Here is a 144,179-nt window from a genome sequence, read left to right as displayed (position 1 = left end):
TCATGGCTTCATTCGCCCTGGCTTCGAGGTCGCCTTAGAGAAGGAGAGGCAGAGAGGGAGGGAGGCTCAGCCATGGGAAGGGGAATGCAAGGAACTTGGGGGCCCACAGCAGGGGCAGCTCCAGGCATAGGAAGCTGGAGAAGGTTGTAGAGGGGCACAGCAACAACCTGCGGCGTGCAGAACAAGCTACCCTCCAGAGAGAGTCTACCAGCCGGGCTCAACTACCTGCAGATGTCCAAGTGGAAGTGTCTCCAAAGACTGCATCTCTCCAGGGAGGCTGTCAATGATCTATGTGCCATGATGCACGATGAACTGAGGCCCATGGGACTTGGTGGGCACCCGATGCCAGGAGCACTGAAAATCCCCGTTGCACTGAACTTCTACACCATCGACTCATCCCAGGGGTCCACTGGAGATATATGTGGAATCTCCCAGTCTGCAGCTGATCACTTCATCAAGGAGGTCACCAATGCCAAGTTCAGGAGGGCCGGTAACTATGTGTGCTTCTGCACTGATCCCAACAGTCAAGCTGAGAGGGCTCTACACATATCCGGCAGCCACTGATTGGTTTGTTAGATCTGGCTCTCCATGAGAGTCACCAATCTCTCAATGGAGGAAACCAGACAAGCAATCGGCAGAGACAGTGCAGCACCCAAGCCATCATCTGCGCTAGGGTAGGCAAAGCTTCTGGCATCTCTGCCAGGTGTCACCTGACCTCTTGCTGCAGCTGCAACATTTCTCGTGTTGCCACCAACACCAGAGGCAGGTCAGCAGTGTGGAACTCAGCAGGGGCCTGGCTTCCCACATTGTCCGACTGCCAGTGACCTGGGCTGTCACAACCTCTGTCAGCTGCTCTGGTGTGTCTGTGATGTGCTCACCAGGTTGTATGCCCATAGCTAAACATGCGTGGCTACCTACCGATGTAAAAGTTTATGCACTGGTGGAGGGTGCAGAGAGTGATGTGACAGGGACCCTCTGAGGCTGCCTCCTCTTCCTCAGAGCTGGCCAACTGTTCCCCAGCATCTTGAGCTCCTCTCACTCTTCTCGGTCACCTTGACCTGCATGAGAATCAAGGGCATAGAAGGATTAGTGTCAGCCCATCCTTTCATTCATACCACCCCAATGTACCTCTCTATTGGTGCAATGGGGATCATATGCACACAATGACTCTTTAGCACTAGTGACACCCCAGTACTCCAGGAGATGCTCACTTAGTCTTTTGGGTGGGCACCCTGTTTCACCATTAGCTATGGCGCGGCCACATTGTTGCCTTGCCAGTTCCATGGCCTCCACCTCTATCGGTGTAAGGACATGCAAATAAGAAACTCTGTCGCCCCTCTTGGCACACTCTCTCCTATTGTGGGCATTCTTCTCCTGCAGACACAATGAAGGATAAGGTTAGACTGCCTGCAGGGAAAAGCAACCAGACATCTGATGATGGTAGTCCATCGAGCCAGGATGGGGGCTCACATATGCCTCCTGCCTTTCCCTTGCAGTCTGGAGCAGACCCCGTGGTGCCATCCGGGGTCTTCCTTCTGGTGGTCAGCCTGCAAGTTTCCACACTGATGCCTGGCACTCCAGAATGCAGGGGCTCTCTTGAGGCTCTGAGCAATCAGGGATGGGCTGTCAGACCTTTCAGTATGGCACCTGGAGCTTCCGCTACGTCACCTGACTCCACATTTGCTGCCTCCGCTGCTGCCTCTGTCGTCTCACTGGACGGCCACCATGGCTCCCAATCCTTAATTGGCCTGCCACCGCTCAATCACGTTCGGCTCACTGCTGATTGCCCCAACGGATGCCACACCCGCTTCCGGTCCTAACGGTGGGACCTGTGGCCTAGAAATAAAATTCAGCCCAACAACTTTATTATGGGAGAAAAGTTCACTACTAATGTTGGAAATCAATAACAACATTTTATGAAACAGCAAATACAATCATTTTGCTCATTCAAGACTGGCCCATCGGGCTAAAGTGTGATTGTTATTTCTGGACTCAGCATCATGGAATAAAGATTGTCGGTTTGGCAATTCCAATCTTTTTGGTCAGTTGGGTGTATGGCATACATGGAAACCCATCATATCTCCACGAGTCTCCAAGCTGAACTCTTGAGAAATTCAATCAAATAGTTTCTTGCCTTTCACTGTACAGATACACCCTACGCCCCAATTCTAAAGAAACAAGGTGCAAGGTGGCAAGACTAATGTGAGGACACTGCTCAGGGTTTGACATGCATAGCATATCAAAGCAACATAAGCTCACACTGCTTGAGTAGATAAAAGCACTTTACCCATTAACCCTACAAACCAATGCCCTTTTCTGGCTGTGACTGGGAAGAAACCCAATCTCAGTGACCTCTACTCCCTTAGGTGCCATTAGTGAGGCAAGAAGCCTGGTTGGTCATCAACAGTATCCTAGAGTAGCAAACACCATGATGCAGGATTTTCGCCTCTATATGGGGGTGAGAACAGAGGTGGTTGAGTGCATAATTTCACACCACCGGCCGTTGTGTCAGTTGCTGTCGCCATTCTGACTGTTGCCAATTTTGCTCAGGAGGGGGTAAAGGCGGGACCTGGCTACCTGCCCAATTCAGATAATAGGCCAATTGATCTTGTTTACAAGCTTGTTGTCAGCTTGTCAAGGGCCAATTTGGAATTTTGTGGGGCAAGGGGCAGGGATTACAAGATGGATCAGGAACAGTGGAATTAGGTGGTAACACAGCCGGGAGCCAGTCATGGCCGTGTCATGCAATTAGGTGGGCCCATAAAAGAGTGTATGGCTGCGAGGGACAATCATCCATTGCCACACAGTTGCCAACATATGGTTAGAGTTAGTGGAGCAAGGGGTCTTTACACGCTTGATCACTGGAGGGTGTCATGACTCTCCAAGGATCGCGAGGCCTTAAGTGGGGGGGGTGGGGGGGGGTTCCACTAAGCATTGTGAGTGCAGCTGACTGAAAGCAAGGCAATAGCTGCTCATGTGATTGTGGTTGAGTAGGGATAAGGATCAACATGCTCAGGAGCAGATGCAAAGCCTCGGGCATGAGGAGCACAGAAGAGAGGAATGAGGAGCAGGAAGGCAGCGAAAGCCATATCCTCAGCATCGATTATACGGCTGAAGAAGAAGCAACCAGGAAATGTCAGACAATCAGTGCTGCAGGAGATTGCACCTATCTAGGCAGATGGTAACTGAGATTTGTGCATCGTTGAGGAAGACCGCAGACCTCAAAGTACTGCTCGTCATGCCCTGCCAGTAGTCACTGTGGCCTTGAACTTCTTTGCCTCTAACTCATTCCAAGGATAAGCTATGGAGCTTGGTGGCATCTCTCAAGTGGCAGCCCACCATTGCATCCCGTAGGTCACTGATATCCTATTTGTGAAAGTTGGGCAGTTCATACAATTTCAAACAGATGGGGTCTCGCAGGCACAAAGGGCAGTGGGATTCACCTCCATTGCTGGATTCTGGCAAAGTGCATGATTGTAGCCATCAAGGTGCTGAGTGAGCTACCAGTGAGATTCATCAACAGTAAGAGCTTCCATCCCTAAATGTTCAGCTGGTATCCAACCACAAGAGCTTTATGCATGGATGCATTTCTTATCCTGGCAGCTGCCATGACGCCATCATCTTCTGGCAGCCCAGGGTGCTGCAGCTCTTCACGACACCACCAAAACTCCGTGGATGAATTCTAGGTGACAAGGGATATCCCTTGAAGAAATGGCTACTCACTCCTTTAAGTGACCCCAAGACGGAGTCACAGACGCGCCACAACAGAAGCCATCTGGTCACAAGGACCAGGCTATCGGGCTTCCGAAGATGCTGTTCCAGTACTTGGACTGGACAGGTGATGCCCTGCAGTACACTCATGAAAGAGTCTTGCATATTGTGCTGGTCTTGCTGTGCTCTCCATAACATGGCCCTCCAGAGAGATGTGGACCTTGTAAAGGGTGAAGCGCTAAATGGATACAGAGGAGGAGGAGAGGAGGAGGAATGGCATCCATGCTGTACAGGGAAGTGCCCAGGGCTGGCTCAGGAGTCAAAGCACTCATCAGGATGGCATGGACTCGAGGGCACATCTGATCTAGGCACGTTTCACGTGGGTGCTGCTCAACCAGCAGGACAGCATGCTGTGGCACTCACCTTGATCTGGCTGTGAGAACACATCCATTAAACACACAACCTTGAATAGAGCCACTCTTAGCACCAGCGCATGTGCATATCTGTCCAGCTGTCTCAGGAGCCCCGTTCAAAGACCATTGCTTCACATCACCACTTCTTCCCTCTTTTCCAGTGCTGCCATTAATGAATTGAAGCTCACACTTCTGGGATCATGGCTCAACATTTCCAGTGTTATTAATAAATTGCAATGTGCACAATCACAAGTGATATTAACCCCAGTGAACCCCTCAGTGCTATGACTGACATGGTGGCCTTCGCTCTTGGTCACTTCTACACAGTGCTCCCCTTGTGGCCTCAGACCAGGTGAATGCAGCCTGCTCACATGTCTGCTTGCAGCTGAGATACACATGGTGATCATTCTTGTCTTGGAGGTGCCAGTGGGGGCACCTCCGAAGGCTGCTGCACCGGCGTCAATGCACGCACAGTCTCCTTCACAGGGCTCTGCTGTATAGATGGTCCATCAGTCAGAGGAGCCAAGGAGGCCAACGATGATGATGGTGTTCCATGAGCAATGACACCCTTATCCTTCTTGGTGACTGCCTCAGCCCTTTGAGGGCACTCTGGATCGTTGACAGGAACCACCATCTGGGGCACTACTGGCATCCACTCCAGGCATCTTTGAGCCATCAGCACCACTGACCAGTCAATGCTATAGAGCGTTGCATGCATTCTGTGCACATCAGTGTGCTGTTCCTTCATACACTCATAGTGCTGCTATGTGGCTCTCCATAAAATTAGCCTCTCTTTCAATGGAGGAGCTCATGTCCTGAGCTATGGTGGGGCACATGAGCTAAATGGAATCCTTCATTCTTAGTGCATGATCCCGCACTGTCTCAGGGATTTTGACATGTGGGGACACATGCTGCTGGTCAAACCAGAGCTGTCTTGCATGTGACTCATGAGGCCCTGTATCTGTGTCCAGCTGATCGTAGCTATGTCAGTCCTCCATTCTCCGAGTGGGAATATCCACAGCTGCCTCTGCCTCTATCATCTCCGCTTGCTCACTCGTGATGTGCTCCACACTCAATGCCAACCTTTCTAACTGTGCACGGGGACCCACCGATGTGAGTTTAACTGCAATTGTGGAAGGTGCGCTTGAATGATGTGACAGTTTTGGATCGATTGGTTCTGTCTCATCCGAGGCCCCAGGTGAGGATGCGGCACTGGCATGCTGCTCTTCCACGATTGGCCCAGTGAGAGACATGAAAAGGAGATCATGAGAACTCACCTGTGATAGCAGATGCCTCTGCAGAGCTGAGGATTCCCAATGCAGCTGAGGCATTGGCATGCTGTCAGATAGGGATGAGTGCACTCCATCACCTTCATCTACAGATTTTAATATCTTTTCATCCTCTTCTTCAGGTATTCCCAACTCTCCATTGCCAACTTTGTCATGCAGCACCACCCTTGCGATTTCTATTGCCCCGTCCTCCATAGCAGTGAGGATGGTGAGCTGGGGCATTCCTCTTTCGGTGCACACCCTCTTCCTCACATTCTGCACCCTCTTCTCCTGCAAGGGCAAAAGAGAGAGGAATAAGGCAATGCTGGCCTCTCTCACCAATGCCGGGGCTCATTTAAATTGGAAGCAGCATGTATCAGTGTTGCCAGGTCCTCACCAGCACTAGGGCTCTGAGCCTTACTGATGGGTCACACATTTCTCCCATGTTCAGGAGCATCATGCACCCTCAGATTTGTCAGCTGGTGTATCTGCTGGTGCCTGCAGACCTGGAGGCCTGTTATCTGGGTGTCATGCTTCACTCACCTTGACAGAGCAAAGAGGTCATTAAAACTTCTGTGGCGCTGCACCCAGGTCCTCTAGACAACACTGCGGCTATGGGTTGTCATAGCCTCCAGCTAGGCCTGCTTAGTTTGGCTGGGTGGCCTCCTCTTGCCACCAATTGCGAACAAGACACCTCACCTCTCATGTACTGCCTCCAACATCACCTCAAGGGCTGTATTGCTAAACTGTGGAGCAACCTGCGATGGGTGCTAGACCTCTGCCTCTCCTTCTGCTGACTTCTGCCCTCTATTGATATGCAAGACGGCTGCTACTATAATGGCTGCCGTCATGCCTTTAAATAAGGCCAGCATTTTCAGACTCCCGCCTCCATCCCATAACCACTGCCATTAATTGGCTGCCAAACCAGCCTTCCAGCCAATTAGCTGCAAGCCTCGGGAAAAATCATGGGCTGTGACTATTGCCCATCCTGTGTGGGGTCGGGACACGGAAATGGTTCTGATGTCGGGGTCCCGATCCCAAACACAAGATCCTGCCCCATAGCTCAGACATCCCAAGGACTGCAGTGATTCAAGAAGGAGGCTCACCACCACCTTCTCAAGGGCAATTCGGGATGGGCAATAAATGCTGGCCTAGCCAGCAATGCTCACATTGCACAAACGAATGAAAAAAAAAGATTGTTAAGTATGCCTCAGATCAACTCAGTTCCAATCTATCTTTGCCAAGCTGTCTTGGACTCAACTACCCCAAAGAGATCCTACATACAAAAATTACAAACAGTTTTTGTTCTTTCACCTGCTTCATATAAGTCTCCTGCTTTACAGGCTTTTTATTCCTCCTCTCTCCACCAACCCCATCCACCACCCATACTCTGAAGTCAGACATGTCTATGGCTGAAGACCATCAACTCGACCTTCACAAATGACTCTCTAAATCATCTAGTTGGAGGCACGATCGTGTCACAGAGTTTTCCTTTGAGTTTTCCCCTCTCTCTGTTACGAGGCACCTGGGTTTGCTTATATAATATACTATAAAATAAAAACAAGAAACGCTGGAAATACTCAGCAGGTCTGGCATCATCTGTAGAGAGAGAAGCAGAGTTAACGTTTCAGATCAGCGACCCTTCTTCAAACCTGGAACATTAACTCTGCTTCTCTCTCCACAGATGCTGCCAGACCTGCTGAGTATTTCCAGCGTTTCTTGTTTTTATTTCAGATTTCCAGCATCCGCAGTATTTTGCTTTTATATACCTGGATTTGCTTGGTGCTTTTGCAGAATAGTGTAGCTGGGTTTAAGAACTCACTGGGGAAGAGGAATTGAACCTATGCTCCACCATGATGCCGCCTGTCACTGAAACCTTTTAAATGGCTATTAATGAAATACTTGAATGCCCCATCTCGCTCTTTCTCTCGCTGTCTTTGCTTTCCTTTTTGTATTTGTACACAGGACATTTTTTTCTGAACATCATAATCCTTGCTCGCTGCAAGATTTGAGAAAAATCAGATTGCTTTGGAATAGCTAAATGCAATAAGAGGTCATACCTTCAGTTACACTCCAATTATGTGGGGAGGCAGAGAAGGTTAAGGGGAGATTAAATAGAGGTGTTCAAAATTCTGAAGGGTTTTGACACAGTTGATAGGGAGAAACTGTTTCCAGTGGCAGGAGGATCGGTGACCAGAGGACACAGAGTGAAGATAATTGGTAAAACAACAAACGGGGAGATAAGGAGAACATTTTTAAGCAGCATATTGTTATGATTTGGAATGCACATCCTAAGATGATGGTGGAAGCAGATTCCATTGTAACTTTCAAAAAGGAATTGGATATATACTTGAAAAGCAAAAATTTGTAGGGCTATGGGGAAAAAGCAGGGGAGTAGGGCCAAGGGAATAGTTTTTTCAAAGAGTTAGCACAGGCACAATAGGCTGAATGGCCTGCCTTTGTGCTATAAGATTCTATCATTCTATCTTCAAGTGACAATTTCTATTCCAAATTCACACAAACAGTGCAGGAAATAAAAAAAAATCACAAAGTACAGCAGTCTATTTGGAGATAAAAAAATTTCAATGCTTAAAATGCACATCAGGGATCTTAACTAAACTGAAGTAATCTATGAAGAACTTTGGGCTGCCACAACTGGTTGTTTTTAAACAACATTCCCATCTATTGTGATAGTGTGGCTGAGCTGCCAGAGGATAGTTTAATCAACTCTCATGATGAGACTGAGAAACTGCAAAGGTGTAGCTGCAGAAATTTCTTAGACAGTCACTGCTCTCAGGGCTAATCGTAGTATAAGTAGTTGATTGGTGTTTCTAGCAGTATAACTCCTGCAGCTGTTTCAAAGAATTGTCTATTCTCCTGCTTCTCTCAGAAGGTATGTTTTTTCAACTATTAATTCAAAGGAGCTTTATCTATTCAGATACACCTCAATACAAATGATTTTTAACAATAGCGTATTTTATGCTCTTTCAAGCAGTTTTTTCTAGCTGTCTTTCTTTTTTGTTGACCTTGTGGATCCTGGATTGCTCTTGGCAGATAGAGAGAGCACAAAATCTCACGGAGTGTTGAATATTTCCAGACCAAAGGAATGGGACATTCACACTGAGCGGGTGAACATTCTGACATCAACAATAAAGCCCCTGCACAGACTTCAGAAGTAGTTTGACAACTTGTGAATTTGAAATTAGCAACCCTAAGGACATTCACAATCATCTGTAACTGCCAGCTGACATAGTAAGCATAGTAACATAGGAACACTTTTCATCCAGAACAACACACCAAAATATTGAAGATTTTCACACAGCTTAAGTCTGATAATAATTCCTCAATGATAGACAGGAGATAGTCACTTTGCCTTACAGCTGTTTAAGTCTCAAAGTTCAGTGCAGATTTTTATTTTTCAAGTTTTATTAAGACGAGACTTAAAACTCAATGAGCCAGATTGGTAACTTGAGTTCATCATCTTTAGCTGAGCTACTTGACTTCTTAACTTATTGAGCTGGCTTTTTATTGCAGCTGGTAGTTTGCTGGATGAATGAATCATTAGTTCCATCTGAGGATTCTGATGCAGTTGATATTCTCCATTTAGGCAGCCTGGTCCTGAAAAGACATCTGGACACTCTTCTGAATTGATCCAAGATGACTAGCTTCACAGGTCTCGCTTATGGCTATGAAGAGGTCTGAGTTGTGTTGGCAAGTATATCTTTGAAGTGGATATGAACTAGCTCCATTTGGCACACTGCTTTGCTTTCAAGCAAAAAGTATGTCATTACCATTTACGATGACGACAACTTCTGTGTGGCACGCAATGCTCTTGGAGTTCACAGGTTTAAATTGGATTTTCTCAGAGTAATCTTGTTATATTTTGCTCTAAATACCTGGTGTGATTCTTGCCCAGGTCTCCTAACCATTGTCTTTATTTTGCAGGTTGTGACACAATTTACAATGTCAGTGTACAAATCCAGTTAGGAATGTGGCAACACTAGCAGCATTCACCTTCCCTTCATCGAGTAACAGGGAATAATTATAACCCATCCCACTCAGCAGGAAATTGTGGGTTTGGGTCAAATGCCCTTTTTACACCCATTTGATTTCATGCTCTATTGAAGCCAGTGGAATTTAAAATCGGGTGTGGTGTGAAACAGGCATCCAACATGAACATTCCATTTCCCACCCGGTGGGATAAGTTATAATTATCCCCAGCATTACTGACTCATGACCTTCAGTTCATGCTCTCTCTTCATGCCCACTTTGCTGTGAACTGCAGCCTTCCTCTGGTTCTGTGTTTAACATTGTAAGGCAAAAAAATTACATTGTCAGTCATTCCTGCCCAACAGACTACATTTGGAACGATTTTCTGTTTGAATATTTATGCTTCTGCCCATAGCAACCTGGCCACACTGGCACCTGCTACTTTAATATCTCAGATGGACTCATCTGGTTAAACTGCATCTCATTTTCTCCTGTAGCGCATGTATTGTGAGAACATGCCGCAGTTTTTTTTTTCGTTCATAGGATGTGGGCATCGCTGGCTAGGCCAGCATTTATTGCCCATCTTTAATTGCCCTTGGGAAGGTGGTGGTGAGCTGCCTTCTTGAACCACTGCAGTCCTTGGGGTGTAGGCAGACCAACAGTGCTGTTAGGAAGGGAGTTCCAGGATTTTGATCCAGCGACAGTGAAGGAACGGCGATACAGTTCCGAGTCAGGATGGTGTGTAGCTTGGAGGAAACTTGCAGGTGATGATGTTCCCATGCATCTGCTGCCCTTGTCCTTCTAGGTGGTAGAGGTCGCAGGTTTGGAAGGTGCTGTCGAAGGAGCATTGGTGAGTTACTGCAGTGCATCTTGTCTATGGTACACACTGCTGCCACTGTCTGTTGGTGGTGGAGGAGTGAATGTTGAAGGTAGTGGAAGGGGTGCCAATCAACCGGGCTGCTTTGGCCTGGATGGTGTCGAGCTCCTTGAGTGTTGCTGGAGCTGCACTCATCCAGGCAAGTGGAGAGTATTCCATCATTCTCCTGACTTGTATCTTGTAGATGGTGGAGACTGGCGAGTCAGGAGGTGAGTTACTTGATGCAGAATTTCCAGCCTCTGACTGCTCTTATAACCACAGTATTTATGTGCCGGCGCAGTGGTTAGCACCGCAGCCTCACAGCTCCAGTGACCCAGGTTCAGTTCTGGGTACTGCCTGTGCGGAGTTTGCAAGTTCTCCCTGTGACCGCGTGGGTTTCCTCCAGGTGCTCTGGTTTCTTCCCACATGCCAAAGACTTGTGGGTTGATAGGTAAATTGGCCATTGTAAAAAAAAAATTGCCCCTAGCATAGGTAGGTAGTAGGAGAATTTAGGGAAGGTGGGGATGTGAGAGGGAAAATGGGATTAATGTAGGATTAGTATAAATGGGTGGTTGATGGTTGGCACAGACTAGTTGGGCCAAAGGGCCTGTTTCAGTGCTGTATCTCTCTATGACTCTATGTGGGCTGGTCCAGTTCAGTTTCTGGTCAATGGTAACCCTCAGGATGTTGATTGGGGTGGGGGGTGGAATTCAGTGATTGTAATGCCATTGAATGTCAAGGGGAGTGGGTTAGATTCTCTCTCACACAAAAACAAGAAATGCCGGATTCACTCAGCAGGTCTGGCAGCATCTGTGGAAAGAGAAGCAGAGTTAACGTTTCGGGTCAGTGACCCTTCTTCGGAACTGACAAATATTAGAAAAGTCACAGATTATAAACAAGTGAGGTGGGGGTTGGGCAAGAGATAACAAAGGAGAAGGTGCAGATTGGGCCAGGCCACATAGCTGACCAAAAGGTCACGGAGCAAAGGCAAACAATATGTTAATGGTGTGTTGAAAGACAAAGCATTAGTACAGATTAGGTGTGAATATACTGAATATTGAACATCAGCAAGTGCAAACCTGAAGAAGAACAACCTGAAAAAAACAGTGGGTAAGCAAACTGAACAAACGAAGATGAAATGAAATAAATGCAAAAAAATGATTGTAAAAAATGTAAAAAGGAATGCAATAAAAAGGAACAGAGGCCCAACCAGTCCCCATCCACCACCACCCTCCTCCGCCTGGCTGAACTTGTTCTCACATTGAACAACTTCTCCTTCAACTCCATGCATTTCCTTCAAGTAAAAGGTGTCGCTATGGGTACCCGCATGGGTCCTAGTTATGCCTGTCTTTTTGTGGGATATGTCGAGCATTCTTTGTTCCAGTCCTTCTCAGGCCCCCTCCCCCAACTTTTTCCGGTACATTGATGACTGTATCGGTGCCGTTTCCTGCTCCCGCCCCGAACTAGAAAACTTTATCAACTTTGCTTCCAATTTCCACCCTTCTCTCACCTTTACATGGTCCATCTCTGACACTTCCCTTCCCTTCCTCGACTTCTCTGTCTCCATCTCTGGGGATAGGTTGTCTACCAATATCCATTATAAGCCCACTGACTCCCACAGCTACCTCGTCTACACTTCTTCACACCCTACCTCCTATAAGGACTCCATTCCATTCTCCCTGTTTCTCCGTCTCCGACGCATCTGCTCTGATGATGCTACCTTCCATGACGGTGCTTCTGATATGACCTCCTTTTTCCTCAACTGAGGATTTCCCCCCACTGTGGTTGACAGGGCCCTCAACCGTGTCCGACCCATTCCCCGCACCTCTACCCTCACCCCTTCCCCTCCCTCCCAGAACCGTGACAGGGTTCCCCTTGTCCTCACTTTTCATCCCACCAGCCTCCATTCCAAAGGATCATCCTCCGCCATTTTCGCCACCTCCAGCGTGATGCCACTACCAGTCGCATCTTCCCCTCCCTTCCCCTGTCAGCATTCCGAAGGGATCGTTCCCTCCGCGACACCCTGGTCCACTCCTCCATTACCCCCACCACCTCGTCCCCGTCCCAGGGCACCTTCCCTTGCAATCGCAGGAGGTGTAATACCTGCCCATTTACCTCCTCTCTCCTCACTATCCCAGGCCCCAAACACTCCTTTCAGGTGAAGCAGCGATTTACTTGTACTTCTTTCAATGTAGTATACTGTATTCGCTGCTCACAGTGTGGTCTCCTCTACATTGGGGAGACCAAGCGCAGACTGGGTGACCGCTTTGCGGAACATCTCCGCTCAGTCCGCAAGCAGGACCCTGAGCTTCCGGTTGCTTGCCATTTCAACACTCCCCCCTGCTCTCATGCTCACATCTCTGTCCTGGGATTGCTGCAGTGTTCCAGTGAACATCAACGCAAGCTCGAGGAACAGCATCTCATCTACCGATTAGGCACACTACAGCCTGCCGGACTGAACATTGAGTTCAATAATTTCAGAGCATGACAGCCCCCCACTTTACTTTCATTTTTAGTCATTTTTAGTTATTTTTTCTTCCTTTTTTTTTTGCATTCCTTTTTACATTTTTTACAATCATTTTTTTGCATTTATTTCATTTCATCTTCGTTTGTTCAGTTTGCTTACCCACTGTTTTTTTCAGGTTGTTCTTCTTCAGGTTTGCACTTGCTGATGTTCAATATTCAGTATATTCACACCTAATCTGTACTAATGCTTTGTCTTTCAACACACCATTAACATATTGTTTGCCTTTGCTCCGTGACCTTTTGGTCAGCTATGTGGCCTGGCCCAATCTGCACCTTCTCCTTTGTTATCTCTTGCCCAACCCCCACCTCACTTGTTTATAATCTGTGACTTTTCTAATATTTGTCAGTTCCGAAGAAGGGTCACTGACCCGAAACGTTAACTCTGCTTCTCTTTCCACAGATGCTGCCAGACCTGCTGAGTGAATCCGGCATTTCTTGTTTTTGTTTCAGATTTCCAGCATCCGCAGTATTTTGCTTTTATTTTAGATTCTCTCTCGTTGGAGATGGTCATTGTGTGGCACAAATGTTACTTGCCATTACCAGCCCAAGCCTGGATTTTGTCCGGGTCTTGCTACATATGGACATGGGTTGCTTCAGTATCTGAGGAGTCGCAAATGGTGTTGAACATTGTGCTATCATCAGCGAACATCCCCACTTCTGACCTTGTGATGGAGGATAGATCATTGCTGAAGCAGCTGAAAATGTTTGGGTCTAAGACACTACCCTGAGGAACTCCTGCAGTGATGTACTGGGACTGTGATGATAGACCTCCAACAACCACAACCATCTTCCAGTGGAGAGTTTTTCCCCGATTTCCATTGACTCCAGTTTTGCTAGGGCTCCTTGATGCCATACTCGGTCAAATGCTGCGTTGATGTCAAGGGCAGTCACTCTCACCTCACATGTGGAGTTCAGCTCTTTTGTCCATGGTTGGACCAAGGCTGTAATGAGGTCAGGAGTTGAGTGTCCCTGGCATAACCCAAACTGAGCGTCAGCAAGTAGGTTATTTCTGAACAAGCGCTGCTTGATAGCACTGTCAACGACCCCTTCCATTACTTTGCTGTTGATCGAGAGTAGGCTGATACGGCGGTAATTGGCTGGCTTGGATTTGTCCTGCTTTTTGTGCACAGGACGTACCTGGGCAATTTTCCGCATTGCTGTGTCGATGTCAGTATTGTAGCTGCACTGGAACAGCTTGGCTAGGAGCACTGAAAGTTCAGTACTATTGCCGGAATGTTGTCAGGTCCCATAGCCTTTTCAGTATCCAGTGCCGTCAGCCGTTTCTTGATATCATATGGAGTGAATTGGTTTGGCTGAAGACTGGCATGTGTGATGCTTGGGACCTCAGGGGGAGGCCAAATTGAATCATCCACTCGGCACTTCTGGCTGTAGATGGATGCAAATGTTTCAGCCTTGTCTTTTGCACTGATGTGCTGGGCTCCCTCATCATTGAGGATGGGGATATTTGTGGAGCCTTCTACTTCTGTCAGTTGTTTAATTGTCCACCACCATTCACGACTGGAATTTTAATGCCATTTCAGAGAGCCCTGCTGCTCTGCACACTTGCGGACGTGTTGCAAAATCTAAGTCTGTCTCAAGTGGACGTCTCCAACTCCCTGCAATTGCAGGCATCTGCTTATATTTGCTGTTCAGTGACACAATCCTTCATTTGCTGTCCTTGCTTATGGTTGCAGGTAAAAAGCTGCAGCACTCAAATGCCTCATTCTTCTTACAGAGCTCATCTTACTCAAGCAAGGGTGTGTTCTTCCACAGATATATTCTGGCACTTCTATGGCTGCAGTGACACTTTTACCTTAATTTCTGGAGCTTTTAACATTTCCACAGCTGTAGCCTTCTGGTATATTTAATATTCACATCTTAACTCCTTAATTTCTGTGATGTTTAGTGGTAAACAAATGATTTATAAGCATTTTCAGGACAAGATGCACCCAATAAGAAACAGAAATCGTTTTTCAGGCTTATTTTACTTCAAATAGCCCCAATGACTTGCAGTTTTGCTTCTTTCAGCTTTATTTTCTTTTTTTGTTCAGAGTCACTGCAGGTTTTTATCTTTTAATTTTTCACATACCATGAAGAAGGAAGAGACTGCATTGCCAAAGAATGATTAATGTTATGTAAAATATTCAGGGACAGGTAATTTACTCAGCCTCATACACCAGATTGTGTGATTACGAATCAGGAGGGCTGATGCCCCACTCACTGGAGAAACAGTCCTGAGATCATGACACACACCTGCACTCCTGCGCTGGAAGAATGAGGAAGATGACTTCATCTTGATTCAGTGATATCATCTCATTATCAAAGTTATCAAATGCTGCATGCATATTTTTTCATATGTAGGCACTGCTACCATAGCTGTGCTCTATGGTAGCACTCTCACCTCTACGTCAGAAGGTTGTGAGTTCAAGTCCCAGGGATGAGTACATATCTTAGGTGAATATTTCGATGCAGTACTGAGGGAGCACTGCACTCTCAGAGGTTCCTTCCATCAGATGAGACATTAAACCAAGATGCTATCTGTCCTCTCAAGTATGCTAAAAAGAAAGGCAGCATTAGGCCTGAGGTGCAGTTGTTAGCAGACCCAAGGACTCATATCTGACAGGGACTGCAAATAGAGCTCAACTCATTAACCAGAAAAAACTCATGGGTGCCACTGCCATGTCAAACACAGGGAGGCCGGGTGGGGAGGATTGATGCCACATGGGTGTCTGCATGTGTGAAAGAGTCAATCCCTCATTTGCATCCCAGAGCATGGCACCTACATACATGCTGTGTCCATCTGACATACTGACTGTCCCCCATCTTTTATTGTAGTGCCCCCGTTGTGCAAAGCATCATGTTGTTGTATGGCAATGTTTTACGTCTGCATCCTTGCTCTTCCAGGCAAAGAGTGCGCACAATGCGAGGGAGTCCTCCAGGACTGGAGGATGGGTGCCGGACCTCCAACCACTATCCCAGGCAGAGGAGGAGGCCCTTGAACTATGTGGCGGACAGGGAGAATGTCCAATTTCAGAAGTGGTGCTTGGATTCTGGGGTGAACATATATCTCTTTGACAAATGCAACGATTATTCGGATTGTTCCCTTTGCAGACACAATGCTGTCATCATACTGATATGTACACCAGTGAACCTAAAACTGTGCTCTTCACATTGTATATTGCACTCCAAGGTGGCATCGGAGATCCCGGAGAGTGCCAGAACCTCTGAGGAGGAGATAATCTCAGAGGAAGCAGCATCCCATGACACTCCTGCACCTTCCACCAGTGCAGAGACACTCACCTCGGTGGGAATGCATTTGGCTTTAGAGTCTGGGTCACAAGATGGTGTGAGCACCACAAACGTGCCCAAGCAGCTGGCTAAGGCTGAGGCAGCCAAAGCCTCTGATAGTTGGAGGACTGTGGGTCATGCTGAGCCCCAGGTTGATGATGAGCCTGTGGTGTCGACAGCACAGGGCATGCTGGAGTTGCAGGAAGAGGTAAGGCAACATCTGGTGGAGATGCCACAGGCCATGAGCAGCCATGAGTGGATGATGGGGACTCCATCCAGGCCATGACACTATGTCCCGGGCAAATGAGTCTATGGCTTTCTCCATGGAGAGGATGGCAACCCTTATGGAGGGTCACATTCCACAGATCCACGCTGACCTGCAAACCATCGCCTCGGCCATGAGCTGGATGTAGCAGTGGCTAGGCGAGAGAGGGACCGGGGCCTGGACACTGTCTCTGCGCCTGGTCTTTCTCAGGAGAGCAGCGAGGTTCCCACGAGCCTTGAGAAGGAGGAGGCAAGCCAGCCTCCATATGAGGGGTCTTCCCTCAGGACGATTCCAATGTGTTCACCGGCTTCTCAGCCCCTCTGCCGTTGAGTCCAGCTCCAGCAACCACAATGTCTGAGGACAGCCCTGCACTGGTGCAGGAGGCCCTCAGGCAGCTGGGGCCCTCCAGGTCACATGCGCCCACAGGATGACCGCCCAAGTCATCCAAAGCCAAAGGACGACCTGATCAGCAGCCTATCCCCAGTCAAACTGCTAGCACGGAGGTTGCACAGAGAAAGAGCACCCACAAGTGGCTAAAAAAGACACAATGGCACATATGGGTTATCACAGGTGCGACGTATGTGCATTGTTACTTCTCATTAAATGTGTTCATCTAACAGATGTCTCCTTTTTACTGTGTGAATGACGGATGCCGGCATGTGCCGATTATATCTCCTCCCATTACAGCATTGCCCTGGAGCAATGTCAATGTATGGAGAACATTATCGCCATGCCAGTGTGCATGATGATTGCACTGCACGGCTGCAGTCATATGGGCAAGCGCTCAGTCATCTGCTGCCAGTAATGGTGGAGACACAGATGTCACAAATGCAGAAGACTGTTTACCAGATGAAGCACGGTGATGTGTGACATGGGGAGCATGTGGTGCACTTCAGGGATTATGGAAGCGCTCAGCTATAAGGCGTTGCTGAGCATCCCTTGTTCTTTGCTCGTCCTGTCTGTGATGCCTCGATGATATTCGTCCTCCCATGCGCGCATGCTGTTGCACCTCTTCTGTGTCTTTATTGTCCGAGGATGTCTCCTGCTCCTGTCTCTCATCTTCCTGCAAGGTCTTCCCATTCTGTATTGCAAAGTTGTGCAGATCACATCACACAGCAATGATGCACACAACCCTTTCTGGTGAGTACTGTAGGACCCTACCCAATCTGTGCAGGCAGTGGGAGCGCATCTTGAGCATCGATGGTAGCTCATGTCAAGCCCTGGTAGGCATTGTATCTTTCCTCTGCATCACTGGTGGGGTTTCTCACTGGTGTTAGGAGCCATGTCTGCAAGGGGTCCACAAGAAGCTACCCCTGGATCTGAGCTGGTGCAGTGAAGAGCCGTGGCACCTGGGACTGGCACAGGATGAATGAGTCATGGCAGCTGCCTTGAAAGCGGCCACATACTTGCATGAAGCGTTTCCTGTGGCCATAGACTAGCTGCAGTTTGAACGAGTAGAAGCTCTTTCTATTCAGGAATGCAGCTGGTTGTCCGACTGGAGCCTTGATGGCCACATGCGTGCAGTCAATGACCCCTTGCACCTGTGGGAATCCCAAAATGGCCCCAAATCCGAGCGCCCTCTGGTGCTGACTCTCAGGGTCTGTCCCAAAGTGCACATAGTCACCAGCCCTCCTGTACAAGGCATCAGTGACCTCCCTGATACAGCTGTGCACTGCTGACTGTGAAATGGCACACAGCTCGCCGGCCGATGGGTCCCTGGAATGATGCAGAGGCATAGGAGTTAAGAGACGTGGTGACTTTGAGGGCCACAGGCATAGGGTGTCCATCAAACCTCATTGGCTATAGTTCATCATTCAGTGGTGCAAAGAAATGCGTCACTGCCTCTCTGGACATCCGCAGTCACCTCTGACACTGAGGCTCCGACATCTGCAGGTATGTCATGCGGGGCCTGTAGACCCACTGTCTTCTCTGATGTCGAAAGCACCTTGGTGACTGCTGCTGCTCGCTTCCATGAGCTTCCATGTGGACTGTGCCTGCCTGTTAGTCCGGCCTCTGGCAGATACGGCTCCTCTTCGATCCAGAAAGACAGGGTGGACCAGGCCCATCTGAACGTTGTAGGTGAAGTCGGTGCCTTCAAACAATTAAAGACAACTATCCGGGCTGACAGTGATGTACATTGGTGCTTCAGCTGCGTTGCATCATCTCCTATATGGTATGGCATGACATTACCTATCTTAGCTTTGCATGAAAGCAGGGCAGCATGAGCATGGTCATGCAACTGACAGTGCGAGGATGCAATCATCAGCCACATGACCTGCGACCCCAGACCATTTTTGGCCCATACCCCACACAAAGGGGTCATGGTGTGCTATTGCTCCCCCCCCCCCCCCTCAAACAGTGTTGGTCGAGAGCAGGGTCAGCCCCCTTCAACCACCTCCCCCAGCCCCCCTTTACAGTAGAAGGGCATGGGGTACCTTTCTTCTTTCATGCAGAGTTATGTCCTGCTCATTGCAGACCCGCACCCACCTTCGCCTGCTCTGAGGACTGACACCTCGTTGCCGCCAGCTTTTCACAGACGTGAACGTGAAGGCATGTGAGTGCTGCACGTCCAAATGAACACCTCAACCTGCTGCCTGAATCGCTGCGGCCTGCATATTAGGAATGGTAAGTACCCATCTGCATATTGTAATGCGGGTCCCATCGTCAAGTGGCGGGGGTGCCGCCACGAGGTCGCACTGCCGCCGCGATCAGGATAGGCCCTGTTGGCATCGGGGTCAGTGGCGGGCCTCATCCATTGCAATCATCATTACCCCCGCCACCGTTCCTGGCATTGGAGACCCTATGAAATCCAGTCCTATGACTTCTACAATTGAAATCTCAGATTTCAATTTTTTAAGGATTCTCCTTTCCATACTCAAGCTGCCAAACATTGGCTCAAGATGACCTTGATGGTGGGCTTCACATATCATAATAGTGGAGTGAAATAAAAACAAGAAATACTGAGCGGGTCTGGCAGCATCAGAAGGGTCACTGACCTGAAACGTTAACTCTGCTTCTCTCTCCCCAGATGTTGCCAGACCTGCTGACTTTCTTGTTTTTATTTGAGATTTCCAGCATCTGCAGTATTTTGCTTTTATTATCATAATGGAAGCGTATCTCCATACATATCCCTTGGCATTTATCTCTCAGAGTGATGATCCATCCACTATGCACAACCATTCCTCTCAAAGGATCACAGAAAAGGCAAGTAAAGGTACAGGAGTAGCTGAAACAAGGAGCCAAAGTGCTCACCACAGTTGCTAGGCCACCACATGACCTAATGGAAAGAGGGGAATCATCATAGCAAAGTCACAACATCCCATTTGCTTAAAAATTGCATGCCACCACACTTGTTACTGCCACTGAGGTGGCACTTAAAAGGAGCACAAGTCCAGACAACACGCATCAACGTCAAGTGCTGGAACACCAATGATTAAAGACAGAAGTATAACTTTGTCTTGGGTGCTGGTGCAATAGATGATAGCGAAGCAGCAGCCCATTTTATTTGCTATTTCATCAGCCCATTTTACATGCTTTTTCATCAATAGCAATTACAGTAGGAATTCTCCCAGTTATCCAGCATAACTTCAGAGGAAAGCCAAGGAAAACCCCAGAGAAACAGCTATATCTGCCATTTCCTTGAAATTTCCACCAATGTTCCGTCAAAGTTATAGCAGACAATTGAGGAACCCTGTGAAGATTCTGCTCCTCATTATCAAAGGGGAAATATGAATGTTGCAGATATTGGGATAAGACACAAAAGAATGTAAGGAATTGCATTTATATAGTATTTTCACAACATTAGGATATCCTAAGCACTTTACAGCCAATGAACTATTTTTAAATAGTTAAACAGTAGCAAAACAAAAACAACTTGCATTTATATAGTGACTTTAATGTAGCAAAAACTCTCAAGATGCTTCACAAAAGCACCAGCAGACAAAATCTGACTCACATAAGGAAATATTAGGACAAGAGCATTGGTCAAAGAGGTGGGTTTTAAGGACTGGTTTAAAGGTAGAAAGAGAAGTAGAGAGGCTGGTAGTTTTAGGGAGGGAATTCCAGAGTTTAAGGCCTCAGCAGCTAAAGTCATGGCCACAAATAGTGAAAATAGAGGATGTGCAAACAGCCAGAATTGGAAGAGTGCAGAGATTTCGAAGGTTTGTAGGCCTGGAGGAGGCAATTGAGATAGGGAGGGGCAAGGCCATGCAGGGATTTGAAAGCAAGGATGAGAAAGAGAACACAGGGAAACCAGGCAGTAATTTGATCACAGACAGATAATCTGTTCTAGTGATGATGCTTGAGGGATAAATATTGGCCAGAACACCAGGGAGAATTCCTCTGCTCTTCTTCAAGCAGTGTCATCAGATCACCTGAGAGGGCCTTGCTTTAATGTCTCAACCATCACTGAACTAGATTATGTGCTCAAGTCTTTGGAGTGGATTTATGAACTCAGAACTCCCTGACTCAGAGGCGCAGTGTGCTACCAACTGAACCATGGCTGAATATAACAGGGTACTAGCATACAAGAGGGTAGAAGCTATGCAACAGTTATACAAAGCCCTGGATAGAGCGCACCTGGAGTACTGTGAGCAGTTCTGGGCACCACACATTAGGAAGGATATATTGGCCTTGGAGGAAGTGCAGTGTAGATTTACTAAATGATACCTGGACTCCAAAGCTTAATTTACAAGGAGAGATTACACAAACTAGGGTTGTATTCCCTGAAATTTAGAAGGTTAAGGGGTGAGTTGATCAAAGTTTTCAAGAGATTAAAGGGAACTGATTGGGTAGATAGAGAGAAACTATTTCCACTGGTTGGGGAGTCTATGACTAGGGGACATAGCATAAAAATTAGAGCCAGACCTTGCGGGAGTATAGTTAGAAAACACTTCTACCTATCTACACATAAAAGGTGGTAGAACTTTGGAATTCTCTTCCACAAATGGCAATTGATGCTGGTTCAATTGTTAATTTTAAGTCTGAAATTAATAGATTTTTCTAATCCAAAGGTATTAAAAGGATATGCAGTTAGGTCACAGATCAGCCATGATCTCATTGAATAGAGTAACAGGTTTGAGAGGCTCCTGTTCCTATGGTCCTATGAGTGTGTTATTAATGAAGCTACGTATTTCAGAGAGGATAAAAGAACCATTCATGCAGGACCACAAGTGCAACTTTTACAAAAAAAGTCCTGTTAAGCAACATTTGATGCATTGGTCTTCCTCGTTGTGCATCGGCATTACTTGTTTTGCTTTCCTCTTCATATTCCTCCTCCCATGCCATTACAATAGGCCAACCTTCCTGGTTCTTTGGGTGAATGGGTACTCTTCTCTGTATAGCTAAGTTGCATAGAATGCAGTGGAGATAAGTTGACACTCTCAGGCTGTAGAACAGTACCCAACTTGATCATCCCAGATGCTGGAATCTCTTGCTTCAACATGGTAGTTTTGTGTTCCAGCAGAGTTTCACCAAAAAGCTGCAAATTCACGCCAATTCCAAGCATAAGCATATAGTCTCAGCTGACACTACAATGCAATACTATGGGAGTGCACCATCAGTCATGCTGTCAGCTGAGATGTTAAATCAGAGCCCCTTTTGACTGTCTTAGTAGTTTAGGCAGAAGCTGAAAGATCTTCTTCTTTGGCCTCCTTGTCTTGGGAGACAATGGGTAAGCACCTGGAGGTGGTCAGTGGAAGATCTTACAACACTACTAATAAAGAATAGACAATTCTCCTGGTTGATTTCTCCTGAAATCAACAGCACTAAAAACAGTTGAACTGGGCTGATATCATTACCTTTTGTGGGATCTTGTTTAATGCAAAACAGCAGCTATGTTCCGACATCATTGCCACTCTAGTTCAAAATACTTCAGGTACATGTAGTACATTAAGACATTTTTGAGAGATGGTAAGCTGTATATAGATGCAAGTCTTTTATTTTACCCTCACTCAGGATCACTGAGGCCAATAAAGACCCCATATCACCATGCTGAATTTAAACTGGGGCTGACATAGCTATTGACTGGGTAAACCTTGTTAAGCCTTCCGGAGCATCCAGTCCTGCTGTAACACATCAAAAGTCACTGCATTCCATAAGTGTGGCAATTATTCATTGATGGAAATGTAAACTCATTGTCACTTAGCCCCTTTCAGCTGACTTGGTTTTGATAGGAAATCAGCAGTTTTTAAAACAACTTGGTGGGCAATCTAGTTGGTTTCACTTTTGTTGGCTTTGAAACTAATGGTACAGTCTAGAGTGAATTTTACACAGATTCAACTCCAGAGGGACATCACACACAGTAAGCAGATTTTGCCATTCTCATACCAATACAAAAGACAAACTTTCCATGGAAGTGATACCAGATGGCTCTGGTGTTAATAGACATCTAACCCTAAAGCAACATTAGATATCTTTACTTATAGCTATGATCAGCTAACAGAAAATGCCAGGGTGCCAATTCAGCATCAGGCCACTAGTGCCTGTATTTGCTACTTGCAATTCTAGATTATGAGATCAGAGCTCAGCATTACAGCAGTTGCTACAGAATTAGAACTTGCACCCAGAGTGAGCCACACTGGGGTACAAATGTAAGCACAGATTTTGACACTGGTCATATCAATCCAAACAGCAGGAAGAATGAGTTTGTGGTGACAGCCCATCCTAACAGTGATGAACCTGCTGTGTCCTTACATGGACTGTTGCTTCAGGACTAAACTCTCCTGCTGCCTAAATAGAACAAAACTCTGTAACGAAGTGAAGTAAAGCGGAGCCCTGTGGAGAAAGTCCATTTTCCTTTCTGATAAACAGGGGCTTAAGTTTTACTTCGAATGACTCAAAATCAATTCCACAGCAGATGCAAATCTGGAGTTGTTTTCAAAATTTCAAAGTGATTCTTCATGGCTTAATTTAATTTTAACAAATCTTTGCTGCATAAACAAACAGTACTGAGCTAACACACATCTGGATGCCAAAATAATGGCTGTCTGAGAAGCTGTGGTAATTAAAATAAAATTAGCCCCTCTGCAACAGGTTATCACAACCTGTAAACAATATCTTGTGTTTTTAACCCTTCTGAGGGTGATGGTTATAGCCTTGCATCAAAATCTAAAAGTGGAATAAAGATGACAATTTTTTTCAGAAATGTATTTGAATTAGATCTATTTCTGGGCCCGATCTGTGGAGAATTATTTTCAAAGATGTGAGGTTGAAAGCTGAGGTCTGAAGTAGTCTTTCATTGCTCAAAGCTGCCAAGCTATGTTTTTGAATCTTAAAGGCACAGATAAGGCCGAAAAGATTAGGCCTTAAGATTTGGTAAATTCAGAAAAAAAGAAGCTAAGTGTTTCTCTGACCGAGGTAATAAATTGTGTTCCTTAAAGATAAACAAATATTTAAGTACCTCAGGTATAATTTATAACCCAAGCTGAATTCAATCATGATCCGTGGTAAAAAGTTTCATTTTACAATCATTGCAGTAATGAGTGTTGACCGGGGTCAAAGTGGGTTAGCTTGTTCCCGACGCTGTTGATAGTTTTGTTGCATTGAAGTGATTAGAATAGGTCATTGCCCCTGAGAATAAGAGGTCCAGCTCATTAGTAATCTGCCATTGTTTTGGGGTAGTATTCACCTTGTGTTGGGCATCATGTTGGAAGTGACCTGCTGTATCTGGGCGGTGAAGTATCAACATTAAAACAATTCACTCGAGTGGCGTCTCCGTCTGTTCATTTTTGTACTCAGAATGTGGGAACATATTCATTGCCAAAGGGACAGTCATGGAGCCTTCTGGGACTGCAACTGTGCTATGATAACACAATATGAAGTATTCAATTTATTTATCTTTCAGCAGAGCTTACACTGTATAATATTAACACTAGTGATCTCCAGTAAGATCATCTCTTTTCTTTTGGTCTATTTCTGTCGCTTTAATTTTCTTTCTGGCTCTATCTAGCCATTACTTACACCAGTGAAGTGAAGGCAGTATGATTTGAAAAAATGAAATAAACTGTCCGATTGGCTTACTTTCAATTTTTTTCAGATTCTGTCTACTTCAATAAATGTTGTTCTGAGCACAAAATAGCTCCTGCAGAACAACTTAAACATTATTTAAAGAAAAGTCATCTCTTATACAGATGCCTAGAGCTCTTTTTTTTATATGAAGCATTATTTAGTCCAGAGTATTTGTAATTCAGCTACAAAGAAGAAATAAGGCTTCTCCTAGCTTGCCATCTGGCACTTTTACATGCTATGATTTTGATTGTTGTCAGTGTGTTAGGAAGCAGAGCAGTCAGTAATTAAAGGACACAAACATGGTCCCAAACACTGATAGTGTCAGCCGTGGCCCAGTTGGTAGCACTGTCACCTCTGAGTTTAGATTAGTTTAGAGATACAGCACTGAAACAGGCCCTTCGGCCCACCGAGTCTGTGCTGACCATCAACCACCCATTTATACTAATCCTAGACTAATCCCATATTCCTACCACATCCCCACCTGTCCCTATATTTCCCTACCACCTATCTATACGAGGGGCAATTTATAATGGCCAATTTACCTATCAATCTGCAAGTCTTTTGGCATGTGGGAGGAAACCAGAGCACCCGGAGGAAACCCACGCAGACACAGGGAGAACTTGCAAACTCCACACAGGCAGTACCCAGAATTGAACCCGGGTCGCTGGAGCTGTGAGGCTGCGGTGCTAACCACTGCGCCACTGTGCCGCCCTAAAGGTTCTAGGTTTAAGTCCAAATCCAGGACATAAACACATAAAAATCAAGGCTGATGGTTGAGTGCTACACAGTTGGAGGTGGCATCTATCAGAAGAGATGTTAAATTGAGACCCTGACATAAAAGGTCTCATGACATATTCAAAGAAGAGCAGTGGAGTTATCCTTCAATCAACATCACAAAAAAGCAGATTATTTAGTAATTATCACATTGTTGTTTGTGGGAGTTTGCTGTTGTTACGACCAGGTCAAAAAGGTGTCTAGGGGTCCCTTTCAGCCTTCACCTGGCCTTACCATAACAGGGTTTAATATTAAACATGTCTTTTTAGCTCCCCCTTAGTGAATCCTTGTTCACGTTTTCCAATTATATGACACCAGGACAAACAGGCTTTCTTAGGTTTAAAGAAGAAAAGTTGAAATTTATTAAACTTAAACTTAAACTCTCATTCAGTTAACGCCTATGGATACACGACGCGCCCACGATAGCATGCATATGCGATACATACATGCAAATAGAGACAGAAAAGAGCAGAAGAAAAATATAGTGGAAAAGTTTGATGCAATATAGAAGAGTTTTTGTTACAGTTCTTCGAGCTCACTGTAGAGTCCTTGATTGTAGGTAGATCTTGCTTTTCGTTGGGGCCCAGTTTTCTTCTTAAACCTTGTTCGCTGTCGGAGACTTTTCTCTCCTGGGGTTCATGTGTCTTCAGTGGATTCAGAGGCTTGTGAGAAAGAGATGGGAACAGACAGGAGAGATCTTCTCAGTCCAGGAGCAAACAGACACTCTCTGAGTTCACACTGTTTTTTCAGAAAAACCCAGGTTGCCTAGCAGGTTAGTCATGTGACTAACTGGTCTGACTACGTATTGGATTGTATCACCTTAGCATTCTCTGGAATGCTCCTCTTACACACAAGACCTGGTGATCAAGGCCCATTGTGGGTTCAATGTGTCAGGGAATGATGCTTTGTTCTTCCGTTCACCGTCTGTTAGTATGCAAATGTCTTTTCCAGCCACGGCTGATGTGCTTAACAAGTCCTTTTTTCACTCCAATAACGGTTTAAAATCAATGTCCATGACAAACTTAATGTGTCTCACTCATGGCAGGTGGGGGTATAGCATGACACTGTGTATAAATTGGCTGCTGTGTTTCCTTCATTCCAACAGTGACTACACTTCAAAAGTACTTAATTGGTTGTAAAACACTTTGAGAGGTCCAGTGGTTGTGAAAAGCATGATATAAATGCTAGTTTTTTTTTCATTTTCAACACACTGGAAGTTCACTTTAATCTCAGCTGACGCTCCAATACAGTACTGAGGAAGTGCTGCACTGTCAGAGGTGCCATCTTTCGAATTATGTTTAAAGCAGGCCTGCCTGCTTTCTTAGGCAGATGTAAAAGATCCCAGAGCACTTTTGCAAAGAAGAGCAGATAAGTTCTTCCTGATGTCCTGGCCAAAGTTTATACCTCAACCAGCATCACTAAAACAGATTATCTGGTTATTTACTTCATTGCTGTTCATATAATCTTGCTGTGTAAAGTTTGGCTGTTGCATTTCCTACATTAAAACAATGACTACACTTTAATTGGCTGTAAAGCTCTTTGGGACGGTCTGAGGCCATGAAAGGCACAATATAAATGCAGGTTTCTTTTTCTTTTAAAAAACTACCGTTTTTGTTTGGATTTCACATCAGCTGATTTAGTAATACAGTTGATTTGCATCTTGACTGTCACCAGATCACCTCATCTACTTGTCTCACCAGCATGTAGATTTCCCCATGTTATACTGTATCTTTGGCAGAACGAATACCACATCAATTCTAGGTGTGCAGTATAAAGTCAACAATTAAATATTTGACTGCAGCTTCTGCACTGTTATACCTTCAAGTCTATCTTTGAGACATGGTAAGATAGCCACATGTGTGTATATATAGGCCTGTGAGAGCTAAGTACAATGATACTGCTAAGGTTGGAAATGTTGTGAGTCTTCCGTTGTTCATAAAAAGGATTATTTGCATGTTTATTTTTGTGTTTAGCACAGAGAGTGCCTCTGCCATACAGCAGTTACTCATGCATTGAGCTTTTGTTACTGGTCAGCAGTTTAATTGGCCACATCTTAAGAAAAGTTAATTGCATTTGAGTGATTTTATCGTGTGCTATAAATTACATAGTACCTTACTATTACTTTCAAAACCTCAAAAGACAAATTATCTGAATGAAATCAGGTGGCAATAGTAACACATTCTTATATAAAAGCAAAATACTGCGGATGCTGGAAATCTGAAATAAAAACAAGAAATGCTGGAACCACTCAGCAGGTCTGGCAGCATCTGTGGAAAGAGAAGCAGGGTTAACGTTTCGGGTCAGTGACCCTTCTTCGGAACTAGCAAATATTAGAAATGTCAAAGGTTATAAGCAAGTGAGCCGGGGGTGGGGCAACAGATGACAAAGGAGAAGGTGTAGATTGGACATGACCTTTGCTCCTTGACCTTTCGGTCAGCTATGTGGCCTTGTCCAATCTACACCTTCTCCTTTGTTATCTCTTGCCCCACCCCCGGCTCACTTGCTTATAACCTTTGACATTTCTAATATTTGCTAGTTCCGAAGAAGGGTCACTGACCCGAAACGTTAACTCTGCTTTCTCTTTCCACAGATGCTGCCAGACCTGCTGAGTGGTTCCAGCATTTCTTGTTTTTTGTAACACATTCTTGTCCTCTCAAGTGCAGGAACAAATAATTGCGCTTCTATCTGAGTAGATGGTTTTCTCTCAATGCAAGCCAAATCTAGGTGAAATCCAAACTGTTAAAATAATTCATATTGTATCGGCTCCAAATTTCCATTTCACTATTTCAAGCAAAAATATCAAAGATTATTGGAACCCAAACCTAGAAAGATTTGGACTTTAGTTAATTTTCTGCAAGTTCTGGATTTGTTGTGATACCCATTTTCTGTTTCCATTATGTGTACACAAGAGAAACTCAATAAATGGGATTTGTGGTATGCAGAGAAACTCCAAGGAGAAAGAGTCCATCAGTGAAGGAAACTCATCTTAATTTAGAAAAGTGCTGGTTGCTCCTTGGTGGCTCACTAAGTAAACACACAGTGCAGTACCAAGGCAAGCTGGTCAAGAGGGCGCCAATTTAATCCTTTGATTTGCACCAAGTTAGCGGATCTTTGTTGAGATCATGCTGGGGGGAATTTTCAACTAACAGAAGAAATAAAGATCAATCAAAGTAATGTTCCAGGTCACTGTGGGCACGGTTCTACAGACTGTGTATGATCCTTCAGGACTGTAGATTGTAGACCTTGCTCACGTATTTAATCGTCCTTTCACCTACCTCATAGGCAAATCATTGGCCATCGCAGAACAAATGGTGCCAACAGCAGTTGCCCTGCTGAGCTGCCTCAGCTGAATTCAACTGGAGCAGCAATTGGCCACGGGTGCTCTAATTGACCTCAGTACCCTGGACTAGTAGGTCGGGAAAGTAAAGTGAGGCTCTTGATCCCAAGTCAAAAACAGATAATGTTAGAAGCACTCAATAAGTGAGTCAACATTTGTGGAAGGAAGAGATGATTTAACATTTTAGATGTTGACATATTGTCAGAATTGGAAGACAATACAGGGTGAACAGTATTATGAAAGGAGCAGAACAAAGTGAAAATGAAATATCACACACTTTTTCCTCCCTCCTCTTCCCTTTGTCTGTGGCAGTTCCACAGCTGCACATTGTAATAGCTTTCTTCATGGATGAGCCCAGATTGAGAATGTCAGTAGGCTAGTCAATTGTAAAGGCCAGGACAATCTAACTCAACTCCATCTTCACTCAAAGCCTATTGACATTAAGGAGAATAAAGCATGAAGCTGTGAATCCCCCCTCCCCCCACCCTGTCTCATTACAATATGAATGTTAGGCCTCAGTTGGGCCTACTATAAGTGTAGGCCCACTGAAACATTGCAGGGAAGCCTCAGGAAATCCCAGGACAGTGCAGAGAGGGTGGAGCTAATGTGGCAAGTCTCTGTCCCATTTTCCTTCTCATTGCAGGCAGGAAAATACCATTTTCTCAAACATAGTGAAGAGAAAAATCTACCCCATGCCCTCCAGCTCTTAAATGGAGGGATAGATGTAGACAATTTAGAGGAAAAACATTTGCATTGTTCAGATTTGAGTGACCTCTGCTTTAACTTTCATCTCTTTTTCTAGTAGTTCATTTTGAAAATAGTAATCTTGGTTTTAGTTAAAGCAAGGAAGATATACTAAACTTTTATAAATCACTGGTTAGGCCTTAGCTGAGGTATTGTGTCCAATTCTGTGCGCCACACTTTAGGAAGCATGCCAAGGCCTAGGAGAAGGTGCAGAAGTGATTTATTAGAATGATACTAGGAATGAGGGATTTCAGTTATATGGAGAAACTGGTGTTTTTCTTCTTAGAGAAGAGAAAGTTAAAGGGCGATTTAATAGAGGTGTTCAAAATTATGAAGGATTTTAATAGAGTAAATAAGAAGAAACTATTTCCACTGGTGAGGGGAGTAGAGGTGTTTATTAACCAAAGCACACAGCTTTAAATTAATTGGCAAAATAACCAGAGGCAAGATGAGAAGTTTTTTTGTGTAGCAAGTTATTATGATGTGGAATGCACTGCCTGAAAGGGTGGTAGAAGCAAATTCAATAATAACTTTCAAAAGGGAATTGGGCATATAGTTGAAAAGGAAATACTTGCAGGGCTATGGGGAAAGCTCAGGGGTGTGGGACTAATCTGCTCATCTCTTTCAAAGAGCTGGCGCAGGCACAATGGGCTGAATGGCCTCCTTCTGTGCTGTATGACTCTTTGACAACAGGACATATTTTATTTATTATGTAATTTAGAAATTACAATAATTCTCATGCCATCAAAGGTTTCCTAGTAAAGCAATCTATGTTTTTAATAGGTCTGTTATTTATTTTGTTAGTGATCTCAGACTGGTTTAATATTCTGCTATGTGCTTCAGTGGTTTCTTTCAAAGCTTTTTTTTTCTTTATTCCATTCTGATTTACTCAGAGGTGATGTACCTCTCTTGATCTCATCACTCTTTACACACTTCTTTATTTCTTTCAACTCTTCCAACTGTGCATCAGCTGCTCAGCAGTGCATTTAAACATTTCAGGTAGCGGTTCCATACAGGCAAATGAGAAAGGGAGTGGGTGAAGAAAGAGGGCAGCCAGCAGACCGCTTCTGAAGAAATTAAAACTACATCTTTACAAAAACCACCCAGGGAAAAATTTAACAGATGGAGAGGAACATGTTCTGAGAATAAGATTGAAAAAAAAAATGCATTAAGAAAAGGGACTGAAGAGTCAGTGAAATTCATAAGACTAAAATGAAAGAGAAATGAAAAGAGTGCATCACAGGGGAAATGGGACACCAGCACTGAAAGCTTAAATAGGCTCTGCATACTAAAAAGGCTAAAAGAAAATACATTTTAACTCCACTTCAGATATTCATTTTACCTATATTATGTAACCATTCTATTTGCATACATATCTTATAATTGACTTCCCATGATTTTAGCTGTGTATGCATCAGGAGTTCATTTAAGAAAAATAGATGTAAGGTGTGCTGTTGTATAAAATACAGCTGACTTGGACACAGATTATTATGTATCAACATTAAATAGACAAAATTGGACTGGTTAAAGAGTTGACCATTCTGGGGCTGGGGAAGCAGGGGATATTGAACCACAGCATTTACAGACAATTGTACATCTCAAATCAGCAAAAGGATTCGGAGTGATGAAAAATTAAAATTGTTGTCACTTAATTAGCTCCAAACCAAAGCAATTTTAAGTGTTACACGCATTTGTTCCATATCTCTGTCTGTTTGTGAAACCTACGGTAACTTTGTCCCAATGGAATACATGGAAGCATGGAATTGACAGTGAAAAATGGCACTCTCTCCAGACAATGCTTTGTCTAAACTCTTTGTAATTATTGCTTTGAAATGTACTTTACAACATTTTTTGTTCTATAGCATTATCTGAAGAGGGGCACTATAGGTATTTTGCATTTATTCCTGATCTTATTTAAATCAGAGCTTAAGTTGTACTTTTTGTCCAATATAATGGATCTCTTAGCCCATTTTCATTCCAAATCTATCATCTCAGTGCCAGTTCCAATATTTTGACATCATGAAATTAATATATTTAAAAAATGCAACTAGCCCTGTTTGATAAAAGTCTGGAAACTTTCAAAACAAACTAAAAGTAGAGTCCAGGAGGCTATGCTGAATAAAATACATAGAACGTGCCAGCTAGATTTCAACAGTTCAGTTATGTGCTCAGAATGGACAATTATCTGATGATTGTAGAGTTATTTGGATCACAGGTGGACAAGAATGCAATGTGTTAGTTGAGGAGGCATAGGGAGTGGAGGACTTGCCCTTTTCTAATATCTGGGAGTTAAGAACAGACAGACAAGGAACAGTAAGCATAGGGAAGGGAATATCACAGAAACATAAAAAGGTACAGACAACAAGACATTAGCTGGTCCATTGAGTCTGTTTCCTTAAACCATGAAGCTTCTTGGCAACATTGCCCCTTTATCTCTCGACCCACCCCGCTTCCCCATTCGGTCCACCCATCAGCAGCTGTGTAATTCCCTGGGAGACACAAAAAAGCACAATTAAAAAACAATCCCTAGGCCAATTCAGTGAAAAGAATTCTGGGAAAGTCCTCTCTAACCACCAAAGGCGATCAAAATCGAGCTCCAAGATCATGGGATACAACACCCAACAGCCCACCTACCTTTCATTACCATCAGACTCCTCCAGGAACTCATCACCACAGGTCAATGATCCTCTTTTGGAAAAGCTCTCTTGACATCTAACCTTGTTCTCTGTTTATGTCATTTATACACGGGTCCCCTCATTCTCCTTAATGTATTTCAGTCAAATAATCTGTCCACATGTACACAGTCCAGTCCCTTCATCGTTTTAAATGCTTCAATAACAGTTCTTCAAATGTTGCACTTTTTAGACTAAATAGACCCAGCTCCCCAAGCTCACCATAATTGTTAAACTAGATATTAATCTATGGCCTCCTCTGAACCTTTTTCATGGTTACTATGGGCTGAAATTTATGTTACGGCAGTGGCCGTAAACAATGTGCGGGTCGCGCTTTGCGGAACTGCTGCGATATTCAGCGCAGTGGCTCATTTAAATAGCCGGGTGGACTGCCCACCCTGATGACATGGAGGGGGCGGGCTGTCCATCTCCAGCAATGACGCTAGGCGCCATTGCACAGGTACCATTTTTAAAGGGCTTCGAGCCCGACATTGCCATTTAAAAATTAAAGGGATTTTTAAAATAAAAAAGTAAATAACTTGATCCTGACCCTCTCCCACCACACCCCCCTCAAGAACCATAGAATTAAGTACCTGCCCTCTCCCCTCCCAAAACACTTAACTAACTGGTGCACCTGACCTTCCCCCCCCCCCCACCCCCAAAGTTCCTAAACTCTAAATGTTACCCCGTCACACCATCTCCTAGACCAATTAAAGTACTCTGACGCCACTACCCCCCCTCCCGCACTAAGAAACCTACCTGCTCCCACCAGCGTTCCGCCTTGGAGATCCGAAAGTGTGGGAGTGTTGGCCACTGGCAACAATATTGGAGAGGAATGGACAGCGGGAGCAGGTAAGTATTAATTCCTTTATTTGCATTTTTACAAATATGTTAATTTGGCTCCCATTGCCAAGTGGCGGGGAGGTCGCCACAAGGCCTTGGCGCCGCCGGCACTATCAGGCCGGGCCTTCCCGGCATTGAGGCCCGTGGCAGGCCTCTGCTGGAGGCATTTTCTGGCCCCCCCCGCCACAATCCCCGGCATCGGGGGATGCTGTAAATTCCAGCCCTATATCTTCCACCATGCAAGCAGAGCAGTAGTGGGTGCAATGGACCAAGCCAACCTCTTGTACAAGGATGTTATTGTGTTTTGAGTTTTATATTGTATCATCCTACTTACACATCCTGACACTTTATCTGATTCCACTTTCGCTTCTCAACACTGGTCATGGATATAAAAACTGATGCACAACAACATCCTCTCAACAGACTTCAATTTAGAACCCACATGGTATGCACATACTTTGCAGTAGCCACATACATTACCCACATGAATTACACTATAATTAAATTAACTGTCATATGCCAGGTGCAAGGCAATCACATCCAGATCAGCTTGCAATTCTTTTCACCTTCAATAGGTTCTGACACCACCACAGATCCTCACGTCATCTACAAATCTGCAAACACCACCTCCAATGCCTTCACCCAGATCATGGATATAGATCATGACAAGTATCCGCCCTAAGATTTATCCCTGCAGGACTCCACTGCTAAACCGTCTCCATGGAGACCTATCATTAATGACAACTTTCCATCTATAAGATTGCATTTTGTGGCATTAAAATGGATTGTTCATGACTACATGCCTGTTGAAGAAAACTGAGAATCAACTGACAATACCACAGGGACGTTGTCAGTGGAACAATATATCTAATATCCCAAATTATTATTAGATTATTATGGTTCTCATTTTGTTTCTTTATAAGGTCCAACTTTTACCATCCAGAATCCAGCATTTATACCTCAACAGAAAGGGTTTCTATAGAAAAGGAATGAAGGAAAACTCATTCTTATTTTAAGACAAGCATTTAACAGTATTTGAGGAGGATATACTTTATCCCATCCAAATATGAAATCGCTGAAAGCTAGGTTGGAACAAATAACCAACTAAATTCACCAGATAATGATTGAACAGGTATATGTAGTATACCAAATTACCAGTACGTGCTGCAACTGGTTGTTAGTATCTTCTGCAAGATACTAGGGCTGATTTTATGCTAAAAATAATGCCTAGGCTAACAACGCTCGCCATTATATTTTTTATTCAATCATGGGATGTGGGTATCACTGGCTGTGCCAGCATTTATTTCCCATCCTTAATTGCCCTTGAGAAGGTGGTGGTGAGCTGCCTTCTTGAACTGCTGCAGTCCATGTGGGATAGGTACACCCACAGTGCTGTTAGGAAGGGAGTTCCAGGATTTTGACCCAGCCACAGTGAAGGAACGGCGATATAGTTCCAAGTCTGGATGGTGTGTTACTTGGAGGGAAAATTGCAGGTGGTGGTGTTCCCATGCAACTGCTGCCTTTGTCGTTTGAGGTGGTAGTGGTCGCAGGTTTGGAAGGTGCTGTCGAAGGAGCCTTGGTGCGTTGCTGTAGTGCATCTTGTAGGTGGTACACACTGCTGCCACTGTGCGCAGTGGTGGAGGGAGTGAATATTTTGGAGCGGGCCTGATAGTGTCGAGCTTCTTGAGTGTCGTTGAAGCTGCACCCATCCAGGCAATTGGAGAGTATTCCACACACTCCTGACTTGTGCCTTGTAGATGGTGGACAAGCTTTGGGGAGTCAGGAGGTGAGTTACTCGCCTCAGGATTCCTTGCCTCTGACCTACTCTTGTAGCCACGGTATTTATATGGCTACTCCAGTTCAGTTTCTGGTCAACGGTGACCCCCAGGATGTTGATAGTGGGGGATTAGCGATGGTAATGCCATTGAATGTCAAGGGGAGATGGTTAGATTCTCTCTTGTTGGAGATGGTCATTGCCTGGCACTCGTCTGGCACGAATGTTACTTGCCACTTATCAGCACAAGCCTGGATATTGTCCAGGTCTTGCTGCATTTCTACACGGACTGCTTCAGTATCTGAGGAATCGCGAATGGTGCTGAACATTTTGCAATCATCAGCAAGCATCCCCACTTCTGATCTTATGATTGAAGGAAAGTCATTGATGAAGCAGCTGAAGACGATTGGGCCTAGGACACTACCGAGGAACTCCTGCAGTGATGTCCTGGAGCTGAGATGATTGACCTCCAACTACCTCAACCATCTTCCTTTGTGCTAGTTATGACTCCAACCAGTGGAGTGTTTTCCCCCTGATTCTCATTGACTTCAGTTTTGCGAGGTCTCCTTGATGCCATACTCAGTCAAATGCTGCCTTGATGTCAAGGGCAGCCACTCTCACCTCACCTCTGGAGTTGAGCTCTTTTGTCCATGTTTGAACCAAGGTTGTAATGAGGTCAGGAACTGAGTGGCCCTGGCGGAACCCAAACTGAGCGTCACTGAGCAGGTTATTGCTAAACAAGTGCCACTTGATGGCACTGTCGCTGACACCTTCCATCACTTTACTGATGATTGAGACTAGACTGATGTGGCGGTAATTGGCCGGGTTGGATTTGTCCTGCTATTTGTGTATAGGACATACCTGGGCAATTTTCCATATTGCCGGGTAGATGCCAGTGTTATCGCTGTATTGGAACAGCTTGGCTCGGGACACAGCAAGTTCTGGAGCGCAGGTCTTCAGTACCATTGCCGGAATGTTGTCAGGACCCATAGCCTTTGCAGTATCCAGTGCCTTCAATCGTTTCTTGATATCACGCAAAGTGAATTGAATTGTCTGAAGGCTGGCATCTGTGATGTTGGGGACCTCACGAGGAAGCCGAGATGGATCATCAACTCGGCACTTCTGGCTGAAGATTGTTGCAAATGCTTCAGCCTTATTTTTTGCACTGATGTGCTGGGCTCCCCCATCGTTGAGGATGGGGGTATTTGTGGAGCCACCTCCTCCAGTTAGTTGTTTAATTGTCCACCACCATGCACAACTGGATGTGGCAGGACTGCAGAGCTTAGATCTGCTCTGTTGGTTGTGGGATTGCTTAGCTCTGTCTATTCCATGCTGCTTACGCTGTTTGGCATGCAAGTAGTCCTGGGTTGTAGCTTCACCAGGTTGACACATCATAGAGTCAGAGTTATACAGAACAGAAACAGGCCCTTCGGCCCATTGTGACTGTGCCGGCCATCAAGCACCTAACTATTCTAATCCCATTTTCCAGCACTTGGCCCGTAGCCTTGCATGCTATGGCATTTCAAGTGCTCATCTAAATACTTCTTAAATGTTGTGAGGGTTCCTGCCTCTACCACCTCGACAGGCAGTGCGTTCCAGATTCCAAACCCCCTCTGGGTGAAAAAATCTTCCTCAAATCCCCTCTAAACCTCCTGCCCCTTACCTTAAATCTATGCCCCCTGGTTATTGACCCCTCCACTACGGGAAAAAGGTTCTTCCTATCTAACCTATCAATGACCCTCATAATTTTGTATGCCTCAATCATATCCCCCCTCAGCCTTCTCTGCTCTAAGGAAAACGACCCGAGCCTTTTCAGTCTCTCTTCATAGCTGAAATGCTTCAGCCCAGGCAACATCCTGGTGAATCTCCTATCTCCTCTGCACCCTCTCCAGTGCAATCACATCCTTCCAATAGTGTGGTGCCCAGAACTGTACACAGTACCCAGATGTAGCCTAACTAGTGTTTTATACAGCTCCATCATAACCTCCCTGCTCTTATATTCTATGCCTTGGCTGATAAAGGCAAGTATCCCATATGCCTTCCTAACTACTTTATCTACTTGTGCTGCTGCCTTCAGTGATCTATGGACAAGTACACCAAGATCCCTCTGACCTTCTCTACTTCCTGGGGTCCGACCATTCATTGTATATTCCCTTGCCTTGTTAGTCCTCCAAAAATGCTTCACCTCACACTTCTCAGGATTAAATTCCATTTGCCACTGCTCTGCCCATCTTACCAGCCCGTATATATTGTCCTGTAATCTAAGGTATTCCTCCTCACTATTTACAACACCACCAAATTCATGTCTTCTGCGAACTTACTGATCATAACTCCTATATTCACGTCTAAATCATTAATGTACACTACAAACAGCAAGGGCCCCAGCACCGATCCCTGCGGTACACCACTGGTCACAGGCTTCCACTCGCAAAAACAACCCTCGACCATCACCCACTGCCTCCTGCCACTAAGCCAATTTTGGATCCAACTTGCCAAATTGCCCTGGATCCCATGGGCTCTTACCTTCTTAACCAATCTCCCATGCGGGACCTTATCAAAAGCCTTACTGAAGTCCATGTAGACTACATCAACTGCTTTACCCTCATCCGCACACCACCACACACCAGTCACCGCCTCGAAAACTTCAATCAAGTTAGTTGGACATGATCTCCCCCTGACAAAGTCATGTTGACTATCCCTGATTAATCCCTGCCTCTCCAAGTGTAGATTAATCCTGTCCTTCAGAATTTTTTCCTATATTTTCCCAACCACTGATGCTAGACTCACCGGCCTGTAATTACCTGGTTTATCCCTGCTACCCTTCTTGAATCATTTTGAGGTATTCCTGGTGCTGCTCCCAGCATGCCCTTCTGCACTCTTCATTGAATCAGGGGTGATTCCTCCGGCTTGATGGTAATGGTAGAGTGGGGGATCTGCCAGGCCATAAGGTTACAGATTGTGCTTGAGTACAATTATGCTGCTGCTGATGGCCCACAGACCCTCATGGATGCCCAGTTTTGAGTTGCTAGATCTGTTTGAAGTCTATCCCGTTTAGCACGGCGGTAGCCCCACATAACACAATGGAGGGTATCCTTAATGTGAAGATGGGACTTTGTCTCCAAAGAACTGTGCGGTGGTCACTCTTACCAATACTTTCATAGACAGATGCATCTGGGACAGGCAGATTGGTGAGGACAAGGTCAAGTATGTTTTTCCCTCTTGTTAGTTCCCTCACCACCTGCCGCATACCCAGTCTAGCCGATATGTCCTTTAGGACTCGGCCTGCTCCGTCATTAATGGTGCTACATTGAAGTCCCTCACCCAGAGTACATTCTGCGCCCTTGCCACCCTCAGTGCTTCCTCCAAGTGCTGTTCAACATGGAAGAGTAGTGATTCATCAGCTGAGGGCAGCAGTAGGTGGTAATCAGCAGGAGGTTTCCTTGCCCATGTTTGGCCTGATACCATGAGATTTCATGGCGTCCGGAGTCGATGTTGACAACTCCCAAGGCAACTCCCTCCCGACTGCCACTATGCCGCCACCTCTGCTGGGTCTGTCCTGCCGGAGGGACAGGACATACCCAGGGATGGTGATGGCAATGTCTGGGACATTGTCTGTAAGATATGATTCCGTGAGTATGACTATGTCAGGCTGCTGCTTGACTAGTCTATGGGACAGCTCTCCCAACTTTGGCACGAGCCCCCAGATGTTATTAAGGACTTCATAAGGAGTAACATTACAATGGGGTAAATCAAACAGCAACTTCAGGCATCCGCACATGTGCAATTAAACGTGCAAATCCAAACATTTCTGCCATGGATACCCTGCTCCTTCACAGGCTGCACTTTGCAGTCCTTGCTAATATTAGCCTCTGCATTGAAATAACAGCAACCGTGGGAACTTGCCATATTTACCCACTGAAAGGGCTGAATTCTATGAATCTGCCACCGGCAAAAACACCAAAGAGCTGCCATGATTCCAAGCGCAGCAACTCATTTAAATAGCTGGGGCAGGCCACCACCCCCCCGCACCCCTATCATGTGGAGGGGGCAGGTTGTCCTTCCCCGACAATGGCGCTGATGGCATTTTAAAGGGCTGTTATCCCTACCGGCAAATCTCCCACCCCTCCAAGAACAATTAAATTAATTATTTGCCCTTCCCCCCAACACACTTACCTCTACCATCTGACCTTCCCCCTGCCAACTGCACAAAGTTTAAACTATAACCCTTTGCACCATCCCCTGCACCCATGACATTAATTTGACCACATTCCCCCACCCTCTGCACAGAATAACTTACCTCCTCTCCCCTCCTCACCAGTGTTGCACCTCGTTTCCCCGGATGGGGATCCAACAACGCAGAAGTGCCGGCCGCCAGGGTGAAGATCGCGGCAGGACTGCAGGAGGCGACAGAGAGTAATTAATGCAGGTATTTTAATTTGTTTAAATATTTAAATAGTGGTCCCATTGCCGAGCAGCAGTGCTGGGGGGGTGCGGGCGAGGGGCCGCCACGGGGCCTTGCCGCCGCTGGCAATATCGGGCCGGGCCCTTTTGGCATTGAGATCCGTGGCAGGCCTTATCCGGGGCCATCTTCAGACCCACTGAGCCATGGGTCACAATGTCAAGGGCTCTATAGAATCCAGTCCAAAGTGGCTAAAAAAGTTAGGGGCTGGTGCATTCAAGAGTAAAGAAGCTTTTAATGGTGTGATAAGTGATAACTGCTGCTGAACAACCTCTCTGGTGCAGAAAATTTTATTTTACAAGTTTGGAGTCTCATTCCCTCAGATTAAAATTAGTCTTGGAGATTTTAAAAAAATTCTGTTTTCTGTCTCACTCTCTGTTATATCTCTTCCATAAACCCATCTTTCTCCATCTATTTTTTGTTGTCTTTGCATCATTTAAAACTAGGTTTATACTTCTTGATTTAGACTCCGCATGGTTCAGTGAAGATTCTTTAATCTGATTGGCTGTTTCTTGCCTTGCTCACAGATTTCACAAATTCCCTGTAGAGACTGTGGCATTGGATCAGATGCCAGATTAGAATAAGTCTCCACTCAAAAGCCTGTAAAGATTTTGTGGGTGACATCAGCAAGTTAAATAACAAACAGCGTTCCTTCGCCGTTAATCACAAAATCTGGGCCATTGTCATTCATTGTATTTTACAAAGAAAATACAAGGCAATGTTTTGTTAATGAATAACAAGTTACTCTAAAATAATTCACAAATGCAAGGTGTCAGGAAGCAGATTGCACACTATTTAAACATTCTGGTGATCTATTACCTGCAGGTTTTTCCTAATTAATGTATTTTGCCATTTTCTTTTGTCCTAATTAAAGCCTTCTGACACTTACTGCCACACGCCCTTCTTCATTGAAGGAGGAGGCACAATCAGAGTCATGGATTTCTCTACATTGTCATCGATCTTGCTCTGTGATTAACCAACAGGAGATGCCTGCAGGATTAGTCTTGCTAGTTATCCCTTCCCCCTTCCCACAGAGATGGAGTACTGTGTTCATCAACAGTTTGATTCCAAACTAGCAAAGTCTCATGCAAGGTGTGGTGTTTAGTTCAGTCTAGATGGAGTACTCAAACCTAGATCATCCAAATGAAAGCTCAGTACCTTGGCATTAGATTCAGCAGGCTTCCACGTCAGTGGAAAAAGCATACTTTAAAAGCTTGTTTCTTCAGAATTGAAATCTTAGCCTTTTTCAGCGAGCCTTTTCTTTTAATTTCTTGCAAGTACTTCAGAATTTCTATATCCATACCTCAAGAAAATTGACAAAAAAACCAGAGGTGAGATGAGGAGAATTATTTTTTATGCATCAAATTGTTATGATCTGAATGTACTACTTGAAAGGATGGTGAAAGCAGATTCAATAGCAAGTTTCCAAAGGGAATTGGATAAATACTTGAAGGGGAAAAATTTGCAGTGGTATGCAAAAAGAGCAGAGGAGTGGTACTAATTAGATAACTTTTTCATAAAGCTGGCATATGCACTATGATCCAGATGGTCTACTGTGCTATATGATACTATAATTGATTAGGAGAGAACTCAGAGATGAAAGAAAAAGTAAGGGGGAAAGAGAAAGAGAAAAATAAGAGAGGAAAAAGGGGAAAGAGAAAAGAAACTTCTCTATTGTATCATTAGATAAGAGCATTGGGTGAGTGAGGAACCAAAGGACAAAGTAAAAGAAAAGAGGGTAGGGATAAAAGAGAGGAAAACACACAGAAAAAAAGAGAGAAGACAAAGAAAAAAGTAAGAAATATGAGAGAGTGTTGCATTTGAAATTTATGTAGCATATTGAAGAAACCATCATAAACCACAAATGCCAAAACATAATTTGATAGTAATTCAGTATTTTTAAGCTATTGTGCCATAATACACACCACCTGGAAATCAGAAATAAAACAAGGGTTTCTCTCTTAATTGAATTCCTACCAGCAGTGTTGAAGGACCCATGATGCCCCTTTTCTTGCTGTGCATTTAATTACTGGTGCAATGATAATGACATGTGTGCATGCAGCCCCTCCTGAGTTGACAGGAGGACAACAAATGGCAGCTAAAGCATTCAGATCTCCCCCCATGGGCTGCTCAGCACAGCTGTCCCTCTTCTGCTTGTTGCCTCTATACACGCACGCACACACACAGATGGCCCAGCTTGCAGTGGACACAGATTTCGATCATATCCTCCCCTGTATAAAAATGAGAGCTTACTGTAGCAAAGCATCTGTACCTTTGCCAATACTTGCTTGGCAACGCTGTTGGTTTGAATAAAAGAAAAGTCTGATGTGTTAATTTCTAGAACCAAGGGGGAGGGAGCTTTCAAGCTTGGACAGTAGAATAGCAGAATTCGCAACATGCAATTGTTCCTCAAATTGCTAATCATGCATCGTTCATTCAGCAGCTTCCATCATCTGGCATGAGTTTAATTTAACATCTTGTGAGTGGGTGTGCATGTGTGCATGTATAGTTGTGCAAACAAATGAGTTAACCTGCAGTATTTCCATATATCAAGACATAGTAATAATTATGTATTGAAACAGAGCCTGTAATTTCAATTAGTTGTAGGTAATCAATGTTTTTAAATTCCTTTATCCTTTGTGAAACTGGGGAAGCATGTTGTCTTGTAAAATCTCAGTCCAAGAGTGGAATTTTACTGGGGGGAGGAATATCCCGACATCGGGACCATGAGCGAGTCCAATTAGGGATGGCAGGCAAGCTCTCCACACTGCTGTACCAATCAGAGAGCTGGCAGCTCTGAAGCCTCAGCAGCGCCACTGGGAGAGGTGGTTGCTGCTGAGGAATGCAGGAGACCTGTGACCTATATCAGGTAAGTAGAAAACAACTTTAAAAAAACCATGGGGCCCAGTGTCAAAGGACAAACATCTCTGGGGAAATAGTTGGGGCTGCAGGGGGTTACTTTCCATGCCCATGGCCCCCTCGTTGTTCAAAAGAGCCTGCCCCCCCCCGGGAATCCACTGGAAGGCCATTTCCATGCAACTGGCAGCCTCTGCATGTAGCAGGGGACTGCTCTGCCACTGGCAAAATGACTGTCAATTGTGCTGTCAATTATTCAAATAGGCTGCCTGCCTTTGTTCAGTGGGTTGACGTTCTGGCACACAGCCCGCTGCTGGTAAACTTCCCCAGTGGCGTGACTGCACCAGGAAGCCATGCCAGCAAGGCTCCACAGTATTTTCCTGGCCCCCCTGCCTCCCAGCCCATCTCCCCATGCCCAATAAAACCTCATTCCAAGTTTCAAGAAAGTAAGAACTCTTCCCTATTCCAAACAATATGCAGGACACAACTCTTGCACTATATTCTGGTGTACTTTCTTTATCTCTCTTCCTCATGCAATATCCTCTCCTTCTCTCCTGAAGACATTGGGCTGGATTTTAAGAACCCGCTGTTGCTCCCAGCAGTGAGCGCACAAAATGGCGCATTAGAGCCGCTACGATCTCCTGTGCGGCAGCTCATTTAAATGACCAGAGCGGACCGCCCCGCCAATCAGGTGGAGGTGGTGGGCTGTCCGACACCAGCAATGGCGTCAGCTGCCGATGCGCATGCGCTGGCACCCTTTTTAAAGGGCAGCCAGCCCTGCTGGCATATTTAAATTTTTAAAGATACAACCCCCCCCCCCCATAATTTATCAAATAAAATTCTAATGCCCATTTCCCACCCCCCCAATACCAATTCCATTAACTATTTGCCTGTTCCCCCAAAACACTTACATTTTAAATCTGACCTCCCGCCCCAGACTGCACAAAGTTTAAAGTTCACCCCTTCCCACCATTCCCTACACTCATTACATTTATTTGACCCCATCGCCACCCTCCCCCACCCCCCGCCCCCCTCACTAGAAATCTTAACTCGTCCCCTCTCCCCACCAGTGGTCACGCTGGTTCTCCCCAGATGATGAATTGAAGGCGCGGGAGTGCTGGCAGCACACTGAGGCTCGTGGCAGGCCTGGAAGATTCAAGGTAAGTTCATTTAAATTTATTCATCTCAATAATTTAAATATTGAAATTGAGATTTTGTTGGCCAACAGCAGGGATGCTGCCACAGAGCCTCGCTGCCGCTGGGATGATTGGGCTGGGCCCCCCACCTCCCCTCCATCGAGCTCCATAGCAGTCCTCTGCCGCAACCATCTTCTGCCACCCACCCTCCCCACCCTGTCATGGAGCCCGATGTCATGGGCTTGGTAAAATCCAGCCCAATGACTCATGCCAAGGTGCAAAGAAAAAAAGAAAAACTTTGCATTTATATAACTCACTATGTCCCAAAGCATTTCACAGCCAATGAAGTACTTTTGAAGTGTAGTCATTATCGTAATGCAAGGAAATGTAGCAGCCAATTTGCACAGAGCAAGGTCCCACAAACAGCAATGTGATAATAACCAGATAAACCATTTTTAAAATGTTTTTTGAGGAATAAGTGTTCACTAGGAAACCAGGGAGAAATCTCCTGCTCTTCTTCGAATAGTGGAATCTGATTTTTTTACATCCACTTGTCAAGCTCACGCAAGGAACAGTTCTAAACTAAAGTGAACTAGAGCTATTATGAACTATAAAAATGAAGTGATGAACAAACCTCCAAAAAAGGACACACTTTTGCTGCAGACAAAATGGAGGAAGAGGTCAGGTGACCTGTCCTATACTGCAAACATACATAGTGACTGTTGGAGACTAAACCCATCATCATGACTGGATTAGTCTTGGGGAAGGCACATTAAAATGCTAAACCACCCATTCAATGCTAAATGGCTCCTATTTTCAAGAATTGGGTTGACAAAGGGACACTCCGGATTCAAAGTCAAGATAATAGGTGGGACATATCACCACCTTATCAAGATAAGCCATATTCAACCCCCATTGCGTAACAATGGCCACATGTTCAAAAATATCGTATGAACACACGAGGAGAGAGCAATTATAGTCACATGTCTAAAACCAAGACTGATAAGAATTTTTGTTGAACAAATCTCTCTGAAAGACAGAGGCAGAAAGCCAGCCTGCCAGGAAGTTGAGAGACACATTCCAGCCAAAAAGAAGACTCGGCCTTTATCACATGGAGTCTAGCAGTTCAAGCTTCTGATTCATCACCACCTTCGCAATGGCAGTTAGAGAAGAGGCAAAAAGTGCCTTGTCAGTGATACCCACATCCCATGGTTGAATAAATGAGCTGGATTTTAGTTACGGAGGTGGGAAACAGGAGCTGGATCTGGCTTTGTGTCAGAAAGCTGCCTCCAGTGGGCAACTAATTCAGGTTCAGATTTTCAAATGGATAAGCCCTTAATTGGTATGGAGACAGGTTTCCTATCCGATTAGAGCCAGTGGGGCTGGGAATGGAAGTGGGTCAGATCAAGTGTGGGACTCACTGAGACTGCTGGTTGTTCTGAGGGATAGATCTGCGTTTTGTGCCGAAACCTTCCACTGCACCAGAGGGAAGTGAGATGGCACAGGGGGACTGGAGGCCTGGCAAGAGGGGCAGGGCAAACCCTTGCTTTATCGATGCCAACATGGATCTAACACTGGAGGCTGTAAGTGAAAGGATGGAGGTCCCCTTCCAAAGGGTGACAGGTTGAGCCACCTCGTTGTGCAACAGGGGCACCTCTCTATTCAGTATTATCCTCTTCTGCCCCCTCTGCCTCCTCCTCTCTTACCTCCTGCTACTCTCCGCCATGAGCTTTCCCCTGCCAGGGCCTCACAGTCCTCAAGGTCCACACCTCTCTGGAGGGCCATGTTATGGAAGAGCACAGCAGACCAGCACAATGACAGAGACCCTTGAAGGAGGGTAATGGAGGATGCCCCCCAAACAGTTGAGGCATCGAAATTGCTTCTTCAGAAACCCGATGGTGTTCTCAATGGATGGCCTGCTCAGCAGGTGGCGTTGGTTGTTTCACTTCTGTGCCTCTGTCTGGAGCTCCTGCAGAGGGGTTCAGTAGCCATCTCATCAAGGGATTTCTCTTGTCCCTTATAATCCATCCCCACACTTTGGGCGAATGGAGTAAAGATCTAAGCCAGCCAGGACTGGCGGAGGATAAAGGAGTCTTGGCAGCTGCCAGGAAAGCGAGTGCACACATGGAAGAAGCTCTTGTTGTGGTAACAGACCAGTTGGAAATTGAGAGAGTGAAAGCCCTTCCTGTTAATGGACCTCACTGGCCAATCGCTGGGTGCCTTTATGTCCCATGGGCGTGAAACCAGTGATGGAGGTGAAACCCAGTACCCTTTGTGCCTGCACAGGCCCATCTGTGTCAAAGTGGATACAGTCCCCTGCCCTCCTGAATATGGCATATGTGACCTGCCTGATAGTGTGATGAGCTGCCAACTGTGAGATGCCACTTAGGTCCATAGCTAATCCCTGGAACGACCCAATTGCATAGAAATTCAGTGTGATGGTGACCTTGATGGCTACAGGTAAGGGACTGTCATGGGGGTCACGAAGCCACAGGTTGTTGTGGATCAGAGTACACAGATCCAGGACTATCTGCCCGGATAGCTGAAGCCACCTACAGCACTGGCGCTCTGTCATTTGCAGGTAGCTGACACTTGGGCAATAGACCTGATGTGCAGGGTAAAGCTTTTCCCTTGCAGCACCTGCTGTTATCCAGGAGGTTGCATCTGCTACAGCTCATCCTGGCTGCTCTGTCCAATGTCAGAGTGGCTTGTTCCCATCTAAACTCCCTCAACTGGGGTTTGTTCGTTCACCCTGCCAACCCCAGCTGCCCCAGTGATGCCATAGAAGCATAGAAACATAGAAAATAGGAGCAGGAAGAGGCCATTCGGCCCTTCGAGTCTGCTTCGCCATTCATTCTGATCATGGTTGATCATCCAACTCAATAACTGTTCCCGCTTTCGCCCCATACCTTTTCATCCTTTTAGGCCCAAGAGCTATCTCTAACTCCTTCTTGAAAACATATAATGTTTTGGCCTCAACTGCTTTCTGTGGTAGCGATTTCCACAGGCTCACCACTCTCTGGATGAAGAAATTTCTCCTCATCTCAGTCCTGAAAGGTTTACCCTGTATCCTTAGACTATGACCCCTGGTTCTGGACTCCCCCACCACCAGGAACATCCTTCTTGCATCTATCCTGTCAGGTTCTGTCAGAATTTTATAGGTTTCTATGAGATCCCCCCTCACTCTTCTGAACTCCAGAGAATATAATCCTAACTGACTCAATCTCTCCTTATACGTCAGTCCCGCCATCCCAGGAATCAGTCTGGTAAACCTTCGCTGCACACCCTCTATAGCAAGAACATCCTTCCTCAGATAAGGAGACCAAAACTGCACACAATATTCCAGCTGTGGCCTCACCAAGGCCCTGTATAATTGCAGCAAGACATCCCTGCTCCTGTTCTCAAATCCTCTCGCTATGAAGGCCAACATACCATTTGCCTTTTTTACCGCCTGTTGGACCTGCATACTTACCTTCAGCAACTTGTGTACGAGAACACCCAAGTCTCGGTGCATATTCCCCTCTCTCAGTTTATAGCCATTCCGATAATAATCTGCCTTCCTGCTACCAAAGTGGATAACCTCACATTTTTCCACATTATACTGCATCTGCCATGCATTAGCCCACTCACTCAACTTGTCCAAATCACCCTGAAACCTCTCTGCATCCTCCTCACAACTCACCCTCCCACCCAGTTTTGTGTCATCTGCAAATTTGGAGATATTACATTTAGTTCCCTCATCTAAATCATTAATGTATATTGTGAATAGCTGGGGTCCTAGCACCGATCCCTGCGGTACCCCACTAGTCACTGCCTGTTATTTGGAAAAAGACCCATTTATCCCAACTGTTTGTTTCCTGTCTGCCAACCAATACACCAATTCCATTGCAATACACTACCCCCAATCCCATGCGCTTTACTTTTACACGCTAATCTCTTATTTGGGACTTCGTCGAAAACCTTCTGAAAGTCCAAATAAACCACATCCACTGGCTCCCCCTCATCAACTCTACTAGTTACAACCTGAAAGAATTCTCGTAGATTTGTCAAGCATGATTTCCCTTTCATAAATCCATGCTGACTGCCCGATTCTACCACTGTTCTCTAAGTGCTCTGCTATAAAATCTTTGATAACGGACTCTAGAATTTTCCCCACTACTGACATCAGGCTGACTGGTCTATACCTCCCTTTTTAAATAGTAGGTTTACATTAGCTACTGTAGGAACTGTAGGAACTGTTCCAGAGTCTATAGAATCTTGAAAGATGACCACCAATGCATCCATTATTTCTAGGGCCACTTCCTTAAGCACTCTGGGATGTAGATTATCAGGTCCTGGGGGTTTATCGACCTTCAATCCCACCAATTTCCCCAACACCATTTCTCTACTAATACTGATTTCTTTCAGTTCCTCCCTTTCACTAAACCCTGTGTTCTCCAACATTTCTGGTATGATATTTGTGTCCTCCTTTGTGAAGACAAAACCAAAGTATGCATTTAGTTGGTCAGCCATTTCTTTATTCCCTGTAATAAATCCCCTGTTTCTGACTGTAAGGGACCTACATTAGTCTTCACCAATCTTTTTCACTTCACATACCTATAGAAACTTTTACAGTCAGTTTTTATGTTCCCTGCAAGCTTGCTCTCGTACTCTATTTTCCCCTTCTTAATCAATCCCTTGGTCCTCCTTTGCTAAATTCTAAACTGCTCCCAATCCTCAGGTCTGTTGGTTTTCCTCGCAAATTTATATGCCACTTCCTTGGATCTAATGCTATCTCTAATTTCCCTTGTAAGCCATGGTTTGGCTACCTTTCCTGTTTTACTTTTGCGCCAGATAGGGATAAACAATTATTGCAGTTCATCCATGCGCTCCTTAAATGTTTGCCATTGCCTATCCACCGTCATATCCACCGGCACAGTGGCGCAGTGGTTAGCACCGCAGCCTCACAGCTCCAGTGACCCGGGTTCAATTCCAGGTACTGCCTGTGTGGAGTTTGCAAGTTCTCCCTGTGTCTGCGTGGGTTTTCTCCGGGTGCTCCGGTTTCCTCCCACAAGCCAAAAGACTTGCAGGTTGGTAGGTAAATTGGTCATTATAAATTGCCACTAGTATAGGTAGGTGGTAGGGAAATATAGGGACAGGTGGGGATGTGGTAGGAATATGGGATTAGTGTAGATTAGTGTAAAATGGGTGGTTGATGGTCGGCACAGACTCGGTGGGCCGAAGGGCCTGTTTCAGTGCTGTATCTCTAAACTAAACTAAACTAATCCCTTTAAGTAACGTTTCCCAATCCGTCATGGCCAACACGCAACTCATACCTTCATAATTTCCTTTACTAAGATTCGGGACCCTAGACTCAGAATCAACTACGTCACTCTCCATCTTGATGAAGAATTCTATCATATTATGGTCGCTCGTCCCCAAGGGTTCTCGCACCACTACATTGTCAATTGTCCCTCTCTCATTACACAATACCCAGTCTAGGATGGCCTGTTCTCTGGTTGGTTCCTCAACGTATTAGTCCAGAAAACCATCCTGTATACACTCCATATATGCCAGTGCGCTCACGTCTGTCTCCGTATTCCGACCGTTCACCACTGAGAAAAGTAAGTCTTACAGCTCCAGCAATGGCTACTCTGTGGCACTCTTGAAGCAGCTGAGCTTGATTTTGTGCCTCTTTAGTATTTTAATCGGCCCTTCCCATAGCCCTCATGGCCTTCCGCAGTGTTCACCACTGGTACACCCTGCCATGTTCCAGACATGATGTTTTCCCCATGCCCTTCTTTTGAAGATTGAAAACTGCTGCTGACAAGCCTGGTAATGAGCTCCTCAATGAGTTCAACAGACACGTAATTGGAGGCGTGCGGAATTTCCATTCCCTCCTTCCCAGCTTCCCTTTAAAAATGACTTGGCGTTCCGGAGGCAGCAGGAGCCAGTGCCAATCTCCAAGAATGTGATCTTTAAATCGTGCGTGCACCTGATCCTGCCCCCAGCAGGCTTTAAAAGTCTGGCCCCAAACTTTTTTTAAATGGGGCTATTTTAACATGAGCTGATATGACAAATATTGGGGGTTGCTGAGATAAAAAAAGAAAATGGAAAATACACAGATCAGTCAGTTTCTGGAAAAAGGACAAAAGACAAGTTCACTAATGACAGGTATACACTCGAAAAATTAACTTATCATTTCTCACCAGAAGCTGACTGACCAACTGTATATTTGCAGCATTTCCTGGGCTTTTCCTTGGATTTCCAACACACTGATGTTATAGACGAGACTCATCCGTTCCTCTCCTGTCATCCACACCCTTGGATTTTCCAGCAGGGTTCATTCGATTGTGACCCAAAGGAGATGAATAGCGGCTGATTTCTCCCATGGCTAATTGTTGACAATGTCAGGCTGAGATATTCGTGTTCCAAGACTTGTTATGTTCAGTTTTAATATTCAAAGATGCCCGATGTGAAACATTCCACCTCACCCGCCTCCCACTCAAATAAAAACTGGGGGAACAGAATAAAAATAGAACATGCTGGGAATATGAAACTCCCTGACTGACAAGGTACGTTTGTTCTCATGTCACAACCAGAAGAAATTGAGAAATTAAGTTACAGAAGGTGAATTTCAATTTATGAGAAGGCGCAAATCAAGCAGTAATGGATTGGTCTTCAGCTATTTATACCACACAATGGAAAGGACAAATCGGGCATTGTGTATAATAGGCTGCCTCTCTGCCATTGCCCATCATTCACCCAAAGTATCTTTTCTGCTTATTGTCTAGTATGAAGACCATGATAAAGAAATAAGCTCAGCTTGCGGCATCGAGCTGACAGAAACACTCTTTGGAGTGTTACCGAGCACTGAAGTTCCAAGCACTCAAAGTATCTAAGTCTCACAATAAGTAAGAAAAATATCTATTTCACTAGAAAACTTAGTAATGATTCATTGCCAAACCTCTTATTGGATGGTATACTGTATCCCTTCACCTCAGATGCACATCTGAATCCATCCTGATGTCGTGCAAGTTTCAGAGTCTCAAGTGTAAGGAGTTTTGACATTGTTCCTTGTGATCAGCAAGAAAGCTTGTCTAAAATTGGCCTCCAATTGGCAGCCTGACACCAGGAAGTTGCAAAGATGGTGGTTATAAAATAGGGAAAAGTAACACCAGTGGTGTAAAGGACATTGTTCTGAGCTTGGGCTTAAGACACATTGGGCTGATTTTCCCGGCACCGGGCCAAAAAGGTGGGGGGAACCCTGCATTACGGCCAAGGTGAGGAGAGGGTCACAGTCGCCCCTCCGCCCTTCCTCATATTTGACCGCAACAGGGTTTATTCCTTTTAAACAGTGGTTGTGCTTACCACCTCAGTGAGGTTTTGACCTTTAATGTGATTGTGAAAGAATCAATTGGACAGGTTTTCTTGAGTTTAAACAAGAAAGAGGTAAGTTTATTATACTCAGCAAGCTAAACCCGATCTAAAATGACAAAAAAAAATATACTGCACATGCACGCACACATTCACACAAGGATCACACACACAGATAGATTACAAAGTGGAAAGTATTTTTTTTTGGTTGGAATAAAGTCCAGAATAAATAAAAGTTAGACACATAGTCTGAGGTTGGATGATTTGGTGGTCTTCCGGCTGGAGTTGTATTCTTGAAGTTGTTGGCTGGTCGAAGTGCACGTTATGACTGGCCCGCTTTGCTCAGGGTTTTCTTGAAAGCAGATTGGTCGGTGGCTCTCTTCCCCACCCCAGTCTCTGGCTGCAGTAGTCTATAGGCTTGGAGGGTCCACAGTCGGAGGCGGTTTTCAAACTTCATGTTTTCTGGAGAGATAGAGAGAGAGAGAGAGAGAACGGGAGGCACGCAGCCTTTTCTGCTGCTGCACACTCAGTTGCTGCTTGTCTCTTTGCATGTAACAAACTCCTAGTTTTACACAGCCTGGGGAGATAGTCACATGGTTCTCTCAATCCCCTTTATTTTTAATGAGGTCCAAAGTCTAAAACCCAAGGCCCCTCTCTCAGGTGGCATTGTCAGTGTTTACCCCCTGGAGGGACATCTCCATTCATAAATACCTCAAGCTGGCTTTGAATGTCCCACTAATGAGGGCGATCTGGATAATCTACTCAGTTAGCCAAAGCATTGTCCTGGCTGGACTTCTTGTTAAACTTTTTTCTCCAATTCAATCTCCTGGTATTTCAGATGCAAATTGTAGTTGCCATCTTGATTGTCAGTTTTTTTTTTCAAGTTAACTATAGGATTTTTTCCATTAAAAGTTTAATGTAAGTTTCCAACCGATGAATTCATATTTCTCGTTTGGTATAGAGTGTTTTCTTGATACCTGCCTTTGGCTTTTCGTGCCCCTGGAGTGATCCTCCAGTCTTTTTCAATCAAAGTTTTAGGAGGTGGGATCCCCACCTCTTTAAAGACTTTAAAGGGATGGGATCCCGCCTCAAAGAGCTGCCAACCAATCAGAGGGCCGACAGCTCAGCAGTATCAGCAGCGCCACCAGAATTGGTGGCCACTGTCGGTACTGCAGAGGCCTCAGAAGCAGGCCCAGCGGTGAAACCCCAGAACAGAGGTAGGTGAGGTGGGGTGGAGAAGTGGTTGTGCAGTATAGGGGGAGGATTTCTCGGGGTAAAGTTATTCCCGGTGGGGCACCCTGCCTGGGCCACAAATTGACCATGAAGGAGGAAACACACCCCCAAGCCCGTGGGGAGGACGCCTCATGTTACAAGGCATCCTCCCTGCGTGACGGAGGCCCCTCTCGCTACTGGTAAGATGCAAACAGCAGCAGGAAGAGACCCTAAATTGGCCATTAATAGGTCACTTAAGGACCTCAATTGGCATCTGGGTGGGAAGGCTGACGTCGGCCTATCCCGCACCCAGGAAGATCGCTGGGCGACAGGGAGGCGACGGACCTTCTGCCCCACTGCCCCCCACCACCTGTCACAATACTCCATGCCCCCCTACCTCTGACCCCGCCTCAGGGTGCCTCACAAATCCCAGCCCCTGGGTGTGAATTTCATCTCTGTATTTCTGCATCCAGTGTGACCCATGCAGCGTGCCCTTTTGAGAAGGGTGCCCGCATGGCTAGCCCAAGCATGTCTTGGAGGCCTGTGAAGAAGTACTCTCCTGATGGCAGACAGCCCAACTGGCTGATGCAATGCCAAGTTACCTAATTTAGAATATGCAGATTTAATCAATGAATTCACGTGTCACTCTGAAAAACAACAAGTGCTGCAAGATCACAATCGATCAAGGAGTCAATTACTGCAGTAAGGAGGGATGATATCTTAGAAGGTTCCTCAAATGAGGCCAGATGGGTAGAACTTAAAAACAAAAAGAGGGCAATCACTTGGCTGGGAGTGTACTGCAGGCCTCCAAACAGTCAGGGAGAGACAGAGGAGCAGATATGTGGGCAAATCTCAGAGAGATGTAAAAATAATAGGGTAATAATAGTAGGGGATTTCAACTTCCCTAATATCAACTGGGATAGTCTTAGTGCAAAAGGCTTAAAGGGGGCGGAATTCCTAAAATGCATACAGGACAGCTTTTTGAGCCAGTACGTAGAAAGTCCTAAAATAAAAGCAAAATACTGCGGTTGCTGGAAATCTGAAATAAAAACAAGAAATGCTGGAAATACTCAGCAGGTCTGGCAGCATCTGTGGAGAGAGAAGCAGAGTTAACATTTCCTTCTTCAAAACTGGCAAATATTAGAAATGTGAAAGGTTATAAGCAAGTAAAGCAGGGATGGGGCAAGAGATAACAAGGGAGAAGATGTAGATAGGACAAGATCACAGAATAGCTGACCAGAAGGTCATAGAGCAAAGGCAAACAATATGTTAATGGTGTGTTGAAAGACAAAGCATTAGTTCAGAAAGGGTGTTAACGAACTGAAAATTGAACAGCCGCAAGTACAAACATGAAAAAAGAAACAGTGGGTAATCAAACTGAACAAACTAAGATGAAATAAAATAAAATAAACACAAAAAGAATGCAAAAAAGAAAAAAGAACGAAAAATAAAAGTAAAATGGGGGGGCCTGTCATGCTCTGAAATTATTGAACTCAATGTTCAGTCCGGCAGGCTGTAGTGTGCCTAATCGGTAGATGAGATGCTGTTCCTCGAGCTTACGTTGATGTTCACTGGTACACTGCAGCAATCCCAGGACAGAGATGTGAGCATGAGAGCAGGGGGGAATGTTGAAATGGCAAGCAACCGGAAGCTCGGGGTCATGCTTTCGGACTGAGCGGAGGTGTTCCGCAAAGCGGTCACCCAGTCTGCGTTTAGTCTCCCCAACTGTAGAGGAGACCACATTGTGAGCAGTGAATACAGTATACTACATTGAAAGAAGTACAAGTAAATCGCTGCTTCACCTGAAAGAAGTGTTTGGGGCCTGGGATAGTGAGGAGAGAGGAGGTAAATGGGCAGGTATTACACCTCCTGCGATTGCAGGGGAAGGTGCCATGGGAAGGGGACGAGGTGGTGGGGGTAATGGAGGAGTGGACCAGGGTGTCTCGGAAGGAACGATCCCTTCATCCTCACTTTCCACCCCATCAGCCTCCATATCCAAAGGATCATCCTCCGCCATTTCCGCCACCTCCAGCGTGATGCCACTACCAAACACATCTTCCCCTCCCTTCCCCTGTCAGCATTCCGAAGGGATCGTTCCCTCTGTGTCACCCTGGTCCACTCCTCCATCACCCCCATTAACATATTGTTTGCCGTTGCTATTCTGTGACCTTGTCCTATCTACACCTCCTTTGTTATCTCTTGCCCCACCCCCGCTTTACTTGCTTATAACCTTTCACATTTCTAATATTTGCCAATTCTGAAGAAGGGTCACTGACCTGAAACGTTAACTCTGCTTCTCTCTCCACAGATGCTGCTAGACCTGCTGAGTATTTCCAGCATTTCTTGTTTTTATATACGTAGAAAGTCCTACAAGAGGAGTAGTACTGGACCTAATCCTAGGGAATTAAGCCAGACAAGTGGTAGAAGTGTCAGTGGGGGAGTATTTTGGGGATAGTGACCATAACTCTGTAAGATTTTAGCTAGTTATGGAAAAGGACAAAGATGGACCGGAAATAAAGGTATTGGGGGAAGGTCGATTTCGATATAATAAAACAGGATCTGTCCAAAGTGGACGGGGAGCAGCTACTTGTAGGAAAGTCTACATCAGACCAGTGGGAGTCATTCAAAAAGGAAATAGTGAGAGTTCAGAGCCAACATATTTCCATTAAGGTGAAGGGGAGGACCAACAAGTCCAGGGAACCCTGGATGTCAAGGGATAGAGAGGATTGGATAAGGAAAAAACAGAGGCTTATGGCAGATTCAGAGCACTGAAAACAGCGGAGGCACTAGACAAGAATAGAAAGTGTAGGGGGATGCTTAAAAAAGTAATTAGGACAGCGAAGAGGGGACATGAAAAAACACTGGCGGGCAAGATAAAGGAAAATTCCAAGGCATTTTATAAGTATATTAAAGGCAAGAGGGTAACTAGGGAAAGAGTAGGGCCCATTAGGGACCAAAGCGGCAATCTGTGTGTGGAGCAGGAGGATATAGGTGAAGTTTTAAATGATTACTTTTCATCTGTGTTCACCATGGAGAAGGATAATATAGGTGTAGAGATCAAGGAGGGGGATTGTGATACACATGAACATATTGGCATTGAAAGGGAGGACGTATTAGTTGTTTTAGCAGGTTTAAAAGTGTTTAAATCCCCAGGCCCAGATGAGATGTATCCCAGTCTGTTATGTGAGGCAAGGGAGGAGATAGCAGGGGCATTGACACAAATTTTCAAATCCTCTCTGGCCACAGGAGAGGTACCAGAGGACTGGAGGACAGTGAATGTGGTACCATTATTCAAGAAGGGTAGCAGGGATAAACCAGGTAATTACAGGCCGGTGAGTCTAACATCAGTGGCAGGGAAACTATTGAAAAAAATTCTGAGGGACAGGATTAATCTCCACTTGGAGAGGCAGGGATTAATCAAGGATAGTCAGCATGGCTTTGTCAGGGGGAGATCATGTCTAACGAATTTGAGTGAATTTTTCGAGGCGGTGACTAGATGTGTAGATGAAGGTAAAGCAGTTGATGTAGTCTACATGGATTTCAGTAAGGCTTTTGATAAGGTTCCACATGGGAGATTGGTTAAGAAGGTAAGAGCCCATGGGATCCAGGGCAATTTGGTAAATTGGATCCAAAATTGGCTTAGTGGCAGGAGGCAGTGGGTGATGGTTGAAGGTTGTTTTTGCGAGTGGAAGCCTGTGACCAGTGGTGTATCACAGGGATCGGTGCTGGGACCCTTGCTGTTTGTAGTGTACATTAATGCTTCAGACATGAATATATGAGGTATGATCAGTAAGTTCACAGATGACATGAAAATTGGTGTTGTCGTAAATAGTGAGGAGGAAAGTCTTAGATTACAGGACAATATAGATGGGCTGGTAATATGGGCGGAGCAGTGGCAGATGGAGTTTAATCCTGAGAAGTGTGAGGTGAAGCATTTTGGGAGGACTAACAAGGCAAAGGAATATACAATGAATGGTAGGACCTAGGAAGTACAGAGGGTTAGAGGGACCTTGCTGTACTTGTCCATAGATCACTGAAGGCAGCAGCACAGGTAGATAAAGTGGTTAGGAAGGTACATGGGATACTTGCCTTTATTAGCCGAGGCATAGAGTACAAAAGCAGGGGGGTTATGATGGAGCTGTATAAAATGCTAGTTAGGCCACAGCTGGTGTACTGTGTACAGTTCTGGGCACCACCTATAGGATGTGATTGCACTGGAGAGGGTGCAGAGGAGATTCAAAGAACAAAGAACAAAGAACAGTACAGCACAGGAACAGGCCATTCAGCCCTCCAAGCCTGCGCCAATCTTGATGCCTGCCTAAACTAACACCTTCTGCACTTCCGGGGCCCATATCCCTCTATTCCCTTCCTATTCATATATTTGTCAAGATGTCTCTTAAACGTCGCTATCGTATTCACCAGAATGTTGCCTGGGCTGGAACATTTCAGCTATGAAGAGAGACTGGAAAGTCTAGGGTTGTTTTCCTTAATGCGGAGAAGGATGAGGGGGGACATGATGGAGGTATACAAAATTATGAGGGGCATTGATGGGTTAGATAGGAAGAAACTTTTTCCATTAGTGGAGGGATCAATAACTGGGGACATAGATTTAAGGTCAGGGGCAGAAGGTTTAGAGGGGATTTGAGGACAATTTTTTTTCACCCAGAGGGTGGTTGGAATCTGGAATGCACTGCCTGAAGAGGTGGTAGAGGCAGGAACCCTCACAACATTTAAGAAGTATTTAGATAAGCAATTGAAATGCCATAGCATACAAGACTATGGGCCAAGTGTTGGAAAATGGGATTAGAATAGTTAGGTGCTAGATAGTTGGCACAGACAGGATGGGCCGAAGGGTCTGTTTCTGTGCTGTATATCTATGACTGTATGACTGGATGGCCCTGCAGTAGCATTATTTAAAGGGCCAGGTACCCAAGTTGCAGGTAAGGTAATTTTTAAGAACCTCTGCTATTGTAAAGTGTCTGGAAGCACTCCAGAGTGTTTTTGGAGGTGTTGTGAGTTCCTGGATTTGACAGAGAATGTTGCAGCACCATCATAGGAAGGGCAGAGGATTAGATGACCTATCCACACAAAGGCTGCAACAGGGCAACAGTTATGGAGGCAGCAGTGGCAGTTCCTCTAGATCTGCAGCACGACAGGGAGATGGAACAGAAGCTGTGGAGAGGGAAAGCTCTGTGCAATGCCCGCTGTCAACTTGGAGCTTGCTCCATGACTGTGACAAAAGGCTGCGGGCAGGCCAGTCAATGCACCCAATGCATGTCCATCAAAGCTCTCCTGTATGCTACCACCCTCTTGACATCTTCATCTGTGTCCTGTGCAGCAGAACTCATCCACAACCTCACTCTTCAGTGAGCCAGAAAACAAACCATCTTTTCCCCCTGGCCTGGCTGCAACCTATTCATGCCTGGTCACTGACCACATGTTGATTCCAGCCCTATACTAGCCTCCAGGGTATGTGCAGTGCCAGTATCTGAGCTGTTAGCTGCAAGTGTCAGATCAAGTATCAGGGCTTCTTCATTAGTGCTGTGTTGTTACTCTCTCTCTCTTCATCCTTGCTGTAGCTGGGCAGGTGGCAGGCCATGCATGTCTGAAAGCAGGAACTGAAAAGGGGAAGGTTGGTGTGATGAAAAGCGGGACAGAGTCCACGGTCTCACCATTGGCAGCTTGCTCATCATGTCAAATGGCAGGATGAGGGTGAGCTGGGCATTGAGAAGAGGCATAAGACAGGAGCATACCATCATCCTCAATGTTCTTCGTGATGCCAGATGCCACGGGCTCCGTCACAGCTGGCTTCATGGTACGAGAGCCATCTTTTCCTTCGGCACAAGAGATGCAGGCGTCTTTGTCCCCTGACAGTTCTTTTCTGTTCCCTTCTATGGTGTTCCACCATGTTTTGAGTGGAGTATGGTAGCATAATGGTTATGTTATTGGACTGGGAATGTTGGAGTCTGGCCTAATGATATATGTTTGAATTCAAACCCCACCAGGCTAGCTGGAGAATTTTAATTTGGTTCACAAAGATATATACTATTGATAAATAAATACTCTCCAAAAAGGATACACCATCCATGGCTAATTAAGGAAGTTAAGGATAGTATAAATTGAAAGAAAAGGCGTACAATGTTGCAGAGATGAGTGGTAGATTGGGAAAATTTTAGAAACCAGCAAAGGACGATGAAAAAAAATAAAGAGGGAGAAATTAGAATATGAGAGTAAACTAGCAGGAAATAGAAAAAGACAGTAAGAGCTTCTACAACTATATAATAAGGAAGAAAGTAGATAAAGTAAACATCGGTCCATTAGAGGATGAGACTGGGGAATTAATAATGGCAAAGAAGGAAAAGGCAGAGACTTGGAATAAGTATTTTGTATCTGTCTTCACAGAAGACACAAAAAAAATCCCAAAAATAGTAGAAAATCAAGGTGCAAAAGGGAGGAAAGAACTTAAAACAATAACTATCATAAAGAAAAAGTATTAGGAAACTAATGGGAGGACAGGCTGACAAGTCTCCTGGACCTGATGGCCTGTATCCTAGGGTCTTAAAATAAGTGACTGCAGAGATAGTGGATGCAGTGGTTGTAATCTTCCAAAATTCCCTATATTCTGAAAAGGTGCCAGTGAATTGGAAAACCACAAATGTAACATTTCTATTCAAGAGAGGATGGAGATGGAAAGCAGGAAACTATAAGCCTAATATCTGTCATTGGGAAAATGCTGGAATGTATTATTAAGGAAGTAGTAAGCAGGATATTTAGAAAATTATAGTACAATCAAGCAGAGTCAATATGGTTTTGTGAAAGAAAAATCATATTTGACAAATTTATTAGAGTTCTTTGAGGATGTAGCAAGCAGACTGGATAAAGGGGAACCGTTAGCTGTAGTGTATTTGGTTTTCCAAAAGGCATTCGATAAGGTGTCACATAAAAGGTTACTGCACAAGGTAAGAACTCATGGTGTTGGGGTAATATATTAGCATGGATAGAGAATTGGCTAACTAACAGGAAACAGAGAGTCGGGATAAATGGAGCCTTTTCAGGTTGGCAAATTGTATCTAATGGGGTGCCACAGTGATTAGTGCTGGGGCCTCAGCTATTTACAGTTTATATTAATGACTTGGATGAAGGGACAGAGTGTGTTGTAGCCAAATTTGCTGACAATACAAAGAGGGGTAGGAAAGCAAGCTGTGAGGAGGACACAAAGTCTCTGCAAAGGGATATAGATAGGTCAAGTGAGTGGGCAAAAATTTGGCAGATGAAGTATAATGTGGGAAAATGTGACGTTGTCCACTTTGGCAGGAAGAATAGGAAAGCATAATATTATTTAAATGGGGAAAGACTGCAGAATGCTGCGGTACAGAGGGATCTGTTTGTCCTCGTAAATGAATCACGGAAAGCTAGCATGCAGGTACAGCAAGTAATTAGGAAGGCAAATAGAATATTAGCCTTTATTGCAAGGAGGATGGAGTATAAAAGTAGGGAAGTCTTGCTACAACTGTACAGGGCATTGGTGAGATCACATCTAGAGTACTGCATACAGTTTTGGCATCCTTATTTAAGGAGTGATATACTTGCATTGGGGACAGTTCAGAGAAGGCTCACTAGGTTGATTCCTGGGATGAAGGGGCTGTCTTATGAGGAAATGTTGAGCAGGTTGGGCCTATAGTTTAGAAGAATGAGGGGTGATCTTATTGAAACATTTAGGAGTTTGAGGGGACTTGACAGGGTAGATGCTGAGAGGACATTATCATTCATGAGAGAACTAGTTGGGCACAGTTTCAAAATAAGGGGTCTCCCATTTAAGATGGAGATGAGGCAGAATTTCTTCTTTCAAAGGGTCATGAGTCTTTGGAATTCTCTACCCAAGAGAGCAGCGGAGGCTGGGTCATTGTATATATTCAAGGCTAAGCTAGACAGATTTTTGATCTACAAGGGAGTATAGGGGCAGGCAGGAAAGTGGAGTTAAGGCCACAATCAGATCAGCCATAATCTTATTGAATGGTGGAACAAGCTCGAGGGGCCAAATGGCCTACTCCTGCTCCTTGTTCTTATGTTCTTATGTTCTGCAAGAGAGAGGGCAGAATGCTGGTGATTGTCTTGCACTGTGTTTGGGTGATGTGCTTGCTGTAGCTGAATAGCTGGACGTCTGTAGAGATAGCAAGATGTGAGTGTGAGGCATGCAGAATTGATAGATGTGTGAGGGTGAGGTGGAGCATTTGAATGTTAGGTGTGAGTCCTGAGCGCTAGGCAGTACTGCTGAGTGAGTGATGGGGGTGTGGTACACTGAGCAGCATGAGAGGCTGATGTTGTGGTGGGCAAGAGAGGCCATGTGACAATGCATTCACTGGCATTGACCACCCGTGTGAGATGATTAGACTTCTTGTGGTACTCCTTTCAGATCCTCAGGGCCAGACACCAGGAGTTGATTTCCCTGGTCACCTGCCCCTACTCCTTTGTTTGGGGGCTCCTTGAGGGCCTTCTGTGGCACCCCCTCCTGCCTGACGGAACCATGGCATCACTTCTCTTGTCCACCTCCACCACTAATGCCTCCAGCAAGGCATCAGTTACGTACAGGGGAGAAGTGGTGAGGTTGACTTTCAGTTTTTACCTCTCAACTGACCGCAGATAGTGCTTTAAAAAACAATGTTTTAGTCTCTGAGTGTTTTAGGGTCAAATAAATATACAAATGACAGGTTTTCTTCTAGGTTAAAAAAGATAAATGTTTATTTTTACTCTATAACTGAAAAATGTTTGCAACCTTACCTACTCACGCTTTCACACACACAAATGCACAAGAAAAAAGAGAGTAGAGTGGTAGCATGAAGTTAGAGTCCAATTGTGGTAAAAGAATTTGTTGTTTTAAGAAAACCATAAGAAGGTTTTCAGAAGGAAATCTTTCATCGGTGCAGAACTGAATGTTCATTGTCTTGAAAAAGAATGATGTCTTGCAGGCTTCTTCTGGTTAAGCCTCTATCTGAAGTCGATAGGGAAATTCCTGGTTTGCTTTACAGATGGGGTGTCGCAAAGTTCCCTTACAATTTCTCTGCTGCAGTAGTTAGAAGACGTAGTTAGCAGAGCATCTGCTTAGCTGAAAAAGACCTTCTATGGCTGTTCTACTGTTCTCTCTCTTTCTCCCCAGAGAGATAACCTTTAAAGTAGATTGGAGCATCAGTCAGATGACTAAGGGCTCTCTCCCCTGGGGTGATTCATACAATGTCCCAGGATATGGGAACCATTGTTCCATGATGGCATCTGAATGTGGCCCATTCTGATGAATAGATGCTACTTTACACCCATTATTTTAGTCTTGGCTGTGGACTCAATCTGTCGACAACAGTCTTTGTTAGCTCCATTCCTGAAGATAGGAGTTGTTTGCATGGAATGGGCTGTTTTACATTTCAATGCGTTTTCCCCAAAATGAATTCAGATGTGAATAATGGGTTTCATCTTCAACATACATATATGTTTATTGACAGGACAGGAGGGGTCACCTGACCCCCTACTTCATTTTGTCTGTGGCATAAATGTGTGCATTTGTAGTTTAGTTTAACAGTTGACTTTTATTTCATAATTCCTCCAGTACATTTCCTATTTCATCACTGTTCCCGTTGTGAGCATGACATGTCCATCACCCTGGAATGCTCTCTCAGCCCGGGTATTCCATTTTCCATGTTTTAAATTTCTGCAAAATTATTCAATACAGTTTCCCTTTAAGAGGGACAACCTGTCTTTGTGATGAGCAGGCTGGCTGCATCACATGCTCTCAGAATAACACTGAGCACAGAGGCAGTCAACAGGATGAAGAGGCAATCAGCAAAGAAAAACCAGCTTGGCTCCACTCTACAATCATGGTAATGAGGCGGGTGCACCAAATTTGTGTGCTGCCCACCTCCAACGAATCATGACCCCTGTGCCAAAAAAGCAGGTCAGGCAAATTGTCAGTCCCTTGTGTTGGAATCACTGTTGTTGTGCCGCCTGAGTGGTTAAATGAATGTAACTTTATGGTTCGAAGAGGAACAAAGAAAGTTGCTTAGAATGTGATTTTACAATTTCAGTAGGTGTACACACAAATTAGAAGGAGTCATGAAAAGGAAGAACACCACCCCCATCCATAACAGCATGATGCAGTAGGCATGAAAGGAAGTGACAGTATTTGGACATGGCCAGTCAGTCATCACAATCTCAGATATGGCTGATTTAGAAGCAAAATCATCACAATGCACTGCTCAAGGGGGCCTAGATCCAGCAGAGGTCCAGCAGTCAGCAAAATCCCTGCAGCTGGCCAATACTCTTACTTCTACCACATTGGAATGATTGCAAAGATGTAGCAGGTTCGATGTAACGCATTCGGCATAAACTACAAACTTAAAAGGACAGTGCCATGTCAAAGCAAGCTGCTGCACCCTACATAAAGGATGATAAAATGCAATGCTTTTGATTTGAACATTATGCTGAGTACTTATTTGTTGTCAATTATAATAAGCAGTTGGCACAATTTGGCAATAGGCGAATTTGAAGAATTGTGCAGGAAAGTGTTGGGGGGTGTGGTTGTTGGTGCTGGTGTGAGCGCAGTTACTTTGCAGCTTGAAGGAATGGTCTAGTTGTGATGACAATGGCAGACAAGTTTAATTAGTGCCTAACACACCAGTTTTCCTTGCTGCATTCCTGGCCCTGTATTTCGCTCCTCATTGTCATTTTCACTTTCTTGCACTGCCATGGATTCACCTTCCTGGTTATCAATCTGCTTAATGAAACATCCTTGCAAAGCAAAGTTATGGAATATACAGCAGATACTGACGATCAGACAGATTGCACTGTGGGGCATACCCTGATCAATCGGAACATGTGAAGTGCTGCTTTCAAGATTCCGTTGATATGATTGATACAGGTCTAGTTGGAGAATCTGCTTCCTTATGCCTGCAGATTTCTGTAGTTCATAGTTGGCGTACAGAGGGTTCCTGAACCATGACTGCAGAGGGTAGGCTTGGTCTGCCTGGAGCCATCCTTTCACTCTTACTTCCCCCTTAAATAAGGGTCACAAAGATAACTGCCTTAAACTGAAGGCACTGTGAGAACTCCCAAGGAAAGCAGCCATCACGTGTTGGGGCTTTGGTATTAACTGGCCATTGAGAGAATAAAATCCCCTTCAGTCCATACAACACTGTGCACAAGGCAACATGGGTGCAAACAATGACACTTGACTTTGCAAAGCCAGGAGTTCTGTTGAATTGTGTTGCCCACCCACATTACTGATGTTGGTCAACAGTGAAAGTGATAAATGGTTGTTCTGCTAAATGGATCTTTGAAGTATACAGCAGCTCACCTTTCACTAAATGGCCCAGATCACAGACTCCGGCCTCTACAGCAATAGTGGTTCAAGGTCAGAGCGAGGTGCACATTCCTTATGCAAAGTTTTATCCTTGAAATATGAGGCACAATGCACTTAATTAGCTATTATGATGGCAATAACAGGATAACTGACCATAACCCACATCTTCAACTGCACAGCACTCAAGTACAACCTTTTAGTCAACAGCAATTTTGTGGCATTTGACAAGGATAAGTTTGCCAAAAGGCACCCACAATATTACAGCTCAGCAACAGTCATTAGGCTTAAAACAGAAGTAACTTCCAGCCTATTTGAATTGGTATTCCTGTCTTTAATAAGATTAGCAAAAAAAAGTAGACATAAGTAAGAAGTGGTATTTCACAAATGTTTTTAAAAAGTCATAACAAATTTCTTTTTACCATCATTAATAAGATATCAATTTCAGCCAAATTGTGCAGCAGTTGATTCTTATCTAGGATATGCTAAAACCAACCAGGAAGTATTTGATATTAGACCTAACTATAAAAAATGCAACACTACCTAGCTCCCCAGTATTGACATCACCCACCTTGCCCAGCACTGTTGTGTGATTGCCTTTAAGAGTAATGTACCCTTAAGATCTTTGTATGCTAATTAGCCAAGTACCAGGATGTAGTCATGTGACTACATGCCAGTCATTCTCTCTAAGTGCAACATCAAGAGGCAAAACCTGCAAATAGATAGTTCTGCACTGTATATACTTGTTAGCTGTTAATAAACCTGTTTGAGATCTTCAATCAACTGAACTCCACACATCTCATTTATGTTGCATCAGACAACATAAAAAGCTTCTCATTACAGCACTAAAAAACAAATTCCTCACTAAAATAAAGTGACTTTCCAGGATAAATGGAGGTTGCACACATCAGAGATACAAAAACACAGAGCAAAGGAACATATGGTAGAAAACTTTTTATAAGTGACTCATTAGAACATTTCGTCCTAATTTTTTAGTCATTAGTGTGTTATGGTGTGTGTAGAAGTACTCTGCTCTACTCTGTCAAGACATTCTCCTTTTATAAAAATTCAAAAACATTGGATCAACCAGGGATAAGAACTACTTTCACTTCAGAATGCCATTGGGGAAAGAAGGCAACAAAGTCATACATATGTTGCTTGAGAGTCAGAGTTACTGTGATTTTCAAAGCTGGGAAGGAGAGAAAAAGAGTTGCAAGGCTGTTAAGAAAGAATTGGTTCCTAGTCTCAGGAATCTTAGTAGCAATGTATGGTAAGTGAATTCATTGTTTTTCAGTTCAGCTATAGGAATCTCATGCTCCTACTGTTAGGAAATAGTTACGACTGATATGCATTTTTTTTTAATGACTGTTATCTCACAGCTCCATGTTATGTGTAGGAAGAAAGGAAAACGAGGATGAGAAAGTGTTATTGCTCAATAGGCATCTGAAGAATATTTCCTGGGGGCTGCTGTGTTAATGGCCTGAAGTTCTCCTCATATGAAACATATGGTCCCAGTGGGAATACAGCATGGTTATTACTGTGGGTTGGAGAGATTTATTAATGATTTCTCAAATAATAGAAGCCATTCTACAGGTATTGAAAATTGACTGCTTAAAATTCATTGCTTGCACTGACTTTCTATAATTACATATAATTAAACTTGTTACCAATGTTGAAAAACTTTGATGAACACGTCTATTGTGATTGAAAACGAATGTGTTTTAATTGGAAAGTACAACCTGTAACAAAAAGGAAACTCAAATTACTGACTTATCAGGAAGTGACAAATGAGGGAGTTAAATTATCAGTGAATAGAACCTGTCAGAATTCATCTATCACTGGGTGAAACATCTTTTGTTTTGCTTTGAGTAGTACCATGAAGATAGATTAACCTATTCAGTAGCCAGCTGAGATATTGCAGAGACTGAATGCGACAGTAAGCTTCCTGTATAGCAGTCTTTGAATGTTATCAATTGTCTATTAATTACCAAAATAATTACACTAAAATTCATATTGAATTTAATATCAACAACAAATGATGTTACAGGTTTTGTTTTTAAAAGAGAAAGCTTAAATGTTATCTGCTAACTGAATGACTGAGGGTGAGAACCAATGTTGAGGGAATGATATTTCTTCTTCTTTATGCCTTGCAAAGATCCATGGGTTACCTTCTTCAGACAGCAGGCAGAGAATTGAAACAAAATGGAGAGTTCTTTCAGAAATGCAATGGGTTAAATTGTCTTCTTCCGTGCTGTGTAAAATTCTATGGTATTAAAACATCAACCATGGTGGTCAATATAGACCTGAGCGTATTTAATAATGACCGACGGCAATGAACCAAAGTTAGCAACTGCAACAGCACTTCACCTTCCACCTCGATTTTCCACTCTCTGCAAAACCTTCTGAGCTTTGACTTAATATGTGCAGTTTTCTCTTGCTCTTCCCCAAGGCTGGAAGGGCTGAACTCCAACAATAACATCATCAACTTGCATTAATGTAGTGCCTTTAATGTTGTAAAAACTCCCAAGGCATTTCACAGGGGCAAAATGTGACAATGAACCACATAAGGAGATATTAGTACAAGTGGCTGAAAACTTGTTCAAAGAAGTAGGTTTTAAAAAGTGACTTTAAGGAGGAGAGCGAGGTGCCGAGGTGGAGAGGTTTAGGGAGGGAATTCAAGAGCTCAGGGCCGAGGGAGGTGAAGGTACAGTCGGCAATAGTGGATTAAAGGAAAATCAGGATGTGCAAAAGGCCCGATCTTCATATAGTTTAGTACTTCAAGATTATAACAGAATATATGTTTTTAAAAAAGTACTGGAGAAAAAATTAGATAAGGTGCGAAAAGGGGTATGGAGATCACAATGCTCTATTAACCCATGCCTGTTCATTCTGGTGCAAGCAGCATGCATAATTTGTGCTGTCTGCTCATTTGCGTAATTGCAGCATGCGACGAGTGCTGAGTGCGCTACTGAGTGGCTACATGCCTGAGTAGGGGGTACAAAATCTGAAAGATCTTGAGAGGCTAGATGAATTCAAGCTAGCCTGCACTACTTAAAGCCAGCCTGCACCTCTAAAAGGGGAGGCGCTTTTTGGCCGAAACAAGTGCTGGAATTCATTACACCACTAACTTTGACCTGGAAAAGACACAGGAATGGCACAAATGGCAGACAATGGGCTTGAAGTTTCTCTGACACAGCATGGGAGGCCTTGATGGAGGAGGTTGACAGAAGGAGAGTGGTCCTCTATCCACAGAGGGTCAGGAGGCCCTCCAGTCAAACTCTGAGAAGGTAATGGGAATAGATAGCCATACAGGTCAATGCCAGCAGTGTAGCCCTGTGGACCTGCATGTAGTGCCACAAGAAGTTCAATAACCTCACATGAGTGGTCAAGGTTAGTGAATGAATCCTCAGAGTCCACATTCCACCAACTGCACCACTAGGCTCACGCACTGCTGTATACACCACCCCCACCACCATCGCTCACCTATCAATAATCTTCATCAATCATGACTCATACCTAACATTCATAGCTTCACCTCACTCTCACACACTTAGCATTGCTGCAAGCCTCACACCCACATCTCACACCTTATGCTCACTGTCAGCAATTGAACCATGACAGCCACATGACCCAAACACATTGCACCACATTCACTCACACTTCCCTCTCTCTTACATGACAATGTGATGCACATTGTGGCATTGATTTAAGGTAAGGAGCAGGAGGTTTAGAGGGGATTTGAGGAAAAAAAATTTCACTCAGAGGGTGGTTGGAATCTGGAACGCACTGCCTGAAGGGGTGGTAGAGGCAGGAACCCTCACAACATTTAAGAAGCATTTAGATGAGCACTTGAAACGCCGGCACAGATATGATGGGTCGAAAGGCCTGTTTCTGTGCTGTATAACTCTATGACTCTATGACTCTAACCGGCAGAGGACAGGTCCGGCTGCATGTCCTCACCCCAATGAGGGAGAAATTGGCTAGCTGAAAGAAGACAGAGGGTGGTGGTTGATGGCAAATGTTCATCCTGGAGTTTAGTTACTAGTGGTGTACCGCAAGGTTCTGTTTTGGGGCCACTGCCGTTTGTCATTTTTATAAATGACCTGGATGAGGGTGCAGAAGGGTGGGTTAGTAAATTTGCAGATGACACGAAGGTCGGTGGAGTTGTGGATAGTGTCGAAGGGTGTTGTAGGGTACAGAGGGACATAGATAGGCTGCAGAGCTGGGCTGAGAGATGGCAAATGGAGTTTAATGCGGAAAAGTGTGAGGTGATTCACTTTGGAAGGAGTAACAGCAATGCAGAGTACTGGGCTAATGGGAAGATTCTTGGTAGTGTAGATGAGCAGAGAGATCTTGGTGTCCAGGTACATAAATCACTGAAAGTTGCTACCCAGGTTAATAGGGCTGTTAAGAAGGCATATGGTGTGTTAGCTTTTATTAGTAGGGGGATCGAGTTTCGGAGCCACGAGGTCATGATGCAGCTGTACAAAACTCTGGTGAGGCCGCACCTTGAGTATTGCGTGCAGTTCTGGTCACCGCATTATAGGAAGGATGTGGAAGCTTTGGAAAGGATGCAGAGGAGATTTACTAGGATGTTGCCTGGTATGGAGGGAGGGTCTTACGAGGAAAGGCTGAGGGACTTGGGGTTGTTTTTGTTAGAGAGAAGGAGGAGGAGAGGTGACTTAATAGAGACATACAAGATAATCAGAGGGTTAGATAGGGTGGATAGTGAGAGTCTTTTTCCTCGGATGATGATGGCAAACACGAGGGGACATAGCTTTAAGTTGAGGGGTGATAGATATAGGACAGATGTCAGAGGTAGTTTCTTTACTCAGAGAGTAGTAGGGGCGTGGAACGCCCTGCCTGCAACAGTAGTAGACTCGCCAACTTTAAGGGCATTTAAGTGGTCATTGGATAGACGTATGGATGAAAATGGAATAGTGTAGGTCAGATGGTTTCACAGGTCGGCGCAACATCGAGGGCCGAAGGGCCTGTACTGCGCTGTAATGTTCTAATTCTAATTCTAATTCAATGCAGCAGCCATGGCCGTGTCCGTGGCCAGTGGCAGACCTGAAACCATACCTAATCCTCTTTCTCCAATCCCACTTCACCCTCATCCCACAATCTGTTCTGATTCCCAAGTCGCATATGGTGTAAGCATCTACTTCTTATTTCCTTGCCTCCACTCTCTGCAACCCTATGCTTGTGCCTTTTTCCTTTCAGAAGCCCAAGAACTGCCACCTGGCCAGGCAATGGTACTGGAGTGTGAATTCAAAAAGTAAGAGGAGACTGATGACGATGAAACACCATCACTCAATCCGCATTTGCAACCGTCAGTTCAGATATTGGCACTGTGCAAACTTTAGAGGATCACACAGAGGTGGAATTTGCATGTGGTGAGACACCAGGCATGAGTGGCCTGTAGCCAGGACAGGAAAGGGTAGTGCAGATGCCGACTCATCATAAAGTGAGGTGAAAGCAAGTTCTGCTGCAGAGAACTCAGATTATGATTTCGGTGAGGCAATGTACAGGAAAAGTCTATAGAGTATGGTTGGTGCATTGGTAGATTGTTAGAAAGATCCTGTCACTGTCAAGGAACATGGAGGTGCTCTGAACCAACCTGTTACAGTGCTTTGCCTAGAGCTTGGAGCCCATCTTTTCCAATGTAGAAGATTTTTTTTATTCTTTCATGGGTTGTAGGCATTGTTGACAAGGCCAGCATTTGTTTCCCATCCCTAACTGCCCTTGAGAAGGTGGTGGTGAGCTGCATTCTTGAACCACTGCAGTCCATCTGGTGTAGGTACATCCAAAGTGTTCTTAGGAAGAGAATTCCAGGTTTTTGACCCAGCGACAGTGAAGGAACAGCAATATATTTCCAAGTCAGAATGATGTGTGACTTGGAGGGGAATTTGCAGGTGGTGGCATTCCCATGCGCCTGGTGTCCTTGTCCTTCTAAGTGGTAGAGGTCATGGGTTTGGAAGGTACTGTCAAATAAAGCTTGGTGAGTTGCTGCAGTGCATCCTGTACATGGTACACACTGCTGCCACTGTGCATTGATGGTGAAGGTGGTCGATGGGGTACCAATCAAGTGGGTTGCTTTGTGCTGGATGGTGTCAAGCTTCTTCAATGTTGTGGGAGCGGCACTCATTCAGGCAAATGGAGGGTATTCCATCACACTCCTGGCGTGTGCCTTGTAGATGGTGGACAGGCTTTGTCTAGTCAGGAGGTGAGTTACTTGCCACAGAATTCCCAGCCTTTGAACTGCTCTTGTAGTCATAGTATTTATATGGCTCATCCAGTTAAGTTTCCGGTTAATGGTAATCCCCAGAATGTTGATGGTGGGAGATTCAGCAATGCTAATGCCTTTGAATGTCAAGGGGAGATGGTTAGATTCTCCTTAGTTTGAGATGGTCATTGCCTGGGACTTGAGTGGCATGAATGTTGCTTGTCACTTATCAGCCCAAGCCTGTATGTTGTCCAGGTCTTGCTGCATGTGGACACGGCCTGCTTCAGTATCTCAGGAGTTGTGAATGGTACTGAGCACTGCAATCATCAGTGAACATCCCCACTTCTGACCTTAGGATGGAGGGAAAGACATTGCTGAAACAGCTGAAGATGGTTGGGCCTGGGACACTACTCTGAGGAAGTCCTGTAGTGATGTCCTGGGGCTGAGATGATTGACCTCCAACAACGACAACGACCTTCCTTTGTACTAGGTATGACTCCAACCAGTGGAGCATTTTCCCCTTGATTCCCATTGACTTCAATTTTTCTAGGACTCCTTGATGCCACACTTGGTCAAATGCTGCCTTGATGTCAATGGAAGACACTCTCACCTCACCTCTTGAATTCAGCTCTTTTGTCCATATTTGGACCAAGGCTGTAATGAGGTCAGGAGCTGGGTGGCCCTGGCGGAACCCAGTCATAGCCAACTTACTGAAAACACCTGAGAACCTAACTGCAATGCAGCATCTAATGGCTGATGTTTCAGCTTCTGTTGCAGCAGAAGCAGAAGTCGCCCAATGTGGAAGCTGAGACTGAAGTTATGCAAGCTCAGTTTGCTGCCATCATGACTGCAGATCCCAGTGCTCAAAGAGGCTTGCAGAGTCTTCTATCAGTCCAGTAATCTGTGCTCCAACAGATTGCTAATATTGCTGAGGTGCCGCCCTGGGGGAGTGGCAGTGGCTGTATGGAGAATGAACCTTCTGTCTTCTCTCAGAATGACAGCATTTGTCCTCCCACCACTACTCCTCTGTCAATTCCATTGCTGCTTCCTGTCAGGCAGCCAGCCCAGACTGCTGCCACCCATGCTGAAATGATGAAGCCGAAGCTGGGGCTTCCAGGCTGAGAAATGCTTGAGGTCATCCTCCAAGGCAATCTGCAGTTTTCCCACTGAAAGTTAACTGCCTTCCACCTGGCATTCTACAGTCACTAGGGTAGCACTGCAGAGGAGCACTTTGGGTATGCAAAGGCACCCGCAAGACAGGTCCTAAGGGAATGCACAAGGGTAGTGAGTTGAGGTTTGCATGGAATATTAGTTTGGAGCACTTGTTCTGTGGTGGGTTTTATTTCAACAATGTAGCCAAAAGGATGCTGTGATGGTCAGCAACGGAGAGATGGTAAGGTGTGGAACTGCAGTTGATTGGTAATTGGAGCTGTATTCACTGATACTACAGTTGGTTGAGCCAATCATGGACAGCCCAGCCAGAAAGAAGATGTCTCAGTTGCCTCCTTCCTTCCTCCTCCTCCTCAACTGCTCACTGTATTCCCAGTGACAAGAGCTGTGCACTTATGATGGCAGAGTTGCCACACCACTCCCTGTATTGCATTTTGAATAGCGGTACAAACTACCAAACACTTCTACAATTGTAGTAAGAGTCAGTAGAAATCAATCAGCAATTAACCTGAAAATAGTTGATGATCCCTTTATATAGTGCTGGTGAGGGATCCTTATTGCTGTTGAGCACATGCCCCCCTCACTCACTCTAACCTCTGAACTTGAGGCACTCCGTTCTCTCAGGTCTAACCCCGACATGGTCATCAAACCTGCAGACAAGGGTGGTGCTGTTGTCGTATGGCGTACCGACCTCTACCTTGCAGAAGCTCAATGCCAACTCACAGACACTTCTTCCTACCTCCCTCTGGACCATGACCCCACCACCAAACATCAAGCCACCGTCCAAAGCACTGTCACTGACCTCATCTCATCTGGAGATCTTCCCTCTACAGCTTCCAACCTCATAGTCCCGCAACCCCGGACAGCCCGCTTCTACCTCCTTCCCATAATCCATAAACGGGCAGACCCATTGTGTCAGCCTGCTCCTGCCCCACTGAACTTATTTCTTCCTATCTTGACTCTATCTTTTCTCCGCTGGTCCAGTCTCTTCCCACCTACATCCGTGACTCTTCTGACGCCCTACGTCATTTTGACAATTTCCAGTTTCCTGGTCCCAATCGCCTCCTCTTCACGATGGACGTCCAATCGCTCTACACCTCCATCCCCCACCAGGATGGTTTGAGGGCTCTCCGCTTCTTCCTGGAACAGAGGCCCAACCAGTCCCCATCCACCAACACCCTCCTCCGCCTGGCTGAACTTGTTCTCACATTGAACAACTTCTCTTTCAACTCAACGCACTTCCTTCAAGTAAAAGGGGTCGCTATGGGTACCCGCATGGGTCCTAGTTATGCCTGTCTTTTTGTGGGATATGTCGAGCATTCTTTGTTCCAGTCCTACTCAGGCCCCCTCCCCCAACTCTTTTTCCGGTACATTGACGACTGTATCGGTGCCGTCTCCTGCTCCCGCCCCGAACTGGAAAACTTTATCAACTTTGCTTCCACCCTTCTCTCACCTTTACATGGTCCATCTCTGACACTTCCCTTCCCTTCCTCGACTTCTCTGTCTCCATCTCTGGGGATAGGTTGTCTACTAATATCCATTATAAGCCCACTAACTCCCACAGCTACCTCGACTACACTTCTTCACACCCTACCTCCTGTAAGGACTCCATTCCATTCTCCCAGTTTCTCCGTCTCCGACGCATCTGCTCTGATGATGCTACCTTCCATGACGGTGCCTCTGATATGACCTCCTTTTTCCTCAACCGAGGATTTCCCCCCACTGTGGTTGACAGGGCCCTCAACTGTGTCCAGCCCATTCCCCGCACCTCTACCCTCACCCCTTCCCCTCCCTCCCAGAACACTGACAGGGTTCCCCTTGTCCTCACTTTCCACCCCACCAGCCTCCATATCCAAAGGATCATCCTCCGCCATTTCCGCCACCTCCAGCGTGATGCCACTACCAGTCGCATCTTCCCCTCCCTTCCCCTGTCAGCATTCTGAAGGGATCGTTCCCTCCGCAACTCCCTGGTTCACTCCTCCGTTACCCCCACCACCTCGTCCCCGTCCCATGACACCTTCCCCTGCAATCGCAGGAGGTGTAATACCTGCCCATTTACCTCCTCTCTCCTCACTATCCCAGACCCCAAACACTCCTTTCAGGTGAAGCAGCGATTTACTTGTACTTCTTTCAATGTAGTATACTGTATTCACTGCTCACAGTGTGGTCTCCTCTACATTGGGGAGACCAAGCGCAGACTGGGTGACCGCTTTGCGGAACATCTCCGCTCAGTCCGCAAGCAGGACCCTGAGCTTCCGTTGCTTGCCATTTCAACACTCCCCACTGCTCTCATGCTCACATCTCTATCCTGGGATTGCTGCAGTGTTCCAGTGAACATCAACGCAAGCTCGAGGAACAGCATCTCATCTACCGATTAGGCACACTACAGCCTGCCGGACTGAACATTGAGTTCAATAATTTCAGAGCAAGACAGCCCCCCATTTTACTTTCATTTTTAGTTATTTTTTCTTCTTTTTTTCTTTTTTACATTCTTTTTTTACATTTTTTACAATCTTTTTTTTGCATTTATTTCATTTCCTCTGAGTTTGTTCAGTTTGCTTACCCACTGTTTTTTTTCAGGTTTGCACTTGCTGCTGTTCAATATTCAATGCATTAACACCTAGTCTGTACTAATGCTTTGTCTTTCAACACACCATTAACATATTGTTTGCCTTTGCTCCATGACCTTTTGGTCAGTTATGTGGCCTGGTCCAATCTACACCTTCTCCTTTGTTATCTCTTGCCCCACCCCCACCTCACTTGCTTATAACCTGTGACGTTTCTAATATTTGTCAGTTCCGAAGAAGGGTCACTGACCCGAAACGTTAACTCTGCTTCTCTTTTCACAGATACTGCCAGACCTGCTGAGTGGTTCCAGCATTTCTTGTTTTTATTTTATATTATACACAAGAAAGCATTGACTGATATCACGATCTGCCTACTCAGTATATTTCCAGCACACGCTCTGAACACCTGCGCTAATGCCTCCACCAAAAAGGCATGCAGTGCAGCCCGCACCAGAAGTGTTTGCAAATGGTGCCATTACCAGTTTGCTTTCAAAATGGTGCCTGTAGCTCTGAAAGAATGAGTGCTACAGAACTTTGTGGCCAAAGTTTTTCAAATCCATTTTGAATCAGGATTGTTCAGATTTTGCCCAGTTTAGATCATATTGGTGTTTGAATGCCAGCTTTAATGGTTCTATGGTAAGGTCAGTGACAAGTGATGTGACAGTGAGGTTGCCCATAAATTTGAACTCTGGATGTGCATTTCTGACTTGGGGACTAGCTGTTAAGGGATAGTGGTCCTTTTAAGGCTTCAAGGTGCAATTACTGCAATACACTGAGAGACTAGCTGTTCTTTGGGATCTGTTGAGTCTTGGAAATTCAAAGGGAATTTGCCATTACTGTTTTTAAGCAATTTGAAAATAATTGTCGTCTTTCACTTCTTCAGATACTTTCATTTCAAAATGTGGCACAGACATGCCTACCAAACATAGATATATATCTGTGGTATTGTGTATGGTGAGCCAATGGTAACATTGTTGCAATGGGGAAAAGAGTTAAAAAAGTTTGGAATGAAATTTGCAGAGAACTCTCCATAAACTGATTGAATAGACAGGCTTTAAATGATGAAGGGTTTTACTAGGATTAATTGGGGAAATCTTTGCTCTGATAGATGGTCCATGATGAGGGGGGTCATCAATTTATATTGTCACTAAAAGAGAAAAGAGAGATTAGGAAAAATTTATTTTACACAGAGGATTGTTGAGGCATTGAATCATTCACCATAGAGTGTAGTTGAGGTTATAGGGCTATGGGGAAAGAGTAGCGAAGTGGGATTACATTTGGATTGCTCTAGCAAGTAGTCAGCACAGACATGATGGACAAAATGGCCTCTTTCCATGCTCGAACTTCTAAGGAGCCATTTTAACTGAACATAGCGGGTGCGAAATCTATTGGTTGGTCACCCTGATTTTACTCTCCTCTGAATTCCTTGGCCTCACTCCTATTTCTCAACTGCATGCCACCCATTGGCCAGATCATCTACAGCTGTGGGCTGTCTTCTATCTTTTTGCACTAATGCCTGTAAATCAGAGTTACCCAATTACACTGCAATTGCTCCATGTAGCTAAACGATTCTGTCAGATGAGTCTGTTTGAGATCACATCATACCGTCGCCACAATGGCAATAAACACAATGCAGTACTCATCCCCTGATGGAAACACATCTTAAGAAACAATTCATGACATTTCCTATGATCTTAAGGTTGTGTGAATAAATGGAAAATGTGAAATTAAGTCAAACGTTCGTATTTGGAGATTTCCCCCCCACCACCCCGATCCCCAGCTCATTTCTAGAACTAGTTCTTCAGACAACATTTTGTTGTTATTCATTTACTCTCATGACTGCACACAGTATCGTTTTTGCAAGCACTGTGTATACTGCCCACAGTATTGTCTTTTTTAAAAGTTCCTTTTAAATCCACAATAATTGATGTAGTTCACAGCTTACTTAGTCAAAGCAGATACATTTATGAATTATAAGTATCATCATCTTAATAAACTACGCTCTGTAGGATTTCACAGTTTTCAAAAAGAAAATTCAAAAAAGGGATTTGCATTGAATTAAACAATTCATGGGTTATTTAGATTAAGAGTATAAAATACTGATATGTCAGGAACTGGATCACCAGGAGAAAGAATAAAAACTTAGCTGAAATATATTATATCTGTGTATTTTACAGTAGTTTGTATTGTATTTCTTATTCCCTTTTCAAAGAATCTTTTACATTTCTCCTTTAGACCTTAGTTAACAAACATGTCATACACAGCACTCAGAGTTTGGTAAAATGTTAATTTAGAAACAGCGCCAAATGACAAACAAAAACACCTGTCTGCAGGGGAGCAAGATCAATGATTAATGTCAATTAACTGAGGAAATCCAAGATTAGTTTGCAGTTCAGTGAACATTGACAGGAAAGATTTCAGCCATTCTTTCCTCTACGGAAATGTAGGAGTTGAGTGTTCATTCTGTCAGACAGCATCACCATTTGCACTCCAAGTGTGAAGAAACAGTTCTGCAATACATTTTTCTTCTCTCACATATGTGTAAACAAAAGTTGTTTTTAGTCAGGGACAGGGTTAAAAATCACAGATCTACATCTACAGAACCATTATTACATTAGTCGGCTTACATTGCCTTTAGCAAAAACTGCTTGGTTTTGGCAGTAATACAAAATTTTAAATATGTGCAGTGAATATTCACACTTATCATGGTGAGGGATGTCAGTGCTGGGGAATTCAATGTTTTTCCATTTCCTGTAATCCTATTAGTTTTAACCAAACCCAGGCCAAGGTCAGATTTAGTGTGTGCTCCATGAAAAGTACTGCTTCTTCTTCACTTTCCCCAAAAGAGTGGCCCAAACTGCGATCAATATCCTTGCAGTATTCTGAAGGTACCATTTCCTCTGTGACACCCAGGCCACTCTTCCATTACTCCCAACACCCTGCAGCTTCCCATACAACCGCAGAAGATGCAGCATATGCCCTATCAGCTCCTCTATTCCCATTATTCAGGGTCCCGTACACTCCTGGGTCAAACAGTAATTTACTTGTTCTCTTCCAATTTAGTATACTGTACTCAGTGCTCACAATGTGATCTCCTCTAAACTGTGGAGACCAAAGGTAGATTGGATGATCACTATGCTGAACACTTCCATTCAGTCCACAAGCATGACCCTAAGCTTCTTGTCACTTGCTACTTTAAGTTCTCATCCCACTCCCAGTCTGATCTCGACTTCCTACAGTGCTCCAATCAAACTCAAAGCAAACTAGAGCAACATGCACATTATCTTTCTACTAGGCACTTTACAGTACTCTAGCTTTAACATTGACCTTAAATACTTTAGATCTTGACTACCATTTCCATCTTCTCTTGAACGTTCTGACCACGATATTTACGGGGAGGTGGAGAAGGTTAAGGGGTGGGGTGGGGAACGGTGCAAATGGAAATAGCAGGAGAAACCCATCAAGTCTGGGATTATGGAGGTCTTGCCAAATTTAATGATAGGAACTCAATTTTCTTCTTTTACTTCCTACCTGGCAGTCGGCTAAACTGGCAGACTGGCCAGTTCAGGCAGTAAACCAGCTGTATGAGACAGCTTGGGTCCGTTGGAAATGGAATGAGAGATAGGGGCTTTGGTGGGGGAGTGAGGATAAGGATTAAGGCTGATCACAGGAGGGAGTGAGAGATCAGGGCTTGAGTTAGGGTGTGACATCATTGATCATGGAAGGGACGAAGAAGGCAAGAGATCGGGGCTTAGGTGAGAAAATGGATGAGGAGGGAGAGACTGAGAGCTCATAGTTTGGTGGGGGGATCAGGTCACAGATCAAGGGAGGGAGGGAGCGAGAGACTGGGGCTGGGGACAGGATGGGTGGGAGAGGAAGTTCATAGTCATGTCATGGAGCAAGAGAAAGAGCCCATGATCAGCAGAGGGGAGGCTGAAAACTTTCTTGAGTGAATAAGGGGCGAACTCCTGTTCCTCCTGGCCTGCAAGGAGTGCTATAAAAGACACTGATCTTTTTGAATCAGCAGCTCCTGCCTCCATCTCACTTCTGAATTTTACTCTGGGAAAAGTACATGGCAACTGTTAAATTTTAATCAGGCTCTCAATTTTACAGTGAGACTCAGATATAAATATTTTAATGAAGTGTTCCACCTTTCGAAGGTGAGACACTTGCAGGACATGAAAACCATTGCCATACAAATGGCAATGGATGCATATGTGGCAGGTTATAAATTTTTCATCCTCTCCCAAACCTTCGACCCATGCCGTTACTATCAAGGGCTGTATAACCATTTACACTTCCTCCAGGCTCATCTTTTGGTTCCGTAGTTCTTCCTTTGTCACATCCTTTTGCCTTGCACCAAGATCCTTTTTTCATATAATCACTCCTGCCCTTCATCCTGTTGCAGGCCTTCCCATTTGTTCTTTCCCTGACACCCGCTTTTCCCCGGCTCTGCATTTGCTCAAAAGCTGTTGGGAGCCTGTTCATCTCTCGCATCTTCCAGTTCTGATGAAAGTCATCAACTTGAAGCATTAACTCGGTTTCTCTCCACAGATGCTGCCTGACCTGCTGAGTATTTCCAACATTTTCAAGAATGATTGTCTCTACTTCATGTTCTTTCGAATACATATACAAATTCTTATATTTTTCCATACTCCCTGCCTCCATTCTCTCCCTGGACAATTTATTCCACATTCACCTGCCCCTGCGTAACGTCATTAAATCAAACTGGCTTCACTCCTCTAAGCTCCAGTCTGTGCCCCTGGTTCTAGCGTTTGTAACTATTCGAGCATAATAACATTCAAATAGCTATCGCACAAAATGACAGTCAGTGTTAAATATGCATTTCCCATTCACACCTCCCTGTTGATGTCGATCTTCAGTTGCACAAACAAAGCCTGTCTGTTCCAGGGATGTTGCTAGGATACTTTTCTGATCCCACAGGTTTCAGGACTTCAAACGTGCTCACTGTAATAGATAGTTATTCAGTACATAATATTTAACTACATATATACTTATACATACACACACTCAAAATCTGCTGTGAAACTGCTAGAAGATAAGAAATGTTAAACAAACTTCAAAGGTTAAGGTTTTACCCCTTCACAAAATAGTTTGCTTAATATCTGTAGAGCTGCACATCACATCTTTTAGTTATGTCTTGACACTTGAGATCTCTTCACTTGTATCACTTCACTGACAACGTACTCACTACACCTACAATTCCAGATGTCTTGTCAAAAAATGCCGAAGGGATTACAACGTACCACAACTCTAGCCTCGAAAGGCAGTATTCCTCACTGCAATGACAAGATGATGATTCAATTCTGTTTCTCAATGCTCTTAACATGCTGAAAATTAGTCTCTGAATTTAGAAGCAATTCATGCTGTGGCTTCAGTCTCACTGGGGACTCAGGCGGAGACATCGTGCACTCTACTCACTTGTGACCTCGGAGCTACTATCCACAGAGGGCACCTTTATCTCTGTGCCTCTGAACTGATTTAAAACCTTAGGTCTCTAGAGGTAAAGTAATGAATCAGTTTAGCATTTTAGCCAGCTGCATCACTTAAGTTTCCCAGGGAACTTGTTTTTAGGCTATCTTTTTTCTCTACAAATGGCGCACAACATGGATTCTTCCCATTGAAGAACTCCAAATTAAAATACTATCAAACAGATTATTGTCAGAATCAGTCACTTGTTTCATTCATGAGAAACACTTCAATGAAATAAGCAATTGGGTTTTCATTGTACTTTATCTGAAGGAACAGCACAGGAGAATGTTTGCATAATATTATGTAGTCTGTAGTAACACAAGTCATTGCACAACAAGTACATTTCAAATGCAAATAGAATAAGAGGGTATACAGCTGACACATCATAACATTTCTCTTTACAGATGCTGTGTCTTTCCAGCATTTTCTGGTTTTAATTCCAAATGAAAGTTTTGCCAGTTGCAAAAGCACTCATTTCTGAATTGAAGATAATGCGTTCAAAACTATTCTGGAATTCTTGAATTCACATCAACGACATAGTGCAGTGATAAGGAGGTGCTCTCCTTCAAATAAGATGTTAAATCAAAGGCTCCATCTCCCAATTATAATAGATGATAAAGATCCAACATGAAGCAAATGAAATATTAATGTACAAGCAGATATTCCACCCCAAAATGCCTTCTTTTCAGGGTTTAAATGTAAATGAAATGTGCTAATTCACTGTGCTACCAATGTCAGGGGTAACACCAGGGAATGAACTTAAACTGAATCCCACCGTACAGATATTCTCTTCATGATGAATTATGGATATAATGATTTCATACAGTTCATTGAGGTCATGATTCTGCAACACCAGTTAAAATGTCCTTGAACCTGGCACCAGCTTCCATTAGCAATGTCTTGAGTAGCCATTAACTTGTTGGACTTTTCATTGGAAGTCAAGGTTAATAGGAAATGATGGTCCGATGTCCAAGCTAAAGCACTTTACGGAGGACAAAAAGGAGAAAGATTGTGCCATCCTCAGACTGACTCACACAAATTGTGTTTGAAGTGTTTCAGGCTGTTAATGGAATCTGGAAAAATGATCTAATTCCTCACTATAGCTATTACTGTCCTTATTAAGCCCTGGTAATGTCAGAAAAAAGGTAAAGGCACTGATCAATCAAATTTATAGTGTCAGGCAAATCCCCCACCTGCCAAGACTGAGGCACACATGATTTTGCTACGTGAACATTAAAACTTAAAATTGTAAGACCCTGACTGGAAGTACTAGCAGTGTTGGAACAAAAGGGACCCAGTCGTTGCTTCCCCAATACACAGAAGTGGTCAGACCAGTTTTAGTCACATGACTAGCTGGCTGCTGAGATTTGAACTTCCAACAAAGGATTCAAACTCAGAAAGCTCCTGGCTCCTGGTTTGATAAAACCTCTCTCCTGTCTGCCCTCATCTCGCTCTCACCAGCTCCAGAAACCATTGAAGACACGTAAACTCAAAGAGAGAAAAAGTCTCCTATGTGAACAAGGTTTAAAAGGAACACTTGTCCCCAACAAAACACACCATATCGTCAATTAAAGACTACAACGAGCTCGAAGCACAGTAACAAGAGATTGCCTGAAACTATTCTGCTTATCTTTTCTTCTGCTCTTTTCTGTCCCTATTTGCATGAGTGTATCGCGTGTGCATGCTAGCGTGGGTGTGTCATATATTCATAGGCATGAACCGTATTAGAGTTTAAGCTTAAGTTTAAGATTTAATACATTTCATTTTTTCTTCTTTAAACCTGAGAAGACCTGGTGTGCTCATTTCTTTGCCTTATAATTGAAAACTGTGAACAAGGATTCACAAAAAGGAGAGCTCAAAACACACTGTGTTTAAAATTAAACCCTGTTACAATAAGACCTGGTGATGATAATAACAGACCCCTAGACACCTTTCTCACCTGGTCATAACAATAGCAATGGTGTTGGTCCAAAGGGACTACTTGAGAAGCATCTTTTCCAGCTGTTGATTAGCCTATGCTTCCTGACATCTGCTCACTGCCTCTATTCATACATGAAGAATGGCTTACTTTAGGTCTCACTGATGCAAAGCACCATTACCAACTGGAGTGGAGAGAGGAAACCTCAACCAATGATATTAACTGGGAAACAGGAAGGGTCCTTCTGCTGATACAATTGCTGCTTTGGGGCAGCACTTCTCCTTACTCAGTGTGTCTTCAGAATGACCCAAAAAACCATTGGCATAAATCTGCATTCTACTTTTCGGCAGCATAACATATTGGTAAGCCAACATGCAAATCACCTGCACAAAGTTATGACACAGGCTCTAGGAAAATTAAATCAAATGGGCCAAAGGGTCTTCTTCATGTGAACTAATTTTGTTAACCTAATAGTGAATTACCTCACAGGATTACATTACAAATAAAATCAACAGAAAATATAAGTTGAAGAAACCAGAAGACCAAGCAAAAAAAAAGAATCATAGTATGGTTACAGCACAGAAGAAGGCTTTTCGGGACATCAAGCCCATGCTGGCTCTCTGCAAGAGCAATTTAGCTAATCCCACATCTCCGCCCTTTCCTTGTAGCCCAGCAAACTTTTCCCTTCAGGTGGTTATCTAATTCACGTTGAAAACCACAATTGAATCTGCCTCCGCCAGACTTTTAGTCAGTGAATTTGAGATCATGACCACTTGCTGCAAAAAAAGGTTTTTTCTCATATCACCTTTGGTTCCTTTGCCAATCACCTATATTGGTGTCCTCTGGTACTCAACTCTTCTGCCAATGGGAACAGTTTCTCTCTATCTACACTGTCTAGGCCCCTCATGATTTTGAGTACCTCTATCAAATCTCTTCCCTACCTTCTCTTTTGTAAGGAAAACAACCCCAGCTTCTCCAACCCATCCACATAACTGATGTCCTTCATCACTGGAACCATTCTCGTAAATCTTATCTGCACAGACTCTAAAACCTTCACAACCTTCCTATAGTGTGGTGCCCAGAATTAAACACAATACTTCAGTTGAGGCCGAACCAGCGTCTTTCCTGGAACTCCATATTTGAATCCGTCCAATCAGGTTTCTGCTCCTGCCACAGTACCGAAACGACTCTTAGCAATGTCGCAAGTGACATTCTATGAGATTGTGACGAAGCTAAACTATCCCTCCTCATCCTTCTCAACCTATCTAAAGCCTTTGACATGGATGGCCACACCATCCTCCTCCAGCACCTCTCTATTGTTGTGCAGCTGGATTGGACGAGGAACTGACCTATTTCCATTCCTATCTATCTAATTGTATCCTGAGTATTACTTACAATGGCTTCTCTTCCCACTCCCACACCATTACTTCTGGTGTCCCCTAAGGATCTATCCTTGGCCCCTTCTTATTTCTTATTTACATGCTGCCCCTTTGCGACATCATCTGAAAGAACAGTATCAGTTTTCACATGTACCCTGATGACACTCAGCTCTACCTCACCACCACCTCTCTCAACTCTTCCACTGTTGCTAAATTATTAGACTGCTTCTCCAACGTCCAGTGAATGAGCAGAAATTTCCTCCAATTAAATATTGGGAAGACCAAATCCATTGTTTATCGGCCCTGCTCTAAACTCCATCCCTAGCTACCTGGCAACTGTCTGTGACTAAACCAGAATGTTTGCAACCTTGGTGTCATCGTTGACCCCGAGATAAGCGTCTGGCCACATATTCGCATCAATGCTAAGAGCGCCTATTTCCACCTCCGTTACATCGCCTGACTTCACCCCGTCTCAGCTCATCTGCTGCTAAGACCCTCAGTCATGCCTTTGTAACTTCTAGGCTTGACTATTCCAACAAACTCTTGGCTGGTCTTTCTCATTCTATCCTCCATAGACATGAGGTCACCCAAAACTCTGCTGCCCGTGTCTTAACTTGTGCCAAGTCCTGCTTACCTATCACTCCTGTGCTCACTGAGATACATTGGCTCCCACTCAAGCAACATCTTGATTTTAAAATTCTCATCCTTGTTTTCAAATCTTTCCATGGCCTCACGCCTCCCCATCTCTGCAATCTCCTCCAACCCCACAGTCCTTCAAGATATCTGCGCTCATCTAATTCTGGCCTCTTGAGCATCCCAATTTTAATTGATCCACCATTGGCGGCCGTGCCTTCAGTTGCCTGGGTCTTAAGCTCTGGAATTCCTGCCCTAAACCTCTCTGCCTGTCTACCTTGCTTTCCTCCTTTAAGACACTCCTTAAAACCTCTCTCTTTGACCAAGCTTTTGGTCATCTGACCTAATATCTCCTTATGTGTCTCAGTATCATATTTTGTTTTATAATGTTCCTGTGAAGGGCCTTGAGACATTTTATTTGTTAAAGATGCTATATAAATATAATTTATTGTTGTTGTTGCTGTTATAAAGGTTCACCATAACTTCTTTGCTTTTGTACTCTATGCCTCTATTCATAAAGCTCCGAATGCCATATGCCTTTTTAACCACTCTCTCAACCTTCAACAATTTCTGCACATATACAGCCTTTAAAATTGTACCCTTTATTTTATATTGCCTCGTTTTGTTCTTCCTACCAAAAGTATCAATTCACACTTCTCTGCGAGAAATTTCATCTGCCATGTGACCGCCCATTCCGCCAGCTTGTTTATGTTATTATTTCCTTTTTCACTTCCCTTCTGAACTGTCTATAGTCAGCCTGGTTCTCACTTATATAATCAACCAGACATCTGCCATACAAATCCTTATTCTACTTCATCTTACTCTCTTTCATCATCCAGGAAGCTCTGACTTTGGTTGCCCTATCTTTCCCGCTTGTGGGAATGTACCTCAGCTGTACATAAACCATCTCTTCTTTAAAGGTAACCCATTGTCCGTTACAGTTTTGTCTGCCAATCTTTCATTCCAATTTACCCAGGACCGGTCTCCAGCCACTGGAATTGGCCCTCCTCCAATTAAATATTTTTACTCTTGATTGCTTTTCCATGGCTAATCTAAACCTTATAATATTATGATCACTATTCCCTGAATGTTCCCCTACTGACACTTGATCAGCCTCATTCCTCAGAATCAGACCCAGCAATGCCTCCTACCTTGTTGGACCAGAAACATACTGATCAGGAACATTCTCCCGAACACACACTTTAAAAATTCTTTCCCCTCTCTTCCCTTTACACTATTACTATCCCAGTCTATATTAGGATAATTGAAGTCCCCATTATCACTACTCAATAGTTCTTATACCGCTCTGTAATTTTCCTGCAAATTTGCTCCCCTATATCTTTCCCACTAGTTGGTGGCCTACAGAATACATGCAGTCATGTAATGGCACCTCTATTGTGTCAACTCTCACCAAATAGATTCTGTCCTTGACCCCTCTAGGATATCCTCTCTCTCTAGCACAGTGATAGTATCCTTAATCAATGCTACCTTTCTTTTCTTCCCTATTTTTCCTGAATATCTTGGAAGGAATTTTATGCTGGCGGCATGAGTCTCAAAATCAGGGGAAACTGATGTCGAGATCCCAGCATCACCTCTTTTCCGGAAGGCCCACCGAACCAAGTGCCATTCAGGCTCTTAGGTGGACAGCGGCAGACCTTCCATAGGATTTAAGACCTTCCATGGCCAGAAGTCCCACCCTTGGAAAGCTGCCAGCCAATCAGAGACCGGCTGTTGCAGTGCCACCGCGAAGGCAGTAGCTGCTGCTGTAGCAGCACCTACCAGAGGCTGAGGAGCATCGCTGGAGCCAGGCCTCAGGTAGATCAGGGTGGGAGAGGTTTCACGGGGTGGGGGTCATGGGGGAGGGGAGCAGCAAGGGTAGGGGGTGACCCTCAGCAGACCTGTCCTTCCTAATGCCAGGTCCCTCATGCAGACATTAAATGCCTTTTAATGAAGGACCGTACCACCCGCCCCACCCCGGAGCTGGGAAGCAGCCTGCATGGTTTTTCATGCTGTGATTTCCATGCGGTGACACGTTGCCCGCCGCCCGGGTGATTGCAGCTGTGGCGGAAAGAGGCCTTTAATTGGGGGTTAATTAGCCAGTTAAGTGCCTCAATTGGCAGTGGGGTGGGAAGGTGGTTCACAGGCCTTCCCACCCGGACTCAATTTTGGCAGAGGCGGGATGGTGGCGGCAACAATCCCCTGCCACCATCCCACCCAATTTTATGCTCTCCCCGTCTCCAAACCCGCCACGGGGAGAGCATAAAATTCCACCCCTTCTATCTAGGAATATTTAGTGCCCAATCCTGCCCTTTTTTCAGCCAGGTCTCTGTTCTCTCACAGCATCATATTTCCATGTGGTAATTTGCACCTTCAACTCACCAAACTTATTTACCACACTTCATGCATTTACACACATGCACTAGAAACCTACCTTAGACCTTCTTGTATTCTCTTTTAGTCTGACCCCACCTAATACCTTACTATTTCTTACTCTAATGCAATCTTTCTCTCCCAAACCCTTTGTGCACCTTGTTTCTCCTTTATAATGCAACATTCTGGTGCCCATCCCACTGTTAAATTACTTTAAACCTTCTCCAAAAGTACTCGCAAACTGCTCTGTGAGAACATTAGTCCTGGCTCTTTTGGGGTGCAAACCAGCTGGTCTGTACAGGTCCCAACTCCCCCAGAATCTGTCCCAATGTCTCAAGGATCTCATGTCCTCCCTCGTACAGCATCTTTCCAGTCACGCATTCATCTGCTCTTTTGTCCAATTTCTATACTCACTCATGTGTAACACTGAGAGTAATCCAGAGATGACTACCTTTGAGGTCCTGCTTATTAATCTCTTTCCTAGTTCCCTAAAATCTGCCTGCATGACCTAATCCCTCTTTCTACCTATGGCGCTGGTACCGATATGTTCACTCTTCCCCACTCAGAATGTTTTGTAGCTGTTCAGTGACATCCTGGACCCTGGCACCAGGAAGGCAACATACCATCCTCAATTCATGTCTGCAGCCGCAGAAACACTTGACTATTCCCCTAACCATTGAATCCACTATCACTATTCTTTTCTTTATCTTCCTCCTCCTACCACCCACCCCTCCCCCCCTCCCCACCCCCACCACCTCCCTGTACAGCTGAGTGACCTGTGGTGCTCTGGACATGACTCTGGCTGCACTCGAGGTTAGAGAGCAAGATGCACTTGAGGACTCCTGTCTGGTCCTCCCTGACTGTCATAAAAAAAGTAAATTGAAGTATTTGAAAATACTTTTGAAAATACAATAAATAGAATTAGAATTAGAACAGAATTAGAATTAGAACATTACAGCGCAGTACAGGCCCTTCGGCCCTCGATGTTGCGCCGACCTGTGAAACCATCTGACCTACACTATTCCACTTTCATCCATATGTCTATCCAATGACCACTTAAATGCCCTTAAAGTTGGCGAATCTACTACTGCTGCAGGCAGGGCGTTCCACGCCCTTACTACTCTCTGAGTAAAGAAACCACCTCTGACATCTGTCCTATATCTATCACCCCTCAACTTGAAGCTATGTCCCCTCGTGTTTGCCATCACCATCCGAGGAAAAAGACGCTCACTATCCACCCTATCTAACCCTCTGATTATCTTATATGTCTCTATTAAGTCACCTCTCCTCCTCCTTCTCTCCAACGAAAACAACCTCAAGTCCCTCAGCCTTTCCTCGTAAGACCTTCCCTCCATACCAGGCAACATCCTAGTAAATCTCCTCTGCACCCTTTCCATAGCTTCCACATCCTTCCTATAATGCGGTGACCAGAACTGCACGCAATACTCCAGGTGCGGTCTCACCAGAGTTTTGTACAGCTGCAGCATGACCTCGTGGCTCCGAAACTCGATCCCCCTACTAATAAAAGCTAACACACCATATGCCTTCTTAACAGCCCTATTAACCAGGGTAGCAACCTTCAGGGATTTATGCACCTGGACACCAAGATCTCTCTGTTCATCTACACTACCAAGAATCTTCCCATTAGCCCAGTACTCTGCATTCCTGTTACTCCTTCCAAAGTGAATCACCTCACACTTTTCCGCATTAAACTCCATTTGCCATCTCTCAGCCCAGCTCTGCAGCCTATCTATGTCCCTCTGTACCCTACAACATCTTTCGGCACTATCCACAACTCCACCGACCTTAGTGTCATCTGCAAATTTACTAACCCACCCTTCTACACCCTCTTCCAGGTCATTTATAAAAATGACAAACAGCAGTGGCCCCAAAACAGATCCTTGCGGTACACCACTAGTAACTAAACTCCAGGATGAACATTTGCCATCAACCACCACCCTCTGTCTTCTTTCAGCTAGCCAATTTCTGATCCAAAGCTCTAAATCACCTTCAACCCCATACTTCCGTATTTTCTGCAATAGCCTACCATGGGGAACCTTATCAAACGCCTTACTGAAATCCATATACACCACATCCACTGCTTTACCCTCATCCACCTGTTTGGTCACCTTCTCGAAAAACTCAATAAGGTTTGTGAGGCACGACCTACCCGTCACAAAACCGTGCTGACTATCTCTAATGAACTTATTCTTTTCAAGATGATTATAAATCCTGTCTCTTATAACCTTTTCCAACATTTTACCCACAACCGAAGTAAGGCTCACAGGTCTATAATTACCAGGGCTGTCTCTACTCCCCTTCTTGAACAAGGGGACAACATTTGCTGTCCTCCAGTCTTTCGGCACTATTCCTGTCGACAATGACGACATAAAGATCAAGGACAAAGGCTCTGCAATCTCCTCCCTAGCTTCCCAGAGAATCCTAGGATAAATCCCAACTGGCCCAGGGGACTTATCTATTTTCACACTTTCCAAAATTGATAACACCTCCTCCTTGTGAACCTCAATCCCATCTAGCCTAGTAGCCTGAATCTCAGTATTCTCAACAACATTTTCTTTCTCTACTGTAAATACTGACGCAAAATATTCATTTAACACTTCCCCTATCTCCTCTGATTCCACACACAACTTCCCACTACTATCCTTGATTGGCCCTAATCTAACTCTAGTCATTCTTTTATTCCTGATATACCTATAGAATGCCTTAGGGTTTTCCCTGATCCTATCCGCCAATGACTTCTCGTGTCCTCTCCTTGCTCTTCTTAGCTCTCCCTTTAGATCCTTCCTGGCTAGCTTGTAGCTCTCAAGCGCCCTAACTGAGCCTTCACGTCTCATCCTAACATAAGCCTTCTTCTTCCTCTTGACAAGCGCTTCAACATCTTTAGTAAACCACGGCTCCCTCGCTCGACAACTTCCTCCCTGCCTCACAGGTACATACTTATCAAGGACACGCAGTAGCTGCTCCTTGAATAAGCTCAACATTTCGATTGTTCCCATCCCCTGCAGTTTCCTTCCCCATCCTACGCATCCTAAATCTTGCCTAATCGCATCATAATTTCCTTTCCCCCAGCTATAATTCTTGCCCTGCGGTATATACCTGTCCCTGCCCATCGCTAAGGTAAACCTAACCGAATTGTGATCACTATCACCAAAGTGCTCACCTACATCTAAATCTAACACCTGGCCGGGTTCATTTCCCAGTACCAAATCCAATGTGGCATCGCCCCTGGTTGGCCTGTCTACATACTGTGTCAGAAAACCCTCCTGCACACACTGGACAAAAACTGACCCATCTAAAGTACTCGAACTATAGTATTTCCAGTCGATATTTGGAAAGTTAAAGTCCCCCATAACAACTACCCTGTTACTCTCGCCCCTGTCGAGAATCATCTTCGCTATCCTTTCCTTTACATCTCTGGAACTATTCGGAGGTCTATAAAAGACTCCCAACAGGGTAACCTCACCTCTCCTGTTTCGGGGTTCCGAAGAAGGGTCACTGACCCGAAACGTTAACTCTGCTGCTCTTTCCACAGATGCTGCCAGACCTGCTGAGTGAATCCAGCATTTCTTGTTGTTGTTGTCTCCTGTTTCTAACCTCGGCCCATACTACCTCAGTAGACGAGTCCTCAAACGTCCTTTCTGTCGCTGTAATACTCTCCTTGATTAACAATGCCACACCCCCCCCTCTTTTACCATCTTCTCTGTTCTTACTGAAACATATAAATCCCGGAATCTGCAACATCCATTCCTGCCCCTGCTCTACCCATGTCTCCGAAATGGCCACTACATCGAGATCCCAGGTACCAACCCATGCTGCAAGCTCACCCACCTTATTCCGGATGCTCCTGGCGTTGAAGTAGACACACTTTAAACCAGGTTCTTGCTTGCCAGTGCCCTCTTGCGTCCTTGTAACCATATCCCTGACCTCACTACTCTCAACATCCTGTACACTGGCACTACAATTTAGGTTCCCATTCCCCTGCTGAATTAGTTTAAACCCCCCCGAAGAGCACTAGCAAATCTCCCCCCCAGGATATTGGTACCCCTCTGGTTCAGGTGAAGACCATCCTGTTTGTAGAGGTCCCACCTACCCCAGAAAGAGCCCCAATTATCCAGGAAACCAAAACCCTCCCTCCTGCACCATCCCTGCAGCCACGTGTTCAACTCCTCTCTCTCCCTATTCCTCGCTTCGCTATCACGTGGCACGGGCAACAACCCAGAGATAACAACTCTGTTTGTTCTCGCTCTAAGCTTCCACCCTAGCTCCCTGAATTTCTGTCTTAAATCCCCATCTCTCTTCCTACCTATGTCGTTGGTGCCTATGTGGACCACGACTTGGGGCTGCTCCCCCTCCCCCTTAAGGATCCCAAAAACACGATCCGAGACACGAAATAATTGGAAAAAAATCCATGTGTTTACAGAAACAGTTTAAGTTAACTTAATACTGTGCAATTCATCAGACACCCATCTCCCATGACCAATAAAAGAAGAAATGATACTCATCTTTAAATGTTGAGATCCTTGGTCCCTCCTTATTTTTCATCTACAGGCTGCCCCTCAAACACTCCATCCAAAAACATGATGTCAGGCTCCACATGTACACTGTTGACATGCAGTTCTACCTCACCTCCACCTCTCTCGACATTTCCACTGCCACTGATTTGTCACGCTCCTTGTCCAACATCTATTATTGGATGAACAAAGATTTCCTCAGATTAAATATTGGGAACACTGAAATCACTGTGAGAGTTAGATTTTGCTGTCAAAATAGCCATGAGGTTAATGGCACATGTTGATATTTATGTGCAAATGGTACAGCAAATCTGGCGAGGGACAGCTGCGCAATTAAACTCAAGAATTCTGACGTTCTTGTCCAAGTTGCCCCACTCCACTGTTAGCTTCATGAAAACAACATCTCGCTGTCTGCTTCACCATTGGAATGCACTGAACGGCATGAAATTTCCATACTTGCGCAGTAGATGCGAACTTAACTCTCCACAGAAAGTTATGTTTTGCCCATTTCAAATCTAAGTACCCTTTTTACAACATAAGTATTAATTACTGCCAATCAATCTCTGGCACTGAAAATTAACTATTACAAGTGTAGAGTCTCATTCCTTCAGGTTTAATTGTTGTTGGAGATTTAAAAAATTTTAAATTTTAAACTTTTTAAAAAACTTTTCCTTTCAGTCTCTTTTTTCTCTTTACCTCATATGTTTTCCCCTCTCTTTCATCTCTTTGTATACCTGATTTGACGTTGAATTCAGTCATTCTAATTTACACTTCACATTACTTGCTGTTAAATTCACAATCCCTCAATCTTATTGTTAAAGAGATACAAGAGTTGCTTCCTGTGGTGTCTTCACGACTTGAGTGAGGTTTAGCCAAGTTTCGTAAAGGATATGAGACAAAGACAGAGAGAAAGACTGTAGCAGCTTAACATAAAGGCTTCTCTTTTTATTCTGTCTGTTGTGGTTTCACTTTGCTCTCATATGTGTTTTACAGCAGCCTCTAGAGTACACAATGCAATTGCAATTTCAAAACACTACAATACCACATCCCTCCCTTTCTTAGTAAATGAGAGACAGTGTGTTTCAATGTTTCGTTTCTAAAATGTAAACAATAAATTTAAATGTAAATAGCTCATTTCGTAACATAGTCACTTCAGTATGATGGCCATTTTCTCTGACGAATAGGATATCATCTGATATCAGATGTAATCTCATTTGACTCATGTTCTTCATCTGAGGTATCGAATTCTGAAGTGGATTCGATGCTTGTGAATGGTGTTTTCAGTGCTTTGAAGAATGCTATATTTCTTATGATGATTTGTGAACTGTGCTTAGCAGTGATCATTGATCCTTTTGTGTTGGTCACAATAAATATTTGGTCATAAGGTGTTTGTTTTCCAACATGACCATCACGTTTCACAAGTACTTTATCTCCTGGCTTTAGCATTAGTTCTAAGTTTCATGCTTCACTCTACATGTATTTTCATTCGATCCTTCTGTTCTCGATCACGTTTGCGTACATGTTGATCACTAGCTCCGCAGGGTAGCTCAGGTAGACATGTGTGCATGGTATGTGAAAAGATGAGTGTAGCTGGTGGTTTTCCATTAGTCGAGTGAGGAGTCGCTTTGTAATTACAAGGAAAGTGATACAGCACTTGCTTCCATAACTTGTTCTAGCTGTAGCTGGACATATCACTTCTGGCAGGTTTGCTTAAATCTCTCAACTTCACCATTAGCTTTCAGCCAATGGGATGTGATTTTCCTGAGTGAACTCTAGGTAGTTCGTAAATTTGCTGAACTTATCACTGTTGAATTGGGGGTCCATTGTCACTTCTTACATTTGAGGGATTCCAAACAATGCAAAGTTCTGGTCAAGCTTTGGGCTGACTGCTTTCACTAAAGTTCACATAACTAATTTTATGATTGGGAATCTGCTGTGGTTGTCAGTGACAACAAGTAGGTGTTCACCTGTGGGCAAATCTGTGAAATCAATGCTAACCTCAATCTATGGTCCTGGAGGTAGTTCAGACATCTTGAGAGAATCATGAAGATTTGACATTGTTGTTGCTTGACACGGCAAACATTGATTGCTTTTGTGCTCTACCATATGGTGAGTTCCTGGGAATCATACCTTTTCCCTAAGGAGTTGTTTGTCTTGACTATTGCCTAGTGTCCTTCATGTGCTGGATCAACAACACAATCCCTCAATGAGTGTGGAATGACAATACAATTATTGCATAATACAAGATCAAATGTGGTTGTAATGTTTTGCTCATTTCACACATTGTGAAGATCTTGTAGTGTGTGAGCAATTTCGTTTGTTGACGCTTTCTCAATCACATCTTTCCAGTTTCATGATTCCATAGCCTCCGTACATAGTTGCAAAGATTCATCTTGTTTGGTTGCTGCTTTGATGTCGGCTAGTTTTAGCAACTTTGGCACCATATTTAGGCTTAAGTAGTTAAGATGTTGCTCAGCAACCTTTTCCTCACGACTAGTAGGACTGACTGTCGGCAACAGATGTTGTGAAAGGTAGTCTGCTGGGTTGAGCTTGCCAGGCTGATACTCACACTGGAACTCATACTATTTTAGTTTGAGTATCAAACGTTCTATTCGATGGATGGTTTGCTATGTGGATTGTTGAACAAGCTCACGAGTGGTCAATGATCAGTTATCACTTTAAATTCACTTCCATCTAAATAAAGACGAAAATGTAAGAGACCCCATGTGATTCAGAGCGCTTCTCTCTGTTTGTGAATAACGTTGCTCTACAGGCGTAAACAATCTGCCTGACATTGCAACGATCGATGGGTTACCTGTCTTGTCTTTCTGTATGAGAATGGCACCTAAGCCAACCGGGCTTTCATCCACGACTAGCTGGGTGGTTTTCTCAGGGTCAAAATTGGCACCTGTGCAACTTGCTGATAATCATCATTTGATCTCATATACCAACTGTTTGTGTGATTTAGACAATTCCCAAATAGTGGTCTCTTTTGTCAGATCGTGTAGAGGGAGAGGTAGTGTAGCAAGGTCAAGAATGAAGCAACTGCAGTAAATGACGAGTACTTCTTGTACGTTTATAGGATCCGCAGTGTTTGCAATAGCTTCAACTTTCCATGGATCAGATGATGCTCCTTCACCACTTAACACGTGATTGAAGAATTCAATTCTGCTTTCATTGAACAAGAGCTTGTCTTTGTTCAAGATGAGGTTACCTTCTCTGAGACATTGTAGGCATGCATGTAGGCATGTCTCGAGTTCCTTTTTGGTGCAGCCATAGATGAGAATGTCATCATTGATCTTCAGCGTGCCTTCAAGTCTTTCAAATGCAAATTGAATCATGTGCTGAAATAACTCAGCTGCTGAGCTGACTCCAAAATTGAGCCTCTTGTATTGGAAAAGACCAATGTGAGTAGAGAATACAGTAAGATATCTCGATTCTTCTGCAAGTTCGATTTGTTGGTAGTCTGTATTGAGGTCAAGTTGAGAGAAGTGTTTAGCACCATTCAGTTTCTCTATGATATCATCAATTTTTGGTGTCATGTGTCTTTCTCGTTGTGTGACTTGGTTTGGTGATCGCATAACAATGCAGATTCTAATCTGGTTCTCGCTTTTGAGTTTCTTGACGTCTTGTATGGGTGACAGCCATGGGGTAGGCTCATCCCCAACTTTCTCAATAATGTCAAGGTCAAGTGGATGTTGAAGTTCCTTCTCTGTCTGTCTCCTGAAATGAAATGGTATTCGTTGCAGGTAACACCTTTCAGCTTGCCGATACCAGTAAAGCAATCAGCATACAGTTTGAGAATGTTTGTGTTATGCAAAGGAATCGCGTATCTGCAATCATGTGTAGATCTGTTGCTGTGTGGAAACAGATAAGTGTGTCACATTCTCCAGACATGACATAGAATACAGCATTTGTTCCAGTGCCTTTGAATGAGATTGGCATTTCAAAAGTTCCAAGGATTTTCAGCGGTTTGTCACTCTTGTAAGGGAAAATTTTTGTGTTCCCTGGTTTGCAGAGAATGGGGCAATCCTGAAGTTGTTTGAATGTTTCGTGTCCCATGACATTGAGAGATGCTCCTGTGCCTATGAGAGCATCTACGTCTGAGTAGCCAATGGTCAATATCACAGGTGGCTGTTACTGTGCCCGAGAGAGAGCTCAAAGGTGTGTTCAGGGTTATCTGCCTCCATTTTAGCTATATTCTCTCAACTTTCTGCTGTGGTACGCATGCATGGCACCCTTCTGTTGATCTTAGTAGTTGCTTTTGCTGATAAGTGACAAACACGAGCAAAGTGGTTGGGTTTTCCACAAGCTATACACCGTTTACCAGTTGCAGGACACTGTGTCTGGTGTAGGTAAGTAGTGCCACAGTGGAAACATTCTTTGGATAAGTCGCAGCTCTGTTGTGGGACGGTTGTTGTTGCTTTGCAGGTGGTTTCCTGGCATGGTGAGCGATGAATAGTGTTGACAGGAGTTGAACTTAGAGTGTGGTAGTTACTGTGAGCACCCTGAGCTTCAGTAGCTCTGGACTCTGACAGCGATAGTGATCTTGCTAACTCCAGCAGTTCTGACAATTTTCTACCTTTCTCAAGTGCTTTTTGGCAGAGTTGACTGGAGAGACAGATTGCGATTATTTGTGTTTTGATTTTCCATTCGACATGTTCAACATTATCAAAGTCACATCTGGTTGCTTGCTGTCTCAAACGCGTGCAATATTGGTCAATTGTCTCATTTGCTTCTTCCTTAGTGCATTGGAAGACAATAGTTTCATATATGATGTGTTTCTTGGATTGTCAGTGCATTTTTTGCTGAGTTGTACTCATCTTGCTCACGCGAGGTATCTTCTAATTCTTCACTTCCATAGGGTAGAAGTAAGACCTTTTTTCTCACGAGGTCTGTAATTGCAAAACCTGCCATTGCGCCTTCGAAATGTCGCAGTCACTTTTGCCAACCTGGGCCGAAAGACGATGGCTCTGAATTCAGATCAGAAGATGACAGGTTGAGCATAGACAATGCCACACTGATCAGCAAAATAGTGATAAACAATCCGGGATCACACGCCTTTCAACGGAAACTTCTCAGCAGTGATCTAAGATTATATGCTGTTTTTTGATAGGATGATTATTTTGGAGAGATCGTCTTCTTTGGCCTCCTTGTCTCGAGAGACAATGGGTAAGCACCTGGAGGTGGTCAGTGGTTTGTGAAGCAGCGCCTGGAGTGGCTATAAAGGCCAATTCTAGAGTGACAGATTCTTCCACAGGTGCTGCAGATAAAATTGGTTGTCGGGGCTGTTACACAGTTGTGCTCTGTCCTTGCACTTCTGTCTTTTTTCCTGCCAACTGCTAAGTCTCTTCGACTCGCCACGCTTTAACCCCGCCTTTATGGTTGCCCGCCCGCTCTGGCGATCGCTGGCAACTGACTCCCACGACTTGTGATCAATGTCACAGGACTTCATGTCGCATTTGCAGACGTCTTTAAAGCGGAGCCATGGACGACCGGTGGGTCTGGTACCAGTGACGAGCTCACTGTACAAGGTGTCCTTGAGGATCCTGCCATCTTCCATGCGGCTCACATGGCCAAGACATCTCAGGCGCCGCTGGCTTAGTAGGGTGTATAAGCTGGGGATGTTGGCCGCCTCGAGGACTTCTGTGTTGGAGATACGGTCCTGCCACCTGATGCCAAGGATTCTCCGGAGGCAGCGAAGATGGAATGAATTGAGACATCACTCTTGGCTGACGTACGTTCAGTGTGTAAGTAATCATTTTACAAGCTTCCTGTGTGCCACTCTGACAGTCTCCAAGTGAAAGTAGGCAAAAACCTTCCAAAAGTTTCATACCTGAAAGCAATGTTTCCAGCTTTTTTCCATTCTTTTTCTGTTTATCACATTGTCATTGTGATGTCCTCGGAAGTTAAGTGAGGTTTAGCCAGGTTTGGTATATCATATGAAGCAAAGACAGAGAGACAAAGACTGCAGCAGCTAAACATAAAGGTTCTCTTTTTATTCTGTCTGTTATTTTCACATTGTTAGTTTGTGTTTTCTGCAGCAGACGCTAGAGTATACATTGTACAATGTAATTGCAATTTCAAAAAACGACAACAGTACACTAGCCCTGTTCACTCAGATCCCAGATACCCAGTTTTTCCTCACTGAATTTATCATCTCTCAACTTGTCACCAAAAAATTATAAAACCTAAATGTGCACGGGAAAGTTTAACTCATGGCCCTGCCCCTGCAAATAATGGCCCATTGTCTTAGGTCACTGTCATATCTCAGGCTGAAATAAATCACACTTGAACTCACAGATCTAACTTTAACAAAGATTTAACAAGCTTTAATAAAAAGACTTCTGCAGAGTTCTTGCTCACTGCTGCTCACTACAGGAGCATATACTTACTTAACCTTACAACAAGCCCAGGACCGGTTTTTTCCCCAAAACACTAAGTTCCTTTCAGTGTTACTTCCAAGTACCATATATTCTCTAATACTCAAGCCCACACATACAATCATGACTTACCTCCCTTGGCAAACTAAAACATGTCTATGATTTTTGAACATAATTACAACACATAATCTTCATATCGTTTTGGTAGTCTCCTCTTGCGTCGTGATCTTCCTGGTGTCTCAGGAAGTCTGGTCACCAGGTCAAGATTAGGAAATGTCATTGACCCCTCTGGAACTGATGTTTCTCCATCTGGATAGTAAATTTTCTGCCTGCCAACAGCGTAACTGGCTTGGACATCTGAATTGCTGAATGTTAGCTTTGCCTCAGCTCCTGCAACTGGTTCATCTGCTGTTTTATCTTTGTCACCATGATGCTTTTCAATGCATGAAGAATTTTTGTCATACAGTACTTCTTCTGGCGACTGTACAGTCACACTGTTTCCCTTCTTGGCAATAACAGTGTACGGCTTGGGAATAATATGGTGTATCCATCTTACTCGGATTCTCACGTCTCAGCAATACTTCATCACCTGGCAACACATCAGACTGTCTAGCTCTCCTTCTGTGGTCTGCATAAAACTTTGTAGCATCTTTTTTTTCAGCATCATTATCTCGAACCTCCTGATCAAGAAGACAAGAGCACAAGAAATAGGAGCATCGAGCCTGCTCCATCTTTCAATATGATTATGGCTGATCTTGGGCTTCAATTCCACTTTCCTGCCCACTCCCCATATCCCTTGATTCCCTGTGAGACCAAAAATCTATCTATCCCAGGCTTAAATGTATTCAACGATGGAGCATCCACAACCCTCTGGGGTAGAGAATTCCAAAGATTCACAACTCTTTGAGTGAAGTAATTTCTCCTCATCTCAGTCCTGGATGATTGGCCCCTTATCCTGAGACTGTGCACCTGTGTTCTAGATTCCCTGACCAGTGGAAACAATCTCTCAGTCTTTACCCTATCAAGCCCTTTAAGAACCTTGTATGTCTCAATTAGATCACCTCTCATTCTTCTAAACTCCAGAGAATATAGACCCAATTTACGCACCCTCGCATCATAGGACAACCCACTCATCCCAGGGACCAATTTAGTAAATTTTCACTGCACTGCCTCCAGTCAAGTATATCCTTTCTTAAATAAAACCAAAAAGTGCTGGAAATACTCAGCAGGTCTGGCAGCATCTGTGGAGAGAGAAGCAAAGTCAATGTTTCAGGTCAGTGGCTTTTCATCTGAACTGGCAAAAGTTAGAAATGTAATAGGTTTTAAGCAAATAAAGTGGGGGTGGGGCAAAAGAGAACAAATGGAAAGGTGTTGATATGACAGAGGGTCACAGAGAATAACTGACAAGGAGGTCATGGGGCAAAGGCAAAGATAAAGAATGTGTTAATGGTGTGGTGAAATACAAAGCATTAGTGCAGAGAGGGTATTAAATGACAGAATAATGAAAGCCCTAGCCAAAAGCAAAACATGAAAAAAAAGTGGCAGGCACATGGTAAAAAAAAATGTAATGATGAAACAAACTAAAATAAAATGAAATTAAAAAAAAATACTAATTCCCTTTTATCTACCCTACTCATTAAATCCTCCAAAAACTCTAATAAAATTTGTCAAACAGGATCTCCCTTTAGTAAAACCATGCTGACTTGTTTGAATCATACTATGCTTTTCCAAGTGCAATGTTAAGATTTCTTTAATAATAGTTTCGAGCATCTTCCCAATGACTGATGTTAGTCTAACTGACCTGTAGTTCCCTGTTTTCTCTCTATCTCCTTTCTTGAAAAGTGGTGTAACATTTGCCAACTTCCAATCTGTTGGGACCATTCCTGAATCTAAGGAAATCTGGAAAATCATAGCCAGCACATCCACTAGCTCTTCAGCTATCTTTTTTAGAACCCGAGGATGCAGGCCATCTGGTCCCAGGGACTTGTCAAATTTTAAGCTTCTCCAAAACTTTTTCTCAGTTGATATAAATATCCTTAATTTCCTCACTCTTTTTAGCCCCTAGATTACTGCCTATTTCTGGTTTGGAACTAGTGTCTTCTACTGTGAAGACAGACACAAAATATTGCTCAATGCCTCTGCCATTTCCTTATTTCCCATGATGATTTTTCCTGTCTCTGCCTCTAAGGGTCCAATGTCTACTTTAGGTATTCCCTTCCTTTTTATGTACTTATAAAAGTTCTTACAATCTGTTTTTATATTGCTGGCCAATTTACTCTCATATTCTATTTTTTCCCTTTTTATCAACTTTTTGGTGGCTCTTTTCTAGTTTCTAAAACACTCCCAATCATCAGACTTGCTACTATTTTTTGCAACATTGTAAGACTTCTTTTAGTTTAAAACTCTCCTTAACTTCCTGAGTGAGCCACGGATGGGTCTTTCTTGACGAGCTTTTGTTTTTGAATGGAATGTACTTTTGTTGAACCTTTTGAATTGTTTCTTTAAATGTTTCCCATTGTTCATTTATTGCCATACCTTCTAGTCTATTTACCCAATTAACCTTAGCCAGTCTCTCCTCATACCTTTATAATTGTCTTTGTTTAAGTTTAAGATTCTTGTTTGTGATTGAAATGTGTCACTTTCAAACTTAACATGAAATTCAATGGTATTATGATCACTATTTCCCAGTGGATCTTTTACAATTACATTGCTTATTAACCCTACTTCATTACAAAGTATGAGATCTAAGATAGCTTTATCCCTAGTTGCTTCTACAATATATTAGTCCAAGAAACTGTCACGAAAACATTCTACAAACTCATCTTCTGGACCACTTTGATTATCCTAGTCTATATGCAGATTAAAGTCCCCCACAATTAATACATTACTTTTTTTACATGCTCCAATAATTTCCCATGTAATATTCTGTCCGATAATATAACTACTGTTAGGGGGCCTGTAAACGACTCCCACCAGTGTTTTCTGACTCCTGCTATTCCTAATTTCCACCCAAACTGATACTAGTCTAATGTTCCTCAGCTCTGATATTTTGGTGCGTATTTTGCATCCAAATAACAACGCAGCTGGGCTTTTTCTCCATTGTACTGTGTGTAGTTGCTCTTTACATGGCCACATATGACAAGAACATTTCCCTCAGCCTGAGCAATCCTCATCCGTTTCTCTAAGGATTGGTTTTGTCTTTCCAGTTCCCCATTTGCCTGTGGCCATTTAGGTATTACTCTGTGATGGTGAATGCCTGTGACTTACATGTAACCTGCAAAGGTCTGTGAAATGAATTGTGGCCCATTGTCTGAAAACAAAGTGACTGGTAGACCATGCCTTGCAAATATTTCAGTCAATGCAAACAATGTTTTCTCTACCGTTGTAGACTTCATTACCACATATTCATAATAAAGGCTGTAATAGTCAATCAGCACTAATATGGACTCACTTGATGGAAATGGCCCCAAGAAGGCAACTGCTACATCCTCCCCTGGTCCAGCCATTAACAGTGTACTATGTACTGTTTCTGGTGGATTGGGTCTACTGACAGTTGACATCCATGACATGTTTTGACAAACTGCTCCACATCTTTCTCCATCCCTGGTCACCATACTTTGTTTCCTAAGTTTTGCTTAGTACCAATCATTCCCAAGTGACCCTCATGAACTAGCATCACCAGTCTAGGCCTAAGCCCTTGTGGCACTATAAGTCTGTTACCTCTGAGAATGCACTTCCCAATTGTGCACAGTTCATCTCATATAACAATGTATGCTCTGAATGGGCAATTCTCCCCATTTCCAGCTTAGATTCTCTGTCTGATGTCATTCAATTCTGGATCTTTGTCTGACTCTCTTTAAATCTCTCTTGTTGTCATTGCTCCGGGTGTAGGATGAACTGCCACAAACCGCACAAATAATTCTGCTTCCTTCTCTCGTGAAGATCTCTATGTTTGTCCTCAACTGGCTCTATGATGTCTTGGTCAACCAGTTCCTTGATCTTTGCCTTAACTTTCCCTCTCAGACCAAAAGGTGTTCTGTATACAGGCTGAGCTACAGGCTTCATGTTCTCATCAATTGTTAATCTCACTTGGCGGTTGTACAACTTCCCAATTCCTTCAAACACTGGTCCAAACTCCTCTCGAAGCTCCACATAGGAACTTACAGAATTCACTTTCAATCCAATGTGTAGCACCCCCAAGGCTTGGCCAGTTTTTCTACTCAGAAGAGCTCACCATCCTCCTCAATCCCTATGAATTCTGCCTCCACACTCTGATCTCCAGCTCTCACACTCGTTGTGGAAGCATCGAACAGTTTGAAGTGGGGTTTTAGATGTGTAAAGCTTTTTGACACATCTTTGAGACGTGCACTTGATTCTCTTTGCCTTCAGTTCCTCCCACTGTGCTGATGACATTCCTGTCACTGCCTGAATCTACAATAATATTCATTTCAACACCACCATTAATCACTGGAACATTCTCATGGTTGGTTCCATTGACAGAAAACATGTATCCATGATTGTTATTCATGTCCTTACTCTCTGCATTTTCTTCAACGCGTCTCACAGTTGTACTATTCCACCTCTCTTTATACGGTTTGCCAGGCTTCCCACTCTGTTCAGCTTTGCTTCTATATTTATTGACAAAATGGTCTCTGCCCCCACATTTTCTGCATATCTTTCCCTTTGGCAGGGCAGCAATCATCTCTTCCATAGTGCCCCAAGTTTCCACATCTGCAACACTCTGTTACAGACTTTTGCTGTTTACATTTACACGTACCTGGATTCTGTTGTGTCACTCGATTAACTTCAGATTTTGTTGTGCTGATGGTGGAAATGGGACCAAATTTCATGCTGTGAACTTATCCATCCACTGCTTCCAATACAGCCACTATTTTCAAAGTGTCATCCAACGTTAAGTCACCTCCTCTTTCCAGCAGCCTGTGTCTCAACTTATCCGACTTGCAATGTTGGACCACCTGATCCATTATCTGGTTATTCAGATCCGTCGCAACATAATTGCGTCCATCTGATGCCTGCCACAAACGAGTCACAAATTGGGATACTGTTTCCCCCTTTTTCTGTTTCATTTGACGGAAAACATGAGTTTGGAATGTGTCATTTGGCATCACCACATAATGGTCCTTCAAAGCTTTCACTGCATGTTCATAATCCGCCTTTTCTCCTGTGTCAGGCAACATCTTGAAAGTCTCCCTCACCGATGCACCCACATTGAACAGTAATAAGGCTCGTCGCTCTGCTTTCTGCACCTCCGTTGCCCCGTCCAAAAACAAACCGGGACTGTCAGCATACACTTCGAATTCTCCAGCCACACTTTCCATTACACACTGGCGGAACTGGCATCAGCGGTCGGATCAAACGGCTCAATTCCCCGGACTGCAGATACATCAGCTCCAGCAAATGCCATGACACAGTCCTAAACATCTCTGAATTTACCTCTGTATTGTTTGTATTTATAACCTCGTTCCCAATGTCACATCTCAGGCTGAAATGAATCACACTTGAAGTCACAGATCTAACTTAACAAAGTTTTAACAAGCTTTAATTAAAGGACTTCTGTAGAGTTCATGCTTACTGCTGCTCACTACAGGAGCATATACTTAGGTCAGGTGTTTTCTCCGAAAGACTGAGTTCCTTTCAGTTTCACTTCCAAGTACCATATAGTCTCTAATACTCAAGCTCACACATAAATTCATGGCAGTCCCCGCTACAAACTCATTCCCTATCCACCAACTCCATCCCACTACCTGGCCACTGTCAGAGAATGAACCAGACTGTTTGCAACCTTGGTGTTTTACTTGGCCATGATTCTGACCTTATATTGTCTCCATCACCAATACTGCATACTTCTATGTACTTCGACTTTAGTAATATTGCCCATCTCAGCCCAGCTGCTGCTGAAACTCTCATCCATGCTTCTGTTATCTCCAGCCTCAACTATCACAATTCTCTCCTGATCGGCCTCCCAACTTGCACCCTCCATAACCTTCAGCTCATCTAAAAGTCAGCTACCCATATCCTAAGTCCTGTTCACCCATCTTCCCTGCGTGTGCTGATCTACATTGGCTCTCAGTTCAGCATTGCTTTAATATTAAAATCCTCATTCTTGTGTTCAAATCCCCCCATGTCTTCACCCCTCCTTAGTTCTGTAGCCTCCAGCCCTATAACCCTCCAAGATCTTTACACACTTTCAATTATGGCTCTGGAATATCCCCAATTTCCATTGTCCCATTGTTTACATCCATGCCTTCAAATGTGTATGCCCGAAGTTCTGGAATTCCCTCCCTATACCTCTCCATCACTTTCTCTTCTCCTTTACGATGTTCTTTGACCAAACCTTTGTTAGTTTGTCCCAATATCACTTCACGTGGTACAGTGTCAAATTTTGTTTGTTAACCGTCCGATGAAGTTCTTTTGTTAAAGGCACGATATAACCGCAAGTTGTGGCCTGGCAGCAAATTATATCGGGCTGGAATTTATACTCACGCTGCCGTAATTGGCAGCAAACGAAAAGAGTGCCTGTGTGGGCCACACGCCACGGTACCACCATGATATTAAGCATGGCGGCTCATTTAAATAGCTGCCCCGATGACGTGGAGGGAGCAGGCCGTCCATCCCCGGCAATGGCACCAGCTGCCTTTGCGATTTTTAAAGGGCTTCGAGCCCTATAATTAAATGAAATATTTAAAGATATATTGATTTTCAAATATTAAATAAATTGATCCTGACCCTCTCCCACCCATCCTCAATCACAATACCTGCCCTCTACGCCCCCCCACAAAACACTTAACTTGTGCACCTGACCTTTCCCCCCCCCCCCCAAAGTTCATAAACTTTACACTTTACCCCTTCCCACCATCCGCTACACCAATGAAATGACGCTGATGCTGCTCCCCCCTACTTCCACACTGAAAGACTTACCTGCTCCCCACTCCCCAAGTGGCACCAATATTGCACAGGGACAGACAGCGGGAGTGAGGAGGTAATTTATTCCTTTATTTAAATTAATTTACATTTTTAAATTTGGCTCCAGTCGCCGAGCAGCGCAGCGGCTGCCACAAAACCTCACCACCGCCAGCAATATCGGGCCGGGCCTTCCCAGCATCGAGGCCCATAGCCGGCCTCCACCGGAGGCATTTTCCAGCCCGCCCTCGCCACGTCCCCGACATCGGGGGTCTGTAAAATTTAGCCCATTGTGTGTATTGCAGCTTCTATCTTTAACTGCTACAATGCAATTGGAGAATCACCTCATTTTTGGGGGGATAAAAGATTTATGAAAAATGATGCTCAGTATTTAATATATGTGAATGCTGCAAAACCTGCTCTAAAAATGTCTGACCAGCACACAGACTTTCTTCCCACTCATAAGGGAGGCTGTGTTCCTTTAAATATGCAATTTCCTGTCCACATTTTGTGCAGATTTATTAGTGCTATAGAATTAACAGTAAAGCATGCTGTGGTACAAAAGGTAATTTGTTTAGAAAGTGCTATTTACATTTGCAACAGTAGCATCATTTAGGACACTCTCTTTCTCACACTGATATTTAAGAGATATGCATTATTCTGAATAGCGATTCAATGCTACTTGGGGCTATTTGGGTGGGAAAGGGTTGAACAATTTAGTTATGCAATTCTAAAATCTTGTAGTTAGTGAATAATGAGGAATTAAATTGCCTGTTTTGATGAATAACCAATTAGCATTTTGAAAAGTGAAAGGCCATTAATCTCCTATTTATGTGTGCAGACTACAAACTTTCACATTTGGATGAAAATGACCCATTATCATGTCATTGTTAGGCAATAAGAATAAAATAAATTCATAATGCTAAATAAATAACTGTTTTGGGATCAATCAATCCAATTAGCAGTTACTTCATGGCTTTACATTAAAGTGTACTGTTACAACCAGGTGAGAAAGAGGTCTAGGGGTCTCTTTCAGCCTTCACCTGGTCTTACTGTAACAGGGTTTTATTTTTAAACACACCGTGTTTTTAGCTCCCCCTTGGTGAATCCGTGTTCACCGCTTTCCAATGATATGGCAAAGAAACCAGCACAAGCACACAGATTTTCTTACGTTTAAAGAAGAAAGATTGAAATTCATTAAACTTAAATTTAAACTCTAATTCGGTTGACGCCTACGGATATATGACGCGTCCATGCTAGCACGCATACGCGATACACACATGCAAATAGAGACAGAAAAGAGCAGAAGAAATAAAGTGGAAAAGTTTGAGGCAATATCTGAAGAGTTTTTGTTATGGGTCTTTGAGCTCACTGTAGAGTTCTTGATTGTAGGTAGATCTTGCTTATCGTTGGGGCCCAGTTTTCTTCTTAAACCTTGTTCGCTGTAGGAGACTTTTCTCTCTTGGGGTTCATGTGTCTTCAGTGGATTCAGTTCCATGAGAAAGATATGGGAGTAGACAGGAGAGGCTCTGGCGAGCCAGCCGGAAGAGGTGTTTTCAATCCAGGAGCAAACAGCTTTCTGCCCAAAAACTCTCAGTTCAAAACTGTACAATTCAGGAAACCCCAGGGTGCTGAACAGGTTAGTCATGTGACTAACTGCTCTGACCATGTCTTCGCTCTGTGTATTGTGTATGTCAGGGAATGGTCCTTAGTCTACAAACATTGTTCATATGCAAAAATGTCTTTCCAGCCAGGGGCCCGTCAACTCCTTGTAACAGGCCTTCTTTTCTTCCCAGCAACAATTTGAAATTTAATGTCCATGTGGCAAAATTAATATACCTCATTCTTGGCAGGTGGGGGTCTGCATGACAATACCTTTTTTAAAATTAAGAGTCCAAGTACTCATTTAAGCAAATTTACACCACTTCAAATTAAATCAATATTAATAAGTTAATTTTTCTATAACAAACCATTAGTGCAGCAAATTCATATGAAGCTTACATTTTCACTTCAAAATGAGATAGGATTTGACTCAAATGCTTTTGTAGGTGTCAAGGAAACCACAAAATCTCGTTACAAATAACAGAAAACCTGTAAAAAGAAAATACAGCTTCCCAATATGCAAATAATAGAAGTGTTATTGAAAGCTGCTTTAAGTGCTAAATATCTTCATAAAATATACTATAAAAGAAAAGGAATCAGCTCATCACCATTTGTGTTGGAAAATTAATATTTTAAACTGCAGTTTCAAAGTTTAATTCCTCCTTGAAAAACAATGTGTTATGAAAGAAAAGCTCACGAACTATTTGTTTCGACTAAAAGAAAATCAATAGTTTCATTCCAAATTAAACTTTAATCAAACCAAACCACATATTTTTAAACAGAATCTTCACGCCCAGTCTGCCTGATGTTATTTATTTGTAAGCTTTTACACTTCTATTTCCAAAACAAAACGAATCTACTAACATAGATAAAGGGCCGTACAGCTGTTAGTCATCTTGAGATCGCAACTCCCTCACAAGTTGCCATCAGGAAAAGCAGTGGTAATCAGAATCAAGTAATCAAGAAGGGATGCATTAGTGATAAAGCCTATATTCATTTTATAGCAAAGGGACCTACAACTGAACCAAGTAGTGAGTGCAATCACAGAGCACAATGTAAACTAACTACTGCAGTTGCAAAGATGCAGTATTAACCAAAATAAAAACGATACAAGTTTACCTACTTCCTAAAAAGCTGAAGATCTTAAAGCTCTTGGACACTTTCCCTTGTTAATATTCCCTGTTCTGTAAATTGCGTTTGTAAATCTGCCAGCACGTCTCATCAATCAATCATCGATCAATCCATATTTACACCTGACAATCTTATATAGGATTACATAGGCTATATGGCACAGAAGCAGGCCATTCAGACCAATTAGTCCATGCCAGCGTTTATGCTCTGCTTGAGATTCCTCCCATCGTTCCTCATCTACATCTATCATCAGAACTCTCTATTCCCTTCTCTTTCATATGTTTGTCTAGCTTCTCTTTAAATGTATCTATACTATTATCTTCAACCACTCCCTGTGGTCGCAAGTTCCACATTCTCACCACTCTTTGGGTAAAGGAGATTCTTATAATTGATGCCGTCTAGTTATGCTCTTTCCCACAGGTGGAAACATTGGGCTGAATTTTGTAGCAAGGCCACAGTTCCTGACACTGGGACCAGAAGCAGACGTCGCTTCCGTTTGGGCAGGCTGCATGCAATCCTCCGGGGCCGACCAATCAACAGTGGCGCGGCGCGGCAGCCGACCACTGAGAGTGCGGAGGTGGGATAGGAGGTGCAGGTGGGTTCAGGTGAAGGGCTGCCAGCACTGCATATAATGGGGACTGCCAGGAAAGTTGAGAAGTTTAAGGAAACCTGCAGCCAGAATGGCAGAAGGAAGACGTCAGGTGGCCCCGTGTATCAGAAATGCCTTCCTGCAGGCTCTGCTCCAGGGTGCAAGGGCAAAGTGGAAGGTTCTCTTCCCCAAGGACAGGAGTAGGAGACCACCAAGCATGCTTTACAGAGATTGCAGAGGAAGTCAGCAGCTGTGGGGTCACCCCCAGAACCTGGATCTAGTGCTGCCAGCGCATCTATGACTTTATTAAGTCTGCCAAGGTATGTACTCCATACCTCTTTTCCCTTTGGGGCTTGCATGTGGCAACACGGGAATGTGCATTTGGTGAAGAGGAAGTCAACACCAAAGTGGTGGCAAAGGGGTCAGGAAGAAGCATATCCTGTCAGAGGTATGGCTGTATCTCGGTGAGAGACACCCCTCTGTGATTGCTGACCCCCACATGTTCCCTCGACAGTGGTTGCATGCAGGAGTCATTTGTGTGTGACTATCATGGACCATTGGGCTGCCACCAGCATAGACATTGTGCTTATCTGCTTGGGGAGACTAACAGTGTTCATCTTTCTGCTTGCAGGAGAAGACAGCCCATAAGCTCAAGGAATGAGCCGAGACCTGACCCCCAAGGAGGATGCGATCTTAGAACTGGCAGGGCAGCACGGCGGCTGATCCATCAGTGATGGAGACGCAGGAGTGCCAACCCAAGAGATTGAGTGGCCGAGTGCAGGGGCTCAAGGGTGCATCTAGCGCACACAAGGCATGGTGCTCATGTCGCCACCACTGGACATATGGAGCTCCACAGTAGGGGTAGTTGGAATGCTGCAATGGGAGGCCCATAATGCGTCAAACTATCTGTTCTCTCATGCGAGTCCAGGTCAGGCTGAAGAACAAAGAGCTTGAGAAACTGAGGGACAGCCGTCCACCTCTGAGGAGGAGGAGACAGCCTCAGAGGACACATCATCACATAATTCCCCCACACCCTCCATCAGCACAGATACTTTCATGTCAGTGGGTCTGTTCGTGCTTAGATTCGGGGACACAACTTGGCGAGCACATCACAGACGTACTCGAGCAGCTGATGGAGGCTGTTACAGCCGAGGCCACTGACGGTTGGAGGACTGCCAGAGGCCAGGGAAATGTTGAGCCCCAGGCTGATGGTGTGCTTCTGATGTTGTTGGCAACATGGCAAGTGCTGCATCTGAGGTAAGGGAACATCTGGCAGAGCTTTCAGAGGCTATGCGCACTCAAGTGCAGACATCGGACTAGTCTATCTCGGCCTTGAGTGCTGCCATGGCTTGATTGGGTGCACATTTGGGTTTCTCCATGAAGACATTGACGACCCTCATGGAAAGCTACATCCAACCAACCACTCAGTGGATGCCGGACATATGTGTACACCTGGATGCCATCGCCTTGTCCAAGAGGTGTATGCAGCAGTGGTGAGATGAGAGGGGGACAAGGCACCTGGAGTTTCTATCAGGTCCTCGTGCTCCTCAGGTCAGCAGGGAGGTACAAGTGTGCTTTGCAAGAAAGGAGGAGAGGCTGCCTTCTGCATCTGGGGGCTCCTATCAGGGTACTCCTGGTGTGGATAGCGGCTCCTCAGCCCCACTGCCAGTGAAACTAACATGTCAAATAGCCACGATGACAGAGAAGGGTACTGCACCTGTGCAAGGTTATTCCAAGCCACGAGGCAGCACAATCCGCTGCCTGCCTTCACCTCAGCTGCAAGCACAGGAGGAGCACTACGTTGGAACATGTGTAAGAAATTTAAGAAGTGCACCAAGCTGCATTTGGGGTTCACAGGTGAAGAGAGTTTCAAAATGTTAAGCCTTATGTTTGTTATGCTGCTTAATAAAGGATTAATGTAGTTCGCTCTACAACTCCTTACAATTCTTGCAGCCCTTTCAAACTTCAGTTACACCCTGGTTCCCTGAAGGGCCTGGTTGAGAGTGACCATGCTGCATGTGGCCAACTTTCTACCCTTGCGCTGTGCGATGTGCACCTGGGCACTGGGCAATGGAGTGCTGAATGAAGGAGGCCAAAGCAGGGCTGAAAATAGTCACGTTTTATTGGTATGGCTCCAACAACTAGTAGGGGTCATATGAAACATCTGGGTATTAGCGCCTCCCGAGCCTCCTTTGCACGTATCTCATTACACCTTGCCTGTGGTCCCCATGCTCTTCATTATGCATCGCCTGGTCAGGAACATCTTCCTCATTGTGATCCACAAGATCCTCATTGTCCAGTGCCTCCCCCCTCGGTAATGCCAGGTGGTGCAGAGCACAGCAGCCCACCACAATACGCGAAACACTCACTGGGACATACTGAAGGGCTCCACCAGATCAATCAAAGTACCGGAATCACATCTTAACAAGGCTGATGGCCTTGTCACTGGGATTGCCCCATGGCAGGTGTTGTACCTCTCCTGTGCATCCATGCATGGGTTCCTCACAGGCATTAGTCATACAGTCATACAGTCATACAGCACAGAAACAGGCCCTTCGGCCCATCGTGTCTGTGCCGGCCATCAAGCACCTGACTACTCTCGTCCCATTTTCCAGCATTTGTTCCATAGCCTTGTATGCTATGGTATTTCAAGCGCTTATCTAAATACTTCTTAAATGTTGTGAGGGTTCCTACCTCTACCATCACTTCAGGCAGTGCGTTCCAGATTCCAACCACCTTCCAGGTGAAATTTTTTTTCCTCAAATCCCCTCTAAGCCTCCTGCCCCTTGCCTTAAATCTATGCCTCCTGGTTATTCACCCCTCCGCTAAGGGAAAAGTCTCTTCCTATCTAACCAATCAATGGCCCTCATAATTTTGTTTACCTCAATCATGTCCCCCCTCAGCCTTCTCTGTTCTACAGAAAACAACCCTAGCCTTTTCAGTCTCTCTTCTTGGCTGAATTGCTCCAGCCCAGGCAACATACTGGTGAATCTCCTCTGCACCCTCTCCAGCGTAATCACATCCTTCCTATAGTGTGGTGCCCAGAACTGTACACAGTACTCCAGCTGTGGCCTAACCAGCGTTTTATACAGCTCCATCATAACCTCCCTGCTCTTATATTCTATGCCTTCCTAACCACCTTATCTACCTGTGCTGCTGCCTTCAGTGATCTATGGACAAGTACACCAAGCTCCCTCTGACACTCTGTACTTCCTAGGATCCTACCATCCATTGTATATTCCCTTGCCTTGTTAGTCCTCCCAAAATGCATCACCTCACACTTCTCAGGATTAAATTCCATTTACCACTGCTCCGCCCATCTTACCAGTCCATCTATATCATCCTGTAATCTAAGGCTTTCCTCCTCACTATTTACGACAACATCAATTTTCGTGTCATCTGCGAGTTGACTTATCATACGTCCTGTATTCATGTCTAAATCATTAATGTACACTACAAACAGCCAGGGTCCCAGCACCAATCCATGTGGTACATCACTGATCACAGGCTTTCACTCACAAAAACAACCCTTGACCATTACCCTCTGTTTCCTGCCACCAAGCCAATTTTGGATCCAATTTGCCAAATTGCCCTGGATCCCATGGGTTCTTACCTTCTTAACCAATCTCCCATGCGGGACCTTATCAAAATCCTTACTGAAGTCCATGTAGATTACATCAACTGCTTTACCCTCATCTAGACATCTAGTCACTGCCTCGAAAAATTCAATCAAGTTAGTTAGACACGATCTCCCCCTGACAAAGCCATGCTGACTATCCCTGATTATTCCCTGCCTCTCCAAGTGAAGATTAATCCTGTCCCTCAGAATTTTTTCCAATAGTTTTCCTACCACTGATGTTAGACTCACCAGCCTGTAATTACCTGGTCTATCCTTGCTACCCTTCTTGAATAATGGTACCACATTCGCTGTCCTCCAGTCCTCTGGCACCTCTTCTGTGGCCAGAGAGGATCTGAAAATTTGTATCAGAGCCCCTGCAATCTCCTCCCTTGCCTCACATAACAGCCTAGAATACATCTCATCTGGGCCTGGGGATTTATCCACTTTTAAGCCTGCTAAAGCATCTAATACTTCCTCCCTTTCAATGTTAATATGTTCAAGCATATCGTAATCCCCCTCCCTGATCTCTACACCTACATCGTCGTTCTCCACAGTGAACACAGATGAAAAGTAATCATTTAAAACCTCACCTATGTCCTCCGGCTCCACGCACAGATTGCCACTTTGGTCCCTAATGGGCCCTACTCTTTCCCTTATTATCCTTTTGCCCTTAATATACTTATAAAACACCTTAGGATTTTCCTTTATATTGACCGCCAATGTTTTTTCATGTCCCCTCTTGGCTGTCCTAATTACTTTTTTAAGTACCCTCCCCACACTTTCTATACTCCTCTAATGCCTCCGTTGTTTTCAGCACACCGAATCTGCCATAAGCCTCCTTTTTTTTCTGATCCAATACTCTATATCCCTTGACATCCAGGGTTCCCTGGACTTGTTGGTCCTACCCTTCACTTTAAATGCTACATGTTGGCTCTGAACTCTCACTATTTCCTCTTTGAATGCCTCCCACTGGTCTGATGTAGACTTTCCTACAAGTAGCTGCTCCCAGTCCACTTTGGCCAGATCCTGTTTTATCAAATTGAAATCGGCCTTCCCCCAATTCAGTACCTTTATTTCTGGCCCGTCTTTGTCCTTTTCCATAACTACCTTAAATCTTACAAAGTTATGGTCACTATCCCCGAAATGCTCTCCCACTGTTACTTCTACCACTTGTCCAGCTTCATTCCCTAGGATTAGATCCAGTACTGCCCCTTCTATTGTATGACTTTCTACGTACTGGCTCAAAAAGCTCTCCTGTATGCATTTTAAGAATTCATCTCCCTTTAAGCCTTTTGCACTAAGACTATCCCAGTTAATATTAGGTAAGTTGAAATCTCCTACTATTATTACCCTATTATTTTTACACCTCTCTGAGATGTGCCTACATATCTGTTCCTCTATCTCTCCCTGACTGTTTGGAGGCCTGTAGTTCATGCCCAGCCAAGTGATTGCCCCCCCTTTTGTTCTTAAGTTCTACCCATATGGCCTCATTTGAGGAAACTTCGGAGATATCACCCCTCCTTACTGCAGTAATTGACTCCTTGATCAACAATGCAATACCACCTCCTCTTTTATCCCCTCCCCTATACCCTGGAATATTGAATTGCCAGTCCTGCCTCTCCCTCAGCCATTGACTCTGTGATAGCAATAATATCATAATCCCATGTGCTAATCATCGCCCTCAATTCATCTGCCTTATTGGTAAGACTCCTTGCATTAAAATAAATGCAATCCAGCCTTGCATTTTTCACTTGTGCCTTAACAGGTCTATATTTGCTCTGCCTTCCAGACTGACTCAGTTTCTCTTCTATATTTGGCTGTGCCTCACCCCCTACTGTACTTCCACTCTGTATCCCATCCCCCTGCCAAATTAGTTTAAATCCCCCCCAACAGCACTAGCAAACCTCCCAGCAAGGATGCTGGTCCTGTTCAGGTTCAGGTGCAACCCGTCCAACTTGTACAGGTCCCACCTTTGCCAGAAACAGACCCAGTGATCCAGGAACATAATGCCCTCCCTCCTGCACCATCTCCTCAGCCACACATTCATCTCCTCTATCCTCCTATTCCTACACTCGCTAGCCCATGGCACAGGGAGTAATCCAGAGATTACAATCTTTGAGGTCTTTCTTTTTAATCTGCTACCCAGCTCCCTAAATTCTTGTTGCAGGATCTTATCCCTCTTTCTACCTATGTCGTTGGTATCAATGTGTATCACGACCTCTGACTGTTCACCCTCCCCCTTCAGAACGTCCTGCAGCCACTCCGAGAGATCCTTGACTCTAGCACCAGGGAGGCAACATACCATCCTGGAGCCTCATTTGCAGCCACAGAAATGCCTATCTGCACCCCTTACAATAGAATCCACTACTATAGCTCTTCCACCCCGTTTCCTCCCCTACTGTGCAGCAGACCCGTCCGTGATGACACGAACTTTGCTGCTTTCCCCTGGGAGGTCCTCCCCCCCAACAGTATCCAAAGCAGTATATCTGTTTGAGAGGGGGATGGCCACAGGGGACTCCTGCACTACCTGCTTGCGCCTACTACTCCATCTGGTGGTCACCATCCCTTTTCTGCCTGTGCTGAGGTGTGACCACCTCACTAAACGTGCTATCCATGACGTCCTCAGCATCGTGGATGCTCCACAGTGAATCCACCCGCAGCTCCAGCTCCATAATGCGGGTAGCCAGTAGCTGCAGATGGATACACTTCCTGCAGATATGGTTGTCAGGGACACTGGAAGCGTCCCTGATTTCCCACATAGCGCAGGAGGAGCATATCACGGGGCTGAGCTCTCCTGTCGTGATTTACCCTTAGATTAATTAGTTACTCCCTTAATTAAAAAATACTAATTACAATAGGGGCCTTGTTCTACCCACTACAATCTAAAGTCCTTAATAAGTTACACTGAATTAAAAAAAAAACACTTTAGTAGTACTCACCTTATCAGCAGAGGTTTTTTCAACAAAACAAAACTTTTCCCTTTTTTTTAAGCTATTTAAATGCACTAACAGCTGCTACTCATCCAACCAATCAGCTTGCAGATTTCCCGTGATGTCACTGTAAGTTTTGTTTTCGAGTCTCAGCACGCGTCGAGAGAGAGCAGGTCCACCAGCCGCCGCCACTCCTGCATTAGCATCCACATCCTCAGTGGGTAGCCCTTATCTCCTAGTATCCATCCCTGAAGGCCTGCAGAAAAGCTGTGGCACTTGGCACTGCCAAAGTATGTTGGCATTGTGGCTGCTTCCCAGGAACCATGCACAAACCTGAAGTATCCTTCTGTAGCGGTCGCAGACCAGTTGCACATTGATTGAATGGACGTCCTTCCTGTCAATGAAGGCCACTGGCTGGTCTGTGGGAGCTTTGACAGCCACATGCATGCAGTTGATCACACCCTGCACCTGGGGTATCCAGCAATGGCCTCAACCCCAATTGTTCTGTCATGCAGACCCCGCACCTGCCAAGGATGAGGCACACTCATTTTGTCATGAACATTGATTTGAACCCTGTTGCTGAAGAGTAGAAAGGACTTGTTTAAAAAAGGAAATCACCAGGCCCTTGGCTGGAAACACATTAAATTCTTAAAGTCCTACCCCCAAAATTAAATAAATACATTTCTAACGCACCTTTCCTACCCCACAATAACAATTACAGTAACTATTTGCCCTTCCCCCCAAAACACTTACATTTTACATCTGACCTTGCCCCCCCGCAAACTGCACAAAGTTTAAGGTTCAACCCTACCCCCCATTCCTGACACCCATTACGTGTATTTGACCTCATCCCCCCTGCCCCCACCACCCCGACTGCACTGATGAGCTTACCTCCTCCCACCTCCCCACCAGTGTGGTGCCTCTTTTCCCCGGATGGGGATCTGAAGGCAGAAGATCATGGCGAGCCCTCAAGATCGCAGGTAAGTTTAATTAAATTTATTCATTTCATTAATTTGAATATTTAAATTGTGGTCTCATCGGCCAGTGGCGAGGGGTCAGCTATGGAGCCTCACGGCCACTGGAAGGATCGGGTCGGGCCGTCCCTGCATCAAGGTCTATGGCGGGCCTCATCCGGAGCCATCTTCAGAGCCCTCCCCCCATCACAGAACTCAGAGCCTGGGGGAGAACAAACCCAGCCCATTATGTTCCAAAGGTGGCATACAGTCTGGTATCCAAGTACACATAGACAGGTCACTGGGTCTTTACTGGAGCAGCTTTTGTCGGGCAGTGTTGAAAAGTACTTTTCAGGTGAAATGTGGCATCAGGGTTTTAGCTCTCACACACTGGATTCGTAGAGTTTTTTCAAAGAGGTAGAGAAAGAGGAGCTGGGTGTTTTCCAGCAGGCTACAAACCCAACTGAACCAAAACAATAGCCCAAAAGCGAAAGCTCCTGACCACCATAAATCTTGACATGTCACTTCTGTGTAAACATCTTCCCCAAGTCACCAAGGTTTCTATGGTTTATTGAGCTTAAGGCATGTAACATCCAGTAAAGGTTTGTTTTCAAACAAGATTATTCAGTGACCCTTGTAAAAAAGCATATCCATGGAATCTTTTTCAGTTTTCCCAAATGAACAGATGTCCATAATTCTAAAATATGAGTCCTCAAAAATAATAGAAGCACTTTCATAACAGCATGCCCCTTTGTTCCATTCTCCCGCGTTCCCACACCAAGGCAGGTCCTACTGTTGGCCCTAAGGTTGCAGTTCTCCCACTGCCTCTGGCTGGACCTCTCTCCCTCTCTGCTGCTCCCTCTTCAATGGGAGGCCCTGAAGCCTGGTTGAATCAGGCCCATGGCATGCGACCTCTCTCTATGTGCAAAGGATATAGAGGCACTGGAGAAGGGCAGAGCAGCAATGGCAGCAGCAAATGAAACCAAGAGGGGGCATAAGATGCCAACATAGCGGGACATGCCGCCAGAGTCCCATTCAGGCAGTGGCACTTGAGCAGAAGAAATGGGTGGGGGAAAAGGGTGTGCGTTTGCATAAAAGGCTATGTGCGGAGAGGGGTGCGTATGTGGGGAGAGGGGTGCGTATGTGGGGAGAGGGGTGTGTATGCGGGGGGAGTTGGGTGGGTGGAGGGGTGTGTGTGGGCTGGGGGGGTGTCTGTGTGGGGTGGGTGGAGCGGTGTGAGTGTGCAGGAGAGGTTGCAGGGGAAGGGGCGTGTGCGGGGGGAGGGGTACGTTTGTGGGGAGGGGTGCGTGTGTGGGGTGGGTGGAGGGGTGTGTGTGTATTTGTGTGTGGGGGCGAGTTGGAGAAGTAGAACTACAGAATTATGCATCTTTTTTTTGTCATGATGTAATTTGCACTAGAGGCCTGCAACCCGACCCAAACCCGACGGGACCCGACGACATGTGTCGGGTTCGGGTCAAGTCAGGCCCATCTTCCGGGGCCGGCTTTTGGGCTCGGATTGGGTTGGGCCAAGTCTGGGTTGAGTCGGGCCAAACACACACGGTAAGCGCTCTGCCAGTAAGTATTAAAATTAAAAACCTTACCTGAGCTGGGAGTCCGGGACGAAACTGAGTCTGCGCAATGAGCGAGTTACGTCACTGTGACTTCATCACGCATGCGCTGCAGGTTCAGTGTCAGGGAGGTAAGTAAAGGGATGGTCAGGTCGGGCTCAGGACAATATCGGAGGCACTCGGGCCAGGTCGGGCTCGGGTCCTCTGTGGTTCGGTTGGGTTCGGGTCAGGTTCTTTTTCCCGACCTAAAGCAGGCCTCTAATCTGAACATCCCTCGGTGATATATTTTAATATGAAGCCTTAGTTTCGAAGTTTGCAAACGATAGATTTAATATTCGTATACAGCACTTTCACTTCCAGTGTGAATGCTTGGGTAGCCCTTCCTCTACGTACTCATTATTCTCTTGGTTTTTAGCAAGAGGAAATAAACTTGCTGGGAGTATGGTCAGATTTTTGAATAAGCACTTGCGATGTACTGCAATCGCTTTGCTCTTTCAGTGATATTGGTTTATTCCAACCTTTGCAAATATGATCTGGGAGCAATTCACATTGTGTATCCTGATTATAGACAGCATGGTGCAACAGGATGTCTGCATCACAAGAGCTGTGAATATCTTGAATTCCAATTGCTTAAAATAAAGTGAACTATTATATTGGTCTAATGTCAGTAGAAGAGCACTGTCATGGCCAAGAAAATTCTCCATTTCAAGAACATGCCTATAGAACTTAACAAAACCACTTTTAAAAAAACTTATTTGTAGTATATAACGAAATAAAGCCCAATGTCATTGCTGTCAAATGGTGCCATCTACATTGCGCAACCCATTATCCAACTGTCTTTAAATCCAAATGCTGATGTCTGCTGCCACAGTGTTAACATGGTAGGAAACCCTTAAATTGATGTGTGTTAACCACACCTCCTGTGAGAGTGGGTAGATGTACTGCCCGGTGTGGGACTGAGCCTCGCAGATGAGGATGGTTCTAGGTTTCCTCTACATTAACCCTTTGTTCCAGGATTAAAAGTTGGAACACACTGCCTGAAGGGGTGGTGGAGGCATAAACCCTCACAACATTTAAGAAGTATTTAGATGAGCACTTGAAACGTCATAGCATGCAAGGCTATGGGCCAAGTGCTGGAAAATGGGATTAGAATAGATAGGCTTGATGGCTGCTGCAGACATGGTGGGCCAAAGGGCCTGTTTCTGTGCTGTATTAATTCAATATTCTATGACTCAACCAAATGTAAACCCTGATATGGCTTGAATTGCACTCAGCTGCTTCTTATCTCCAAATATTCAAATCTTGGGTTGATTGAAAACATGCAGTCAGATTTTCCAAGTTTCTTTTAAAGAATAGTGGCACAGAAACCCAAACTATCTCTCTGCATATGTAAGGAATCAGTTGCAACATTCTACTACCATAGTGGGTGCCAGGTTTGGTTAAAGCCACAACAAGGCATATGTCAAAATGTAACATAAATACACCTATTAATTGATTGCTCAGTGGGGTGGCTAACGCTTGACAATATATATCCAAAATCTTGTCTTTAGTAAGACATATAAAGTCTCATCGCAGTACAATATTGTGATCTCCTCAGGGCTTGAGTGAGGTTTAGCTGAGTTTGGTATAGAATATGAGGCAAAGACAGAGAGACAAAGATGGCAGCAGCCGAACATAAAGGTTTCTCTCTTTATTCTTCAGTTTTAGTTTCCCTTTGCTCGCATGTGTGTTCTACAGGAGCCTCTAGAGTACACAATGCAATTGCACTTATAAAACATTACAACTCTACATCCCTCCCCTTCTTAGTAAATGAGAGACATAACATGTTTCAATTATTTGTTTCTAAAAATGATCATGAACACGTGCTCTGCCAAATGATGATTTTTTAATCAATCAGTTGGAAACCTGAATTAAACGTTAAAAAGAAATCAGGAAACAAAAAACTGATAAAAGGATCACAGCTAGAAGCTAAAATGGCCAGCACAATTTGCATCTAAATACCTTACATAACAATGTATTGAGGTGGAGACTTAAGTCTGGAAAATTCTCCCACCAGAACAATGGCTTGTGAATTTTGAATGCGCCACCTGCCTTGCCTTCATTAACAAGATAGTCAAAGAAATCTTGGAACATTAACACTGGTGGAGACGAGCCACCCAAAGGGTAACACCTGAACAATGGGACCCAAGAGAGATTGGAATTCTTAGACTTGATCGAATTAAAGTGCAGAAGAGAGAATACACTGGGCCATCATGTGACAGACCCTCCAACTGAGTGAAAATTTGCAGTTTCTTCTCTCTATAACAGATAAGCACCAGAATCTGACCAGTGCATGACCCAAGTGGGGTCTCACTCTCTCTGCAAGCCACCCTGCAAGCCTGAACCCTGTCTGCTGGCTGCAAAATATCCAAGTCTATCATTGCTGCCAACAGCGAGCCCATGAAGAAAACAATCTGCATCACTGTCTCCAAGAAAACCCTGAACCAGTTGGCCACTTCTACCAGCCAGAAACTTCAGGACCACAAGTTCAGCTGGAAGATAAATAAATTACCAGGCTCCATTTTTTTATTGATTCATACTCTAATGCAACCAATCTATTCTTCTGTAACCTATTTGTGTGTGTGTGATTCTCATGGGTATGTGTGTATGTGTGCGTGAAAGTTGGAGCGTTGTTTATTATTTTACTTGGATCACGTTTTGATTTTAAGTACAATAAACTAACCTCTTTCTTCTTTGAACTCAAGAAAACCTGTCTGATTGGTTCTTTTATAATCATATATCATGACCAAGGTGGCAGTAATACATTGTTAATTCAGTCCCACCACTCCGCATATCATAGCATATCAAATAAGTTTCCCACCAACTGAAGACGAGCCCAATTAAACATTGTAATTCCCCCCAGAATAAAGCACACCAAACCAGGTTTCTTTAAACAACAATAACATTAACTATTTATTGGAAAAGAAATAATAGTTCTTAACCTCTAACGAGATAAATCTATCCATGAAAAAAGCCTTATTCCCTTAACCCTCATGCATACACACATATGTTCAAAAAGAAATGGTTAACCGGTTTCAAAAGGGATTTTTGGATAATAAATGTTTCTTAGGAATAGAAAGAATAATAAAAAATAATTGAGGTACACATTCTGGTAGGATATTTATGGTCCAGTGAGTATATTCCAGAGTCAAATTGTCAGATGCCGCTCGAAGTCTCTCCAGGCGAGGTTGATGAACAGTCTGTGATGGATAGGTGTGCATGGCAATTTAACTGCAGCAGGCATCACATAAGTCTTCCATCAGGGGTGGAGCAACAGATCTGCTTGGGTTTTGAAGCAGCAGTCTAGCAATCGAAGAATTCTTCAGATTTCAGAATTTTCCTATTACACAGGAAGCAACAGGAATCTCACTGGATGCAGAAATTCTTCAGAGACTGGAGGTAACAGGATTCTGCTACCTTTCAAGTGCAGAATTCCTTTTCAAGAGCTGCGAGTCTCCTTTACAGAGAGAGAGGTAGCATTTTTCTGTGTCTTTCATTCTTGCTACAGGAAAGTCAAGCAAAGATTTTAAATGCCTGCTCTTTGTCTATTTCACAGGCATTTAAAGGTTCCAAAGTGAAAAATGCACCTTCCTGAACATGGTCACATGTCCAGACACAGTGTCTCACCCTTGTCACTCAAGCTGTTCTGAAGAAAAGTCAAATCCCTGTGATTTCCTTGAAACTGCTGACCTTCCTGTCCTTTTACAAGTTTAACTTCCTTTCAAAACACCCATTCAGTTTAACCCTTTGTTGTGAACTTCCTTTCAAAACACTGCTGGAATTCCAATTATTTTTGCAGGTCCTTCACTGAGCAAAACCCTTCTTTCATTTTTTTTGAAGCACATAGAAGACCAAGATTTTAGTACAAAAATAAAACCTTTTATGACACATAGCACATAAAAGGGTTAAACACTCATGGAATTGGGAAGCTGATCCCCTGTTTAGAAGAAATAAACTCTGTTGCGGTTATTCAAGGTAAAGGACAAGAGGGGAGCCTTTCAACCCCTCCTCACCCGATTGTAACAAAATGTAAATGATAAACTTAAACATAAATAATTCACTTTGTAACATAGTCACTTAAGTACGGTGGCCGTTTTCTCACGAGTAGGATATTGTCTTACATTAGATGTAGTTTCTTTTCACTCAAGTGCTTCATCTGCGATGTCAATGTCGGAATCGGATTCAGTGTTTGCAAGTGGTGTTTTCAGTGCTTTAAGAATGACGTGTTTCTTGTGATGATTAATGAATCATTGATCCTTTTGTTTTGGTCACAACAAACGGTTGGATGTCATAAGAGGTTGTTTGCTTTCCAATGTGACCTTCACATTTTGCAAGTACTTTATCTCCTGGCTTTAGTGGTGTAGCTCTAAATTTCACATTTCACTCAACATTGACTTTCCTTTGATCCTTCTGTTCTCGATTGCATGCGCATACATGCTAATCATCAGCTCTGCGGGAGAGCTCAGGAAGACATGCGCGCATAGGACATGCACAGATGTGTGTAACTGAAGGGTTATCATCTGTCGCGTGAGGAGTCACTCTGTAATTATGAAGAAAGTGATATAACTCTTGCTTCCATGACTTGTCCTCAGCTGTACCTGTAAATATCACTTCTTTCAAGGTTTGCTAAAAATCTCTCAACTTGTCCATTAGCTCTTGGCCAATGGGTTGTGATTTTCCTTTGAGTAGTTCACAAATTTGCTGAACTCATCACTGTTGAGTGGGAGTCCATTGTCACTTCTTAACATTTGAGGGATTCCAAACGAGGCAAACATCTGTGCAAGCTTTGGGATAACTGCTTTCGTTGAAGTTGACATAACTAATTCCATGATTGGGAATCTGTTGTAGTCGTCAGCGACAACAAGCAGGTGTTCACCTGTGGGCAAATCTGTAAAATCAACACTAACTTCAATCCATGGTCCTGAAGGTAGTTTGGACATCTTAAGAGGATCATGAAGATTTTGACATTGTAGTTGCTTGATGTGACAAGCACTGATTGACTTTGTGCTCAACCATGCAGTAATACCTTTTTCCTCAGGAGGTGTTTGGATTTGACCATTCCCTGGTGTCCTTCATGCGGCATATCAACAATACATTCTTTCAATGAGTGTGGAATAACAATACAATTGTTGCATAATACAAGATCAGACAGTTAGCTCATTTCAAACTCTGTGAAGTCCTGGAAGTATGTGAGCGAGTTTGTTTGACGCTTTTTCAATCACGTCTTTCCAGTTTCGTGATTACTGGACTCCATACATAGTTGCAAAGCCTCATCTTGTTTCGTTATTGCTGTGATGTCAGCTAGTTTTAGCGACCTTGGCACCGCCTTTAGGCTTACGTGGTTAAGCTGTTGTTTAGCAACGTTTTCCTCATGACTGCTAGGACCAACTGTCGGCAACAGATGTCATGAAAGATAGTCTACTTGCCTGGTTGATACTCAACCTGGAACTCAGACAATTGTACTTTGGTTTGCTATGTGAATTGTTGAACAAGCTCACTTGTGGTCTGTGATCAATTATTACTTTAAAAGCACTTCCATATAGGTAGAGATGAAAGTGTAAGATACTCCATGTGATTGATAGCGTTTCTCTCTCTGTTTACAAATAACGTTGTTCTATAGGCATTAACGATCTGCTTGCCATCACAATGATTGATGAGTTACCTGTCTTGTCTTTCTGTACGAGAACTGCAGCTAAGCCAACCAGGCTTGCATCCACGACCAGCTGGGTGGTTTTCTTCGGGTCATAATAGGCATTTGTGCAACTTGCTGACAAATGTCGTTTGATCTCGTGTCCTGTCTTTTTGTGTGGTTTAGTCCATTCCCAATTGGTGATCTCTTTTGTCAGATCGTGTAGGGGGGCAGATAATGTAGTGAGGTCAGGAATGAAACGGCTGCAGTACATGACAAGTCCTAGCAGACTCCAGTCTCCTTGCATGTTTGTAGGATCTGCAGCGTTTACAATGGTTTCAGCTTTCCCTGGATTTGGTAATACCCCTTCACCACTGAGCACATGACCAAAGAATTCCATTCTGCTTTCATTGAACAAGCATTTGTTTTTGTTCAAGATGAGGTTCCATTCTCCAAGGTGTTGTAAGCATTCATGGAGGCGTGTCTCAAGTTCCTTTTCGGTGCAGCCATAGATGAGAATGTCGTCACTGATGTTCAGCGTGCCCTCAAGTGCTTGAAGTGCAAATTGAATCAAATGCTGAAATAACTCAGCTGCTGAGCTGACTCCAAAATTGAGCCTCTTGTATTGGAAAAGTCCGATGTGAGTGGAGAATACAGTAAGATTTCTCAATTCCTCTGCAAGCTCGATTTGATGGTAGCCTGCATTAAGGTCAAATTTAGCGAAGTGTTTAGTGAAGTGTTTAGCACCATTCACTTTCTCTATGATATCATCGATTGTCAGTGTCAAGTGCATTTCTCATTGTATGGTTTGGTTTGATGATCGCATATCAATGCAGATTCTAATCTAGTTCTTGCTCTTGGGTTTCTCGATAACTTATATGGGTGAGACACAAGGGGTAGGCTCATCTCCAACTTTCTCAATACTGTCAAGGTCAAGTAGGTGTTGAAGTTCCTTCTCTGTCTGTTTCCTGACATGAAGTGGTATTGTCACCGTTGATATTCAACTGGGGGCACATTACACGTAGCTTGCTGATACCAGTGAAGCGATCAGTATACAGTTTGAGAGTGTTTTTGTTATGCGAAGGAATCACGTTTGTGACTGCAATCATGTGCAGATCTGTTGCTGTGTGGAAACTGATAAGCATGTCACATTCTCCAGATATGATTTAGAATATAGCATTTGTTTTAGTGCCTTTGGTATTTCAAAAGTTCCAAGGATTTTCAGCGGTGTCGCTGCTGTAAGGGAAAATTTTGTATTCCCTGGTTTTCAGAGAAAGGGGAAATCCTGAAATTGGTTAAATGTTTAATCTCCTATGACATTGACAGATGCTTTTGTGTCTATGACAGCATCTACGTCCGAGCAGCCAATGGTCTCTGTTACAGGAGGCTGTTTGCTGTGTCTGAGAGAAAGCGCAAAAGTATGTTCAGGGCCATCTGCCTCTAATTTGGCTACATTCTCTCGCCTTTTTCCTGTGGTACGCATACATGGCACCCTTCTGTTGGTATTGGTCTTAGTAGTTGATTTTGCTGATGAGCGACAAACACGAGCAAAGTAGTTGGGTTTTCCACAGGCTTTACACTGTTTACCAGTAGAAGAACACTCTGTCCAGTATGGGTAATCACCGCCACTGTAGAAACATTCTTTGGATATGTCGCAACTCTGTTTGTGAGACTGATGTTGTTGCTTTGCAGGTGGTTTCCTGGCACATGAGCGAAGAATATTGTTCACAGGAGTTTTACTTGGAGTGTGGTAGTTACTGTTGTCAGCCTCAACTTCAGTAGCTCTTGACTCTGAGAGTGATAGTGATCTTGCTAAGTCCAGCAGCTCTGACAACTTTCTGTCTTCCTCAAGTGCTTTTTGACGTAGTTGACTGGAGAGACAGCCCTCGATTATTTATGTTTTGATTTCCTATTCAATATGTTCAACATTACCAAAGTCACATCTGGTTGCTAGTTACCTCAATCAAGTGCAATATTGGACAATTGTCTCATTTGCTTCTTGCTTAGTGTGTTGGGAGACAATGGTTTAGTCTATGGTTTCTTTCTTAGACATGAAGTAAGTTGTTAGTGTTACGTTTTCACCGCTTTGCTGGATATTTTATATATCTGATTTGTCTCAGAACAATTCAGATATGACACTAGTTCTAAATCAACAACAGGTTTATTCACAGTACTTTAAAATATCGCAGCACTTAGAAGATTTCAGTACAATGGCCGGAATTTTGCCGTTGTCGGCAGCTCCAAGGTCGGGGAGGCGGAAGCAGGTGCAGAACTTGCTCCCCCTCCAAGCCTAGCTGCTGCTGCTATCGCGCGCGATGCAGCCAATTAGCGGCTCCACGGCGTATTTCTGAATGTAAAGGGCACGTGCGGGCGGGAGGCTGAGTGTCTTTGGGGGTGGAACCAGAGCCAGAACAGGTTGCTGAAAGCCATTTGGAAAGGCTTTCAGCAACCTCTGTGGCTCCGAGAGGCTTACCTGCAGCAAGGAGGATGTTGGGAGGAGCAACTGCATATCACCAATAGAAAAACAGCAGCATGAGGGTGAAAGGACAGGTGGAGGACTTAAAGTGCCCACCAATCCAAAAATTGTAAATAAAACAGAAGCCCACCAGAACCCGCTGGCAGAAATGGAAGGGAGAAGCAGCCACATGGCCCCCCGCTTCTCAGAGGACTCCTTGCATGTCCTCCTCCAGGTGGCTGAGGCTAGGCGGGAGGTCCTCTTCCCATCAGGCAGAAGGAGGAGGCCTCCCCAGGTCAGCAAGAAGTCGTGGCTGGAGGTAGCGGAGGAGATCAGCAGCCGTGGAGTAGTTAGGAGGACATGGCTCAGTGTTGCAAGCGAGTCAATGACCTTCTGCGCTCTGCCAGGGTAAGGGGCATTCTGCAGTTATCACAGCTTTTATTTGACATGGGAGGGTCAATGTGTGCTGATGCTGCAAGGTCGAAGCCATCCATGTTCAATGATTGGCTGCAGCCATGTCCACAGAATGGGCACATCTGTGATGCACAGTAGTCCAGATGTGTTCCATCCATGCACTTCACTGGCATTGGGCTGAGATGCAGTGCTCAGCCCAAAGGGTGAGTGGGTAATCTTTCAAGTAATGCGTCTTAACTAATTGCCTTTTTTCTTCACAGGAGAAGAGGGCACATAATGCCCGTGAGAGGGTCCAGACCAGTGGTGGAGTGGCCAACCTGGCCTTTTTCACCAGATTGCAGGAGGATGCGTTAATGCTAGCAGGGGAGGATGGAGGACAAGCTATAGCTGATGGCGAAGTCGACGCACCCGGCCATGAGGGTGAGTTCCCTAGAGTGTGGTCGAGGGGGGCGGGGGGGGGGGTTATAGTGTGGCGATTGTTTCAGACACTGAAGGGTGCTCTCAAACTTAAAATCACACACATATGCCCACATTGCAGTCTATGACATGTCCTCCAGTCAGGAGTGCTGATCACAACCGATCATTCTGATTTTCCCTGCAGGTGAAATACAGCAGCATCTCCGGGGCTCATCCGTCCACCTCTGAGGAGGAGGAGGGACCTCAGAGGGTGCAGCATCACATTCTCTCCCCGCACCAAGCGCCAGCTCAGAGACATTCACCTCGGTTGGCAGACATGTCTCCTCTGATTCGTGGTCACAAGTGCCGAACCAGCTGCCAGAGGCAGCACCGGCCGATGCCTCTGACAGAAGATTGTGGGAGGCCAGGCCAGTGCAGAGCCCCATACTGATAATGAGCCTCTGCTGACCTCCAATTGGTGGGAGATGCTGCAAGTGCAGCATGCAGTGTGTGGAGATCTGGCGGAGTTATCAGAGACTTTACGTGCTATGGTTCGGACTTTGGAGATGTCCAACCAGGGCTTGAGTACCACACAGTCCCTGTCATCTGCCCATCAGGTTTCCTCCACTGACAGATTGGTGGTTGGGCTGGAGGGCCTGATCCTTGAGGCCATGTATAACCTCACAGAGAGAGTGGGCTCCATTGACCAGAGCATTAGAGATCTGTCTATGATGCTCAGGCGACATTTGGAAGCTGCTCATCCCTCTGAGGTCAGCAGAGAGGACCAATTTAGCCTCGAGAAGGCACAGGAGCCGCAGCAGAATTCATATGGGAGTTCCTCTTCGCGGGTTCCTGATGCATTCAGCAGCTCCTTGTCCCCTCTGCCGGTGCCATCAGCACCACATTCTCCCAGGGTGTCAGAGGGTGTTCCTGAGACTCCTCAGGGTCATCTTCACATGCTGCGGCCCGCACGGCCTCAGGCAGGCAGAGGACATCCGCCAAAGTCATCCTGAGCAAGGCGGCAGCCTGAACAGCCACCTGCCTCTGGTGTGGTTGGTGGCGAGGGGTCGTTCACACGCATGAGCACTCGCAAACGTTTCACAAAATCACACTAACAACACTCCAGGGTCACTGGTGCAATTTGTAAATATTTCTTTGATGTATAAACCCACAAAAATTTATTAAATTTTAAATTGGCATTTTTATATGTCACAAGTCATTGCTGATGTTGTAGGCGAGCTGGTTGATCTGCATGAGAAGGATAATTTGAGAGGTGATATATTCGGGCCGTATGGTGTTTGATGGAAAGGTGGCTCGTATCAGCTGAGATTTCCCCCTGAAGGTGAGTGCCTCTGCGCTTCCAGCTCCTGCTAATGCCTCATCTCAGACTGCCATGTGAGTTTCTGGTTGCTGAGACTCTGTTGAGTATTAAAGCCCCCCGGGTCTCCCTTGCACTTAACTCCCCCAAATCTCCAGCTCCCACCCTGCGCCGTTCAGGTGACTGCAGACCTTCTTCCTCTCCGTATCACCAACCTTGTCTGAACTTAATCATCCTCCAGGGCCTCTCCCCTCTCCATCACCAGGTTATATAAGGCGCAGCTGATGACAATAATTCTAGAAACACAAACAAGAAATGCTGGAAATACTCAGCAGGTCTGGCAGCATCTGTGGAGAGAGAATTAGAGTTAACGTTTCAGGTCAGTGACCTTTCATCAGAACTCTAATTCTAGAAACCCTTGCTGGTGAGGACTGGAGGGCTCCACCCGAGCAATCGAGACACCTAAATCTCATTTTGAGAAGACCTATCGTCTGGTCTATGGTCACTCTGGTGGTCGCATGGCTCTCATTGTAATGTTCCTCTGCCTCATTCCTTGGATTCCTCACCGCTGTCATCAGCCATGTCTTCAGCGGATAATCCCTGTCGCCAAGTATCCATCATTGCATGCATTCATTAGGGCTGAATAGTGCTGGCACCTGGGAGTTCTGGAGAATGAATGCATCGTGACTGCTTCCAGGATAACAAGCACACACCTGCAATATACCCTTACGGTGGTCACAGACGATTTGAACATTCATTGAGTGAAACCCCTTTCGATTAATGAAGACCCTTGACTGACCTGTAGGTGGTCCAATGGCCACATGAGTGCAGTCTATTTCGCCTTGGACTATGGGGAACCCAGCAATGGCACTGAAACCTCTGGCTCTCTCGGCCTGACTGGCGGAGTCCGCCTTGAACTTGATGAATTGATTGGCACACATCAATTTGGCATCAGTCACCACCTTAATGCAGCAATGCTCTGATGATCGGGGGACTCCATAAATGCCTCCTGATGAAGCCTGGAACAAACCTGATGCATAGAAGTTTAGTGCAACTGTTAGCTTCAGTGCGACCAGCATTGGATGGCCACCCATGCAGTTGGAAGCAATCTCCACTGCCAGCATCTCACACAGAGATGTGACAGTCTCCCATGACAGGTGCAGTCTTCTTCAGCACTGGCGCTCTGACACTTGTAGAAAGTTCAAATGTGGACGATAGACCCTGCTTGCTGGGTAGGCTCGTCTCCTGACAGGTGGTTGCACCCGGGCCACTCTGTCACCTTCTCCCCCTCCCTCATTATGAGGCTGCACTGTGCCAGCAGGTTGCTGGTTCCCCTGGCCAGTTGTCCTCCTGTCCCTCCTTGGGGCATAGTCTTCTGAGCTGCCTCCAAAGTGGACAATTCCCATTGATGCTGTGTTCCAGAGGTACAATTAGTTCAGGTATTACCAGCCTGCTGTAAGGACAGGCACACACAACTCCATCGCCTTCACCCAATAAATCAATACTACTGCGGTTCGACCAGGAGTGACTAACACTCAGATGACCCCTGCTGAACCAGCAGAAACTACCCCAAGACTAAAAATCACGCAAAGAAATATCTATGAACAATGAACCAAAACAAATACCTCCAAATCCTTCATAGAGACCCTGCCTGCTACACTTTTAAAGCTACCGGATTCCCGACTCGTTTTCTTCTTCTTCTTCTTTGGCCTCCTTGTCCCGAGACACAATGGGTAAGCACCTGGAGGAGGTCAGTGGTTTGTGGAGCAGCGCCTGGAGTGACTATAAAGGCCAATTCTAGAGTGACAGACTCTTCCACAGGTGCTGCAGATAAAATTGGTTGTCAGGGCTGTTACGCAGTTGGCTCTCCCCTTGCGCTTCTGTCTTTTTTCCTGCCAACTGCTAAGTCTCTTCGACTCGCCACACTTTAGTCCTGCCTTTATGGCTGCCCGCCAGCTCTGGCGAACACTGGCAACTGACTCCCACGACTTGTGATCAATGTCACAGGACTTCATGTCGCGTTTGCAGACGTCTTTAAAGCGGAGACATGGACGGCCGTTGGTTCAGATACCAGTGACAAGCTCACTGTGCAATGTGACCTTTGGGATCCTGCGTCTTCCATGTGGCTCACATGGCCAAGCCATCTCAGGCGCCACTGGCTAGATAGGGTGTATATGCTGGGGATGTTGGCCGCCTCGAGGACTTCTGTGTTGGAGATATGGTCCTGACACCTGATGCCAAGGATTCCCTGGAGGCAGCGAAGATGGAATGAATTGAGACATCGCTCTTGGCTGACATGCGTTGTCCAGGCCTCGCTGCTGTAGAGCAAGGTACTGAGAACACAGGCTTGATACACTCAGACTTTTGTGTTCTGTGTCAGTGCGCCACTTTCCCACACTCTCTTGGCCAGTCTGGACATAGCAGTGGAAGCCTTTCCCATGCGCTTGTTGATTTCTGCATCGAGTGACAGGTTTTCCTACCGTAAAATTTGAAGCCGATGTAAAATGGCTGTCAAGTGATTTATTAACAACCTCAATTAGCCTTTAATTCATGCTAAGTGGACGGCGTGCAGCGCCTCAATGTCGCCCACTGTCCGACCAGCGTAAGATGGCTTTTGGCCGTCATGACGTCAGGGACCCGACCCGACGTCATTGCCCGCTATTTTACGCCTGGGCCGCCTCGGAGGAAACATGTTTTTATCCAGGAAAATTCCGGCCAATGTCCTTCAGAACACAGTTTCTGTTTTACTAAGAGCATTCCAGCCTCTCTGTTCATTTCCGTTGCAAAATACTAGGCTTAAGTAATCAAACACAGCGAACACTGATTAGTGGACAGACTAATACAATCAAACCAAGCTCAAACAAACCATTGAACACTAAATTTTCCCACCTTTTATCTAAAGACATTATTTTTAATTGAAGTATTCTAAATGACAAACATATATACATCAACTCATTTCTTAGTGTTCAACTTGTTTGTTTTCTCTAAGTACAGAAATAGTCTTTGAGATCGGAAGGTCTCTTAGGTTTGCGATTAGATTTACAAATTTGAGGTTGTGGATCTGTTTGATCAGCTTCATGAGGCAGATGGTTAACATCACTCATAGGAAAAGGAAATGTCTCCTCATAACCACTATCCTCAAAATATCCTGGTCTGTTCCCTATCAAACGTCTCGCATTTCACTTGCTGTTGTCATCCAACAGATAAGCATTGGTACCTTGCAAACGTTTAATCTGCTTTGGACCCAATACTAATGAAGCAAGTTTGTGTTTGTGATTTGGTCGCTTGATTTGAACCCAATCTCCAACTTTAAATTGTGATTCCCTTTCTCCTGTATATTTGTCAAAGAATGCTTTTGTTTTACCATGTCACTTTGTGATTTCATCTGCTTTCGCTCTGACATTCTTGCTAACTGATAGTGATGGCTTAAGAATGGTCAATGGCATGCGAAAGCTATGCCCTATCATAAGTTCGGCTGGTGTCTTTCTGGTCAGAGAGTGTGTGGTGGATCGATATTTGTGGAGTAGGATGTGAATGGATTGTTTGAATGTTGTCCCCTCCGACATACTAGCTTTCAGACTTTCCTTTATCACCCTGTTGAATCGTTCAATGCCACCATTTGATTGGGGGTTAGAGCGTGACGTCAGATGGTGATGAATTCTGTAACTTGCTAGGAACTCCACGAACTGACTGGAAACAAACTGCGGTGCATTGTCTGTAGAGATAGTTTCCGGCAAACTCCATTTTGTAAATAACTTGTCAATGACTGAAGTAGTTGCAATGGAATTTGATGCAGTGATTTTTGACCATTTGCTATGTAGATCATGAACAACAAGCAAAAAAAGTTGATTCCTAGGGGTTTCTTGCACTTCTCCAAAAATATCAACTTGGAGTTGTTGCCATGGTTTTGTTGGCCATGGGGTCAGTTGTAGAGGTGTGGGACATGGTTTAACAGATTTTTCAATTAGTGTACAAGGTATGCAATTCCTAATGAACTCTTCTATACAGCGATCTATTCCTGGCCACCAGGCTGCTTCACGGGATTGTTGTTTCATCTTAACCACACCCAGATGTCCTTCATGGGCAAGAGGCAATACACGCTGCTGTAGCACCTTTGGAATAACTGCTCGAGTTCCACCTGCAATACAGTTATCACCAAACAATACGAGTTTGTTGCATACTCTGTAAAACGGGACCAGTTCTTCCCATACATTATGAGGCCACTCAGTTTTGAGATACAGACTTATTTGCTTCAGTACGCTGTCTGCTGCTGACTCTACCTCCAACTCCTCTTGCCTAACAAGATTGGCGGTCACGCACGAAATCGCAGCGATTCCATAGTCTTCAATGTCGCAAGTTGCTTCACTATCTCTAATGCTGTCCGCAATAATATTACGGCTAATCGTGTCAGCTACTCAGTTGCGTGAACTTGCAAAATACTCGACCTCGAAGTTATACTGATGAAGACAATCTGACCATCTATAGATGCATAGAGGTCGATGACTTGATCTTGACATAGCTAATAATGTAGTCAACGCGCGGTGATCGGTGCAGAGAGTAAACTTTCTTCCATCAAGATACATGTGCCATTGTTCACATGCATAGATGCAGGCTAATGCTTCAAGCTCTCCAGTAAGTGTATTTATGTTCAGTTTCTGACAACAGGCGTGGTGAATAAACTATTGGTCGTTCTTTTCTGCCAATGGACTGTGACAGTCCAGCTCCAATTGCAGTTCCTGACACATCTGTTGTGACATACATTTCCTCGTGTGGGCTGAAATGCATAAGGACTGACGGAGATGTTAGCTTCACATTTGATGTTTCAAATACTGTTTGCTGCACAACTGTCCATTCCCATTGAGCATCTTTACACAGTAGCTTCCAAAGAGGCTCCACAATCTCTGAATACTTAGGAACGAATTTATGATAAAAATTGGTAGTGCCTAAGAGCGATGCCAACTCTTTCACATTAGATGGTGTTGGAAGCACATGGAAGGTTTCACCGTTGTCATGTGTAGGCTTTACTCCAGCTGCCATCCCTCTGTAACCTAGAAAGTCAATCTCGGGTGCAGCAAATGTGCATTTTTCCTTGTTGAGCATCAAATTGCGTTTTGCGAGTTGAGTGAGCACCGTTGATAGTCGTTGATTATGTTCAGCTTTATCCCGTCTATGGACAATGACGTCGTCAAGTGGGTTGAGCATTCCTTCAACATCTGGTAAGACTGAAGAAACAATCTTCTGGAATGCGCTAGGTGCTGAACTTAGTCCATAGGGCATTCGGCAGTACTAAAACACACCTTCATGAGTAACAAAAGTTGTAAGATATGAGCTTTGTTATTCTAGAGGTATCTGAAGATAACTCCGTCACACATTGAGCTTTATGAAGACTGTAGAGTCATGAAATGATGCTGACAGTTCTTGGATTGTAGGAAGTGGATATTTGTCTGGTATAATAGCTTTATTGACTGCCTTAAGATCAACACATAGTCTAACTTCACCATTTTTTCATCGTGTAGTGACTAGATTTGATATCCACAGTGATGAGTCGATTCGCTCAATGATACTGTCTGCTTCTAGTACTTTCAGCTCCGGTGACACTTCAGCATGGATTGCAAAAGGCAGCCACCTCAAACTCTGTGAAGCTATTTGAATTGATGTATCAATGTGAGGAGCATGACAGTACCTCTTAATCTCCCCAAATCCAATAAATAAGGAAGGATACTGGTATGTATAATCTGCCTAATCAATCCCATTAGTGTGTGCTCCAGTGAGGTCTTTGAGTTTGAATCCAAGCCTGTTCGAAAAGGTTTATGCCCATAAGGCTTCGGCCTTTAGCTACATAGAAAATGAAGTTATCTAGGGTGACATTTTTGTCACATACTAGAACTGTGATCATCCCCGAAACTGGAATAATGATGTTGTCATAAGCTTGAAGAATGTCTGTCGCAGGAGTGAGAGAGAATTGCAAAAAATACCAATGGTAGAGTTTGTCACTCAAAATAGATACTTTCACGTCAAAATTGATAAGAGGTGACACTGAGATGCCTGCGATCTCGACTGAGCACTCCTTAAAATGACCTGGTGCTTTACTTTTTGTGATGGTAAATAGATGTTGTACCTCACTCTCAGGAAGAGACTCCCCCACGTGTTGAACTGAGGAAGTCTTTTTCTTCAACAACCTGCTCATCTTTGCAAAATAATTCCACTTTAAACATGAGTTGCACTTTTTTCCGTGAGCTGGACATAGCACTGTAACTCCATGAGCATTCTACAATTTGGGCATAATTTTGAAGGTATCTGACCTTGATGGGTCACATTTTGATAAGATTGCTGAGATCTTCTTGTCCATAACACTTGCACTGAAGCTGGTTGGGCAAACTGTGTCTGCAACCCTGAGTCTAAGGGTGCATGTGTCTGTAACCTCTTTGAACGTAACACGGCTGATTCGATCTGGAGTGCCAAGGCTATGGCTTTTTCCAAGGTTAAATGAGGAGATATTCCCTAATTCGTGGAATGGAAGTCTTTTTAATTCATTGGTCATGAATTAGTTTGTTGGTTAGTGTGCAAAATTTACATGTAGCAGCCAATTGCTGCAACGCTGTCACATATTGTTTAATGGACTCACCATGTTCCTGGGATCTCTGGCGGAATGTGTATCACTCTATCATCACACTTTTCTTTGGGCTGAATGATTTTTCGAGAGCACTTACCGCCATATCGAAAGTAGAGGTATCTTCTGTGAGCTGTTCAAATAATTGCTGGCCTTCTATTCCAAGGCAATGTATAAGTTTTGCTTTCTCACAGATCACTGCTACATCTGGACTGTCCAGCCCCATAGTGAGAAAGTAGATTTTGAATCCTGAAATCCATCACTGCCAGCTGTTAAAATTAAATTTTGCTGAATCATCCTTGTAGCCACCTTTTGTTATGATTTTATCAGTTTATTTTTTTTTATTTAGAGATACAGCACTGAAACAGGCCCTTCGGCCCACCGAATCTGTGCTGACCAACAACCACCCATTTATACTAATCCTACATTAACCCCATTTTCTCTACTACATCCCCACCATTCTTCTACCTACACTAGGGGCAATTTATAATGGCCAATTTACCTATCAACCTGCAAGTCTTTTGGCTGTGGGAGGAAACTGGAGCACCCGGAGAAAACCCACGCAGACACAGGGAGAACTTGCAAACTCCACACAGGCAGTACCCAGAACTGAACCCAGGTCGCTGGAGCTGTGAGGCTGCGGTGCTAACCACTGCGCCACTGTGCCACCCATGCCGGATATTTTATATATTTGATTTATCTCAGAGCAATGGAAATGTGATGCTAGTTCTAAATCAATAACAGGTTTATTTATAGTACTTTAAAATATATCAGTACAATATCTTTCAGAACGTGGATTCTGTTCTACAAGAACTTTACAACCTTTCTTTTAGATTCCATTTCGAAACATTAGGCTTAAGTAATCAAGCACAGTGAACACTGATCAGTGGCTAGACTAATACACTCAAACCCAGATGAATCAAACCATTCAGCACGATAGTTAGTGCATTTTTTGCTGAGGTGTAGTCATTTTGCTTAGGCGTTCCGCGATTGCATTCCTTTTCAGAGGAAACTTCTCTGCAGTGATCAGCGATTATATACATTTTTTGATCGAATGGTTATTTTGAAAAGATCAGTGTGTGAGTATACACTGTACAAGCTTCCTGTGTGTCATTCTACCAGTCTCCAAGTTAAAATGCTGTCTGTGAAAGTAGACAAAAACTTACAAACTTTTCATACCTGAAAGCAATGTTTCCGTTTTTTTCCATCCTTTTTCTGTTTACCACGTCACCATTGTCCTGTCCTCGGGACTTGAGTGATGTTTAGCTGAGTTTGGTTTAGGATATGAGGCAAAGATAGAGAGACAAAGACTGCAGCAGCTGAACATAAAGGCTTCTCCTTTTATTCTTCGGTTTTAGTTTTACTTTGCTAGCATGTGTGTTCCACAGCAGTCTCTGGAGTACACAATGTACAATGTAATTGCAATATCAAAACACTACAACACTACAAATTTCTACTATTCTAATGGAAAAAAGCCTTCCTAAAATGTCTGGTAATCCAATGGGAAGTGCCAAAACATCTCGCAGTTGTTGTACTTCTCTGGTTGGTTGATGAACAGGTTAATAGAATGAGTTTTCTTTGCTATGGAGCACAAGTATGACAAATCAAAGCATTTGTCATTATTTTTACCTTCAGATCACCAGAAAAGTACCTGTCTTCTAATCTGGCCTGTTATTTAAGTTTTTGGCTTATAATATTGCTGTTTGTTTCAATGTCACAATTTAACATAACAGAGTGACTCGAGTGTCAGGAGAGGCTTTGTTTTTCTAACATTAATTATAAGGCATTTGAAATACCGTATTAATTTGAAACAAATAATGAGCACTTTGATTCAACGCACCTTGTAATCCCTCCCCTTCCCATTTTTTCACAGCAATATTTTCCCTATTCCTTCTTGAAGATTCTGATTCCCTGCTGGGCTACATTTTCACAGGTGGCAGCTGTGTTCCATTTTCTGAACAAAATCCCATTATTGAGTAGTGAGCCTTGACAACAGTGGAACTGATTTCAAACTTTTTCAAATCATTCATTTCTCCTTCTCCCGTTCATTTTGTCGACAGGTACAAATTTGGAAAGAGTAGTCTCTCATTCGACTTTCAATTGATAGATTTTTGTTAGGGAAGTGTATTAAGTGATACGAAATTGAGGCAGGTAAATAGAGTTAAGGTATAGATCAGTCAATTCTAACTAAATGATGGAACGTGCTCGAGTGTCTGAATGCCCTTCCTCTTTTCCTATGCTCCTAAAATATTTTCATTAGCTGCATTTTTAATCACAGTGTCAATCCACCACCTCTGAGTAACCCTATTTTAAATTACTGAAATGTACTTTTAGAAAATATATAAAACAATTTTCTAGTTATATTGCGGCATAGTAGTCAGTTTCTTAATAAATTAAAATAAAAATTAAATTTGAAATGTTTTAAAACTTACCTAATACAGTTATACTGTCCTTGCACCCAAAAGAATCAGCATAATTTTTAAAGCCTCCCTAAAGGCCTGCAAACGAGCACAATTAGCAGAGTTCCCAATGTGATTAATTCACCCTGGGGGCATGGCCAGTGTTCTAGGCAGGGTCTTCTTCCAGTCCAATGTTTTTAAAACTGGTGGAAACTCAAGTTGAACTAAACGCAAGTTGCGCTTGAAGTTCTATGATCTTTTGCGGCCGTTATGCCGATATCGGGGGAATGGCACTAAAAATACCAGCGCAATCAAGTGGAAACTCAAGTCTGAGGAGTGTATTTGAAGATTTGAAGACTTAGCTGTTGAACATTTGTGGACAATCGAAGGATATATTCAAAATATGATGGTACTGTGCAGTCAGTTAGTCTGCATTGAGTCGAATTTCACTAATTTGTCTTCATCGGTTTGAGTCAGACTAAAGTAACATTGTAGAAATATATTATGTCTCCTGGTTGTCTTCTGGTTCCCATGAGTTAGAAATAATCACACTTTAGTCTTGGAAAGGCTGGAATTCTTTGTTTCATTCATTCAGCTTCCATGCTGCCTGGTATAGGACTGCCCAAGGCTGGTGTCTGGTTACACATCACATGACTCTCTCATGCGGCCATGAATGTGGCCCCTGGAATACTTACACATAACAATTATTTCCCAGTTAATTAGTTTCTAGCACTTTACAGATAGTATAATAAAATATAACAAAATATATGTACAACATGATACAACTACACTTAAGAGCATCATGCAACTACTGTGTGGTACATCAGTTAGCACACTCCATATTTAGACACTAAATTGGCATTCTCATTCAGAGAGGGTTGTGAGTAACAGAATTGTCATACTGGCAATTGTGGGTAGGTATTCTGAGACTGAGATTTAAATCACATTTTTGGGGTAATGTAGAGGCAGCTTTACTCAGCAGCTATTGTTAGTTATTCTATATAGTTATTCTGGAATGAATACCTACATTTAGCACAATAAATTAGGGGAGGGGGTGGCATAGTGGTATAATCATAGGACTAGTAACCAAGAGTCTCAGGGTATTTCTCTGGGGACATGGGTTTGAATCCCACCACAGCAGAAGGTGGAATTTGAATTCAATTAATAAATCTGGAATTAAAAAGCTAATGATGACCATGAAACCATTGTCAATTGTTGTAAAAACCCATCTGGTTCATTAATGTCCTTTGGGGAAGGAAATCTGCTGTCCTTACCTGGTCTGGTCTACATGTGACCCCAGACCCACAGCAATGTGGTTGACTCTTAAATGCCCTCTGAAATGGCCTAGCAAGCCACTCAGTTGTATCTAACCGCTACGCAGTCAATAAAACAGAAAGAAACCGGACGGACCACCCGGCATCGACTTAGGCACCGGAAACGACAATGGCAAACGCAGCCCTGTCGACCCTGCAAAGTCTACCTTACTAACATCTGGAGGCTTGTGCCAAAGTTGGAAGAGCTGTCCCACAGACTAGTCAAGCAACAGCCTGACATAGTCATACTCGCAGAATCATACCTTACAGACAATGTCCCAGACACTGTCATCACCCTCCCTGGGTATGTCCTGTCCCACTGGCAGGACAGGCCCAGCAGAGGTGCCAGCATGGTGGTATACAGTCAGGAGGGAGTTGCCCTGGGAGTCCTCAACATCGACTCCGGACCTCATGAAGTCTCATGGCATCAGGTCAAACATGGGCAAGGTAATCTCCTACTGATTACCACCTACCGCCCTCCCTCAGCTGATAACTCAGTACTCCTCCACGTTGAACACCACTTGGAGGAAGCACTGAGGGTGGCAAGGGTGCAGAATGTACTCTGAGTGGGGGAGTTCAATGTCCATCGCCAAGAATGGCTTGGTAGCACCACTACTCACCGAGCTGGCCGAGTCCCAATGGACATAGCTGCTAGACTGGGTCTGCGGTAAGTGGTGAGGCAACCAACAAGAGGGAAAAACATATTTGACCTCGTCCTTACCAATCTGCCTGCCGCAGATGCATCTGTCCATGACAGTATTGGTAGCAGTGACTACCGCACAGTCCTTGTGGAGATGAAAACCTGTCTTAACATTGAGGATACCCACCATCGTGTTACATGGCACTACCACCATGCTAAATGGGATAGATTTCAAACAGATCTAGCAACGCAAAACTGGGCATCCATGAGGTGCTGTGGGCCATCAGCAGCAGCAGAATTGTACTCAACCACAATCTGTAACCTCATGGCCCGGCATATTCTCCACTCTACCATTGTCATCAAGCCAAGAAACCACCCCTGATTCAATGAAGAGTGCAGGAGGGCATGCCAGGAACAGCACCAGGCATACCTCAAAATGAGGTATCAACCTGTTGAAATTACAACACAGGACTACTTGCATGCCAAATAGCGTAAGCAACATACAATAGACAGAGCTAAGTGATCCCATAACCAACGGATCAGATCCAAGCTCTGCAGTCCTGCCACATCCAGTCGTGAATAGTGGTGGGCTATTAAGCAACTAACTGGAGGAGGTGGCTCCACACATATCCCCATCCTCAATGATGGGGAAGCCCAGCACATCAGTGCAAAAGATAAGGTTGAAGCATTTGCAACAATCTTCAGTCAGAAGTGCCAAGTGGATGATCCATCTTGGCCTCCTTCTGAAGTCCCCAGCATCACAAATGCCAGGTTTCAGCCAATTCGATTCACTCCGCGTGATATCAAGAAATGCTATGACTGAAGGCACTGAATACTGCAAAAGCTATGGGCCCTAACAATATTCCAGCAATGTATCTCTAAACTAAACTAAACTAAATAGTACAAAAGACCTGTGATCCAGAACTTGCCGTGCCCATAGCCAAGCTGTTCCAGTATAGCTACAACACTTGCATCTACCTGGCAATGTAGAAAATTGGCCAGGTATGTCCTGTACACAAAAAGCAGGACAAGTCCAACCCGGCCAATTACCTACCCCATCAGTCTACTCTCAATCATCAATAAAGTGATAGAAGGTGTCATCGACAGTGCTATCAAGCGGCACTTGCTTAGCAATAACCTGCTCAGCAACGCTTAGTTTGGGTTCTTCCAGGGCCACTCAGCTCCTGACCTCATTACAACCTTGGTTCAAACAGGAACAAAAGAGCTGAACTCCAGAGGTGGAGTGAGAGTGACTGTGCTTGACATCACTGCAGCATTTGACCGAGTATGGCATCAAGGAGCCCTAGCAAAACTGAAGTCAGTGGGAATCAGTGGGAAAACTCTCCGCTGGTTGAAGTCATACCTAACGCAAAGGAAGATTGGTGTGGTTGTTAGAGGTCAATCATCTCAACTCCAGGACATCACTGCAGGAGTTCCTCAGGGTACTGTCCTAGGCCCAACCATCTTCAACTGCTTCATCAATGACCTACCTTCAATCATAAGATCAGAAATCGGGATGTTCGCTGATGATTGCAAAATGTTAGCACCATTCGCAACTCCTTAGATAGTGAAACAGTAGAAATGCAGCAAGACCTGGACAATATCCAGGCTTGTGCTGATAAGTGGCAAGTAACATTTGCACCACACAAGTGCCAGGCAATGTCCATCTCCAACAAGAGAGAACCATTTCTCCTTGACATTCAATAAATTACGGTCGCTGAATCCCCCACTGTCAACATCCTAGGGGTTTCCATTGACCAGAAACTGAACTGGAGTAGCCATATAAATACCATGGCTACAAGAGCAGGTCACAGAGGTTAGGAATCCTGCAGCAAGTAATTCACTTCCTAACTCCCCAAAGCCTGTCCACCATCTACAAGGCACAAGTCAGGAGTGTGATGGAATACTCTCCACTTGCCCGGATGGGTGCAGCTCCAACAACACTCACGAAGCTCGACAACATCCAGGACAAAGCAGCCTGCTTGATTGGCACACTATCCACAAACATTCGCTCCCTTCATCACCGATGTGCACAATGGCAGCAGTATGTACCATCTACATGATGCATTGCAGCAACGCATCAAGGCTCCTTAGACAGCACCTCCCAAACCTGTGACCACTACCAACTCGAAGGACAAGGGCAGCAAATGCATAGGAACATCACCATCTGCAAGTTTCCCTCCAAGTCACACACCATCCTGACTTGGAACTATATTGCTGTTCCTTCACTGTCGCTGAGTCAAAATCTTGGAACTCCCTTCCTAACAGCACTGTGGGTGTACCTCCCTCACATGGACTGCAGCGGTTCCAGGGCAATTAGGGATGGGCAATAAATGCTGGCCTGGCCAGCGATGCCCACATTCCATGAATGAATAAAAAAAAATTAAAAGAGCTGGTTTTCCCAAACAGCATGGAGTTTTAACTCCACTGCGTGTATGTGTGTTTTTTTAAGCAGATCCTCCACCCACTGCACTTTGATGAAGAAATAATCCTGCTGTACTCAGGGAACTCTGATTGCTGTAGTTCACTCTTGAGTTCAGTAATTTAAGACGACAAGTCCCATCCCACCTTCAACTCATTGGCTTGCAGAATAGTGTCAATATTCACTCCATTTAACATAGAGGTTCTGCAAGTATAGAAATAACAACAGAGGAACAATACCAGATTGAATTAGACTGGCATGTTTTAAAGCCATGCTGTTACCTGATCCCCAACATTATAGGAGATGAATGGCATAGTTACTCATACAGTGGCATCAAGTTACCAATCACAATACCATAACAAATGTAACAATTTAATGCTCTCACATTTGGAGAACATATTTCACAGTGCTGTTAGCGTGATTGGAACAGTTATGCAAATTCAACTTTAGGCTTAGAGTCTTCCCAATGTTATATTGTTGGCCTGAGATTTCCTAGCTACCTACAGTCAAGACACATCCAGGGCTAAATTGTGCTTTGTATCAAGGTCTTTTAGGTGCTATACAGCTGCCTAACACTTGAAAATAGGGTCTGAGATGTGCCTGCATACCTCTGATGGGAAGTATGCAGGACGCCAATTTGGTAAAGGGCTTGTATACATGCACCGAATGACTGCTGACATCATGCAGAGCAAATCAACACTGATTTTCCAACTGCACACTTCAGACAATGCCCTGTCTTCACCTCACACAGCTGAACACCATGTTAAATGGCATGAACGGCCCCCCCCCACCAACACTAGTTTGTGCTAAAACATGTTGCTTCCGGACATGGGTAGGTCTTCTTCTGGGAATTGAGCATGACTGGGAGAATAAAGCCAGGCCACGCAGAGCAAGACAAGCTGCTAGAAGAGGAAGAAGGAGGGGGAGAGAAAATCTCAGTAGGCAGTCATATCCACCCTGGGTCTTTTGGGAGCTATTCGCTTACCTCAACTTCAGCGAGGACCAATGCTTGAGATGTCTTCACTTCACTAAAGAGCTTGTGACAGAAATCTGCCAGCTGCTGCAGCCAGAACTGCAACCTCAAAGCAGGGCAAGGCCACCATTGCCTATGGCTGTCAAGGTGACTGTGGCTCTTAACCTTTATGTATCTGGCTCCTTCCAGGCTGCTGCTGGAGATATAAACAACATCTCGCAGTTTGCAGTGATCTTCCGCAGAAGAGATGTTACTGAGGCTCTCTATACACAGAGAAACAGTTTAATCTCATTCCATCTTGCCAGGGACAAGCAGACAGAGTTAGCACAAGGGTTTGCATGGATTGTATGGTGCATGGTGCACTTGACTGCTTGCACATTACTTTTCTGTGTCTCTTGTGAATTCAGCCATTTTCATGAACTGAAAGGGGTTTCACTCACTCAATGTACAGCTATTGTGTGCTCGCATGCAGTGCATCATGTAGGTGGATGCTACTGGGTGACAAGGGTTATCCGCTCATGACACTGGTCAGGAACCCATACATACATGCATAGCAGGCCTGTAATGAGAGCCATGCAGCCACAACGAATATTGGAGCGCACACAATAAGCATCCTCATGCAATGTTTCCACTGCCTGGACTGCTCTGCAGGAGCCCTGCAGTACTCAGTTGAGTAATCAAGATTTGTGGTAGCATGCTGCACCACCTCACCATTATGAGGGAACAGCCTTTGCTGGCACCTAACAGGTGAGAAGCTGAATGGCAGGAGCACAAGGAGGAGGAGGATGTGGAGGAGGAGGAAGAGACTACAACTTAGGCATTCTCTTTCTGCTAGGACTCTGCATGATTAAATAATTTCTGAGTGATATCACTAACTTCAACCACACCTCCCCATTCACCAACTGTCACACGCTCCTACTGTTCCTCTATCATTGACCATCACATCATCCTATTTCTGACAACACAAAAATGAAACCCACCAGAAAATAAACATTCCAATTCAAATTTAGTTTCAATGTATAATGCATACGAAAAAGAACTAATCAATATTGTGCATTAACTTAGTGCTTGTGTTCCGTTGCCTTTGCCTGTCCTAGTGCTCTTATGACATGCTTCCCCAGTGGCTGCAGCATGGGTGGTGGAAGGCTGCTGACCTTCAATTGAGGAGATTGCACGTGACCTTGGAGAGTGATCTCGAGGAGCTCTGGGCATGGAAGGTCCTGCTTCAGACTGCGCTATCTTGGCCTGAGCGGCAGCAGCCTTGGCTGGCTGGCTGACAAGCAATAGCAAGGGCACTGCCGGAATGACAGGGGTTGCGATGTCCTCAAAACTTGAGTGAAAGTTAGCCGAGTTTAATATATGTGAGATAAAGACTGCAAGTTGCTGAACATAACGGCTGTAACCAGTGGTGTTCCGCAGGGCTCAGTACTGGGACCCTGCTTTTTGTGGTATATATTAACGATTTGCATGTAAAAGTAGGGGGCATGATCAAGAAGTTTGCAGACGACGCAAAGATTGGCCATGTGGTAGATAGTGAGGAGGATAGCTGTAGGCTTCAGAAAGATATTTATGGTCTGGTCAGATGGGCAGAAAAGTGGCAAATGGAGTTCAACCTGGAGAAGTGTGAGGTGATGCATTTGGGGAGGTCAAACAAGGCAAAGGAATACATGATAAATGGGAAAATACTGAGAAGTGTAGAGGAAGTGAGGGACCTTGGAGTGAATGTCCACAGATCCCTGAAGGCAGCAGGACAAGTCGATAAGGTGGTTAAGAAGGCATATGGAATCCTAACCTTTATTAGCCGAGCTATAGAATATAAGAGCAGGGATGTTATGCTGGAACTGTATACCTCATTGGTTAGGCCACAACTTGAGTACTGTGTGCAGTTCTGGTCAGCTCATTACAGAAAGGATGTAATTGCACCAGAGAGGGTACAGAGGAGATTTACGAGGATGTTGCAAGAACTGGAAAAATGCAGCAATGAGGAAAGATTGGATAGGCTGGGGTTGTTCTCCTTGGAACAGAGAAGACTGAGGAGAGATCTCATTGAGATGTACAAAATTGTGAGGGGCCTGGACAGAGTGGAGGTGAAGGATCTATTCCCCTAAGCAGAGAGGTCAGTGACGAGGGGGCATAGATTTAAAGTGATTGGTCGAAAAATTAGAGGGGAGATGAGAAAAAACTTTTTCACCCAGAGGGTGGGGGTGGGGGTCTGGAACTCACTGCCTGAAAGGATAGTTGAGGCAGAAACCCTCAACTCATTCAAAATTAGTCGGGATATGCACCTCAAGTGCTGTAATCTGCAGGGCTACGGACCAAATGCTGGAAGGTGGGATTAGAATAGGTGGATCATTTTTCGGCTAGCACAGACACGATGGGCCAAGTGGCCTCTTTCTGTGCCTTAAAATTTCTATGATTTCTTTATTCTGTTTTATTTTCACATTCCCTTTACTAGCATGTTTGTTCTACAGCAGCCTCTAGAATACATAATGCACAATGCAATTGCAATTTCAAAACACTACAACGCTACACTCCCCCCTTCTTCGTAAATCAGAAACATAGCACATTTCAACCGTTTGTTTCCAAAGCTGTAAACAATAAGCTTAAACATAAATAATTCACTTTGTAACATAGTCACTTAAGTATGGTGGCCGTTTTCTCTCAAGAGTACGATATTGCCTGACATAAGATGTAGTCTCATTTGACTCATGTTCTTCATCTGAGGAGTCGATATCAGAATTTAATTCATTGCTTTTTCAGTGCTTTGAAGAATGACACTTTTTTGTGATGATTTGTGAATCGTGCTTAGCAGTGATCATTGATCCTTTTGTGTTGGTCACAACAAATCGTTGGATGTCATAAGGGGTTGTTTGTTTTCCAACATGACCATTACATTTCACAAGTACTTTATCTCCTAGCATAAGTGGTGAACCTATAAATTTCATGTTTCACTCTGCATGTACCTTCATTCAATCCTTCTGTTCATGATCATGTTCACGTACATTTTGATCATTTGTTCCGCAGGGTAGCTCAGGTAAACATGTGCATGTAGGATATGCAATGATGAGTGTAGCTGGAGGGTTTCCAGTAGTTGAGTGAGGTGTCGCACTGTAATTGTGAAGAAAGTGATATAGCTCTTTCTTCCATGGCTTGTTCTCAGTTGCAGCTATATCACTGTTTTCAAGGCTCGTATAAATCTTTTGACTTCACAATTAGCTTTTGGCCAATGGGGCATGATGTTCCGAACCCTAGGTAGTTCGCGAATTTGCTGAACTCATCACTGTTGAATGGGGGTCCATTGTCACTTCTTACTGTTTGAGGGATTCCAAACAAGGCGAAGATCTGGTTAAGCTTTGGGATGACTGCTTTCGTTGAAGTTGACATAACTAATTCCACGATTGGGAATCTTTTGTTGTTGTCAGAGACAACAATCAAGTGTTCACCTGTGGGCAAATCTATAAAGTCAACACTTACTTCAATCCACAGTCCTGGAGGTAGTTCGAACATCTTAAGTGGATCATAAAGATTTGACATTGTGGTTGCTTGACATGGCAATCACTTATTGATTTTCTGCTCCACCATATAGAGTCATAGAGTTTTACAGTACAGAAACAGACTCTTCAACCCAACGCGCCTGCGCCGACCATCAGGCATCCTTCCTAACTAATCCCATTTCCCCGCACTTGGCCCGTAGCCTTGTATGTTATGGCGTTTCAAGTGCTCATCTAAATATTTATTGAACGTCGTGAGTGTTCCTGCCTCTACCACCCCTTCAGGCAGTGTGTTCCAGATTCCAACCACTCTCTGGGTGAAAAAATTCCTCCTCAACTCCCCTCTAAACCTCCTGCCCCTTACCTTAAATCTATGCCCCTAGTTATTGACACCTCCACTAAGGGAAAAGGTTTCTTCCTATCTATCCTATCAATGCCCCTCATAATTTTGTATACCTCAATCAGGTCCCCCCTCAGCCTTCTTTGCTCCAAGGAAACCAACGCCAGCCTATCCAGTCTGTCTTCATAACTGAAATGCTCCAGCCTAGGCAACATCCTAGTGAATCTCCTTTGCACCCTCTCCATTGCAATCACATCCTTCCTATAGTGTGGTGACCAGAATTGTACAAAGTACTCCAACTATGGCCTAACCAGCGTTTTATACAGCTCCATCATAAACTCCCTGCTCTTATATTCAATGCCTCGGCTAATAAAGGCAAGTATTCCATATGTCTTCCGAAGCACCTTATCTACCTGTGCTGATGCCTTCAGTGTTCTATGGGCAAGTACTCCAAGGTCCCTCTGACCCTTTGTACTTCTTAGGGTCCTACCATCCATTGTATATTTCCTTGCCTTGTTAGACCTCTCAAAGTGCATCACCTCACACTTCTCAGGATTAAACTCCATTTGCCACTGCTCTGTCCATATTACCAGCCCATCTATATCGTCCTGTAATCTAAGGCTTTCTTCCTCACTATTTACGACACCACCAATTTTCGTGTCGTCTGCGAATTTACTGATCATACCTCCTATATTCATGCCTAAATTATTAATGTACACTACAAACAGTAAGGGTCCTGGCACCGATCCCTGCGATACACCACTGGTCACAGGCTTCCACTCGCAGAAACAACCCTCTACCATCACCCACTGCCTCCTGCCATTAAGCCAATTTTGAATCCAATTTGTCAAATTACCCTGGATTCATGGGCCTTTACTTTCTTAACCAATCTCCCATGCGGGACCTTATCAAAAGCATATGATGGATT

This window comes from Heterodontus francisci, chromosome 15 (assembly GCF_036365525.1).
Source record: "Heterodontus francisci isolate sHetFra1 chromosome 15, sHetFra1.hap1, whole genome shotgun sequence".
In the NCBI taxonomy this organism is placed as follows: Eukaryota; Metazoa; Chordata; class Chondrichthyes; order Heterodontiformes; family Heterodontidae; genus Heterodontus; species Heterodontus francisci.
Note: the sequence above shows the minus strand (reverse complement) of the source record.